At 42.4% G+C, this 120,137-nt stretch overlaps 1 protein-coding gene, 1 long non-coding RNA gene, 1 other non-coding gene and 1 pseudogene across 7 annotated transcripts; 2 read left to right on the top strand and 2 right to left on the bottom strand.

Moving 5' to 3' along the window:
* Positions 1 to 14,256: 14,256 nt before the first annotated feature.
* On the top strand, positions 14,257 to 21,520 carry LOC118354922 (uncharacterized). The gene is made up of 3 exons (XR_004816353.2): positions 14,257 to 14,512; positions 20,367 to 20,553; positions 21,437 to 21,520. It is a non-coding gene; the product is annotated as an uncharacterized LOC118354922 (long non-coding RNA).
* On the bottom strand, positions 21,054 to 117,319 carry LPAR3 (lysophosphatidic acid receptor 3). Of its 5 annotated transcripts, none has more exons than XM_049111752.1 (3): positions 117,304 to 117,319; positions 73,833 to 74,604; positions 21,054 to 22,839 (listed from the first exon to the last, which is right to left on the bottom strand). In XM_049111752.1, the coding sequence occupies exons 2-3, from the start codon at positions 74,581 to 74,583 to the stop codon at positions 22,511 to 22,513; spliced, it is 1,080 nt and encodes a 359-aa protein (XP_048967709.1). In that variant the 5' UTR covers positions 74,584 to 74,604; positions 117,304 to 117,319; the 3' UTR covers positions 21,054 to 22,510. The 5 variants fall into 5 exon arrangements, with proteins under 5 accessions (XP_048967709.1, XP_025273590.1, XP_025273589.1 ...); XM_025417805.3 differs by lacking the exon at positions 117,304 to 117,319 and adding an exon at positions 99,363 to 99,379; XM_025417804.3 differs by lacking the exon at positions 117,304 to 117,319 and adding an exon at positions 98,653 to 98,810.
* Positions 59,755 to 60,914, top strand: LOC112640971 (mitochondrial carrier homolog 2-like; annotated as a pseudogene).
* On the bottom strand, positions 70,051 to 70,153 carry LOC112641143 (U6 spliceosomal RNA). The gene has a single exon (XR_003124530.1). It is a non-coding gene; the product is annotated as a U6 spliceosomal RNA (small nuclear RNA).
* Positions 117,320 to 120,137: the final 2,818 nt, after the last annotated feature.

The raw sequence follows: 120,137 nt of genomic DNA, 5'->3' as shown, positions 1-120,137 counted from the left end.
AATAAAAGGTCTACAAATTGGAAAAGGACTAAAATAATTAGCATTAGCAGATTGGTATGATTGCCCATAGGGAATATTCAAAAGAATCTATAGTCAAATTATTAGAATTGAGAAGATAATTTAGTAAAGTGGCTAACTATACAAAAATAATTGCATTTCCATACAATAGCCATAAAAACACAGTAACAGAATTTTTAAAGATACTATTATGGTGGATAGAAAACTATAATAAAATAAAATAAAATAAAATAAAAGGCAAGACTTTATGGAGAAAAACTTTACTGCAATACGTTAAAGAAGATATAAAGTAATAGATATACCATGTTCATAGGTAGAGAGACTCAATATGTCAACTCTCCCTCAAATTCAATGTAATTAAAATCCATTTCTCAACAGTTTATCACAGATCTTATTAATCTGATTCCAAAATCTGCACAGAAAAGCAAAAGCCCATTAATAGCCAAGATACTCAGATATTCTTGAGGAGTAAGAACAAGGGGTGTGTGTAAGATGGGGGGGCCCTGCCAAACGGTGAGGTTGATAAATTTATTTAAATACGACAATGTGATATTGGGACAGGGATAGACAAACAGACCAAAGGAAAGAATGGTGAGCCCAGAAATGGACTCATAAATATATGATGATGACTGATCTACTGGCACAATAGAGCAGCTGGCAGAGGTAGAGGGGATGGCAGGAAATGAAGTGTTTAATAGTATGGGAACAAGAGTTTATCCATATTGGTAAAAAAATGATATTGGATTCCTCCCTCACGGCATATATAAAATAAAGTCCAGGTGAAATGAAGACTTAAATATGAAGAGAAAAGCCTTAAAAATTCATGTGTCAATACAGAAAAATATTTCTAACTTTTGGTAAGGAAATATTTTCTAAAGAAGACCCAGAAAATGCAAACCATAAAGGAGAAGATTGATAAATGAAAAGCTTTTCAAAGAAGAGGAAACATGAGTGGCCAATCATTATACAAAATGTAGTTTAATTTCATTAGTAATCAGGAAAAGCAAAATGAAATCACAATGAGAGATATTTTTACACCTACCAACTGGTACAAATATAAAGTCCAACAATTTTAAGCCATACTATGAGATCTCCTAAACAGTTACAATGGGTGATAGATACAATCACTTTGGAAAACACTTCTGACATGTCTAGTATAGCTGAGACAGCACATCTCCTATGACTCCCAGAAACATGCCTTAGAAGAACTTCTGCATATGAGCACCAGGTGATACATTTGAAGCAGCACTGTTTATATTAACAAAAAACTGAACACAACTCAAAGGAGAATAGATGAATCAACTGTAGTGTATTCATAAAATGGTTGTAAGAGTAAAAATGAATCAACTACATAACTGAATTTTCAGAAACAGAGTGTTGAGAGGAAAGGAATACATGATATATGGTATTTTAATAAAACAAGCAAAAGTAACATTTTGTTGGAAAACAAGCAAAGTAATATTTTGTTTAGGGATATATATATTAAACTATAAACTGTAGCAAAGGTATGATAAAACCAAGGTTAAAAGCAATGGTTATCTGTCAGGGAAGGGCCATGGGGCTGTGATTGACAAGATAGTGTGAGATAAAATTAGGTGGGGTCAGGTAACTGTGAATTTAAATAATGAATAATGTTTTTAGTATAACTATACCCCCAGATATCTCATGGAACATACTTATACTAAAAATTATTATTTACCTGAAATTTAAAATTATCTGGGTGTGTTTTGTTGTTGTTGCTTGTTTTTGGCTAAATCTGGCAATCCTACTCACAGGGAGATTCGGTGATATTTATAACATACTATTTCTTAGGTTGTGTACTAGGGTCATGCTTGCTCATTTTATTGTTTGGTTTTTTAAAAGCAGACACCAAAATTGAATACATGTCTGCCACTGTTTATAATTCCACTTGGAGGATCCAAAGCTTTTGCTAAAGGACCAGCAATACCAAGACTCAAGTGTCAGGTGCTGGCCCTCCATGACCACCTGAGGATACACCAAATTTCTTGTGGCTAGCCTTTCTCCTTACTGCTCTCCATGTTCCTGTTAGGTATAATTTCACCTCCTCCTACAACTAGATAGGGCTTTCTGACTCAGTTAGGTAGAGTATCCCACCATCTTCCTTCCACAAAGTCTGTAAGTGTGGAGTGTTATGCAATGCATGACCCACTTTAAGCTCATGTTCCAAGCAATAAAAGATTTTTTAACCATCAAAGGGTCTTATTATCTCCCCAGTTCCTCAAAGAAAACATCAGAAGAGAGATCACAAAGAACATCCAGATTAAAGAGGCTATTAGTTGCAAAATCACTTGCCTAGTCCCATGGGGAAAAGCTTACTGGAGGGAGAAGAACCTTCCACAGAATTTAATTGATGAAGACTCAACATATAAAGACTCTTCTAGAAGCAAGTACATAAGCAAAGCATAAAGACCACAAAGAATACTAAGGACCCCCAAACAAGAGTAGAACATTCCAGCACAGCACAAATAGCAAGGAGGGGGGATGGTGCTCAAGACATACAGAAGAGGTTCCAACCAGATGTGACATTAATGAGCCCTAGGATCGTGAGCAGCTGTTCGGCTCACTGGTGTATTCCCAGTGCTTACACCAAAGACTGGCACGGAGTTGTCCTCCATAAATGTTTGTGGGTGGAATACATGAATGCATAATGAATGAAAGAAGTAGCAAGGGGAGTGTTAAAGATTATTATCAGATATGTAGAAAGGAGGAATTTAAAAAAGTCATAGCAGAATCTGCTGATTCTCCTATATTTCTTGCCCAGGCAGACCTCAGAGATATTGCAGATTTGGTTTCAGTCCACAGCAATAAAACAAATACTGCAATAAAGCAAGTCAGATAATTTTTTTGGTTTTCCAGTGCATACAAAAGTTATTTTTTACACTATACTATAGTCTACTAAATGTGCAATAGCATTATGTCTAAAACAAAAATGTGATTTCTTCATTAAAAAATACTTTATTGCTAAAAAAGTATGCTAACCATCAACTGAGCTTTCAGTGAGTCATAATCACTGATCACAGACCACCATAATGAGGAAAGTAATAAAGAAAACATTTGAAATACTGTGAGATTCACCAAAATGTGACACTAAGACACAAAGGGAGCAAATACTGTTGGAAAAATAGTGCTGATAGACTTGCTCAACACAGGGTTGTCACAAACCATCATTCACTTTGTAAACAAAAAAACCCCAAAGAATCTGTGATGTGCAATAAAGCAAAGTACAATAAAATGAGGTACACCTGTATACAGGTATGTAAGCTCTTTATTGCTCTCAATAAAGGATTCATAAAACCTGAATAAAAGATCTCTGGTTGAAACCCACATATCTATTACAGTCAAGAACCTGGTATCCAGAGTAGTCAGAACCAAAAAAGTAGCTCTCAAAAAAACTCCACCTTAACTAGGTTTGTTCCTGCCTGGCTTTGCTCAGTCACCCTGACACCACGGTTTTATACATCTTTGGTTCCTTCTGGCTGACCTTCATGACAGCCAAACTTCTGCTACTTTTACTACTGCCATAAGGTACTGATATGCTGGCCTTCTCCATCAGTTCTTACATCTAACCACTCCTGCACTAAACATTTATAAAGCATGCACCAGGTGCTGCACAAAGCCCTCAAGATTGAGAGGTAGTATTTAGTGCACATTACTAAGGTAGGCACCGTGTTAAGAACATTGCTTAGATGATCTAACTTGCAGCCCTAAGTAGTAGGTACTATTATCCTCTTTTATAGATGAGGAAACTGAGGTAAGACATGGTCTATGGCTTCAAGAGGGAAGACAAACATTTACAATCCACCATTCTGAGGATTTTCCAAAATGCCATTGGAACACAGTGGGTATGGGACCTGAGATGCTATCTATTGCTGCATAACTGTATCATTACCCAGTTAGCAGTTTAAAACAACACATACTTATTTTCTCACACTGTGAAATCAGGGTCCAGGCATGGTGTAGCTGGATCCTCTGCTTCCAGGTCTCTCATCTGAAAACTTCCAGCTCCTTGTGGGCTGTCAGGCTGAGGGCCGCAGTTTCTTGATGGCTGTCAGCTACTGGCTGCCCACAATTGTTGCCAGTTGCCCTCTCCGAGGGGAAGCTCATAACATGCAGCCTGCTTCTTCAAAGCCAGCAAAGGAAAGCCTCTCCTAGCAAAAGGGATATTTTAGTCTTATGTAACCATCAGGAAAGGACATCCTACCACCTTTGCTGACGTATGTTGGTTAAAATCAAGTCACAGGTCTGGCCATACTCGGGGCGGAAAGGGTTACAGAGGGATGTGAATACAGGCAATGGGAAGCACAGGAACAGCTCTAGAGCCTGTCCGCCTTCCTTTCTTCTTCATCAACTCAGGTTAGCTGCCCCTCCTGTCTGCCTTCAGAGCTAGCACAGCTGCCACACACTGCTGTGCATTCATCCGACTGCAACCTGAAAGGCACCCTGCCCCACCTAGGGTTCTGCAGTGCACAGTTTGCATGATGATATACAGCAGCCCTGCCACTTCCATTCTAGTGTTTATAACACTGCATTATGATTATGTTTATATTTTTCCCTCTCTTCGCTATACTAAAGGCTCCTTGAAGTCAGAGACTAAAACTTTTATTTTTCTATGTCCAGTACAGTAAGTGCCAAAAAAGGGTTTGTCAAGTAAATGGAAGAGAGATGGTGGCACAACTAGCTGACTTGGGGTAGCCAGGAAGAGGCATTGGGAAGACTTCGCAGAGAAGGCACATGTATGCTCTTCCTCATCGTGCAGCTAGAGCTGGACACTGAACTCCTTTAAAGAGACTTCAGGAACAATTTCCAGTGAGATATAATAATAAAAAAAAAATCTTGGTTTACTGTGCTCTGCTTTCCTGCTGAGTAATCTCCATGGAGATAAAAACAAAAACACCCAGCTGATTCAACCCAGTAAAAACCAGTGTTCTTATTCTCATAATATGGTAGTGGGCGACAGCAAGTAGAATGTTTCCTATTTTTCTGGAACTGGCAAGTAGAGCCCAGAGCAGAGAAAGAGTGCTAAGCTTTCTGCAGTCCAAATAAGGACAGCATCCAGCACAGGGGAACACCTCTCTGTAGGGCAACGCCAGCCACGTGCTCCTCTCTACCGCTCTGCTTCCCCCACTGTCCCCTACAAGCCCCTAGAGCACCCTGAGAGCTTTGAAGTGAACAGAAGATGGGAGTGAACAGAACTAAAGATAGTCTTAAAATGGTTATACGTTTAAGATCATAATCCTCTCTCATTTTCTTCATTTAAAATAATTTGTTTCTTTATGGTTTCCATGTTACAGTTCTTCGGTCATCTACTATAATTATTCTGACTACTGATAATAATAAAGTGAAGACCAACACCATGTATTCCAGGTCAGGAAAGCACCTGCAGAGTGCTCTACCATTCGGATCTGACCGATGGCCCAACATGGAAGCAAATGGAAATTAGGATCAGCAGCTGCACATAAGGAAACCAATGACACATGCAGCAATGAATGAGAATTTAAGTACTAAACCCAAAAATAGCTACCATTTCAAAATGATCATTCTATGGTTTTCTCTGTGGGGACAGAGCTGGTCCCTCAAATTAAACTAATAAAGAGGGCAGCCCCGGGTGGCCCAGCGGTTTAGCGCTGCCTTCAGCCCAGGGCGTGATCCTGGAGACCCGGGATCGAGTCCCACATCATGCTTCTTGCGTGGAGCCTGCTTCTCCCTCTGCCTGTGTTGTGTCTCTGCCTCTTTCTCTCTCTGTGTCTCTCATGAATAAATAAATAAAATCTTTTAAAAAAACTATACTAATAAAGAAAGACAAAATCAAAAGCTTGCCTGAATGCCACACTCACTGCACTGTCTTGGGGAGGAGAGGCAGGGATGAGCGGAGCTGAGCTTTGATGGAACTCACATTATCTGTTCAGTCACTAGAGGCCTTTGGACCTGATGTTCCTCCGCGTGTCAAGGAACGCTTTGACTCAGAACAAAGGCACCCACCAGCGAAGTTCATGGCCTTCTGCTGTTCCCACCAGAGCACAGATCACCTTCACACTGTCCGGACACTGATCACTCCTGCTGACTGCCTCCCCTGGCCCTGTTCCTGAAGGATGACATAGTTAGAAAGTTTCTTTTATGTTGCTTCTATTAAATGTGAGCTTTTTGGTGCCTTCGAGTGGTTCAGTGGCAATAAAAACTATTCAGAGGTTAATGTTGTTTTTAAAAATTAATATTCAATCTATTAAAGTTACAGATTAAAAAAACTAATTTTTCCTGAAGCTTTTAAGCTCTGCATCAAATCTTACTGTTCTTTGTATATTATATATAGCCTGTCATATATTTTTAAACTACGTTAAAGGCATTTGAATAATATGTGATCCTACTTCTAAGCTAATACCTTCAAGCAATTTAAATTGCATTTATAAATAAATGCATTCTATTTTTTGTATTACTTCAATGTTTTGATTGAACTAACACAACTTCCTGAGTACTCAAACAACAAAGAACACTAATAAGTTAAACTTATAAGGAGGGCTAACCTTAACTTATTTTAAATATTGCAATATTGTAGATATAAACAATAAAAGTATAACTTAAAAATCTAAGGCAATTATTCATACATTATAACTTGAAGCTTAAATTCTGTTCATTTTAATATTAGGTCAAGCCGTCCTAAACATTACAGGCACATGAAATACTAAATAAATGCTTCTCCTTCACACAAAATATTAATACAAAACAAGTTGACTTCCTTAAACACATCCGTACTAAAATCTAAGCACTGGGGGCAGCCTGGGTGGCTCAGTGGTTTAGTGCCTGCCTTCAGCCCAGGGCGTGATCCTGGAGACCTGGGATTGAGTCCCACCATGGAACCTGCTTCTCCCTCTGCCTGTGTCTCTGCCTCTCTCTCTCTCTCTCATGAATAAATAAATAAAATCTTAAAAAAAAAAAATCTAAGCACTGTACTGGTTCCCTAGGGCTGCTGTGACAAATTACCACAAACTGGGTGGCTTAAACAGCAGAAGTTCATTATCTCTCAGTCTGGAGACTGGAAGTCTGAAATCAAGGTGTCAGCAGGCCCCTGCTCCCTCTGGAGACTTGAGTGGAGAATCCCTCCTTGCCCTTTCCAGTTTGGGTGGCTCCAAGCATTCCTTATCTTCCTTGGCTTGTGGGAGCCAAACCACTCCAAGCTCTGCTTCTGTCCTCGCATTACCTTCTCTGTATGCCTCCTCTTCTGTCTCTCATAAGGACATTTGTCACTGGATTTAGGGACCATGGGGGATGATCTTATTTTAAAATCTTTACTTTTATTGCATCTGCAAAGATCCTTTTTCCAAAGAAGGGAACATACACAGGTTCCAGGGATTTGGATGTGGACATATTTTTCAACCCACTCTACCCACAAAGGGGGCCTGAAATTCCAGTGAATCATGGTAACACTCAGAGGTGGGAGCTGAGTGCCTTTTTGGTAGCAACACTGCTGGGACATACTAGTTCTATTTATAGCAGCACTATCAGTGCCTTTCAGAGGAGATTCTCATAGTTACAGCTCTGAGTTCACATTCTGCTTTACTGGATTTCTTTTTGGGGAGGGGAAGGGGGTTATCTTTCTTTATTTAAATTCAATTAGCCAATATATAGTACCTTTGTTTCAGATGTAGAGTTCAAGAATTCATCCATTATGTATAACACCCAGCACTCATCACACATCACGTGACCTCCTTAATGCCCATCACCCGTACCCCATCCCCCTGCCCTCCTCCTCTCCAGCAATCCTCAGTTTGTTTCCTATAGTTAAACGTCTCTTATGGTTCTTCTCCCTCTCTGATGACTTCCCATTCCCTTTTCCTCCCTTCCCCTATGATCCCCTGTGGTTTCTCATATTCCATATAAGAATGAAACCGTATGATAATGGTCCTTCTCTGACTTATTTCATTCAGCATAGTGCACTCCAGTTCTATCCACATTGATGTAAATGGTATTTATCCTTTCTGATGGCTAAGCGATATCCCAGTGTGTGTGTGTGTGTGTGTATACAAACAAAGTCTGTATCCATTCATCTGTCAATGGACATCTCAGCTTTTTCCAGTTTGGCTATTTGGACATTACTGCTATAAACACTGAAGTGCAGGTGCCCCTTCAGATCAATAAATTTGTATCTTTTGGATAAATACACAGTAGTACAATTGCTGGGTCACAGAGTAGCTCTATTTTTAACTGCTTGAGGAACCTCCATACTGTTTTCCAGAGTGGCTGCACCAGCTTGCATTCCCACTAACAGTGTACAGGGTTCCTCTTTCTCCTCATCCTCACCAAAATTTGTTGTTTCCTGTCTTGTTAATTTTAGCCATTCTGACTGGTGTGAGATGGTATCTCATTTGTGGTTTTGATTTCCCTGATGCCAAGTGATGTGAGCATTTTTTCATGTATCCATTGGCCATTTGTATGTCTTCTTTGGAGAAGTGTCTATTTATGTCTTCTACCCATTTCTTGACTGGATTATTAGTTTTTTGGGTGTTGAGTTACAGATCTTGGATACTAGCCTTTTATCTGATATGTCATTTGCAAATACCTTCTCCCATTCTGTAGGTTGCCTTTTAGTTTTGTTGACTGTTTCCTTTGCTGTGAACAAGCTGTATATACTGTTGAAGTTCCAATAGTTCATTTTTGCTTTTGTTTCCTTTGCCTTTGGAGATATGTTTAGCCAGAAGGTGCTGTTGCCAAGGTTGAAGTGGTTGCTGCCTGTGTTTTCCCCTAGAATTTTAATGGATTCCTCTCACATTTAGGTCTTTTATCCATTTTGAATTTATCTTTGTATATGGTGTAAGAAAATGGTCCAGTTTCATTTTCTACACGTGGCTGTCCAATTTTCCCAACACCATTTGTTGAAGAGACTGTCCTTTTTCCATTGGATAGCCTTTCCTGCTTTGACAAAGATTAGTTGACCGGAGAGTTGAGGGTCCATTTCTGGTTATTGGATTTCTTTATGTCCTCACAGAATTCTGTACTAACTTCCTCCCACCTGGACTGTGTACTTTATTTGAATAGGTTTTACATTTATTGACTCTTAACATGTATAAATATATTGTATAGTTATTTCTAAACATGTTTGTACTTGACAGAATCCTGGATTCTTTTCACATCTTTCCAAACTATTAAAATCATAAACATCTAGGGATATTAGAACATAATAACTGAATTTCTGGTTCTGCCCAGCAGAACAATTTCAAACAACTGGTTAGGGATTCTGTTAGGACTTTGAACAAACTGTTGAAAAATGAATCTCAAAAAATTCAATAGTAGGTCTTTATTTAAAGGAGGTGGTATGTAGAGTGGTAAAGAAACTCTTCTGTATATAAACTTAAGGCTTAGGAAAACTCCTTAGACTTTTTGAGTCGGTATACCCGTTTATAAAACATTGGTAACATCATTCCAAGTTACTTCATTGGGTTGTAAGGACTAAAAGAGTTGGTGCACGTAGAGTACTTTCCATAGCGCCCAGTTTTATAACAAGCACACAAAAAGTGTTAGTGATTTGAATACTAGAAGAGTGTTTCCATATTTCCTTAGGGACTATTTGAACACAAATTTGGTATAGATAGAAATATTCCCTAAAAGGAGGTTCGCTCCTTCCTGCATATTTTATATTTATTTTTATTTAGGGAGCACCTACTATTTGCTAGGCATTGTTCTAAGTGCTTGGGATGATGACTGAAGAAAACAGGCATCAATCCCTGTTTCATGGAGCTTAAATTCTAGTTGAGGGAGCCTTATAGAAAGTGAAAAGTAGGGCAGCTTGGGTGGCTCAGCAGTTTAGTGCCGCCTTCAGTCCAGGGCCTGATCTCAGAGACCTGGGATTGAGTCCCACGTTGGGCTCCCTGCATGGACCTTGCTTCTCCCTCTGCCTGTGTCTCTGCCTCTCCCAGCCCCCCCACCCCCCCGCTGTCTCTCATGAATAAATAAAATAAATAAAATCTTTAAAAAAAACAAAACAAACAACATCAAAAAGAAAGTGAAAAGTACTGTGGAAAGAATGGAGCAGAGGAAGAGGGCAGGACGGTGCCAGGAGCAGGGTAGGTTGAAATCTAGATAGGGTGGTCAGGATTTCGTGGGGAAGGAGGCACTGGAGTAAAGACCCGAGGAAGGTGAGGGAGTAAGCCATATGCAGATATATGGGAGACAGCACTGCAGGTGGAGGAAGCAACTGTGCAAAGGCCTTGAGGTGGGAGTACCTCTGACATGTTCAAGGACAAGCAAGACAACAATATAACAGGAGTGCTGTGAGACAAGGGGAGGGTAAAAGGGAAAAGGCAGAGAGATGACAGGACAAGATAATGAAGGTCACTGGCATCACTTTAATAAGATAGGAGGCCATCACAAGGCCAAGAGCAGAGGGTTGACAATTTGACCTGAATTTTAAAAGGATCACCCTGGCTACAGTGTGAATAGACAGTAGGAGGGGAAGGGTAAAAGCAGGGAGACCAATCAGAGGGTACGTAGGAATCCAAACAAGAGACAAAAGTAGCTCATACCAGAACACAGTCCTGGAAGTGGTGAGAAGTGGTCAGATTTTGCTTTTATGCTGAAAAGCACTATTTGTAGATATATATAGGATGTGGGAAGTGAGGAAAAAAGAAGTGAAGGAAAAAAAAAAAAAAAGAAGTGAAGGAAGATGCTAAGATGTTTGACCTGAGCGACCTGAAGGACTGTATTACCATCAACTGAGATGGGCAGAGCAAGTTTGGGGTGAGAGGGAACAACTACTAGACATGGAAGGGGAATTATCTACATGAGTTTAAAGTTTGAAAGAGACAGAGAGGTCCTGGGTAGAGACGTACAATTGAGAGTTCCCAGCATCTAGATTTGATGATACGACCAAGAGAGAAGGTAGAAGGAAAAGAGAACTGGACCAGTGGCAGTCCCTGCCAGGATTAAGATGCCAGGGAGAAAAGTGAAACTAGCAAAAGAGACTGAGAAGGGACAATGAAGAAAATGTGCGGCCTTGGAGGCCAAGGAGCTGTGTCCTCCATGGTGCTAGCAACTGTATTTAACTTTGGGAATGTCCTCTCTGTGATGACAGGGAGCCCCTTCGGGTTACATCTGTTGTAGCACCCTCCCCACCCCACCCCACCCCCCCAGTTTCCTCTGCCTCTTTCTCTCTAGCTAAACATCTTTTGCCTTTCTGCACAGACTTTTCTATAAGGAAATCAGATAGATTTCAAGGATTAAAAAAATTAAAAAGGAAATAAAAAATCAAGAAATACACCTCAGGATAGCAACGATAATTTTTTTAAAGTATGCCTATAACTTATTCACATAATCTACATAAAATAGACAAATCACATGCAAATACCCTTGCAGTCATTGGTTCTTAGGAAGATTTCTGTTGATCCCACAGCTATAGTGAATTTTAGACCATACCTTGCAAGCTGTACAAAGGCAATCCAAATGGCATTCTCAATAGCCATAAGTATGGTCACACATTTTGGACAGTGGGGGCAACTTCTGAGTATTAGTCCCTTTCTTGTCCCATGAATATGTACTGAAAGAACCTCAGTCACTAGAGTAAGCTGTTTTTGAACTCAGGGTCCATTTTATTTCCCCTGGCATTTTTCTCAATACCCAGCACACTGTCTGGCTCACGGTAAATACTCTATAAAAGTTTGCTCAGGGAATGAATGAATAATGCCTGCTACCATTGATGAATGACTTGAACCAAACAGACTTTCTTGGTTGGAAACTTGAAACACAGACAAGGATAGCAATTATACTTAGAAGTTGGCTTTTTTGTTGAATTTACGGCATTTTTAAAAATTGGACCATTTATATTTCTTGCCCCGCCACCCCCTGTGCCATAACATAAAAAATTTCAAATTGTAGACATGCAGACTTTCTACCCCAGGAAAAGACACTTTCCACCTTGTTTGAACCACATATATTTCTAAGAAGAATACTAGGCAGAAAGAGAGTGGACTTAGCTTTTTAATCAGCAGCACTGCTGAGGACAGATGTTATTCTATTTTTCATCTCTCTCTCTCTCTCTCTCTCTAGCTACCATTTCAGGAACTATGATTTTCCATATTCTTAAAGTGAAAAAAGTCGCTGATGGAGGGCAAGCAAACCAATGTCATCACTGAATATACCACACAAGTGCATATGAGAAGCTGTATCACAGGCCAAAAGGGGCATAAAACAGAGTTAGCCTGCAAACCAATCAAAAGGATCATTTCCATGAGCAGCCACCTTATTAGATGCATAATCAACAGTCTACCTAGGGCCTCTTTCCATGGGAAGAATCGAGGAGATAAAGATTCATTTTGTCAGAGTGTTCTAGTTTTTCATGTGATTCTTTGCTGTCTCCAGAACTTTTTTTTCAGCACTCAAACAGACAGCTATAAAATTGATTGGCTTGAAAGCCAAATAAAATAAAACACAGTAGCCTACTTTATCATTTACTACTAGCTATTTATTATGAGCAGTGCTGTGTTGGGATATCGACCCTGAGATTAAAGCTAGAGAAATATAGATTCTGAGATTCTGTGGACACATAAACCTCCCCAGCCATGGTGACAGATGATAATGAGATTATACTCAGAGGCCATCTTTTATCTCAATGGAGCCCAACAGCTATCATTTTTTAAAAATAATGAATTGTACAAACAATGCAGGGAACATTTGCCCAGCAGTCCTGCAATGCAGCTTCCACGAGCCCCAAGTACATTGGCAGGCTGCCCAGCTGTCCAGCCACTGAAGACAGACACTCCCCCAATTCATTTATTTGCTGGTTAGTGGAATCATTTGCTCTCTTATTCACTTCAACCTGGCCACAGGAGGCATCCTCCTCCCTGGATATTCCTTGTATTCACCACGTTCTTTCTTGCCCTCCTGGCCTTTTTTTCTGGAGTCTTCCTCCAGCTGAGAAAGCCCTCTTACGTGTCCAAAATCAAAACCCACTTCCTCCTTGAACACACGGCTTTAGTTTCACATCTTTCAAAAAACCTTCAGCAAAAACTTTAGAGCAAATTGGTCCAGATTCAGACCCTACTTACTAGCAGGGTTGCTGAGGGCAACTCACATCCCGGTCTGCTCCAGGTTATTTACTGTGGAGCAGAGGTTAAAAATTCTTATCTCCCAGGTCCTTCCCTAATTCCTACCTCATGCAAGATTAAGCACGTGAGGTGCACCCCACTTCTCACCAGAGTATGCACTCACTCCACCTTAGCTTCCCCTCTTGGGCTCCCTTTCTCAGTTCAATTTTCAGCCCACTCTTGGTAATTAAACAGACGCTGAATTTTTCACAGCAGGATGTCCCTGGATCTCAGGCTCTTCTGCGAACCTTCCCTTCACCTTCTTGCTTTAATCCGTGGTTCTGAAAGCCTGGCTGAGCGTGGCAATCACTTCAGATACCCGCCCTGGTTGAGCCCAAGCCCCAGAGGTTCTGATTTAATTGGCTGGGACGGAGCCCGGACGTGGCCTGACAGGGAATTCAGGTCTCTGTCTGCACCATGACTGCAGCCAGGCAGCTAGACAGGCGGAAGGGAAGCATGAACTGTCTGAATGGTCTTGGATCGGTGCCCGCGAGCCTCGCGAGGCGGGCCTGGGTGTGGCAGTCCGACTGAGGTCCCCGGTCCACTCACCCTCGCGCTCTCCTGGACGCGACTTCTCACTTCCTCTTCCCCCTTCAGCCCCTCAACTCCTCTCCCCTTATCACCACCCTCTGCTAACGGTCAGGTCCGCAGCCCTCACCGATAAGACAGGAGGAGCGCCGGGCACACCGCAGCAGCACATCCGCCGACGCCCCGGGCCTGCCCTGCCTGGTCTCCTCTCGCTGTGCTCGGGAAATGTCCCTGTTGCTGCGAAAGACAGGAGTGTCCACTCAGACCCTGGAGCTCCCTCCTTCCAGCAATCGTCACCACAACTCTCCTGAATCATCACTTATTCCCTCTTCACTGGATCATTCCCACCAGTAACCACATGCTGTAATAATTCCCGTGTAAAAATAAGCAACCTTCCCCCCCCATCCCCCCCGTTACTGCACATGCCCCTCCAGCTACAGGTCCCTTTTTAGGAAAGAAAACAAGGTAAAACTAACTAGTCCTCGCTGGCCTCCAGTCCCTTCCTCCCGGCGCCGCTCGGGCTTCCTGCGGGCAGGCTTCACCCCGCGGCTGCGCGGCACCAGCGGGCTCGAGGCGCCAAGTCACCGGCCCACGCTCAGGCCCCCGGCGGCACGGGTCCTGCTCCTGCTCCTGCTCCTGCTCCTCCATCGCCGGAGCTCCTCTGCCTTCTTAACGCTCTTCCGCGACTGCCACCGCAAGCCCCCAGGAGTCAGATCTCCGCCTACGCTCCCCGGCCACGGGCTCCAGCCTAACCCCGCGGCTTCACGCGCCCTTCAGGTCCTGTGTGTGACCCCGAGATCAAGCTCTCCGGCCCGACAGCGCTCGGCCCAGCCAGCTCCTCCCTGACATCACCTGGCTCTGTCCCTGCAACGTCAAAGGTCACACTGCCGCTGAATTCCGGAACCCCCCCCCCCCCCGAAATCTTGGGCTCCTACCAAGGTCTCCATCTCCGCGAGAAGTTCTACTGTTGGAGGCTGTTGGTAGCGGTGCTCCTCGGGCCCAACACCCCGTTCGCGGCTCCGCGGGGTGGCAGCCGGAGGGCCGGCCCTGGGCACTGGCTGTCGCCGCCTGAGGCTCTGTCCGTGGCCCCGCGGGGGGGGGGGGGGGACCCGGCTCCCAGGCCCGCAGGGCCCTCGGCTCGCCCGGCTCGCCCGGCTCGCCGCCCACGTCGTGTGGGAGAGTGAAAGCCGCCGCTCTGGGGCCCCACGGAGCATGCGCGTGCTCGTGCTCTGGCCTCTGACCCTTGACCCGCGGCCCCGTCGGCCCTCCGGAGGCCCGGATGTCCCGCTCCTGGGGCCCAAGCTGCCAGCACCGCTTTCGACGTTCAACCAAGATATTGGTCAAAAAAGAGAGAGAGAGAGAGAGAGAGAGAGAGAGAAAGGAATAGAGAAAGAAAAAGAAAAAGAGAAATAAAGAGAAGAAAAGAAAAAGAAAAAGAAAGAAAGAGAAGGAAATAAGGAAAGAGAAGAAAGAAGAAAGAAAGAAAGAAAGAAAGAAAGAAAGAAAGAAAGAAAGAAAGAGAAAGAAAGAAAGAGAAAATGAAAGAAAGGAAAAGAAAGAGAAAGAGAAAAAGATTGAAAAAGGAGAAAGAAAAAGAAAGAAGAAAAGAAAGAGAAAGAGAAGGAAATAAGGAAAGAGAAGAAAAAGAAAGGAGAAAAGGAGAAAGAAAGAAAAAAGAAAGAGTGAAAGAAAATGAAAGAAAGGAAAAGAAAGAGAAAGAAAGAAAGAGAAAAAGAAAAAAGAAAGAAAAAGAAAGAGAAAGAAAGAAGAAAAGAAAGAAAGAAAAAGAAAGAAGAAAAAGAAAGAGAAAGAGAAGGAAAGAAGACAGAAAGAAAGAAGAAAAAGAGAAGGAAAGAGAGAAAAAGAAAGAAAGAAAGAGAAAGAGAAGAAAAGAAAGAGAGAAAGAAAGAAAAAAGGAATTCTCCATTTGTACGTTTGTAGTAGTCCAAGCCCAAGCCTTAGAAGTCTCTTTAGGACACGACTCTCACTACCACGTCCAATCCATCAGCAAATCCTCCGTTGTACGCGTCTTTCAATACCACTAGCTGAACCACAGCCATAATTAAAATTTGCTGAACAGCGTTCCATCCGTAACAATAAACACACACACAGAGCGCCCCAGCACTGTGTTAAATGCCTGACATAACTTATTTATTGTCCATAACAAGCCTGTGCTGGGTGGAATTGCCCAAAGAGGACCTGGCCCAAAGTCCCATAGCTAGTGAGTGAAAAAGCTGAGATACCTAGGCAATAGGATTCCAAGTCCACGTGCTGGACTACAATGCTTTACATTGATCGCGGTGCTTGGGTAATTGCATTGTGTAGAAGTTTCCAGTGCTATACATGTTGTTTTGACCACCTTTGTGTACAAAGCCTTTTCCTCATTTAGAACCATTCTCAGAAGTTGAATTGCTCAAAAGAGCATAAACATTCTTAATCCCTAAAGTGGCTAACCTATTATCAATGAACATTGGCTTTTTGAAATCTGAAGTCATATGCAGTTACTAAGGGCTGTTTTCTGAGTAGAGAAGAAAATCTAACGTTGAACGTTAGCTAAGTTTGACCCTTGATTTAATCACCGTGTATCTTACATATTCGTTCAATCTTGTGGTCTTCAGTTTCCCTATTTGTAAATTCAAGATAATCCCTACATTACAACTTCCTCACAGAGATGCTTTTATCAGGCTCTAATTTCTGTAAAAAGAAGAAATTTTAGTGTTTTTTCTCCCCAGCAAACTATAAACTCTGAAACTTAGATCTATGACTGTTCTACTCCAGAAAGGGGTTGATCTGTTGCATCTTTTAGACCATGAAACACTGAATTCTGACTTTAAATGGCTTTGCAAATCTGAATTTTACACTGACCTTGGCTCACTTCTTATTGTTTCAAGATCCTCTTCTACACACTATCTGGACCTGAAGGAAAGATTGAATGGCGCTATATTTGTCATGATTGTATATCAACTGTGACACACATATTTTATTTCTCATGTTCTAATCTTAACTTTGATATCATAGGTTTGGATAATGAATAGCCAATAATAAGCTTTTATGTCCTTTTTGTTTTTTTTTTTTCATCTTATTCCCAGTCTTTGGAAGATCCATATGCTAAAATGTGGAACCTGTAAATTATATGTACCAACACTTTATTTTTTACAAAATTTTCACCCCTTTTTCCAGAACTAACTGTATCTTCTACCCTCAGTCAAGAAAAACTAAAAGACACGTATTTGAGAAAGGGGAAATTCTCAGAAGCCAAGAAGTCCTTTCTCCTTTCATTTTCCTTTCTCCATGTGCTGAATTGGCTATTTGCAGTTGGTTGTATTGCTGATCTTTTCTATCTCTCCTGAATCTGAAAGGTTGGAAGCCTGGGAACCATATTTCTCAGAATACGAAGCCAGCAAATATCCCAGTCTAGAGTCTGGCAGTGCCAGACAACTATGAGAGATGAGGAAGGCAGAGGGAAGCCGGAGCCGTATTCTTCCTCTAGCAACAGATCTGAGATTTTGTTGTGGCCTCTGGGTGTCCTGTCACAAATGGTTTGCCTCAGGAGGCAGTTTCCAAAAGTTCCTGACCAGTGTGGCAATATATCCCAGAAAGTTAGCTGCAAACCTGAGAGCCAATTATGGGCTCTCCTTCCTTACCTTTGCTCCTCTAGCCTTTCCAACTGTTTTATAAGTGCCCAATTGCCTATTTTAAACACCTTCCTGCTTCGAGTACCCAGAATGGTTTCAGTTTTCCTAACTGAAGCCTGGTTGATGTGTCCCATCTCCCAGTTTATATAAACCCATAATCAGGCATTTACCTAAAAGAAACACAAGTCTGATTTAGATTACCAGTAACAGATCACTAACCCATAAATTGTAAACGGATTTTAACCAAAAAGTAGCCCCTTTACGTGATTTCTTTTTCTACTACTAGGTCTTGGGGAATTCTATATCAAGAATTACACCACAGAGGCCAGATCTAAAAAACATAATACCAGTATCACCAATGTTTCAAAGTGATACCTTGAGGATGACTACATCCATTCATGCCCCTCCTTAATATTTTCAAATATTTTATTTGTTCCTTAGCACCTAGGGAATGTTCAAAGTTTTGGTTAAATGTAAAAATAAGTGTGGAGTTTCTATTTGCCTTGGAGTAAACAGTTCACACACTTCACATTTAAGTTCACTTTAGCACACATAAACAGGTCATCAAGTCTCTTAGGTTCCCATTTTGATGAGCAATTCAATTTTATTCCAGAAATCCTTTCCCCCTGTATTGATGATGGATTTATAACTACACATTTCAGAGCTACTTTAATCTCATGGATTTTATTTTTTAGAGATTTATTTATTTGAGAGAGCACATGCATGAATGGGGGGGACAGGGGGAGAGGCAGAGAATCTCAAGCTGACTCCCCACTGAGCAGGGAGCTGGATGTGGGGATTGATCCCAGCACCCCGAGATCAAAACCTGACTTGATATCAAGAGTCAGATGCTTAACTAACTGGGCCACCCAGGCGCCCCTCATAGATTTTAGATGGTCTTCCTAGTGTACACTAAAGCTTGAGAACCACTTTTTTTTATTTGAGAGAGAGAGCTAGCGAGCGCATGCATGAGCTTGGGGGGAGGGGCAGAGGGAGAGGGTAAAGCAGGCTCCCCGCTGAGCAGGGAGCCTGATGCAGGGCTCAATCCCAGGATCCTGCTGAGATCATGACCTGAGCTGAAGGCAGATGCTTAACCAACTGAACCACCCAGGCTCCCCAACCTTCAGAACCATTGTAAAAAGTGAAAACAGAGCTCTTTCTCTTTGAAATCCCTACAAAAGGAGTGTAATCCAGAGAATCCAAAGACTTAGGGTTCTTTCCAGGATTCCTATGTGGGAGGTGGATGTATAGAATCACAGAATTTTGGGAGCCCTACATTTAGTAGGCCAGTGATCATATCTAGGGTTTTATTGACAATTTAGGGCAGAATAGAAATTGGAACCCAGGTATTCTGAATTTCGATTTACTGTTTTAAGATGGATGTCATGTACATTTGTGTGAGTGGTGAACTGAACAACTCTAGGTATGCCAATCATACTGTGGACATGCATATATATTAGTATAGTTTTCTGATACATAGTAGTAAAGTTCTAACGAAATTAATGTATCAGATGATTTTCCAATAGATGCAAGCTGATTATCTTGAGGAAAGGAGAGTATTTTCTAATGTGCACAAAGATAAAACCTGGGCTTGTGACAGGTGGCCTCCCCCCTTTCACTTTTTCAATATAACCGTGTGACTAATATGGAATGTGCAGGCTCTAAACTCAGTAACAAATACAACACAGATGGTTTATGGAAATTAGAATTGTTCAAACTTGAAGTTGCTGATACAGAAAAAATTTATGAAGTTTTGCTGTACAAAACTGCAACTCTCTAAAAAGCTGGCAAGATTTGCACACTCCAAGATTGGCTGACCCAGTGAATTGCAAACCGTGTTCATGGATTGGCATGCAAAGGTACTGCATTGTATCCATAGCACAATGTGACTCACATTCTTACTGATGTCCACTGGAATCTTCACATGTGATTTTGGTAACCATTTTACTATCATTTGCACTAGAAACCTTTAGTTCACAAATTATATCTGATAAAACGCTCTGAATTCCTAATCATTGCCATTAATAGTTTACCATCTGCTAATTTGGGAGAAAGCACACTCTAAAAAGTACTGGAGAGAATGCTGTAAAAATATAATACACCATTAGGGCCCCCAAAAAAACCCAACCCCCAGAATCTCCCACCCTGACATTATTCCTCTGTGAAAACTAGTCTTAAATCATGAATATTTTCAATTAAGTGATGTGTTCAAGAGAGCCTCACTCACAAAATGCAGCTTCCCTTACTTTAAAAATCTGTCATGTTTTTTTAAGTGATTCTAACCCCATGCCTATGCCTGAAAGACAATGTATAAAACTGGAAGGAGCCCTAGGGGTTTCCAATTTAATATCACAGTTAGCAGTCCGCCAAGGAGATATAATTCTGAGGTAAGTATCCCAGAGGTCAGATCTGTGTTTGCAAGTTTTGGATTCTTTTTGGTACACAGTGAGATGGATCATGATGTAGAACAAGACTTTGGTTGTTTTTACTCTCGGTTCTAATAGGGCTAAGTCACCTTCACGGGTGTCTTCACAGGCTTACCTTCGTTATGGCTATTCAATCAATTAAAAGCATTCTTCTCCCCCATCGCAAATGATTAAAGGATTAATGGGCTCATAATACAAAACACTCTTAACCTCATGAAATTACTGACCTGGGACATGGCACGCCCTGTCGTACGTGGGGTGGTGCCAGCAGATGAACAGAGCTATACCGCCTGTTCCCAGGTCTCCCCCATGGCCCACCAGCTAATATTGATGCTGCTGACTTCACCCAGTCCTGGACCCTAGGCCTTCTGACCATGGGCTGTGCAGATGCTCAGGATGTCTGGGGAAACAGGGGCAGCGAAATTTCTAAATTTTGATTATCGGTATGTACAAAACGCATCAAAAGGCTGATTGTGAGGGTAATCAGAGCTCTGTTAGAGGCTTACATTTATTCTCTGATTTAGTACTGTTTGTATTTGGAGTTCCACAGTGGGGGCCATGATCATTTCAGGGCTCAGTGCTTGTAAAGATCACATGATGGCCCCAAGTCTACCACTCACTTAAAAAAAAAAAATTCAACAATGTATTTCCAAAAAATTCTTTCCTTCCAGGCAGGCAGTTTTCACAAAGAAGCAGACTCTGTCACCAGCACAGATATATGAGAACACCTCGGGCGGTGCCACAAATCCAAGAAAATTAAATCTTGTTTGGCTCGGGAGTAGCCCATGCCTTGAGTCAAGGGTTGGTCTGAAAAGGTCTAGATCGAATTTTTAGAACCATCACCTCAATGACTTGAAGGTAAGTTTGGGGTCCTAGGATTTGAGGGAAAATATTCTTTCTTCATCTTTTCTCCAACTAAGAGATGGGTTTGCCATGCTCTGGGCAAGTCCTGTGACCCCAGCCACTTGTCATTTCCAAATATACACAACTTCTCTACTCTTACACCATCTCTGAGATATGTGTGCACACATAAAAACAAAAGCTATATATTTCCATCACAAATTTCCACACTTGGATCCCCTCCAGACACTATTCTGAATACAAAATTCTGCTGCAGGGTACTAAAAATGGTTCTTACCTCAAAATAAAACCTTTAAAGATCCCTTAGTAGCTATTCAGGGACTGGAATTCAATTTCAATCCTCCACCCTTTGGCCAGCTGTAGATTCAAAATGCTTACATAAAACATTGCAAGTATGTACTTCATGGCAAACCTGATTTTTCTTCTGCAATAGAAATGTGTGTTATACTTACCACAGACTATATTTTTACTTAGAAAATACACAAAGCAATAATGCATTCAACAAGAGGGAACAAATTATTTTATTTTATTTTATCAGGAACTTTGACATAAGCTTCAGATAGACCCACTTACTACATGGAGTTTGTGAAATCTACACCTTCAAATCATAATACTCTCTATTTTAGGCCATTCCATCTAAAAAGCATGACTTCTCAAATCCTTTTATTCCAAGTAGTTCTTGCACATAAATGTTACATCACAATAGCAAAAAAAATGTAAACTTCTTTTGCAAACTACATAAATAGTATAATAACTGCCTTGAAGTTATTCTTATTTTAAAATCAGAATATATTCTAAATGCTTTACATAAAAACTTTGGTCAGTAGCCTATGTGTATGAAACTTTTTTTTTTACTGACTTGCCTTTCATGTTTACTTAGGTCTTTGACAGAGATGATTTTTAAATAGGACTCAGATCAAAATTCATTCCATACGGAAGACAAGTACCGGAAATATGTCGATAACTCTGGGCAAAATATGAAATGTGACAATTATTCCACATACTAAGTCTGACAAGCCACCAGTGATATGGAGGTAAGTGAAAATAAGGACTCAAGTCAAGCTCATATGTGATCCTATATGAAAGGAATTCAGCCCACTTATCAATATACCTTCTACTCTGCTCTGTGTCTGTTTGCAAATGAGTCACTTCTTTTTCTTTTCTTTTAGAGCATGACAGGTCATTTCTACAGCTATAGTCCTAGACTGAAAGTCTAGGTGGCCAGTGAATTTACTTCACCATCACTGTCCTTGAGGTCTTTAAATACAAATTAGAAATGTATAAACATACAGGAGTGTATACACACCCATGCACACTTAAGACGACCACTTTAAGGCCTTTTTTGTGTGTGTGTGCTGCTTCAAGAGAAGTTTCTAACATGTACCTGTTTTTGTTATTTAAGTAAATCTTGCTCAGAATGTTCTTTCAGCTAAAAACCAAGTCAAATCTGGAGTCCTTACTGATTTGCTATTCTGAGATTCCTATGGAACAACTAGCTACTGGCCATGGTTTCTTTGAGGAAACAAATATCATAGCTGAAGCATTTTCAAAATTTTAAATGCATGCAGAAAGAACTACATAGGCTTTCCAAGCAGCTATATCAAGTGGCTCAAGTAACATTATTATTTATCTTGGCCTAAGGCCCTTTATCAACATCCTTTTAAAACACAAAGAGAATGGCTACAAGATGGTGACAGGGCCCAGAATGGTCCTCCAAGCAGTTCCAAGGACATCACTGAGGATTCCACTGTGCTGTCTCTCTCTTTTGTGCATTTTCTCCAAATGCACTGTGTCCCCTCTTTACTGCTCATGCTTTGAAATTATGTAATTTTAAAAAATCTACCAGTGATTCATTTAGACCTGAAATAACACTGTAGGTGGGTGTAGTTAGAGACAGGTAGCCATTCTTAACAGCTCCTCTCCCAGAGGAGGCCCTGGTAGGCACACCCACAGTTTAGGAACTGCTCTTGTTGCAGACTGTGCCTTGGCTGATACTGTCTTCCTTATACTGGCTGCCTGTGTCGCTCCGGCTGAGGATGGTGGAGGCGATGCGGGAGGGGCGTCTCTCTGAGTTCTTCTCCTGAGAGAAGCAGCAGATCATCTTCTTCATGGTGCTGTACATGTCCTCATCTTTGTAGGAGTAGATGATGGGGTTCATGACTGAGTTCAGCAGTGCCAGCAGCAGGAACCACCTTTTCACATGCTGCACACCACACTGCGTGCAGTTCAGGCCGTCGAGCAGCAGAACGACCAGGCCTGGGGTCCAGCACACGACGAAGGCCCCTGCGGGGAGAGAAAAGGAAGCGGGCTGCTCAGTTAGGTTTCCTCTTGCCCTGCTTTCAGTCAGTGGCAACAATGACCTTGAGGATTTGTTTTTTGTTTTGTTTTTTGAGGATTTGTTTTGACAACTGCAAAGCCCACTTACATCCATCCTCTGAGCACTTGAGTCCTGGGCTCGTTAGGGGTGAACAGCTGGCCACCTCCTTGACTGTTCTCTGTGTTCTATTTCAGCTCCTTACCTGCTTTCCCAGGACTCGTAATTAGGGGCTCACATTTACCTCATGTTTACTAAGCACTCCACATCCCTCATCTCTGTCAGCTCTCTAATCCACACTGGGAGGCTCCTGCAGTCATCACCCATGGTTGGCAGATGAGAAAACCAAGGGCAAATGCCAGGAGTGCGTGTGGGAAGGCCTTACACCATCAACCCTACACTCCGCTGTGCTACAACTCAGATGTTCTAAATGTTTTGCTGACAATAAGACCCATGGCATCTATAGCATTCTCCTGGTCTCTTAGCTAAGTCACCTGCTCACACATTTCACTCTATAAATCCATGTTGATGCTGAGGAAGCCCTGTATTCTTTTTGACATATTCATAGGCCATCTGCTTGATTCTCTGCTCTCAATTTTTTGTTCCTGTTGGTTGTTGTCAGAAATAAATCTTTCTGTTTAATGATGAGATAGAGATGTGCTTGTAGCAGGTCTATTTATTTAGCACAATTTTAGCACCAACTGCACATGAAGGGTAGTCTCTTCTGAGTCACCAGACATCTGATCATGCCTAGCTTACCACTAAAGCTTTCTGACACATTTTTCCTAAAATATGAGACATAGGTTCAATATTCCCCTATTCTATCACCATCACCTTGGATAACAGTGATAGCTCACATTTATACAATGCTTACTATGAGCCAGGCACTAGTGTAAATGCTTTCCTTTACTAACTCATAGAACCACACTAAGAAGTAGGCATCCCCAGAAAAAGGGGGCACAAGAAAGTGAGGTAACTTGTTCACCATTGAACAGCTGGTAAGAAACATCTAATTTGGAGTGTTGGCAGTCTTTCTCCAGAGGCTGTGCTCTTGGCCATGATATAGGTGACCTGTCTCTATAATGTGATATGGTTTCTTTCCTCCAAAGTCCTTATCATGTCTAAGCAACCTTGCTTATCCATTCCATAAACATTCATCATGAGCTTACGACGTACCAGGAATGCACTAGACAGTAAATGAGGCGAACTATGCACTCCAAGAACTAAGTGCTAGTGGGGAGATAGAATAAACAAGCAAGTCTATAAATCACATCACCAACTAGTTATTCTTATTGGTTAGAATTAGTCCTGGACAGTATTCCTCTTGTCCCTTCGCCTTTATTCTGAGAGATATAATAATAAGCAAGTCAAATCAAGAATTATAAAAAAGGCCATGTGAGGCTGTAAAATGCCATGTGCCTCAGGGTCAGACAGGTGTGCCCAGCTCCTCACTTTGAGCTACACAAATGAGGCAAATCACTGCATTTCTCTGAGCTCCCATTTCCTTGTTTTATTACTATCACTTTTTTAGGTTTTATTTATTCATTGGAGAGAGATAGAAAAAGAGAGAGAGAGCATGAACATGAGTGGGGAGAGGGGCAGAAAGAGAGGGACAAGCAGACTCCCCACTGAGTAGGGATCCTGACACAGGGCTCCATCCCAGGACCCTGAGATCATGATCTGAGCCAAAGCTCAACTGACTGAGCCACCCAAGCACCACCCTCATTTCTCACTTATGAAATAAAGATAACAATCCCGACTCTGGATGGTTGTGAGGGGTCAGAAGTAATGAAAGTGATGCCATTCCTTGAGTTGGGTTCACTAATTAGTGGTTATCATGAGATGTTCTGTCAAAGACATCGGTCAAAATTAGATGTTTAGGAGTTATCAGGAGGGTTTAATTCTCCATTTCATAATTACAGCTCATCAATGGTTCCCTTTTCACCCCTTTCTGTATTATTTTTGGTCCAGCTGGCCTATATGAATAAAGAACTTGGAGATAAGAGGTCAGAGATTGGGTCCTAACCTACACTTACTGTACAACTCTGGCAGACCCATGTCATCTGTCTGGGGTTCGGCTTCCTAAACTATAAATTGAGGACTTTAGGAAAGTTCTGGGTTTTTCCAATTTGGGGCTAGGACACCTTAGTGTGTATGCAGTCAATTTAATGGGTTTGGACAAGTCTGGGGATTTTTAAATGCAAGAATGGAATGGAATAGCTCAGAGTATATTGCATAGACCAAAGGAAGTTTTGTTTCCTGCAATTTTTGTTTCAGTTTTATACACTATGTTTATGTGTGTATTGGTTATGAAGTAAACTATTATTTCTTACTGTTGGGCTTTGCCAAAAGTTTGGAAAACACTAGTTTAGATAAACTTGAAGGCCCCATCTGGGTCCAGTGGTCTATATTTCCCTTAACAGTAACACTTTTGTTCTCTGCTCTTCCCGAGGGAGGGTTACTATGTTGTCAAGAGGCAAGAACTAAACAAGCCAGACATCAAAAGCTGTTGCTGCCAATTTTGATGCGAAAACTCCTTTCTGTGTGAAATTGCATGATTCCAAAGAAATCCCGGTGGGAGAGTTCCAACGTCCTTGTGTTAATGAGGAAAATATCGATTAACTTTATACTTTGTTAAATATGCATGTCAAAATTTAATAGAGTATATAACTTCCAAATTAATGGAAGGGGAAGGATGGAACCAAAGGAAAGGAAAACAAGATCTCAATATTAAAAAAAGGAGAAAAAAATAAAAATAAAAAAAGGAGTTTGGGGGGAGAGTCAAACATAGGAAAGTAGAACAAATAAAGAACAAAAGAAGATACTGGAAATGAATCCAAATGCACTGAAAGTCAAGCCCAATGTTAATGTGGTATCATTTTTTAAAAACAGGTGAATATAAACAATTTGATGTCTAACATTACATCCATATGTGGTAAAACCATAAGGAAAAGCAAGACTATTAACATGAAATTTATGATACAGTCATTTCTCCAGGAGAAAGGGTCACTGGGGCAGGGCCACATAGGTGATGCTGAAGATATTAGAGATGTTCTATTATGTTGGGTGGCAGGTACACAGGAATTTTTAATGTTTTTTTTTAATTATTTTAAGTGTTATTCTTTTTTTATTTTTAAAGATTTTATTTGTTTGTTTATTTATTTATTACATTTTTTTTAAATTGGAGTTCAATTTGCCAACATATAGCATAACACCCAGTGCTCATCCCATCAAGTGCCCCCCTCAGTGCCCGTCACCCAGTCACCCCCACCCCCCACCCACCTCCCTTTCCACCACCCCTTGTTCGTTTCCCAGAGTTAGGAGTCTCTCATGTTCTCTAAGTGTTATTCTTTATACCATACACATGTCTTATATAATTTTCTCTGAATGATGTATCTCACACATACACATGTCAAAAAAGGATAAAATTGCCACTATGCTTTCCTAAAAACTTTTTTAAATCAATTTTTTTTTCAAATCATAAAAGTGTTTTTTCCCACCCAGCACAAAACTGTTTTATATTAGTCAGGGGATCCAAACACTCTAAATAAAGTCTCCAAACTGATGTCTTCCTTGTCACAATGCAATTCATGTATATTTCCCCTTTGCACTGAACTACATAATTCATTCAGTCAACACTTGACAAACTTCTCATTGAGCAATGATTATATGCCAGACACCATTCTAAGAATTTTATATGAATTAACCATTTAATTTTCATGGCAATCCTACTAGCATTATTATGAACACTACCTCATAAAAATACTGATGCAACTCTCTTTTTAAACCTGAGGAAGGTGAAACACAGAGAAGCAAGGTAATATGCTCAAAGCCACAGAGCCAGGATTTGAACCCAGATTTGATACCCTGGATTTGATACCCTGGCACCAGAGTCTGTGTTCCTGTCCACATGTGAGGCTATTCAGCAATGGACACAGAATCTTACCAAAGTGAGTGATGGGGGAGGGAGAAGGGTACTTTTGGTCCTTAAATTCCCATTTATGGTCTGTCACATACCATGAAGCTGTGTGTATATAACAATTAAGTCATTCTTTGGTTTGTTAGCATAAAGATTTTATGTCAGGAAGGGAAGGGAAGGGGGAAGAGGGAAGGAAAGGGAAGAAATTAGGAAGAGGGAAGGGAAGGGGAGGGGAAAGAGGAAGGGGGAAGGAAGGGAAGAAGAAAAGAAAGAAGGGAAGGGAGGAAAGAAAGGAGAAAGAATTCCAACAAAAATATATGCTAGTATTAGGAGTAAGAAGAAACAAAAATCTGCTGACCTTTTCTTTATACTGTTTCCAAGAACAACAGAAGGCAAGTCTTCTTTCACAAAGCAGCCCAGACACCCTGCACTGCCAGAGAGCCCGGCCTCAGGCATGCTGTCTCAGGTGCTGGCTGCACACCGGGCAGTAACCCTGGTAAATACCCCACTTCCTGACTCCTCCACCTGGCAGTCAGCCTCTCCCACCCAACACATCTCAGCACAGATATGAGGTTTATCTAATACTTCATTCTTCGGGGGTTTTACTGTATGTGGGCAGCTAGAGATGAGGCCCCCAAAACAATTTAAAAGGAGAAGAACATGTCAGGAATGGTCTTGGCCTGGGGAATCTGTAATCTTGGAGAAATTCTTTGAGATTGCAGGGGATGCCATAAACAAACAGATAGGCAACTGGCCTAGTTCTTAAAAAGGGGGCAGATGATAGATCCTGGGAAATATATATGAGTCAGTCCCCTACCACGTTCCAAAGGTTTTGGAGGAAAATACCTAATGTAAATATTTTTTGAGTATTTAGATTCCATGTTCAGACCATGCAGCTGGGAATAAGCAGAGTTTTCAAAGAGAGGTCATGACAAGTCCTAATCACTTTTTAAAAAAAAAATCAGGCATTCATAAATACAAGTGGATCCAAGGTGTCTATTTGGCAACCAGTGGAAAAAATCAAGTATGTTCCCCTTGGAGAAGAAAAGGCTTAGGAAAGACATGATGTGCTAACTACCTCAAAAGCCTGAAAGATCATCATGTAGAAAGAGGATGCGCAGACTTGTCCTGGGCCATTCTAGAAGGTCAGTCTAAAACAGCAGAAAAAGTACAAACAGAAAAAATTTGGATGTAAGAGTTCTTCCTAAGTAAATGAAGCTATTTGGGAGGGGAACTGGTTGTTGAGTGGGCAGAGAGCCTCCCATCAGCGGAACACTTCCTTTGCCTGGATCTTCCTGAGATATGCAAAAGGAAGGCATTTTTCCTAAATGAGATACAGGGTTAAGTGGTTTCTAAACTCTTTTCCAAGTAGAAAATTGCTACGTTCTACAAAATTATGAATTTCAACTCTTCATAAGATTCAAGCAAATTTGACTTGTTTGTTTTCCGGACACAATTATCCGACAGTATGGCTAAAAACTGATGGAGATGAATACTTTGAGCTAGCTGTTCCCAAACCTGGCTGGTCATCTGAATTACCAGGGGCACTTTTGTAATAATGCAGATCCCCAGGGCGCATGGGTGGCTCAGTCAATCATCTCTGCCTTGAGCCAAGGTCATGATCTCAGGGTTGGGATGGAGCCCCGCCTCAGGCTCCCCACTCAGTAGGGAGAGGCCTGCTTCTCTCTCTCCCTTCCCCCTGCTTGTGCGCACGCACTCACTCTCATTCTCTCTCATAAATAAACAAAATTAAAAAAATAATAATGCAAATCCCCTGATCTCACATCAGACCCAATAGTTAAAACCTCTGGTAAGGAGTGCACGTCCTCCTCTGGCCTTTGTTGGCTCTCTGGTTTGCCCTGCCAGGAATGCCTTCCTGTCTCCTAATCTAAGGTCTACTTTTCTTTCTAAGCTTAGCTCAAATTCTGCTTCCTCTACTGGACCTCTCCCATCATCCAACCCACAGCAATCACTCCTTCCTCTCAACTCCCAGGGCACTCTCCACCTATAACATCATGTGCCCCCAAGCGCATTACCTGCTTAATTCGCTCTCACATCTGCCAAGAGCTCTGGGCCAGGAAGCGTGTTCGGGGCTTTAGATGCACTGGTCATTTAAAACTCATAGCCCTGTGAGGTTGCCCCTCTTACAATAATCCCAATCTTACACACAGTGATTTGAAGTTTAGAAGTAGGTCAAGAATTTGTCTTGGGCCCAGAAGCCAACTAGTAGAAGAGTCATAATTTGAACCCAGACCTGACTGGACTCCTCCATCAAACTCTTGAGCACCAGGCTAAACTGGAGATAGTTTTTAATACCTATATCCTCTCTCTCAGGCCTGTTATAAGCTCCCTAAGCATGTGGGCTGTACCTCATAACCAGTCTGTATCCTCAGAATGAAGTATGGAGCCCCACACACCATAGCAGAGATGAGGCAGTTGAAGGTACGTGAGATTTAATAAGAGGCCTCACAGGGCCAGGTACCGCACTAGTTGCAGCATCTGCTCTTGTGAACAGCATCTGGTTCTGCCCCTCAGGCGCTGACAGGCACAGAACGTGGGTACAATGTGTCATGATTCTGCCTGTCATCAAGGAAAGTCTCAGGTGAAGTGACAGCCAGGTGAGCTAAGTGTTGATGGTTAAGACCAGCCATGCAGAGGTGAGAAACAACATGATACATGGGGGTAATTCCAAATAGTTCAGGATGGTTTTAACCTGGAGAGGTGACTGAAGAAGTATAGTGAAGTCTGAGAGATGACATGGGCCAGACCCACGTTGCCTGTTCATTATCACTTTCGTACCATACCCCCCACCCTCATACACACACACACACACACACCCAGGCATCTCTGAGCAAGGGTCCTGTGGGCAGCACTCAGGAGTCTGAATTTATTATAAAGATCAGACCCCATAAGCCTTTGCCCTCAGGTGTCCATTCTATATAATGAATTAACTTCTCTCCCAAGCATCTAGAATGGTATGAGTCATATAGCATTCTTGAGAAGATTAAGAAATATTTCTATGTTCCATGGTTCATGAGAGAATCCCATTGAGAAAGGCTAGATCAGAGGTTTTTCAGACTCAATTGCAAGTCATTAGTGAGCTGTGAAATCAATTTAGTGGGTGGCAACCAGCAATTTTCTAAAAGATGAAATAGAACAGAACAGAAAACATCAGAGTGCATCAAATATAGTAAGAGTATGTTTCATGAAACTTGTTTCAGTTACACACAAAAATGTGGGTGTGCACTGGGCCATGATATAGAATGTACATCATTTCTTATTGTGGGTCCTGATTTTAAAAGAAAAAAGCATAAGCCATGTCTATAGATGAGTGGTTTTTCAAATCAGGTTTTTAAAAAGTAGAGAAACACTTCCCAAAGGAAATCTCTTGTTAAAGTTCAAAATCCAAGCTTCTCTGACTAAAAGAAAGAGATGGAGAGCAGGGGGTGAGGAGAAGTTGAGTAAAGCCCTTCGCAGCAGAATCCATGCTCCTCTTTACACTACAACCCCCACTCCACATGTGAATATGCACTGGGGCTCCCTGGGGAGCCCCAATGACCGTTGTTTAAAACTGCTATGGACTCTGTCTCTCATGAATAAATAAAATAAAATCTTTAAAAAATTTTTTTAAAAACTGCTATGGAATGGTAGCTTTTTGAAGGTTTTTAATGGGGCATGGATAAGTCTTTTCCTTAATATTCTTTTTTTTATTTAAGTTCAACTTAGTTAACCTATACTGTATTATTAGTTTCAGGGGTAGAATTTAGTGATTCATCAGTTGCATGTAACACCCAGTGCTCATCACATCATGTGCCCTCCTTAATGCCCATCACCCAGTTACCCTATCCTCCACCCCTCTCCCCTCCAGCAACCCTCAGTTGGTTTCCTATAGTTAAGAGTCTCCTATGGTTTGCCTCTCTCTCTGTTTTCATCTTAGTTTCTTTTTCCTTCCCTTCTCCATCTTCATCTGTTTTGTTTCTTAGATTACATACATATAAGTGAAGTCATACGGTACTTGTATTCCTCTGCTTGACTTGTTTTGCTAATACACTAGTTCCATCCACATCATTGCAAATGGCAAGATTTCATTCTTTTTGATGCCTGAGTAATGTTCCATGTATGTATGTATGTATGTGTGTGTGTGTGTGTGTGTGTGTATATATATATGTATATATATACACACACACACCCTCTTTATCCATTCCTCTGTTGATGGACATCTGGGCTCTTTCCATAGTTTGGCTATTGTGGACACTGCTGCTATAAATGGAGTGCAGGTGTCCCTTTGAATCACTATATTTGTATCCTTTGGATAAATACCTAGTAATGCAATTTCTAGGTCATAGGCCAGCTCTATTTTTAGCTTCTTGAGGAACCTCCATACTGTTTTCCAGAGTGCTTGCACTAGTCTGCATCCCCAGTGTACAAGGGTTCCCCTTACTCTGCATCCTCACCAATCTCTGTTGTTTCCTGAGTTGTTACTTTCAGCCATTCTGACCAGTGTGAGGTGATATCTCATTGTGGTTTTGATTTGTATTTCCCTAATGCTAAGTGATGTTGGGCATTTTTTCATGTGTCTGTTAGCCATTTCTATGTCTTCTTTGGAGAAATGTCTGTTCATGTCTTCTGCCCATTTCTTGACTGGATTTTGTGTTTTTTGGGTGTTGAGTTTGATAAGGCTTTATAGATTTTGGATACTATCCCTTTATCTGCTATGTCATTTGCAAATATCTCTCCCCAGGAATATGACAGGGATGTCTCCTCTTACCAATATTGTTCAACATAGTACTGGAAATCCTAGCCTCAGCAATCAGACAGCAAAAAGAAATAAAAGGCATCTAAATTGGCAAAGAAGTCACATTTTCACTCTTTGCAGATGACATGATACTTGATATAGAAAACCCAAAAGATTCCACCAGGGCATCTGGGTGGCTTAGTTGGTTAAGCGTCTGCCTTCGGCTGCCTTCAATATCTTTGAGTCCTGAGATCAAGCCCCATATTAGGCTCCCTGTTCACTGGGTAGTCTGCTTCTCTCTCTGCTTCCCCCCATCCCCGGCTTGTGCTCTCTCTCTCAAATAAATTTAAAAAAGAAGATTCCACCAAAAAGTTGTTAGAACTGATACAGGAATTCAGCAAAGTGGCAGGATATAAAATCAATGCACAGAAGTCAGCTGCATTTCCATACACTAACAATCAAGCAGAAGAAAGAGAAATCAAGGAATAGATCCCATTTACAATTATACCAAAACCCATATCTAGGAATAAACCTAATCGAAGAATAAACCTAACCTAAAGGATGTGTACTCTGAAAACTATAGAACACTTGTAAGTATTGTATTTTAGAGCAAAATTTTCAATGCTCAGAACAGACTAGAGGTAAGTGGAGCTTGAAGTCTGCTCCCACGTGCATCAGAACCACTGGGGGTGGGTAGTCAGGAGCTCTTTAAAATTCAGGTTTCTAGGCCCCACCTAGATCTACCAAGTCAGAAACTGATGAAAGTAAGATCTAAGCATCTCCAGAGTAAGCTAGCTCCCTGGGGAATGCTTTAGTATAGCAAAGCATGAAAACCACTGGCCTAGGTAGGGAGACTCAACTGAGGACTGGCCAAAATTCAGGTGAGAATGATAAGGGTGAAAAGAGCAGTGGTGGTAGAGATGGACAGAAATAGATGGTAAAGAGGAAGAGACTGAAGGACTTGATAGGAACTGGCTGTGGCAACTGAGGGAGAGGAAAGAATCCAGGGTGAGTTGCATGTGGTTCTGATAACCAAGCAGAGAGGCAGCAGAAGGAACAGGTTTAGAAGGAGAGTGTTTGGTTTTCACCATTCGATAAGGAGTACCTATGGTTCCTCAAGCCAGAGACGTGTAGAAGGCAGCCTGCACTCTGAGAGCTCCAAATTGAAATGTTGACTTGGGAGTTACCAGCAGTAGGTGGGCACTTTGGCCATATGTCGTCCTTCCATTAATAAATATTTACTCAGCAATCACATACCATGTGCCAGCTCCTAAGAGTGGATATTTTCATGATAATTACATTTGGATAACAAATCTCATTTCCTTCTATTGCCAAGTGACAGGTCAGTTACATTGACAAGAAGCAATTAGGTTTTATTTTAATGAGGCACTATGTTCTTTCAGTACCTGTTTAAGAGACTCACTAATTGTCCAATTAGACTACAAATGAGCTTTCCTCTGGTAATTAAATAAACTAGTTTCAGTGCTATACTCAAAAACCAGTACCATGAGTTCAATGTTAATTTTTAAAGCATAGTGAATCATATACTAGAATATGCAATTACAGTGCTGAAATGATATTTAATGACTCCAATTTAAGGTAATCAGAAATATCAAATTAAGGAATGTCTAACGTTTTGGAAGATAGAATTACAAATTAAAATATTGGTGACAAGTTAAATAAAAGATCTTTTCAAGTCTCTAATCAATATTATGTTAGACAGTCTATAACAGCCCTCTTCTCTTATTTGGAAGTTTTCAAAATATCTCAAAAATCCCCTGGCTAATACTTCATCTCCACAATATATAGGAAACTAGAAAGAAGAACACCAATCCATCTGGAAGAAGGGCCTCTCACTGGAATGTAATTAAGATAGTTCAGCATTCTTTAGGTTTTGGTGACAGGATATACAAAAGATGAAGACTTCAAGGTATGTGACACCTATTCTTCAGGACTCATATTTTTTTTCTATTCCACTAGTCAGACTTGTACCCATATTTTCATCTATTTAAAAATTCACACATGCAATTAAAAAAAATCCTGACATGCGAGTGGCACATAAATAAAACATCTATAACAATAAAAGCAATCACTCACACAGAATAGTCACACTTTGGCACATGGACTACTCATTTCATCAAACAGGAGGATATATTTTAAATATGTTCACTCTGTTATTCCTTGTTTTTTGTCCAGGAAAAAGTGGCAGGGCACAGGCAATAATGCTAACCTAGTAAGCCACAGGGCTGTCTGATTTACTAAAATAGAAAATTACAACTCTACATAAAAATCAGGTCGTGAACCTCATCTGAGGAAAGCTCTCTTATCTGAAAAGAAATTTTAAAAGTAAAATTTTAAACTAAAAAGTTATTCTTGATCAGCAACGTTATATTGTGCAAGTCACATACTAACAGAATATTTAAATGGCAATCCTCTCATGATAGCAAAGAATTTGTTCAATAATTTCAAAATAACACTTTCAGATGTGGTTTGCATTTAAATTCGTATTTGTTTACCCACAGTGCTTCAGAAATCCAATAATTCAGAAAATAGATTGTCACATATGTGAAAGGAATGAAAACATACACTTTTAGGAAACCTGACTTATTTTTACTACAGAAAGCAAGAAAACACTGAGACACTTCAAATAGAAGATGAGCAGTTAAGCATTCCACAAATGATTCATTTAACACTATTGTCACGTCTGTTGGGTCTTTTGACTCTAACAACTGGTTTTAGGCACTTGTTTTAAATTTGTGGCCAGCTTTGGAATTGAAAATCTCAGTGCCAAGGGGTTATGAGATAAAATATAAAGGAGTGGCATAGCAGCTAGAACCACAGCCCAAGACCTAATTCTAGTGTTTAACTCTGGGCAACAGCTGGAAATCATAAGCTGAATAAGTAAGGGAACACCATCTCCACCTCCAGATTCCTCTTTGAGCATAATATGTATGGACCAATAATACCTCAGTACCTCACTAACTATTACACCAAGGGCTCTTCAGCATCTAAGAAAAGGTGTGAGGTCAGCTGCATGTATTGGCAGAGTAACAGCTCTTTGCTTGGTATAATTTTAAAGATGGACAGATTCCAACTAGTCTGCCCAAGGATCTGAAATTCTTGCTGGAGTCACTTCCTTTGGATTAGGAAGGTCTCTGTTGCACCCTACCTAAAAATGTAAACATATTAAGCCATAGGCATATAATATTTTATGACATAAACTGTCACTGGCACAGAGCAGGGTTCTGAGGGGATATTAAAGGGATATCTTTTTTTTTTTTAAAGATTCTATTTATTTATTCATGAGAGAGAGAGAGAGAGAGAGAGAGAAAGGCAGAGGCAGAGGCAGAGGCAGAAGCAGGCTCCATGCAGGGAGCCCAATGTGGGACTCGATCCGGGGACCGCAGGATCACGCCCTGAGCCAAAGGCAGATGCTCAACCACTGAGCCACCCAGGCGTCCCTAAAGGGGTATCTTTGATGAGGTTGAAAAATTTCAAAAGGGCTGCATAATATGGGACACTGTACGGGAAAGTTGATTTGAATAGAATACAAGATTCTGGACACTCAGATGGCACAAAACACCACTCTGAGCTCAGAGGAAGGGAACGGAAATTGACCTACAGAAAGCTGGACCTGGAGGAGCAAGAGCATGTTATAGCTTAGGAACTACAATGTCTTCACACAAGAGCTATCACCTCCCATCCCATGCCCCTGGGCACCATTATTTATCCACCACACCACCTGTAGCTGGATCCACATTCACCTCAAATCCTTCATAGCACAGCTCCAAACATCCTCTAGCAATCAGATGGAATTTGCCCTTGAGGTGAAACCCACCTAACCATCCCTGTTCTGGTGAACAGAGCATAGGCCGGAGATCAAGCAGACACTGAGGGGACCATGGGCAAATCCATTCACCTTCTTGGGCCTCCCACCATTTTCTAAGCTATGGGATGAGCATGATGATACTGACCTGACAGGAATTTTGTAAGAATTTAATAAGATAATACACGGAATGTCCAACACAGAAAACCCTTAGAAAATGTTAGTTCTGACTGCCCAGATAGGGTTATTTCCCCTGCTGTGCCTCCTAAGGCAATTCATAAACACATCCTGTAGGATACTTCAGTTGTTGTTGTGTATCTGCATGTGCATGTACACACACACACACACACAATTTATTACATGTGGTCCCAATTCTGCATGCATTTGGCTGCCCTCCTAGGCTGACATCCTCAGGAAGACCCCTTTTGTATCTTATTCAACTTGGGTTACCCAGTGCTTAGCCAAGCACCATAAACATAGTAGGTACTTAATAAAAGCTTGTTAAATGAAAGGATATCAATTCGAATCCAGACCCAGGAGTACGCTTTTTAAAAGGTCATTATGTTTCTCTGCTGCCAATTTCTTCATCTGTCCATTAATGAGACTGGACCAGAATGATCTGCAAGGTTCCCTTTGGCTCTCACATTTGATGATTCTGGGTTTCACTCAGAGCTTCCTTCAGTCATGGCCAATGAATAGTCCAAGTAGGCAAACATGGATGCTCTCTATGGTGCCAAGTGTGAGAGAGAATTCTGTGGTAAATTTAAGATGCACGTTACGTGATTCTAGCAGAAACTGCTGAGTGGGGTCACCCAGAATGCTCTCAGATACCAATATGTATTCAGTTAATACACAGTGAGCATTTGTTAAGTATCACACACTATGCTAATGACTAGGAATAGCAAGTCAAAGGAGACAGAGGAGTAAATGACCACTGCAGGGTATGCATGAGATACCTGTTAGGGCATATTGCCTAATGGTATTCACAAGAGTTGAACTTACCATTCTCTAAGTGTCACCATGGATTGAGTTTTTAAAAGGATACAAATGTAGGGGCACCTGGGTGGCTCAGTTGGTTGAACATCTGACTCTGAGTTTCAGCTCAGGTCGTGATCTCCCCATGGTGAGGCTGAGCCCTGGGGATGGGCTCTGCTCAGTGGGGAGTCTGCTTTAGATTCTCCCCTTCTCCTTCTGCCCCTCCTCCCACTACAAATGTTAGGAATACCTTATGGCAGTATTGGTATTATTACATTGTTTTCAATATAAAAAATATTTTTGATATATTAAAAACAATATTGTTAAAAAATTGAAATAACTGAAAATAATAGATATAAACAATCACAGTACTGAAAACAATATTGATGTAGAAGATGCTTATAATATATTGTTGAATTTACGTAAAACATAGTTTATAAGACACTATAAATATAGTATTAATCCATTCTGATTAAAAAGAACAAGTTAAGAGGCACCTTGATTGCTCAGTCGGTTGAGCATCTGACTTGATCTTGGCTCAGGTCATGATCTCAGGGTCATAAAATTGGGCCCTGCATCAGGCTCCAAGGTCAGAGAGGAGACTGCTTGAGATTCTCTTTCTCCCTCTGCCCATTACCTTGCTTGCACTTATGCTCTCTCTTTCAAAATATTTTTTTAAAAAAGAACAAGATGCATTGTGCATATACATGTGTGTGCTTAGAAAAGACCACAAAATATACAGTATTATCCAAATACCCCAGCAAATATAATCTCTAGGCAGCATAAGCCAGGTGCTATTTCTTCTTCCCTACCTCTCTCATTATTGTCTTTCGTTTTTTGCTAGGAGCATACCTTTTTTTTTTTTTTTTTTTTTTTTACATATATAATATAATAAGCTCTCACTAAAGCTAGCTTTGTTTCTGTTTTGGGAACAAATATATCTGCACACACTCAATTTCTACTGCAAGAAATGCGATAAGACTGAGTTTATGCAGTTGAGAAATAAGAAGGTCAAGACTGCCTCTCCCAACAAATTTTTTAATGGGTGTTTTACTCCAAGTTACCCACCGATAGTTTACTAAATAGGTAAATGCATAGTAAGAGTATGAGAAAAATCATTAAATGGTAAAACCATGTTATAACCCTTGAAGTAGAACCAATAAAAATCAATTGTGTAAAATGTGAGGTTTGTTGTTGCAATGTTAATTAAAAAACATTTTCTATTAGTTGTACATTAATCACAAGGTAAAGAAAGGAAGATATGCTATACTATACACTGAGACAAAAGGTCACAAATGATCACTTCCCCCTCCAAGAGCACACATCATCCAACAAAAACTTATTAAGCCCCAAAGGAGCCAATGATAGCACAGGTTACCCAGGACACAAGATAAACAAGATGGACACGATCTCTTTCCCAGTTCTTGACTTCATCAGCTCCTCACAGTTTAGTACCCTTTGGAGAGGCCTTCCTTTGTGCCACCACATAAAGTAGTGCCCAGCCCAGTCATTCCCTAAAATATCATTCTGCTTGATTTTCTTGTCACTCTCTGCACTTATCTTGTTGATTAGTTAGCTGGTTGACTGACTGACTTACTAATTGCCTATCATCCCGGTTGGAAAGTAAATATGAAGGGGGGGGGGGATCTTTGCCCATTTTATTTACCTACAAACACTTCTATGTAAATGGTACTTTCTAGTTCCCTTCTGTAAGTTCTGATTCTAGGGAGTCTGGAGTGGGGGCCCAAGGATCCGAATGTTCAAAAAAATACTCCAAGGGATTCTCATGCTCAGGGCAAATGTGCAAAGTGCTAGCTTTTATACAAACCCAGGTTTTAACTCTCATCCACAGTTCAGAAGTCTGATGACCATATCTGTTTCCATCCCGCTGACAAAATGGTTTCTTGGGGATCCTTCTATTGGAAAGGAAAAGTCTTCAATTCTAATATACTCTGTAGACTCGTGGGAAATATAATTTGGTAATACTGAATGGCCTAGGTCTATAGGAGCTTATGAAAAACCATTATTGGTCAGGCTTATACTCAAGAAAAAAACTGTTGGTGAAGTACAACCTGACTACTTAAACTTACTAAGGGATCAGCTATGCCATCAGAAAAAGAAAAAGCAGTATTCGGAAACATACTCCTAGTTTGCAATAACCAAATTTGCAAAGTTTGATAGAAGGGAAAGGAATATGAGGAAATGGGTAGCTTACGCACATAGCAAAGTAAGCCTGGAGGACATAAATAGAATATGTGCAAAAGGGAACAGGGTGGCTTGGTGGTTGAGCGTCTGCCTTCAGCTCAGGGCATGGTCCCGAGATTGAGTCCTGTATCGGGCCCCCCTTGGGGAACCTGTTTCTCTCTCAGCCTGTGTCTCTGTTTCTCTGTGCCTCTCATGAATAAATAAAATCTTAAAATAAAAGAATATGTGTAAAAGATAACGATGGAAGGAAAGATGGACACTGCGAGACATACTTAAAGATGCTATTAAGGTATCCTGTGAGAACCTGGAAATGGGAGGAAAAAAGCTTGCTCTTTCAGTTAAGACCTAAGCCACTTAAAGAGATACAATGGTCCTTGGGTCTGTAGTACCTTCACTGAAATCTGACTGAAGGTGATAACATCTCAGAAGAAAGAATGCCACTGTAGCCCGGGATCTCTAGAAGTACCATAGGAAACTCCCAGAAGAAAAGTTCTTGGCCAGTGTGTCCATTCTTATGGCTGGGCAGTCTCTAATGTTCTGATTCTGCAAAAAGGCAACTTCTGATTGTAACTGAACTTGCCAGGTATTGACTATCTTAACCCCTTGGTAATTAACGGAGAGAGCAGGCCAAAGGGAATAAGGGAAGGAAGCAAATCAGTAGTGACACCTATGCTTTATTCACATTTTGCCTCTGTCACCTTTACTGCCTGGTGACCTCCTTTGCCTTTATTCTTTCAAGTCCAGCTCATTTGTCACTGCTCTTCACAGCTTTCCCCAGATGCTGCCCCCAGGCTGAATCAGATGTTCCCCAGTCCACGTTTCTGTGGCACTCTCCTAATGCTTACTGTCAAATCAGACACTGTGAGTGGCTTGTCCCTCTATGGCCAGCTAGGCTGAGAGCACCTGAAGGGTAAAAATGCTGCCACAGTCCCCTTGGATTCCCAACTGGCTGGGACTGGGTGCTTGGTAGGTGCTCAAATTTCAAGAAAGCAGGCAAGGAAAGCTAGAATGTCACAGACAGGAAACACAAGAGAAAATGAAATATTCTCTCATGTGAGTTTTCACCCGAATGGCTCATCCTCATGTATTGGTTTCAGATAGAACATTTCTCAGGCAGTCGGACCTGATCCCATTTCTGTGCCATCAAGGAAAGCGCGAAGTGCTGCAGGAGACCCACCTTATGAATTTACTCAATAGCCTGTTCTCAAACTGTGCAAGCTGCTTGGCTGAAATTCAAAATACCCGTTGTCAGGAGCATAACTGATATTTGAGTCACTCAAAAAAAGCCCATTTTGCCCCTAGTCGTTGATTACTTTATAGGCAATTCTAGGCCAACTGTGAGTTGATTTGCAACGATGTTTTATTGATTCATTCTCGACCAGTTATATCCTTTTTACCCTTGCTAATGTGTGAAATAATTTTCCAACAGTCTCCACCCAAACTGTGAGCCTCGCCCTGCCTAAGGCCCCGCCAATTCCTACAAAGGGCGTTAGAGGTACATCTCTGTTTCTTCTGGCTATTTCTTCAAAGCCCCCTCTGTCCTTTCCCAGAATTCCAATGCCTCTTACACCTCTGTATTTGAAAATAAACTACATTAAACCTTAAAACACACAGTTGCTTACTCTATTTACCCTGTAAAATGCAAGTACATGTACATATGCATATACATGCACACTTTATATACACTTACTTTTTATTACATATAAATATTTAACTCAGAGTTGATAAAGCATTGGTAAAAATTTCCTTTAGAGAAAGACTGAACATTCCAGGCCCTTGAGTAGGAACACCATTCTCTTTTAAGACATTGTTTCTACAGAAAATTAGATTGAACTTCGTTTATATCACTTTATCCTGGAAAGCAAGCAGCAAACTTAAATGTGAGGACTGTCTGTGCTAACAGTGCAATATTACCTAACCAACCATCACATTCCCCTATGGGCAAGATGACCATGGTTCCAATCTGAGCCGCTAATCATAAATATGCTTCCTTCCCACCGAAGAACTCCTATACAAAATGCTAATGTGTTTTTTCCTTTCTTGTATCTTCCAGCAATCATTAACACATTTATTAATCTCAGCAATAAGTGTTGGGCAAATAAGATGCAGTTCCTGACCTTAAAGTGTTTGCTCTCTAGTAGGACAGAAAGGGCACACACACCAAAATAAATCACCGTTAAGGCAGTAAATGACACATAGCAAATGAATGGAAAGGGGGAATAATACAGGAACTCAGAGAAGAAATCTCCACATGTTGGGGTGACTGAAGACCTGATGGAGAGAACAGGGTTTGAGGGAGATCATGAAGGAAATGCAGGAATTACTAGAGAGGAGGAACACTCTCAACTTGTCCCCCAAGCCACCAGCTAGATGCCTAACATATGAATATACCCAACACCTCTGAGATCAGGTGCTGTAATAAGAGAGCTGAAACAACTCGCAGTGCACATCTCACCCAGTGGAACTGTAAATCATGTTATCACAGGTACCTAGGAAGCCAAAGACTCCTCTTCTGAATTGGAATGGTTTATTATAATCTAGAACAGAAGAGTCTGCGTCTCGTCCTTGTAGTCCATGTTTTTCCACATTTGGGTTAATCAAACTCATATAAACCACATTGCATCATTGTTTGAAAGAATCCTCTGTTTAAAAAGTTACTTTTACTATCCTACTAATCAAATGAGATTAGTAAGTCAGAATGTGCAAACAACAAATAATTTGTAAATTGTTTCTTTTAAGATTTTATTTATTTGAGAGAGAGAAAGAGAGAGCAGAGAGAGCGAGCATGAAAGGTGGGGAGAGGCAGAGGGTAAGGGAGAGGCAGACTCCCCACTGAGCAGGGAGCCCCACGTGGGGCTTGATCCCAGGACCCTGGGATCATGACCTGAGATGAAGGCAGACATTTGACTGACTGAGCCACCCAGGTTCCCCTAATTTATAAATTGTAATCAGTGAAGAAGAAACTTATCTAAATCATATAAATACAGATGCTAAGAAAGGTCATTCAAAGTTTAAAGGACTCCTTGAATCAGAGCATCTCTTTACAAACCAGTCAAACACCCTAAATCCATTAAAGGGCAAATAAAGAAGTCTGGGATACTGTCTCACTTAAACTGTGGAACTAAAGACATCATGATAGTCACATAACAAAAAGCTCATCTTCTCACCCCTTTAGCCATCCCCAGGAAAGCATTAAATGCTTCTTCCCCTTTCAGCATACACCTTTTTACTTTCCTGAAACAAATGTGTCTATTATTGTGTACAATGACTACTTGGTATTTTTACCTGATGACATACATATGCTGAAGGATTTACTAGTTAGGTAAACTTGGACGATTTACTTAAACTCTTAAGCCTCACTGCCTCATCTGTAAAGCAGAGGCAATAAAATCTCCCTCATGGAATTGGTGAGGCCCAAGTGAAAGAATGGATGAACACAAGGCATTTCATTGCAGCATTTAGCACAGGGTCATTAACATGATCATCACGTCATGTCTCTCATTGCTCCAGGAAAGATTTTTTGTGATCTCATATTTGGAAAATCTACAATGGCATTGGTGAGAGGGGCAATATGGCATTGTGCTTTCACAGCTTGGCCTCTAGAGCCAGACTGCTGGGTTCAAATCCAAGACCCACCACTTGCTTTTAGGTACCCTTGGGCACTTTCTATGAAACCACTTTAACCTACTTTAGCTCCCTTACCTGTAACATGGAGGCAATAAGAATACCCTCCTCCTGGGGTTGCTGTACGGGCCAAATGACTGATTATTCATAAAGTATATATATCAGTGCTTGGCATGGAGTAAGACTTCATATGTTAGCCATTCCTGTGCTGACCATGCTCTCCAGGTTGAAAGATGGTCAGAATCAAACTCAAGAGTCTCAAAAAGGGGGGAAAAATCCTAAGGTACCAGGGTTACATAAGATGTAGGAATGTTCTATTGTTCCCTGAGTAATCAGAGGATTTTAAAATTAAGTCTTTTAGAACACAGCTGTACAAAAGGGGGAACCAAGTGAAAAAGATGAATGGCAGAGGTAGCTGGCTGAGCTCTATCTCTTCCACATTTTTCTACTAGAGCACCAGCAACACTGCAAATATTTGTTTTCATTCTCATGCCCATGTTCTCTACTAGACCAGGTATACCTCAAGGACTAGCGCTACAATCAGCCAATTTACTTTTCTATCCCCAGTTCTTAGCATAGTGCCTGATATAAAGCAGGCACTTAATATTTATTAATGAGTGGATGATCAGATAAGTGAATATAAGAATGATCTAAAGATACATATAGATATTTGCCCAAGTTTAAGAAGACCTTTTTCTCTTTTAAATTTTTTTACCTGGGCATAGTTGTCACAAAATACTACATTTGTTTCATGTATACAGTAGTCATTCTAAAATCAAAGACAAGAAGCAGCAAGTGCTGGTGAGGGTGTGGAGAAAAAGGAACCCTTCTGCACTGCTGGTGGGAAAGTAAATCGGTGCAGCCACTGTGGAAAACAGTAAGGAGGTTCCTTAAGAAGGCTTTTTAATACTAACAGAGCCAAATTTGACTGTTGGGATCACTTGGAGGGAGCCAAGAGCATGGAAGAAGATAAATGAGCAGGAGTAGCACTCCTATAACCTGGAACCTCAATTTCACAGTTTCTAGTTTTTATTGTATGGAGCTTTTATTATGAATCATCTTGTCTGCTTGCCAATTCTAATTAGCCCATCCTGAGCTAATAGATTGCACAGGGCCTTTGGCAAGATGGTTTTGTTTTCTGCAAATGATACACACCCATGCAATTAAAGTAGTTAATGCTAGTGCCTACTTCAAATGAGATCGAGTTATCTTCCCGTACTCATGAAAAAATCTGATCACTAGGTAAATCCAATAAAAATTTTTTGTGGAGTCACAGACTTGCAAGAATTCTTAAAGTTTGCCTATCTATCCTATGCTGTGAAAGAATCCCTAAGTAACACCAGACATCACCTAATACCTGTGTAACACTGCCAACAAGAGGGAGCTCTCCTCACTGCACTAGGCAGCCAGCTCTACTAGAGATAGCTTGAATTTTTATAAAATTCTTCCGATAGGGAGTTCAAATATCCTTTTTGTAACTTTTACTTCTTTTTTAATTTTTAAAAATTTTTTTTGTAATTTTTACTCTTGACCCTAGTTTTAATTTCCAAACCCTCCGAAATGTAATTTATTTTCCAGGTAACAATTCTTAAAATGTTTTTAAGATAACTGTTATGTTGCCTTTCTTCTTCTTTTCTTCTTCTTTTCCTCTTTTTTCCTCCTCTTCCTACTCCTCCTCCTTCTTTTTTTTTTTTTTTTTTTAGTGACACTTCCCCAGTTCCTTCATCTGTCCTGGATCCTTTGAAACCCCAGATGCTGACTACACTGACAATATTCCTTTCAAAATGTGATGTCCAAAACCAGCCTTGTGGTGTCTCCATGGATTTAACCTGTATCCAGGGAAAACAGGACAATTTCTTCTCTAACTGGATCTTTCATGTTCGATTAGTATGCCTATGATCACATTTCCCTTTGGGCAGCCACACAGCATGACATCCTCTACACAACAGCACTGCTGGTCAGTAAAACCCTTGGGTCTTTTTCTTTTTTGTCCAAACATGCACTGTTTTTAAAGGAGGTCTGCCTCACTTTTATGGTTGCAATGTGTGCATTGGTGTGTTTTATTTAAATCTAATGACCAGATCTATTCTTGTAAAATGCTCTTCCTGTTTTCTTTGGTGTATCATTCTACTCTGTTGACAGCTGTTTAAATCTAGAATCTCTTCCCTAACATATTAGCTATTCTTTCCTCTTTTTGCCATGTATGCAAGCAATGTCCTTCACATCTTCTCTAAGTCATTGTTATTTTTCTGGTGAAATACAGACCATATATTTAGTGCAAGAGTATAGTGCAAGAATCTTGGCAGTCCTTGAGGTTCTTGCCAGGCTGATATCAATCCTGTCTTTAATCACCAGGCTTCAGATGTAATTGCTCTTACTGGTGAATCACTTGACTGTTCTACCACCCTGCCCACAGTTCTTGATAACCAGAATATTATGTCCAATTATCAAATGTCTTCTTGACAGCCACATACATTCCATCCACAGCATTCTCTTTATCTATTCACCTGACAACCTTATCACAAAATGTAAATTGGGTTAATTTGTTATTTATGTGGTATCTTCTGAACATTGCTTTTTTTTTAAATTTTTTATGATAGTCACAGAGAGAGAGAGAGAGAGAGGGAGGCAGAGACACAGGCAGAGGGAGAAGCAGGCTCCATGCACTGAGCGCCCGACGTGGGATTCGATCCCGGGTCTCCAGGATCGCGCCCTGGGCCAAAGGCAGGCGCTAAACCACTGCGCCACCCAACACTGCTTTTTTTAAACTTAAAAATCCATTCTGCAATTTGCTGGCCATATGATTCTTCATCAAACATAAAAATAGTTATGCAATATAAATTCATGACTTATTTTCTGACTTTATACAAAATTGCTCATATTTATAAAATATTTTTAAAAATCTCCAACCATGATCCGAAAATGAAATTTAAAGTTCTGATGTTCACAACTGCTGTATTTTTTTTCACATATCCATTGTGTCCTGGGAAAGAATAATAACATTTCATTTTCAATCACCATAATAGCTTATATGGTACTTTAGGAAATTAGGACAAACTCTTAATACTACATGTCTCAAAATTAGCCACTTCTGTGCTTTCTAATGGTTTCATTTTATAGATGAAAAAACTGAGACACAGATAGGTTAAGTAAACCTTATTAGCAAACAATACAATTAAGACTGATGTAGTCTGCAAATTAAAATATCTATACTCTGAAGAAAAAGGTAATTCCATCACTGAAAGAAAAACACTTCCTTTATCCATCATTAAGTTTAAAAACTCACTTTTTACAGCCCTTCAGTTATTTAAAGACAGAAAACGCCCCTAGGCTGATTCCATATAGTCAACACCTGTGCTCCCTGCAGGTTCTGAGTTAGTTTGGAGCCAGCAAAGAGAATCTGGGGTCCTTTCCCATTCTAGAAAAAAAACCAAGGTGACATTAACTCTGATGGAGTCAACAGAAGGTATATGAAATGCCAGACTCAGGCAGGAGTTTCTCATCATAAAACATGGAAATATGGTCCATTAGTAAAGTCTTTATTACATATATATTACAGACACACGCACACACACATACACACCCCTCATATCAGTGTATTGCCACAGAATACACTGTGAAAAGTAAGGCTGAAATGCTACCGATGGTAAGGAGACATGGAGATAGGAGGGCAGTGAGGCTTTACATACCCCCTCTTTGCTGGGCTACAGTAAAATCAAAGGGTAGAAATGTACATTCTTATTTGTACAAGAACTAGACAGATGAAAAGAATATTATTTAGAGCTACAGGAAAAATGATTCAGAAGTGGTATCCTTACAATATACAGAATTTGGTCCTATCATGTCTACTTGTGAAATACTATGCTGGGATGGATGCACTGGATGGCCACTAAGGTTCCAGCTTGTATGATATGATGGATTTTTAGAAATCTCCCTTGAACACCAGAGCTCTGAAAATCACAGGTCTAGCACATATTGGGGCATAAAGAGCACCAGGCTAACTCCTGGAGAAACAAGTTGCTACTCACCAGGGCAGACCCTGGAGGCTAGAGGACAAGGTAGGGATGCTTGGAGCAAAAGGTATTTGAAGATGGGGATCACTATTGCCAGCAGACCTATGCCAACAGTCTGGTTATCAGCCTCTCTGCATGAATGCTAAGAAATCTGTGTTTGACCCAGTATTGATGCTGGGTCCACCACGAATTCCTTCATAGATCACCTTCTTTCACTGTAAACTCTACGATCTTTCATGATCCCATTCTCAATGATTCCAGAATCTGCATTCTTATATATAGGTTATATGCTCTGAGTTACAGGTAGCAGGATCACTTTCCTCTCAACTGTCCAGGCCAGAAAGTTGGGTGTCATCTTTGATTTGCCCCTCTCATGGAACACATGGCAACAGTCACCAAGTACTGCTGCTTCTATATCATTAATGTCACTCTCATCCATTCATTTATTTCCAACCATCCTATCTGTCCCTTACATCAAATCACCATCATCTCTAGCTTGGATTAATTTAACAGCCTTCCTGCCTCCAGTCTTTACCCTCCCTAATTCATTCTCCAAAATGTGGTCAGCAATCTGTATCTAAAGCAATTCTGCTGAAGTTGTCTCCCTGCTTGAAGTCTTCAGGACAAGCCCAAGTCCACAGCCTGACAGCTCCTTCAGGACCTCACCTTGATTGACCCGCCAGCCTCCTTGCTCCTCTGACCCATTATTCTGTACTCTGTGTTAATTGCAGCACCCTGAGCTGGCATGCCATCCTTTATTTCTGGGTCTTTGTCCTTGCAGCTTCTTTGGCCTTCAACATGCTTTACAGATCCTCAACCCAGTTCTTCACATAACTCCACAGCTTCCAGTGCTTGGCTTAATAAAAATCGCAGCTGACACTCAACAAGAGGCATCTCTTCTAAGCATTTTTATACATTAAGTTATTTAATCCTCACATCAACTCTTTGAGGTAAGTATTATCATGTTCTCCTTTTAGAGACCAGCTGGCATTATCTCTCAAAGCTGGGTTATGTGCTTCCAAGTGCTCCCAGAGCCCCCTGTGTTTATCATAAGACTTACTATTATACATTTTCCCAATTTTCTGCACTGTAGACTACAGGTCCTAAAGGAAAAAGACAAGTCTGGTTTTTAGTGGTCTCCTAGATGAAGCTTAATAAATGTCTGCTGAACTAATAAATGGATGACAATAATATGGTATACAGGTAGAACCAAGTGGTTGCATCCAAATCTCAGCTCTTCCAATTACTGTGTGACCTTGAGAAAATTATTTAACCATTTTGCCTAGAATGGGAATAATAACACATGCTTCATATGAGAGTTAAATAAGTTAATATCTGTAGAGTGCTTCGATGAGTTTCTGGCATACATAATGATTATACAAAGTGTTTGCCATTATTAGCATTCATGTTAATGAAAGAACGAAAACTACCTGTGAGATGGAATATCATTAGCCCAATTTTATAGGAGCTAAGATCAAGTGACGATCCTCAAATATATATTGGTTCTAAAATTAAATATCATCATCCAAGGATTTGTTACAATACACCCAATACATAGCTGAAGGATTCCTTACAAAATATCCCATCAGGAGACTTTTAAGAAACAGTGACCATGATGACAGATGAGTGAGTAAGCTCCTTACTAACGCCCAAGAGGAAATGATCCAGAATTTTCAGAGCACACCGCTTACTCGTATAAAAGGTGTACAGCTACATGTAAGGGCCAAAGTTAGAAGACAGTTACAAGGAAATGTTTCCTAAGACTAACAGGACCATCTCAGATTTGTGGGAATGTTTAGGACTCAAGCAGCTCTGTTTTATAGAGAAAATTTCCTGCACGAAATACTGACAGTGAAAAAAACTTGCATCCCCAGACCTTGACAGGGGATTTAGTTGTGTGCTCTTAAAAGCAAAGCAGATGTCTTTTCAAAATTTAAAAAAAAAAATCTGTCTAAGAAAAGATATAACCAAAGGAGTAAACACTGTGACAGGGTTTTGTAGAGTTAATTAAGCACCACATTAGGAACATTGTCTTTGCTCAGAGGGTACTGAAATGAAGACCCCATTGCTGGAAACGGTGGCTAGTTGTCACCGAAGGAGATAACAGAGAACAGTTTTATTCAGAGCTGACCCTTTGCTTTGGCCCTCAAGTCCCTAACCCATTTAAATGCTCACAGGAATTTCCTCCTGAACAAACAGCAACCAGAACTTTTACTCCAACCTTATCCTTTGGTTCTCACAGTAATCCATCCTTTGGCAAATGATTGACAATGAAAATAATAAAGTATTCATTGAGGTTCATATCTTTTCTTTCTAAATCACATGTCAAAAATGAATTCCTGAAACTCCATTTCCCACTTCTGTGATAGAGATTAAACCTTATTTAAAAAACAGCAAAATCATGAGAATTTTTATTTGCCTAAGAGGTTTGCAAGAACCACCAAAGGCACCTCATGACAAATAGTTTTACTCATTAATTTTTTAAATTTTGAGACAAGATCTCATTATGACTAAAAATCTGAGAAGCCCTGGATTTTGCTGAAGAGGAATTTGTACTTTAGAGGAAAAGTAAAATGGATGAAGCCACCATGAGATTCTAGAAAATTCTCAATGGCTCTGTCATTCTCCAAGCTTATACCTCTACACTTTGATGTCATTTGGTGTGCATGGCTTTATGTTTTGGGATTAAAACAGATGCCAACAAGTCAAGATTCCCTCTTTTCTGGCGACTGCTTCTAGCTCCACATCCCTATCTATCTTTGTCTCTTAGTATTTAAGTATCACATTCCTTGTCTCTAACTCTGTCTCTGTCTGTTTCTCTTTGTCTGTCTCTCTGTCATAAATAAGTATCTCCAGCTACATCGCTATACAGGTGAAGCTCCAGGCATGTCTGATTCCACTCCTGACCACAGTTAGTTCCTTTAAAGCATCAGATCTACAATGGACCAATTACAATTCCCGTCCTAGACCGCAGCTTCTGGTCAGATGTGAATGGTCTAAGGGTTGGCATGGGATTCTCGGCTAGGCCAGCTGAATCCCCTCCCAGAAAATGTATAAATGCAAGAAAGACACAAACCTTGGTGTATACACTGAGGAACTACTGGCTGCCATGTTTTGTGCAATATAAACAGAAGTAGCAGGGGGAAATGGGGAAGAAAAGCAGTTTTCAGAGGGAGCTAAGAATAAAATAAGCACAAAGGAGAAACAATGATGAAAACATGAATATACTTTCCTGGATAGCACAGGGCTTTCCAGCCTCTGGTCCCAGGCTGTATCTTAGGTGTGGTGATTTACACACCCTTGGGTTCACTTTTGTTCTTTTTCACTTAAGTGACCAGAGTTGGTTCCTGTTTTTATAATCAAAAGGATAGTTAATACAGGACTAGAACTCCAAAGTTAGGTATAGGGCCTCCAACTAAAATACAGAGTTTCTTCCAGATAGGTCATAGCCACCACTAACAGATCAATCTTTTGCTGTAATTTTAGAGTCTTGGACAAAAGAAGTTCAGTCCATGGTCAAAAGCCAAAAAGTTCCCAGAGAGTTTAAAAAAAGGAAAAATAAAATCCATAATGTATGGGCTACACAAGCGCTTTTAATGATGTAAGTGAATTAGTAGAAATCATCTTCCTTACATTTCCTTTAGCTTTATAACTTAGAGCTTTGAAGAGATATATTAAAGAAATACACTGAAGTAGATTAGTTTTCATTTTGATAAAATGAAAGTATTTGTGCAGATTATAAACCTCATCAGTCTGTTTATTAAAAATTGTCTTTTAAAAAAAATGATCTGTTAAAGTACTTATGAGTCAGCACATTTTTTCTTTATGTAGGTAAATGAGGGTAGATTCGGGAGTTTCTTTTAGAAGCAGAAGATAATAATAACAGCCCTATGTTTGAATTTCAAGTTCAATATCGCATTTGGCATGGATTTCAAAGTCTTCCAGGGGTGTTGTTTTGTTCACAAGGAGGTTTTTCTTGTTTGAGCCCTCTTGCATAAGACTCTTGGAGGAGAGCAAAGAAAAAAAGATTCACTACATGTTGAGACATGAAGAAATTAGTGTACAGGAAACTTAGTAAAGCACCAAGAAGCAGTGCTTCAGCCTCTGTAAGCTGAACAGCAAGGCAATTTCATCCTCTCTGTGAAAGATGAGGTCAAAAAAAAAGGGGACGAAGGAAAGGAAACTCCCATCTTGGTCTTTATGCTGCAGAAACCACATCAAGCCTGATGGGTGACAGGGCTGAGCCCAACGTTCAATGCCTCTAGAGGAAGCTCCAGCCTGCAGAAAATTCTAACTTTCTCCAACCTCACATTTAAAACTGCCCTCTTTCTTTCATCATGTCCTCTGTCCCCCTGCACACAGCTATTCCTCAACACTCTGGCCTCTGCTCTCAGCTGACACTGGGGTGTCTGAGTTGGGAGGGAAGGTGGAGGGTGATCCATCCTCAGACACAGGAGTAACTTCCCAGGGCCTGGTGAGCGGAAGCTTCGCTCTGTGACTACCTTCCAACAAACTTCGTTTTAAATGATGACTTTCCCCTCCAGTTGTGTTAAAACACATTTAATAGCAAAGAGTTCTTAGGAAGCAAAGAAGTAAGAAGAAGGACCCAATCATGAGTGTGTAGGCCTAACCTTCTCACACTAGAGGTGCAGTGGGCCTGGTTCACATTTTTATCAGGTTCATAGAGGTGGTCTTCACGCTAGGGAGAAAGGCTGTGTACAGCTCCGTGTTTGCTGGCCATTGGCAGACACTTCAAAGGCTTTCAGGGGTTAAATTCTAGTCAACACTAATGGCACCACCCTCTAAAGAGATGTAAGGCATTTCACCAGTTCATTCATTTGAACATGGCCTTCTACAAAGATAGTTGTATCCTCTTATGGCAGATCAAGTCAGTGAGGCTTTGAGGCCACAGAATCTGCCAAATCGCTCCTCTCTCAGGGCTTCTGCTCTTCCCGTTGCCAGACCTGCCCACATGGAACTGTCCCCTGTCATTACTGAGCTCAGCCCTCATTGTACTTGGTTTCTATGCAGTTGGCATGTCAGCAGAGAAACTTCTAGGACCACCCAGCCTAAAGTACCCTACGCTTCCCCTATCTCTGCCTTGCCACTCTTTATCCCTTCCATCTGCTTTATTTTTCATCAGAGACTTTAACTTTACTTGACATTATATTCTAATTTATCTGTTTATAGTTCACCCACATGAGAATGTAAGCTCATGAAGGCAGGCGCTTCATCCTGTTCATCAGTCAATTCCCAAAACCTAAACAGGGCCTGGCCCATAACAACCCTCAGTAAACACTATTTGAATGAATGAATAGGAATGGAAGCCAAATATCTAAATATCTAGCTTGACATATGCTCATGCCCCTGTCAGCTTTCATTTACTCCTCTGTGCTTGCTGTGCTTGGTTTGCTGACAAGACTTGATAGATGGGAGAGCTCCACCCTTTCAAATGTCTTATGCTAAAGCACAAATGCTTCATTTAAAGGTATGTGAGTTATAAAAACCTGGTGTTGACAGAAAGCAATGGAGAAACACTGCACTGTTTGCAAGAGTGTGGACTATGTAGAGGATGACTGAGAAATATCTGACAAAATTTTAAACGGGCATTCTCTTGACTAATTCTCAAACAAGATAGTCCACAAAAGTAGTTCACAAATGCTCAGATGTACCTTTAAAGGATGCTCAAAAAAAAATAAAAAATAAAAAAATAAAGGATGCTCATTGCAGCATTCTTTGTGAGGGTAAAAAATCAGAACAGCCCACAAAATATCAATAATTTGGTGTGGCATGCTGTGTAATCTTATATACTCGCTGAAGAGAGTTAGATATGTTGGTACTGATGTGAAAAGAATCCAAGATATATTTATTGTCAAGTGAAAAAAGCAAGCTGTGAACTATTATAAATATTAACAGGACATTTCTATACAAAAATCATTATTATGTGTGTGTGAGGAGTGCACACACACACACACAGTTTTATTATTTGCAGGGAATGGGTCTACAAGATGACACATCAAACTGTTAACAGTGGTTCTGACCTTTCTAGAGAGAGGGTGACTTCCACTTTCTAAATCATAAATTTCTATAATGTGTAGAATTTGGCAACCAGCAAGGACTACATTCATAATAACAAAATAATAAAGGCTTTAAACATATTTAAATTCTGGAGCCAAGGCACTCTAATATTTATAAAACTATTTACACTCTGAGCTCTAGTCTCGACGTCCAGATTAACAAGTTTTGTCACCTCTCTGGGCTTTATTTATTCCTGAGCCATAAAATGAGGCTAGGAATTTCTGTCCTGTCTGCCGCTTGGGGTTATTGGGTGGCTAAATCAAACTCACAGGGTGAGTTCTGAAAACATTTTGAAATTACTAAGTCGATTCAAGAAGCCATTGTGTATATTTTTGTTGAAGCTTCTTGTTAGCAGTGTATTTCATTTACTCCTAAGAATATACTCTGGAACAGATTTGTGTTAGGACTTTCCTTTTTAAAGATTTTATTTATTTATTCATGAGAGACACACAGAGAGAGGCAGAGACATAGGGAGAGGGAGAAGCAGGATCCATGTAGGGAGCCCAATTCAGGACTTGAACTCAGGACCCCAGGATCACCACCTGAGAAGCTCAACCACTGAACCGCCCAGGTGCCCCTATGTTAAGATTTTTACAGGTGAGGAAACAGATGGAAAGAAATGAAATTTCTCCCTCAGATCGTAGAATTAGAACCCAAGGCCAACTATAACCTTCATGCTATCCTAGGTATTACCCAGAGAGAAGGCAAAGGACAAGGCCCTGCAAAGCATGGTCCCTCCCAGATGCAAGGGGCTGGGCCCTCCTCAGGAGCAGGATCAGATACCCTTAGAGCCATAAAATGAAATAAAACTGCAGTGAAAAAGCAGCATGCTTCTTATCCTTCAAATGTGTTGATCCAAGGCTAATTAATCCCTTTAATTATGCTCAAATAAAGGCTTTTATGCACCCCCAGACCATAGTAGTTTCAGAAAACCTCTTCAGAATAAATAGTCAAGATTTTTAAAGAAAAGAAGAGAAAACGTAGGCTTTGCTAAAACAAACATGCCTTTACTTGGAGGAAAAATGAAACTTTTAGAAAAAAGCAGGAGCAGTAATTCTACCCCACGGTGGAAAAGGACACTTCCTCCACTGGGAAGTCTCTAAAGGGTGGCTTGTTATGGCAAAGCTACCGTTATATACAAACAAGAGGGCAGGACGACATGTCCTACAAGTCCCACGCAGCCTCGATCCTAAAGGTTGTTACTCTTGCCAAGGCTTCAAATAAGAGGGTTCATTTGTAAATAAGGTGGGTGCGCTCCAAATCCCTAGGCCTTAGGCAAGCAAATTTTAGCTCAACATCACAAAGTTCTGTCAATCCCCCAGCCCAGGCATGGGTCTAGCAATAAAATAAATTCAAGACAGTAAGTTTATTGATCAAAAAAGAGCATCAAAAAGCATCATCCCTGGATACATGTTCCTGTTTTACAAAAAAAGGGGGGGGTTTACATTGCTCCCAGGTATTATTTTTTTAAATAATAATAATTATTATTCTCTCTTCCTTGGGAGGACATCCAGAGGTGCTTCACAACAGTAAAAGACTGTCTTCTCGAAGACTTCTTGGCTTACTGCTCGAGTCCTGCTATGTGCACTGCACGGAGCAAATAAAGACAAATGAGATGCAGCAGTCCCTGCCCCAAAGAGGGTCACCTAACACAGAGAATTAAGGTTAGAAAAGCTTTCTTTGAAAGTTCCAGTTCTATCAGAGAATCTCAAAACACAATGTGAGTCCCATGCAATTTTTATTTCCAAGATATGACTGCAACAGCTTTCTGTGCCCAGTTCCACCCGATACTGAAGATGTGCTGCGCTAACTTGTCAACTTGGTCCCCAGGTTAATGTTAGAAGTCCTGCCTGCCCTCTCGGTCCTTTATAGCTACTTCTCTGTCTCAGAACCTCCCTCCCTCCTCCTTCCTCTCCCGTCCTCCTTTCTTCTTCCCTTCCTTCCTTTCTTTCTTCCTTCCTTCTTCCCTTCCTTTTTTCCTTCCTTCCCTCCTTCCTTCCTCTCTTCCTTTTCTTTCTTCCTTCCTTCTTCCTTTCCTTCCCTCCTTTCTTTCCTTTTTTCCTTCCTTCCTTCTCTTCTCCTTCCTTCCCTTTCTTTCCTCCCTCTCTTCCTTTTCTTCCTTCCTTCTTCCCTTCCTCCCCTCCCCTCCCCTCCCCTTTCCTTCCTTCCTTCCTTCCTTCCTTCCTTCCTTCCTTCCTTCCTTCCTTCCTTCCTTCCTTCCTTCCTTCCTTCCCTTTCTCACATGAAGTGTTCTCTAAAACATTTCTGGGCACCATTTCATTTCATGCTTCCTCGGGAGTGCAATAATATTGGAAGCACAGTTTGCAGGTCATTGTGAGAGGTCAGCAAGAAGTCCCCTGGTGTTAATAGCTTGAGTAATATTGTTTTCTCCTTCAGACCACACCATTAAATTGTTTTCATTACCCACAAAGGGATTGTTTGTGTCAGAACAAATGAGATTTGATACAAATGCAAACTGGCTAATTTCAACCTAACAAAATAGTTTACTCCTAGTAACTAAAAGAACAAGGCAGGGACAAAAATTTGTTATATTTCTTGATGGTGTACAGGCAGGAGATTAGACATGTATTAAATAGATGAGTTCCCTCAAAGCAAATTATGCAGCTCCTGTGTGCTACCTGGAACTTTTGAGGGACTACAATTTATTCTCCTAGAGATTTGGAGTTAGGGGATATATTCCAAACTTATTGAAAAGATGATATTTTATGTTCTCTAAGAATATCAGAGATTCTGCTCTGGGTCTATTTTATTGAACTTCTGTTTATAAACCTTTTTTTTCTCTCTCTCTCTTTCCATCATCCAAATGTAAAGCTCTGAAGCTGGGTTCATCCTTTTGCTGCTCCCCTCATGCCTCCCCTTCCTGAGGTATCTGTCTTTTTAATGTCTTTTAAATCTATTTTTCCTGTCTTCTCACTACCATCATAGTAACTCTTGCCTGTGAAGCATTTCTGCATGGGACCCAGGTGGTTTCTTCCAGACATGCAGGTCAGGGCTTTCCACTCAAGTAGAAACTGGTCTGTGTGTGCAGGAGGGGAGGGAGAGCTTGCATATGGGTTGCAAACATTGCTCGGGTGATCCTGATATAATGCCTCACACCACCCTCCCCAAATTTCATTTCTATAATAAATTGGGCCCTCTTTCAGCAGCCCCTACAACCAAGCCCTGGGAGGCAGCCCACCTCTGGGCAGGAGAAATCTGAGGAGCCCCCAGCCTCAGTCTGACCATATCCCTGGTCTCTGCTTTACACTCTAGTCCCACTAATTATGGCTCCATGGTAACATGACTGGTATTCCAGGTCTGCTGAGACTGGGCCTCTCCCTGACTCCTGCAGCCCTCCAGACGATGCAGCCACCCAACCAGAGATCCCTGGTTGGGCTCAGGTCAATGACCAGCTCCCCATTACCTGCGGTCGAGTTCCCTTGACTTCCAACTACTGATTTTGAGGTGGCTTCCTGCACCTGGTTGTTGGGGGAAGTGGCATTGTTGCCCTTGGCTCTCCTGCCTGGATCCTGGCCCCTCCCTGGTAGCTCCTGGAACTATTCCAAGGTACTGCTAACCATGCTGTCATCTAGGATCCACCACTTTACCCTGATCTGATCTGCCTCCCTCAGGACTGCCTTAAAAAGCAGGCACAGGGGATCCCTGGGTGGCGCAGTGGTTTAGCGCCTGCCTTTGGCCCAGGGTGCGATCCTGGAGACCCGGGATCGAATCCCGCGTCGGGCTCCCGGTGCATGGAGCCTGCTTCTCCTTCTGCCTGTGTCTCTGCCTCTCTCTCTCTCTGTGTGTGTGTGTGTGTGACTATAAGAAAGAAAAGAAAAGAAAAGAAAAGAAAAGAAAAGAAAAGAAAAGAAAAGAAAAGAAAAGAAAAGAAAAGAAAAGAAAAGAAAGAGAAAGAAAGCAAGCAGGCAGGCACAGGCCTCTGTGAGCCTGCTCAGAACCAGCCAGCTTCTTGCTCCACCACATCAACCAACAGCCCCGGCCCCAGCCTTGTGGCGGCCCCAGCCTTTCACCGGCCACACAACTTGGACAGTGGCAACTCGAAGGAGACAAATGCCTTCCATCCAAATGTGGCAGCTCCCACTTGCATTACTTTCTGTCATCACCTTGTGACCCTTTCCTGGTCTGGAGGTGTTGGAGAAGCTCTACCCAGGGGCCAAGGGACCAGTGGGCCACTTGTCCCTTCAGGTCTCCAGGCATCTATGCCAAGTGAATGCCCAGAGAGCTCTCTAGAAAACTCATCAGGAGGATCCCAGGGATGCCAGAGACCATCCTCTCCAATGGAGACATAAGTGTGTGAGCTCTGCATCCAACCTTTCCCATTCACTGGATAAAGGGTTGTCTCAGCCTACTGCCTCCTCATTGATAACTACAGAACATGCATGAATATACTCCGGTATGTTTTCAAGGGACCTTAAGAGAATAAGGCCTCTCTTACTGAACTTCATCAGATCCTAGTATACTCTGTTTTCTATTGCCCAAGGCTTCCCTGGCTCATGAGCCCCATGCACCCTGGCTCAGCTGTGCTCTCTGAACATCTAGTGCCTGGTCATAACCAGTCTCTGAAGGATCCACGATGGTTGCTCTCACCTGAGACCCTGAAGCCTCTTAAGGTCCCCAGGTCCCCAGAGGCTAGCCTGTGGTGCTTCAGAGGGACTGAAGAGCCAAGTCCCAGAGAACTTCTCAAACCAGAGAGCCCCACCTTTCTGTGTGAATCCTGAAGGCCATAGCCCCTCTACCCCACAAACACTGAGATTCCTCAGGCTGAGCCCAACTACCTAGTGAACTCTCCTATGTTATCTCCCCTTCCTAAACTTAAAGGAATTCAAGAAAGCCCTCTACTTAAGAACTTCCAGGCTGCCTCTACAGGACCCCCAGGCTAGCCCTGTCCACCCCCACACCCCCCCCCCGCCCCCACCGACCACCCTGCCATGAGAGAAGTCCAAAATTCAATGGCTGGTCCTTGGCACTGTCTCTCTCTGACCATATCCGGAGAGACTTCCCCAGTCAGAAGGGTCTACATGATCCCTTATTAAACAGAGGCCAGGGATCCCTGGGTGGTGCAGCAGTTTAGCGCCTGCCTTTGGCCCAGGGCACGATCCTGGAGACCCGGGATCGAGTCCCACGTCGGGCTCCCGGTGCATGGAGCCTGCTTCTCCCTCTGCCTGTGTCTCTGCCTCTCTCTCTCTCTCTCTGTGACTATCATAAATAAATAAATAAATAAATAAATAAATAAATAAATAAATAAACAAACAAACAAATAAATAAACAAACAAACAAAGGCCAGCAAAGAAGTATCAGGAAGCCTAAAGATTCTCTAGGCTAAGCTGTCTTAAAGCAAAGGAACAATATTTTCCTTCCGAGTTAGAGTAAATGGAGGACAGTCCACTAATACCCCATAAATTAGCACTAACCTTTTGTAGGACCACTTCTATGTCCTTCTGAGGGTCCATTCCATGCCACTGCAGAGATGGGAGTTTTAGCTTCCAAGCTACAAGGATTCAATTAGAGCCAACAATTCTGCTATGCAACCTCAGCAACTTCAGGAGGGCCCCAGCCACAGTGGGCAGCACTGACCTCCACTCAGAGGGCTTCACAAGATTGCTCTGTGTCCCTGGAGTGATAGCGGGACATCCAAGTGGCCATGAGGATCCCAGGAGCTTTGCTACAGGTTTTCCAATCTAAGTAAACTCAGTATAACTCCTCCTGAGCCAAGAACCTTCAACAGAACATCAGGCCTAACTACAAGGAATCCCAGGACCCAAGAGCTTGGAACACATCCCGGGAAGGATAACACTGATGTTCCCAGGAGGAATTGTTCATGTCACACACAAAAAGTACTAACCTTTCATATGAGGCCGATTTGTGGTATTCTCTAGGCGAGCCCAGTCATGAGGGAGACTGTTCTGGATACAGTACTTACAAGTCTTGTCTTGGGGACCCAGCTAGGAAGACTGAGAACAGATACAGGACAGGAACAGATGGGTCTTTGCCTCCCTGGTGAGTCTAGTTCTGAAAGCCCAGTCATGCATGAGCTGTATGTGGGAGCTCCTGGGATCGTCTCAGTCACACAGGCCCCATGTACCCCCGTCAGTGCTCGAGGCTGGTAAGAAGCCTCACTCTAGAAATAGGCATCAGCTCTGAAGAAGACAAGGATGCTTCTAAGAAAGTGCTTCTCACAATTGAAGAGAAGGCTCGTGAGACAACACACATGGCTGGCCCTTGTAATCATGGAAGAGGATAAATTCAATGAGACCTGAGTCTCCGCAAGTGGTCCTAGGATAGTTAGGGCTGGGAGGTTATACTCAGCAGCCACGGCCAGTCTCATGGGCAGGTGGCCTGCACAGTCACATGGAGCCTGAGCTCACCAGGGCCCTGAGCTCCATTTCAAGATCTACTGTCACTATCCTGAAATCCTCAGTAAGTTTACCTTTGAATTTACTGTTTATAAGTGAAATCTGATAGGACAGCAGAGCATGAGTGTGAGCGAAGATGTCCAGAAGAAAGGAGTTTTAGATCATAGTGCCTTTAGCAGCACTTTTTTTCCTGCCTTCTTTTAAGGGGCCCATGAATTGTGCAGCCAGTCCTGTCAGCAGACCTGATATAACAGCTTCCCCAGTAACCAGCTAACCCTGGAAGGAGGGAATTAAAAACATAATAACCGTGTATTCTCTGGCATTATCTCCACCTCTAATCCCATTTCTACCAAAGAAATCTCCTTTTATACCTTAAGAGTCACTCACTTAAGGTTTACATGGTACCCGCTTCAAACTCCCCCAGCTCAAAAAGACCATTGGTAAGAGCTAGACATCAGGGGCCTACATTCCAGAAAGCAGATCATGTCATGATATCACAGGGTAAGAAGGATCCCAGGGGCAGTAGGACCATCCCTGTGATCATGACCAAGACAAGGACAGAGGCTGGGGCAGCTGCTCAGTTCCTGTCTCAGGCTCCATTTGGTTAATATGTTTGTTAGCTCATTACATAAACAATAAAGGTTTGTTGAGTAACTGCTGTGTGCCAGGTACTACAGAGATGAAGTAGGACAGACACAGTCCTGTCCTTGATAAGCTCAGTCTAGTAAGAGATACAGGCACTTAGCAAATAAATTATAATAGAATGGGCCAAGTGCTTTTATACACATCAATAGTATGCTACAGAAGCCCTGGATAATTAACTTTGGAAGAGTCAGAGTATTACAGAGAAAGATCTTAAAAGATAGATAGGGAGCTTGTCACACTAAGAATACCCAAGAAGGGCACCTGGCTGGCTCGGCTGATAGAGCACACTACTCTTGATCCCAGGATCATGGGTTTGAGCTCCATGTTGAATGTAGAGATTACTTTAAAAAATATTTTTTAGGGATCCCTGGGTGGCGCAGCGGTTTAGCACCTGCCTTTGGCCCAGGGCACGATCCTGGAGACCTGGGATCGAGTCCCACGTCGGGCTCCCGGTGCATGGAGCCTGCTTCTCCCTCTGCCTGTGTCTCTGCCTCTCTCTCTCTCTCTCTCTCTCTCTCTCTGTGTGACTATCATAAATAAATAAAAATTTTAAAAAATATTTTTTAAAAGGAGGTGCCATCATGGCAGACGCAGCCAGTCAGGTGCTCCTGGGCTCTGGCCTCACCATCCTGTCCCAGCCGCTAATGTACGTGAAGGTGCTCATCCAGGTGGGATACGAGCCTCTTCCTCTAACAACAGGATGAAATATTTTTGGGCGGCAAGTATGTCAGCTTCCTGGCCTGTTTTGTTATGCTCGGCACATTGCGAGCATCGATGGGGAGCATGGGTTGTTCACAGGCTTAACTCCAAGACTGTGTACAGGTGTCCTTGGAACTGTGATCCATGGTAAAGTTTTATAGCATTACTAGCAATGTGACAAGGCCGAGGATTTAGGCTCTGGAAATGTACAGAAAGAAGTCTCACACACACACACACACACACACACACACACACACAAAAGAAGTCACACCTTCCTTCAACCAAGTTATCAAGGAGACAACTCAGAAATGATGGCCCATTCTGCTGCCACCCTCATCATACATCCCTTCCACGTGATCACACTGAGATCTATGGTATAATCCATTGGCAGAGAATCCAAGTACTATGGACCTTATGACTCCATAGTAACCAACTATAGAGAAGAGGGCATCCTAGGATTTTTTGCGGGTCTTACTCCTCACCTCCTAGGTGACATCATTTCTTTGTGGCTCTGTAACTCACTGGCCTACCTCGTCAATACCTATGCACTGGACAGTGGGGTTTCTACCATGAGTGAGATGAAGAGTTATTCCCAAACTGTCACAGGATTTTTTGCCAGTATGTTGACCTATCCCTTTGTGTTTGTCTCTAATCTTATGGCTGTCAACAACTGGGGGCTTGCTGGTGGATCCCCTCCTTACTCCCCAATATATACTTCTTGGATAGATTGCTGGTACATGCTACAAAAAGAGGGAAATATGAGCTGAGGAAATAGTTTGTTTTTCTGGAAGGTTCCCTTTGGGAAGACTTATTGTTGTGACCTGAGAATGTTAATTTGAAGATGTGCGGCAGGGACAGTGACATTTCTATAGTCCCAGATGCACAGAATTATGGGAGAGAATGTTGATTTCTATACAGTGTGGCGTGCTTTTTTTTTAATAAGCATTTAATCTTGGGAAAATGAAAAAAAATAAAATAAAAAATAAAAAATATTTTTAAAAGATTAAAAAAAACCTACCACTCACATTAAAACAAAAACAAAAACAAAAAATGATTACCCAAGAGGAGCTTCAAGCAGACCCTGCACGCCTGCAGAATGGTGAAAAGCTTAGCACAGCAGAAGCCCGGACTGTGTGGGAGGAGGGATGTTTAGAGAAGAAAGTTGGGACCAGAATTGTGCAAGTGGCCTCATAATTCCTGCTCAGTAATTTGGGCTTTATCTAGAATGAATTAAGGGCCAAGAAAAGATTAGATAGCGTTCATTGTGTTTTTTAGGATGGTGCTCCGATGGTGGTATGTAGGAAGGCCTGCAGCAGGAAAAGCTGGGAGGAGGGAATCCAGAAATGACAATAAGCAACAGAATGATGAGGTTTAGTCCAAGGGGATGTGGTAAGATCTGAGACACCACTCAAGTACATATGGTGACTAACTGGGTATAGATGGTGAGCAAGATGGCCGTACCAAGTGTTCCAGGTCGGAAGACAAGGCAGATGGGACCTCTGCTGTAGACATGGCAATACGGCCCACAGAGCAGGTTCAGAGGAGAAGATAAAGCTTGTCATGCCTGCAGGGCATCTGGGTGTGTGTACCCAAACCATAGCTGGACAGATTTGGATCTCATGAGAGAGGCTGAAGATGGAGACATGGCTTTGAGCAGCATTCACAGAGGGGCATCGGTCCATGCCACAGGAGGACGGTCATCTTTAGAGAACCTGGGCGGGCCACAGGGGATGGGAACAAAGGGCATTTCAGGGATGTCAAGAGACAGAAGAAGGAACTGAAGGGGGAAGAAATCATCACAGGGTGGCATGAAGCAGGCAGCTGTGCAACAGGGAGCTCAAGTCTGATCACTAGAAATGGCAGGAAGGAGGGCAATGGTGGCTTCATCAACACAAACTTAATGGGGCAGAGCTAGCTTACCATGGCTTGGGGGATTAAGAAAAGAGGATAAGAGATGGAAGAAGAGAGACAGAACAGGAGTGAGAAAGGGGACATAAGGCCATGGGCTATATTTTTTAATGGTCAAATACACAGCGGAGCAAGAATAATGAGACTAGGCCCTTGGGGAGGCTGGAAATCACGGGCTATCAGAGAAAGCTAGAAAAAGATGGAGGCCTTTGCGGATTGGCTAAGAAGGTGGAGGGAGGGCTAATGGGGGCATCACATCACAGAATTTCTATCTTCGTGGTTAGAAGGAATAAAGGAAGGAGGGGTCAGCTGGGAGTTGAGAAATGGCAAAGCTCAAAAGGCTTTAAGAAATCTTAGTCTCCAGGATGAATTTCTACCCCTGAATCTTAGTTTCCGGGTTGGAGCTCTGTTTCCTGTTTCCAAATTTCCCTGCCCTTGGCCTTCTGCTTCTTCGATCTCTCCCTCTTGCCAGATCTCTGCAAGCTCGTGCTCCACTGGCCTGCTGGGCTTCCCTGGCTGCTCCTCCTGGCCCATGTAGACTTGGTCTCTGCTGACAGCTCTACCTTCCTGCTCTAGAAGGGGCCAGCTCTGCCTTCTCTGTGGCATGTGAGTAGCTCATGCCACCCACTGAGCCTTGGGTCAATTCCAGCAATCTCTTAAATGATCTCCCCTTCTTCACCTGTTCTCTATCTTTCTAAAATTCTGCATTTAGCAACTCTCACTTTCCTCCCAACCCATTAATGCCCTCAAGACCACACGGTCCCTCCGTTGCCAGATGAAGCAGTTTAGCATGGCCATAGACCTATTTAATTCAACCTATAGAGTCTTTTTAACAAAAGTTCAATCTGTCCAGGCAGCCACAGGTGCCACCCCTCTGTATTGCCTTATAAGGCCAAACCCAACCCAGGCATCAATGTCATCTGCCCGGCCTCTGTAGACTTTGACAATGAAATCCATACCATCTTAGGATTCAAGTCCTTCCATCCTCTGACTCCTATATGCCTCTAAAACCAAACTGTCATTATTATGCGATACCCTTATTCCAGAAATTGGGCTACTCTGTCCCCCTTCCTATTCCTGGCCCCTGTATGGTCTCCCTGGATATACGTGAGCCTGTCTTCCATCCTGCCATTCCTATCTGCAAAGCTTTGCCTTCTCTTCCCTACCTGTCATATTGAGATCTGGCTCATATCCTGCCTCTTCAAGGAAGCTTCCAAAGACCATCCAAACCCACAGCGTTTTTTTGTTTTGTTTTGTTTTTGTTTTTTTTTGCCGGACCCCCTCACTTGGCTCTTCTGTATATTTATTTGTTCCTTCAGTTATCCTATTAGGGTTTTTTTTTTTTGTAACTTTCTTATTTTCTCAGATCAGCCTATAAATAGGGTTCCCTTTAAGTCTTATGTACAAAAAGCCAACAGAGCAGATCTGCCTCTGCGTGATCTATTTCGTACATGACCCAACCAACGATTCATAAACCTTGGTCATCTCCTGACAACCATAAAACTTTAGAGCAAACACAGATTTGTAGTGCTTTTAGGGCAGAGGCCACGTCTTACAGTAGTACACTGCCTAAAACCCAATAGGTACCCAATAAATGTTTATCGTGAGAAAATGTAAAAACCAGAAATCTCTTCCTGTTCAGAAAACCAAAAGGATAAAACAGGCCCTGTGTTGAGCCGTGAACTCTCTGACTTGATGAAAACAAACAACTCTTAGTATATGTCACAGTCACTTAGCCATCCAAGGAGAGGTATATTTCACCAAGGCAAGGAGGGAGACCCGACAGAAAGAGCAGGAACTAGGAAGCCCAGAGCTCTGGCCACAATACCAGCAATGATTTACTAGTGAACTTGGACAAACTTCTCAACAGATACTGATTCATCAAGGTATTCTTCAAGGTAACAGGATCTTTCCTTCTCACCCTCTGCTGTTATGCCAACAATCCGGCGTGAGGGGCAATTGTCAGAGCAGGGTGAAGGTGCTCTGCTCCTGTGGTGTCCCCCCACCAATACTTCTGGTTCACCTGCCCTCTATCCCAGCTTCTATGTTGATGCCTAGGCCTGACAGGCCCTGATTCCAGAAAACACCTTTACTCCTAATTCCTACCCAACCCGTTTGCTTTAGCTACCCAGTGAATGCAGCAGCCCCCAGCTGAAATTATAACAACACAAACGATGTTGGCATGGATTTGATAAAATTCTACCATGGATCAGCACATACCATGCTATTCCAGGTGTGAGCCCACTGGTGTGACCTGCATAACCAACAATGACCACATACCCCTCTGGCAGAAATCGAGGCCTTAAGAGAAGGCATTACTGACTTCTGGAAGTTTAAACCTTCCAGGAGGCTGGATGGATGCAGGCATGAGCACTGGATGTAGCTGGTTAATGCAACGTCTCTGTGAAGCGAAATAAGCCAGACAGAAAGACAAACACGTATGGTATCACTTACATGTGGAATCATAAAGGAAAAAAGGATAAATAAAGCCAATTTCATAGAAACAGAGAATATAATGGTGGTTGCCAGGGAGAAGAGGGAATAGGGAGACATAGGTCAAAGAGTACAAATAGTTAGTTATAAGAATTGTTAAGTTCTGAGGATCTAATGTACAGTGTGATGATCATAGTTTATAAAACAGTATTGCATACTTGAAAGTTACTGAGAATAGATCTGAAGCATTCGTACTGAAAGAATGAAATAGAGAGAGAGAGAAGGAAAGAAGGAAAGCAAAGGAAGTAAAAGGAGAGAAAGAAAGAAGGAAAGAGGGATCCCTGGGTGGCGCAGCGGTTTAGCGCCTGCCTTTGGCCCAGGGCGCGATCCTGGAGACCCAGGATCGAATCCCACGTCGGGCTCCCGGTGCATGGAGCCTGCTTGTCCCTCTGCCTGTGTCTCTGCCTCTCTCTTTCTCTCTGTGTGACTATCATAAATAAATAAATTAAAAAAAAGAAAGAAAGAAAGAAAAAAGGGAAAGAGAGAGAGAAAGAAAGGATCTAAGGAGATGGATATATAAATTTTCTCAATCTTGATAATTATTCCACATTTATATATATAACGTCATCATGTCAGATACTTTAAACATACCCAGCTACATTTGTCAATTATTCTTCAATAAAGTTGGAGGAAAACAGAGAGCTAGAACTTGAGCCGTGTTTCTGTACCTCACACTTGGGAAATATTCAGTAATTGTTTGTTCCAGCAGAAGAGGAAGGTTTCAGGTTTCAAAAAAAAAAAAAAAAGGCCAGAAAAACAGTTCTGAAGAAGGAAGTGTGATAGGGGAATAAAAGAATTGAGTCGTAGTTAGTGTAACAGAACTGAAGGGGTATGTGGAAGGAATGGAAGAAAGAAGGCAGGGTAGGGACTATACTAGAAATGCGAACAAGGATTCGGAAAAAGGACTTCTGAGCTGAGTGCAGAGGGAGGCATCCAAGGCAGCGAAGCGGGGGGCGGGGGGTGAGAACCAAGAGCCAGATAGACTGGCTGGTAGACAAGTGCTGGTAGACAAGCACCCACACAGGCAGAGGCAGGGGCAGAGGCAGAGGGAACACACAGACTCCCAGAGTGTGGACAGGGTGTGACATGAGGCAGTGGGGTCTTCTCCGTCCCCACGCCCCCCCTCGGGACAGGGGGGGGTACAGACAGTATCACCATACGGTGGGAGCCACGAGAGCCAGGGAGCACTCCCAGTTCGCCTGGACACGTGCCTCTCTCCCCAAAGACACCTGTTGCGACGCCATGAAGCACGTGGCTCCGCGACAAAGGTGCTCCTTGACTGGCTGGTCTTCAAACAGAGCCTGAACAGCCCCGGACTCAATGCATAAGTACTGGTGCCTGTATGGCTTGCCTCTGAAAAGAATTAGTCATTCTCCGCCTGATAGGACTGCACAGCGACAAGAGAGCCCCTACGTGCCAACAATCTGATCATTTCAGCATTTCTTAAGGCAAAGCTTTAACTTTTTTTTTTTAAGCAGATATCTGATAACTCAGGCATGCAAAGCAGTGAACACTGGAAGCAGGTTTCTGCCATGGAGAAGCCACTACAAGGCTTCTGAAGCTGCAAACAAATCTGGATAATTTCCTGGGATTCTGTTAGCATTTCTCAACTCCTGGTTTCTGTGTGTGCTTGTGTGTGTGCTTGTGTGTGTGTGTGTGTGCATGTACACTTTTTTTTTTTTTAATGGAACAAGGGCATTTCATTGATTAAATCCATAAATCCTATCAAAAGGCCTAGGTTCTGGTCTCAGCTGTTTTTGGACACAGAGCAAACTTCCTAACCCTGGTTTAGGTGGTAACAGTATTTGACTAACAAGGCATCCTGGTAGGATTCATTAGCAAGGTGGGACAGTTTCTTAGGAGGAATGCTTTCTAGATTACACCTAAGATGTCGGTGCTGTGGTACGGGATTCTTATTAAGCTACCACTTAATGGTCAGGGTCTCACTTATAATGTTTTATTTATAAATGTTGCAAAAGTGAAATGGATTATTAATGCAAAGATCATCTGTCAGACAGGAATCATTAACAGCATCTTGTGGTTGGGGTTGGCATTTACAGGCACTAGTAATGCAAACCCGGAGCCTTTCAGTTCCATGGTGGTCACATGTTCAGGTTGGCCTTGGTCTCCAGGAACTGAGCTGGTGCCCTTTGGCAGCATTTAGTTCACTGCCAGGCAGCCCACCCAGGCAACTTCCTCCTGTCTGGCCACATTACAAAATCCGCCACCATGATGGCACCGACAGTAGGCCTCTGGCCTCCCCCTCCACACTACCTGTGACATCACTGGAAATAATGGGGCACTCTGCTTAAACGCAGGGCCATGCTCTCCAGTCAAACCAAAGCCTATGAAGAGTAGCCAATATTTACTTAGCACATACTATGTGCCAAGTGCTACATACGCTAGGCACTTGTATGTGCATTATCTTATTGCATCCTCAAAACCTTGCCATGCCAGAGGTACTGATATTACCCTCATGTGTAAGAAACTAACTCACAGAGTGTTGAGTTAATTACTTAGGGTCACATAGCTTGGAAGTGGCAAAGCTGGGATTTAAATCTGTTCCCTCCTGATTCCAAAGCCCCTGATCTTGCCAACTACATCTTGCATAAAGTTTCACAAGTGTGCAGCTGTCATTCCCCAAGAGATGTGTTGTCATAATTGTCACTACCATATGGCAAAATCTTTAGAACAAATCAAGAGTGAACTAAATGCTGAGAGTTCAAGTGGCCTTGCAGAAATAACTAGAAATCAAGGGGATTGCAAGTTATAAACCTCATTAGTAGGGTCAATGTTGTTCTATCCCTATCACTTATGTGAAGCTGCTCATTAACCTTGAAGAGTGGGGTCTTGGAGCCAATCTGCCTGGATTCAAATCTCAGCACTGCTACTAATCTTAGACAAGGCACTGAACCTCTCTGGGCCTCAGTTTCCTCAACTGGCAATAATAACAGAACCTCCCTCGAAGAGCTAACATGAAGATTCAAAGAACATGCCAAGTGCTCAGAACCATGTGTAGCACACAGTGAATGTTAACTGTTATTATTTTTGCTAATATCGATGTCTGGGCAAGATGCTTAAGTCCACCCAAATTTCCTTATCTACAAAACAGATCTGTGTAGCATTGTTATGAAGGATAAGTGAAATGAAATTCCCAAAGCATGTAACACGTAGATTTCCTACTGGTAGGCACTCAAAAAATGTTGATTTGATCTCCTCTTCCCAAGACAGCACTACCACTCACACTCTTCTAAGACCTCAGTTTCCCATATTACAAAACAGGAGACACATCCATTTCTCGATCACCATCCACCTCACAGGCATGTCACAGCCAGATCCTGCCAAAGGCCAAGCTGGATATGAGGAAACCCGGTTTCTACTTTCATTCCAGCTTTTGAAAAGCCACTTAACTTCCCCAAACCTCAATGTCCTCATTCATTCACTCATTCTATTATAATCTCAACAAATATGTTCCAGACAGCATGCTACATGTTAGATATGCAAAGAGACAAACAAGGCCCAATCTCTGACTCTCAAGCATGCACACTCTAGTTTAAAATGAAGGCATGTAACAATTAAGTGGATTGATTGAAGTATGAACAAAATAGAGAAGTGGCCGAAAAGACATACTAAGCAGATTTACCCAGGTAGGGCAAGCAAAGATTCAGGGGAGACAGGCCCTTGAGTTGGGTCTTACAAGATGAATGGGAGTTTCCCAGACAGAACAAGGGGCATTCCACCATTTGCAAGGCTTAGAGATGCCAAACACAAAACCATAAATAACTATAGCTGAGTGTAGGGCGCATCTAAGGGAGCGGCAGGAAAATAGAATAATATCTTTCCCACTTATCTTGCCGGATTTCCCAAGATGGAATGAGAACACGTATTAAAACACTGAACAAGACATAGTGTTGCAGAAACGTCATGTACGCTTATTATTAGTACTCTGGCAAGGCTCAGGATGGACTTAATTTTCACCCATTTCCTTCCAGTGTGAGAACTCCCAGCACTGTTTCTTTACCACCACTTTGCCTCTTTCCTCTCTCTCCTGAGAGAAAGCAAAGAGGATTTAACACTAACCTAAGTGCAGAGGTGGGAGGGAGAAATGACAAGAGAAACATCCAGTTCGTTTCAATTGCCACAAGCCTTTTAAAGGTCCCTTAACCATAATGTTTCTCATATTTTAAAAGATTTCAGTCATCATTGGCCAGAAAAGAAACTTTGACCCTAAGACCATGGCTTTTCAAATATACTTGACCACAAGGCTGTTAAGAAATACATTTTATATATTACAATCCTGTACACACACAGAAGGTGTTAGTTACAATCTCCTAATTGATTCATTACTTGCCCGTGGGTCATAACCTGAGGTTTGAAAACCACCCTCTAAGAGATGAGAAAGTTTATGGAAGATTTTTCATGAAAGACTTCAAGAGTAGACTTCAAGGTTCACAAATCCTCTTGGCCTTTTTTTCTTTTGCCTTTCAAGACATTGCAAAGTAGGAGAAAATATCCAGCCCATTTCCTAGGAAACAGAACATCACTGTGTGCACAGTTGACATGGTCTATTGTCTGCCAATAAATGAAAAGCTTTTCCACGAGGGGCTTCTTGTGCACTCGTTTGGTTGCTAAGGCTGATTAGGCTTGTTAACAAGCAGGGTTTCAAAATACAGGACTCTCTCTTAGGCAGGGCCTTGGTGCCTTATAGAAAGCAGTAGCATATGTCTCCAATGTCTTTTCCATGAGAACACTCAAAAATGCAACTTCTTCCATGTAAAGAGCTCATCACACATCATGACTCAGAAACGAGCAAGCATTCTGCCTCAAGGCTGCTAAAATGGGAACACAATGCCTAGATGCCTTTCCACTCACAGACAGATTTAAGATTCACACCACCACCATCACCACTACCACCTCCCTCAACAAGGAAAATAATCTGCTCCCTGTTCAGCTCTGTATGTTTCATGTGCAACCAAAATACTAAAGCTGGAAAGAACCATAAAGGTCTCCCCCTCTCCTGCCAAAGAGGATGACCAACTAAACTTTCCTGGCTCATGACTGAGGGTTTTGTTTTTTTTTTAATTTAAATTCAATTAATTAACATGTAATGTATCATTTGTCTCAGAGGTAGAGGTCAGTGATTCATCAATCTTATATAACACTCATTGCTCATTCCATCATGTCCCCTCCTTAATGTCCACCCCCTAGTTAGCCCATCCTCTCACCCCCCTCCCCTCCAGCAACCCTCAGTTTGTTTCCTATGATTAAGAGTCTCTGGGCAGCCCGGGTGGCTCAGTGGTTTAGCACCGCCTTCGGCCTGGGGCATGATCCTGGAGACCCAAAATCGAGTCCCACGTCGGGCTCCCTGCATGGAGCCTGCTTCTCCCTCTGCCTGTGTCTCAGCCTCTCTCTCTCTCCTGTGTGTTCTCATGAATAAATAAATAAAATCTTAAAAAAAAAAAAAAAAAGAGTCTCTTATGGTTTGTCTCCCTCTCTGATTTCATCTTGCTTTTCCCTCTCTTCCCCTATGATCCTGTTTTGTTTCTTAAACTCCACATATGAGTGAGATCATATGATAATTCTTTCTCTGATTGACTTATTTTACTTAGCATACTACCCTCTAGTTTCATCCATGTCATTGCAAATGGCAACACTTCTTCTTTTTTTTTTTTTTTTTGATGGCTGAAAGAATATGGAACACTTCACAAATCTGCATGTCATCCTTGCACAGAGGCCATACTAACCTTCTCTGTACCATTTCAATTTGAGTATATGTGCTGCTGACGCAAGCTACTTTCTGTTGTACCACAACATGCATCTGCAAGGGCCTTCCTTGTGGTACTACTCATGCGTAGATGGTTCTTCTGTCACTTCTGATTTTGACATTTCTCTTACTTAAAATATCTTCCCCTCTTGTGCATTCAAATCTCACCCATCCTTCCAGATCACATCACAAGTCCTCCTAGAAGCTATCCCCAAACTCCACCTGTCCATCTCATCTTTCTTCTCTGAAATAACACTCAGCTCAATGAATTCATGCAACTCTTTGCTTTAGATACTGTTTAAGAGACAGTTAATACATATTTATTGGCTGAAATTTTAATCTTAACCTTTCCTACAACATATATATCAATGGCAGAAAACCATTTAATCATTTAAAGCAGAAAGCTTTAAATCCATTGACTAGACTGTATTCCTGAATTCCTAAAGCTTTCTGCTTTAAATGACTAAATCAGGTAATCATTACAGAAATAAGTTTTAAAGTATTAATCTGCACATACATAGAACCAGTAACTACAATGATGGTAGGGTCAGCACTTTCAAGTTTTCGAAGATACTATCACTTGGGAAACACTTGTGTTAGGCAGCTGAATTCTTACATGCATCACGCTGAGCAACTGATGGGCTTCTTCCCTAAGGAGATACTATGGTACATCTTTTCATGGAAAAAGATTCTGTGCTTTGATACACAGTCGAGACACTGAATGAATTCTGTGTTGACTTTGGTTACTTATTGTCATCATAGGATCACTGGATTTTATGACTCAAATGATGACATTTAACCAGGAGAAGGTGAGCTAATAATGTGCTTCACATCATTCTTGTAGGAAACGATAGATTTGGGGCTAAAATCATATCTTCTATAATCCAAAGAAATCAGGTTCTGGAAGTCTAAAAGCCTCATACCACCCAGCTCTTCAGTTTCATTTCCTCTGTCCTCAGACTTCTCATTTTCCACCAAATCCCTCTGTCTCACCACTTAGGAAGTTCGCCAGGTCCTCGCCATCAAGCTGTCTTCCCACCCTTAACCAGTTCCTCCACATTGTTGCATCTCAGCACCACAACTTCTCTTATCCTACTTAGTAATTCCGTTTTTACCCCCTTATCCAATCACACCTGCCCAAACCACATTGCTCCTGTATTTTACCCTTCTGTAACCATTCCAGACAAAGTTACATTCAAAGCTAAAGCTAGTGACCATGACAATCCTGCAGAGTCTCCCCACCTAGGGTTCCAGAAGCCTTTTCTATCTCACCTTGCATATAATATATAATATGCTGCAAGGAAAAAGTTTTCTCTTTCATCAGGCAGGTAGTTTCTCAAGACACACAGCCAAACAATGATGCTTACAATTCAAGATGGGAAAATAGCAAATCCATTGACAATACCAATAAATACTGAATGTCGTTCTTTACCAAAAACATCAACATCCTGTTTAGTTTGAGTAGAAAATTGAGAAATGTGACCCCTGCGTCCTTTTCTTACTCTCAGCCTGTATTCTTGTCAAGGGGCTAAATGAAGACTGACATCGTCACAGCAGAAGATGGGACAAAGAGGAAACTAGTAAACAGTCCAAGTAAGTCAAAACTAGCTGTGGAGTATTGTACAAAACACGTGGGTTCTGAAGGCCAACTGCATAGTGAGTGTTGGTGCCACTATTCATCCATCACTGAGCAGCCCTGGGCATACTGCTTTGCTCACTTTCTTCATCTGGTAAATGAGGGTAAAGGCAGCACCCATATCACAAAACTGGCATGAAGATTGAGTAGATCAATATCTATAAAATGCTTAGAACAATGCTTGACACCTAGTAAGTACTATATAAATATTTGTCAACTAAAACAAATCCTCAGTTTGAAATCATTTTAAAATCACGCTCTGGGTCTGCTGACTTCCACATCTTACTAGCAATTCCAGGACCTGGAGATAACATGATGGCTCCCATGCCACACCACATATTCCCTGCATCTTCTAATATGACTTGCTACCCAAGAACTCCTCCACGTTGGGACGTGACAGGAACGTATCTGGGACTTCTCTCAATAACAGTCCCCACTACTGTAGCAGCTACCACTGCACATGGTAAGAAACAGCCTCTCTAACTTAGAAGACAAGGCCTGTGAACCCACACAGCACCAATTCCACCTGTAACCCAGGCTGGAATTGGGGGAATGCCTCCCAGAGAGGAAACAAAACAAAGGGAAAACTTTTTGCACCAAATACATCTTCTGGGGACAGGGACTGCAGGGCAAAGCAAAAGTCCTCAGAGGTTTTCACACTTGCTGTCCTAAGGCCTCTCATCCCTTTCTTCATTTTGTTCTGATCAGGCTCTTGGCTATACCAAATTTGATCTCCTCAAAGTCACCCAAAAACTACTAGTTTGCTAAGTTAAGCCCAGTAAGACCTCATTTAACTCCACCTCCCAAGTGCGTTAACATTGCTGATACTCTCTTTCCTTCATGGCTCTCTTTTCATAGCTTCTAGGCCACCATATTCTCCTGCATTTTCTGGCTCTTTTGCTGGTTGTTCCTTGCCTTCCTACCTTCCTCACACTGCAGTGCCCCAAGGCTTATTCTTTGGTTGTCTTCTCTACATTCAGCAACCACATTCACCTCACCATAGTGAGCTTATCTAGTCTTGAGGTTTAAAAAACCATTTCTTAAAAAAAATAAAAAATAAAAAAAAAAAACCATTTCTTCCCCCACTGACTCTCAGTGATTCTCCAGTCTAGACTATATTCCTGAATTCCTGATTCAATCACTCACTCAGATGTCTAATACAATTGTAAACTTAGTTTGTCCACATCCAAACTCCTGATCTTCCCCACAAACCTCTCCCGCCTCCCCATCTGGGTGAATAACCCTCACCACCTTCCCTCCTTCTCTCACCTTGCTTTATACATTACCCGTCAGCAAATCCTATCACCCTGACCTTTAAAAAATATCCAGGATTCAACCATACCACACTACCTCCCAACTGCCCTCTGGGCCCAGTCACAATCACCACTCTGAGGACTGAAATATCCTCTTCAGCAATTTTCTTGCCTTTGCCCTTACCCCTCACAAAACGGCAGCCAGAGAGATACCATTAAAATGCAGGTCCAATCATGTTTACTCCCTTGTTCAAAACCTTCTCATGGTTTCTTCTCTCACTTGGAAAAACCCAAAGTCCTTGTGACAACTACACAGCCCGACATGATCTGAGTGGCCTGTACCTCCCATCACCCCTCTGACCTCCCATCTTCCCACTCTCCCCACTCATTCTATTCCAGCCACACTGGCCTCCTTGCTGTTCCAGGCTCCTAGGTTACTGCATCTCCTGCCTGGTGCCCTTCCCCAGGCACACATGGCTTGCTTCCTCACCACCTTCACATCTGCTCAAAAGTCATCTTCTAGCTGAAGCTAGAATCACAGACTAGACCTGCTTAGCCTCCTCATCTTCCTTCCCTGCTTTATTTTTTCCCCCTGAGACTCCTCAGCATATTATTTTATAAATGTTATATTAAAATGTATTATAAAATTATTTAGAATACTTCTGTTGTCTTCCCCCTAGTAGGTATGAGCTCCAAGCAGGTTGGGGATTTATGACTGCTCTTGTTCACTACGGCATTCCTACAGCCTAGTGAGCACCTTGCATACTCTAGGCTCTCGATAAATATTTGCTGAATAAATGGGAAGAATGACTCACTTGGTTCCTCCTTACCTAAGACAGTCATCACCGTCTTCATTAGCTTCATGGGTGCCCTCCGGCGGCTGATGGACCCACTTGTATGTGGAGACAAAACATTGGTTTTCCTCTTGACATACATGTAGATCCGCAGGTACACCACAACCATGATGAAGAAGGCCACAAGGTTGGACACAGTCCAGAAAATGAGGTAACTCCTGCTGTAAATGGGGGCCAGGGAAGAACAGGCAGAGATGTCACAGAGGCAGTTCCAGCCCAGCGTGGGGACTGCCCCCATAAAGATGGCAATGGCCCAGACAAACAAAATGAGCAGTGTCACCCTCTTCTTCGTCAGGTTGCTGTGGACCCGCATCCTCATGATTGACATGTGCCTCTCCACAGCAATAACCAACAGGTTGGTCAGAGAGGCAGTCAGGCTAGTGTCCAGGAGCCCCTGGCGGAGAAACCAGCGGTTGACAGTCAAAGTTTTTGAAACGGGGCCAGTGTTAAACATCAGGAATACATAGGCAATTCCAGCAAAGAAATCCGCAGCAGCTAGGTTAGCCAACAGGTAGTAGAAGGGGAAATGAAACTTTCTGTTTTTGATCACTGCTGCGATGACTAGAGAATTCGAAAAAAAAATGAACAGGCAGAAAAATGATCCAACGCACAGAACGATCACCAGCTTCGTTCCTGTCCACTCATCGGCAGTGTCTGTGTTGCTCCTATTATAAAAAAAGTCCATCCGCTTATCATAGTAACACTCATTCATTGTGGAGAAGAACTGAACATCCTAGAAAGAGATTTAAAGAAGAAACAAACATCACTCTTTGCAAATCCAATCACTTAAACCAACCCCCAATTGCCACTGCTAAGGCTCTGTTCTGGCCAACTCCAGTTAATCCTTCAGAACCCGGGGTAAACGTCCCCTGCTTTCGGATTCTAGCCCCTGACCCCTTATCACAGCATTTATCTTGCCTCAATAATTGTCTGTTTCCCAGACTAGGCGCAAGCACAGGGAGGGAGGGCCGATGAATCTTTTGTTCACCATTATAATCCCAAGACCCATCTGCCCTGGCTGCTTCATGATGGTACCTGCTGAATGGCTGGCTGGCTGACTGAATGATCATGGATCAGCATGGATCAAATATTTTGAGCCCTTCAATATCCATTCTGCATCAGTAATAACTACAGCACAGCGCATTAATGCTTTCTCCTGGTGGCTTCCAGCTCATTCCTTATTTATGGGTTTTGTTCATTAGGCAGGGGCAAGTTGGTAATGATGGGCACATTCTCCTCGAGATAATGAGTGTTGAGTTACTCTTCACATGACCAAATGGATTCCCCAAGAGATCAATTTTCTATCACCTCTGATTCCACTCCTCATCCTCTTTCTGCCATCTTTTGGTTTCAAGCTATATGACAACGCTCACTTATTTAGCATGTGATGCAGGGCTGAAGACCTTGTTCTCAATACTCCTCCATACTTTTTTGGTTCACTTTTTCCTTATTGCCCTAATCCAAATTGTATCACTGGTGAATCTGCTTCCTGGATTTTCCAACACAATCACTTTAAGTCAGGTTCCTTCCCTGGGCCTTCAACATGGCAGGTGGTAGAAGAACAGGGCTCTGTGGACGAGACTGAGCTCTGGTGTCCGGGCAGACATCCAAACATACCTGCCAAGTGAGAACAAGTCCTTGGGACACATGTCTAAAAGGAGACCCCAAACCGGGGTATCAGGCAGACAGAGAAGGCACTCATCTCAGGACAAGATCTCTTGGACATCAAAACTAAGGGATTCTGGCCAAGGAAGGGATGGGAGGGGCTCTAAGGATGCCTCTCCATCTGTGCTTGGTGGATAGACCACGTGTTCTGCCTTGGAGGGTCTGGCCACAGCTATGAAGGGTCCAGTCAAAGGGGACTGGAGCCAAAAGCCAGGAAATTTAGAGGGAGAATGACCATGGGCTCCCTTTCAGGGAATGAGGCTGCAATTGATTCACTTGGGAACCAGAGATCCAGTAGGGCCAGGTGCTGAGCAGTCCACTGTTTGGAATGAAGTGGCTCTAACAGGGAAAGCTTAATAGAAATCCCCAGCTTTTAAGGTTCTCATAAATTCTGCAGTCTAATACCATACCCAGAATCAGGATAAACAGATCAAATATCGATTGGAGTAGCACAAAATACAAATGTATCTTAGACAACGTTTTTTTTTTTTATTATTTTAATGGTGTGATGATACTTTTAAATGAATTAGATACATAACTCTCAGCCATAGCATATGGAAGAAGGTAAAATATAATTTTATAAGCTTACAATAAACAAACCAGGAGTGGTCTCAAGAGACAAATGGCTCTAGTGCCTTTCAATTACAAGGGAGGGACTCAATTTTAATGACAAAACAAAAATTACTCTCTTTGGCAGACGTTCACCAATGTTTAACTGCCAATAGCAGACAAATCCATGTAACAGGCCAATAGATCTATGCTATATCATGGTCATTTTCCCAAATTAAAAAATAGATATTTAATTTTAATAGCTTCATAATGTTCCAGTATATGATCATAACATGCTTTACTTAACTAATCCCTAAATGTTGGATATTTCAGTTGCCTCCAATATTTAGCTTCTATAAGCAAGGGCTTTGTTCTTGTGCACTAATCTTTACATACTTGGCCGATTATTTGCTTAGAATTAATCCATAGATTTCAAGTTACTGAAGTAAAGAATATGAATTTATTTAAAGATTTCTGATACATATTGTCAAAAGGCCCTTAAGACAGGTCACATTTCTAAGCCCACCGCCAGCATAAAAATTTGAATAGAAGACACTAACCTAATGAAATTCAATTTAAATAAACAAGGAGAACATTTAGCTTTCAATAGGGTTGAAAGTATATAGAAATTCAAGACAAACAATCCAACAGCCACATGAAAAATTTTCATGGTGCAATTATTATGTATCCTTTCATTAATAAATACTTCAAGTATTTTATTTTGCCATCTACTCTGGATAGCTAAGAGAAACATATTTCTAATTTATGTTATCCTTGACTAACTCATCAGCAGTATCAATTAATATGTCAGAAAGATGTTGAAATGAAGATACTACCAAAAAACCTTTAAATTTTTCTGATTTCCTTTTGAAGGATTTGTAACATTTTTGTTTTGTTCATAAATTTGGTGGAATTTGTAATTGTATGATACCCTAAAACCTCAATGACTTTTACTAGAAAAATCTCCCCCCCCATCAAAATCCAACTCTCCCCCATCAAAATTCAAATGGCACATTCTTAGACATATTTTAACCAAAAAATCATCCTGAGACTGAGAAGTAGTTCTGTCTTCCAAAGTTTGAGAAACCACAGAAAAAACATAATCAACCAGAACACCCACCAAGCAGCTCCCTATCTCAAAGCCTCAAATCCCACTTTTGGGAGAAATGGACAATGAGAACAAATGGGGAACCTGTGAAAAAGATCCCACAGGATGGAATATTGTACAGCCATTGAAAATCATATTTAACATGAAGTTGTGGTAATATGAGAAAAAGCACATGCCATTATTTTAATTATAAATTATATATGTATGTATCCATATATATAAATATATACATGCACATATTTCTTGAGTACCTTTTAAAAATATAGAAAAAAAGGGAAAAACTCTTAAAGTGTAAATACTTAATTAAAGATGGTGGAATTGGGGATCATTTAAAAAATTCTTTCCAATTTTTTCTCTGTTCCACATTTTCTGTAATAAATAAATAAACAGACTTTAAATGCTAGTTTAAAATTCTCTCCTAGGAGCACACATTCTACTTAATATATTCCACTTCTTTGACAAATACAGCTCCAAAAAATCAAAATTAATGTTCAAAGGAAAAGCCTCAAGGATTCACTATGTTCATTATTACTATTCTCACCAGCACAGCACATTTTAGAGTTTTTCAGTGATAATGACAATAAAATGGTTTTCTACTTAAAATTTCATCTAACTGTAAACCCTTACACATTGACAACCATAATCAAATCAGGACGTCACTTTACCCAACTTTCCTGTGAAACATTTCCTAACGCAATCACCCCAGAACTTCAAAAATGAATAACTGGCAGTTTTGTGAATTAGTACTTTTGATTTTTTTTCTTTCCCTGCCATATTCTGCCAAGCTTGCTGACACTCTCCAGTACTAATGACAGGTCACCATATTTTCTTAGCTGGAAATTACCAAAATTTTAGTGAGCTTATAACGAACAATCAATGTATCGTCTTTTAACTCTCTCAAACTTGAAAATATGATTCTGTGATCCCAACCTAAATAAACATCTCCTCCACAGAGATACCTTCTCCAACCAATCCAAAGTAACTACAGAAACCTGTTTATCTTCGCCAGAGCACCTATCATTTGTTACGTGTTTTGTTTTTATGCGTATTCCATCCCCCATCACTAGACTGTTCTGCTCCAGTATGGCAGGGACCTTGCCTCTTAAGATCATGTCCATAGCATCAGCATTTGTGGAAAAAATGAATGAATCTCCATCCTACACTACTTCTTCACCCGCTAAAATGAGTTCACTTGAACATCTTGGCGGACTTACACATCACCAAGAATGTCAGTAAGAGAACTGCTTGACTTAACTGTGCTTTTGGGTTAGTTACTTAATACCTCTACTTCACTATTACTATCCTTAAGTGCTAGTATTTGAGTGATTACTTTGTGCCTGGTGGCTCATCTCTTTTAACCCTCCCAACAGTGATGTAAATACTATTATACCAACTTTGCAGATGAGGAAACTGAAGTGCCCTTCCTGAAGATCATACAACTAGTAAGAGAAGACCCTGGATTCTGTTCTGGAAGCTGTGCTCCCAGGCCCCCATGCTTATGCACAACATTATGCTTTCTCTCCATGGGCAAACAAAACACCAGACGGACCAAGAACTACAGTCATATTTATAATAATTAGAGAATTACCAGAACAGAATGATCTAATCAAAACACATTCAAAGACTGTCTTGCAGTATATAAAAATTGGACCTTTATAAGTAGCCTTTAGGATTTCTTTCTTTTTAAGATTTATTTGAGAGAGAGGGAGCGTGTGCACACACCCACACCCACAAGAAGGCGAGGACCAGTGGGAGAAGGAGAGACAGAATCTCAAGCAGGTTCCCCACTGAGCAGGGAGCTAGACACAGAGCCTGATCTCATGACCCTGAGATCATGACCTGAGCCAAAACCAAGAATCTGTCACTCAACCGAGGAAGCCACCCAGGTGCCCCTAGGGTTTCTTTGTTTTGTTTTAATAGCCCCAAGAAGGACAGAAGAGGCAATTTTCTGAAAATATGTTTTCAAATTTCATGGTGAGTAGTCCCAGAATATGGTCAATTTCAAGATTAATGTTGCTAAACTAATTCTGCCAAAAGCCAAGCAGATTTTTTTCTATTCTTTTTCCTTTCTTTTCTTCTTCTTTTTTTTATACCAAAGGTTTAGAGGATTTGGCTAGTTGTGACCCAAAAACAAAAGATGTTAAACTCTGGAGCTATTACCACAACTTCAAACTTGAGTAATTTAAGACTTCATAAAATGATGGTTTAGAAAGTCTATATGTGGAATCCAAATGAAAACTTCATGAGCAAAGCTTTCATTTGGACTCTCCTAAACTTGATTCTCTGAAAAAATGTTCAACCAGCCCATAATGTGGAAACAATTATGAAAATTAAGACATTTGAAAACCACTCAAGCAGCTTTTATTTCTAGCTACATCTCACCCGATATGGCGCTGCTGGCCTTTTAGCTGGCTTTCAATAATGCTCCCTTCTGCCTCCTAAGATGAAACGAGGTACATCATGGATGAGGTCAGTGGGTGCTGTGCATATTTTCTTCTCCCAGGGCCTGCAAATGTAGAACAGTTCTCTCCTCTGGAAACCCCAGCCAGGTGGGAGTCAGAGGTTAGGTCAGTTGGTGTGCCAACAGCCAGAAGAGAGACCATTCCTGCATAAGCAATCATATCTGCTCACTGAATTCTTTTCAATAATTCATGTTAATGGAAAAATCAGGATAGCATGGGAGATTTCAATCCACATATGATCCCTGAGCTTCATTTTAGTCATTAGTTTGAAAAGTCTTTAGACTTGCTATGCTCTCTGCTCAGAAGCCTCTTCGCCCAGATGTCCACAGGCTCACTTCCCCACTTCATTCCTGCTCAAATGTCACTGCATCAGAGATCCTTCCTCTGCCATTCTGTAAAAGAGCACCTCACACCCCCTGCTGCATTCCACCCCCTGTCCTGCTGGCTTTTTCTTTGCAGCATTTCTCACTCCCTGAAACTACTTAGCGGGGTTATGGTCTGTTCCCACGTGTTATGAAGTCAGGGACCTTGTGCTGTTATGGTGCATCCCCAGTACACTGAACAATGCCCAGCACATAGTAGGCAGTCTGCAAGGGCTGGTTAAATGTAGAACTATATGAAGTCCTTGTGCACACATGCCTACATGCCCCTAACTGTTTACTCAAACTGAGCATTATTACTTTCTTCTCCAGCATACTCTCTAATTTGGATCTCACAACTCTCTCATTTCCCTCCACAGACCTGGCTCCAAGCCCTGCTGGCTGAGAGGTGTGAGGAGTGGAGTTTACCACCCTTGCACAGGGTGGTCTGAAGGGCAGTCCCATAGAAGAGAACTCTCCCTTGTGTGACACTATGACTCCTCTTTAAATATAACTTCAGAAGAGAAGGGGACCCAGTGGCCAAAGCTAGAACAATTTGAGTAACAAAATAAAACAGCAATGGACTATATACCAAATGTATAAAATAAACATCCTTAATGCATACTGATGTAAGTAAACAATGGAGTAAAATAACAAAAAGAGAAAGAAGAGAGAAATTTCCCATGCAGAATTCCAAATAAATTATATAGACATTCTACTCAAAAAGAGGGGAACATAATTTCTCCCAGAGAGCAGTAGGGAAAGGGAAAGGGGGCCTGGTAAGGAGGGTCACATCTCAAATGGAGAAACTTGACAAATGACTTTAGTGAGGTGACCAAGGTCAACAACAACAGTGGTAAGTCATGTTGCCAATCTGTAATCTTGATGTATGTTAAGAATGGCACTCTACTCTGTGATCTTCCTTCCCCAAACCCACAACCACAGTCTCATCATGAGAAAAACCTCAGACAATTCCCTTTTGGGTGACATTCTGCAAAATTCCTGACCAGGACTCCTCAAAAAAACCGTCAAGGTCAAGAAAAACGAAGAGAGTCTGAGAAACTGTCAGCTAAGAGGAACCTACAGAGACACAACATCTAAATATAATATGTATCCTGGATCCTAAAACAGAAAAGGGGCATTGGGTAAAAACAAGGAAAATCTGAATAAAATGCAGACTTTAGTTAATAATACTGTATCCGTATCAGTTCACTAATTATATATAACAAATGTACCACACTGATGAAGATGTAAATAATAGGGGAAACTGCAAGTGGGAGTACAAGTGTAACGTGGAAACTCTATACTATCTGCTCGATGTTTCTGTAAATATAAAACCACTCTATAAATAAATACATACTAAAATAGATTTTAGAAAGAGAGGAGAGAATGTTACCAACTTCACTATACTTCAATAATTTAAAGATAAATGAAGCTCACATGTTTCCTAAACGGTTGCTATACTATTAGGATAAAACACACAGAGAAGAGGCCATTTGTTTGAGGTTTAATTTAAATGGATATTGTCTACGAGTGCTGGAAGCCTCTGTTACCATTGGATAATGCTAATGTGTTTACTTAGGGGTGCCTGTTAAGTGTACAAATCTGGTACCCTATCTTCGTACCCTAGATCACTTCTCTCAGGAAAGCTAAACTTAGCTCTGCTAAAGTTTTGCCACTCTGTCTCTCAAGAAGGAATGGTAAAAAAAAAAAAAAAAAAAGGAGGGAATGGTAAAGTCGGGCATACAAAGTTGTTCTTTCCCTCCCTCCCTCCCTCCCTCCGTCCGTCCCTCCCTCCCTTCCTTCCTTCCTTCCTTCCCTCCTTCCCTCCCTCCCTATTTCTTTATTTAAGAGAGACACAGAGAGAGAGGCAGAGGCCCAGGCAGAGGGAGAAGCAGACTCCCCGTGGGGAGCCTGATGTGGGGCTTGATCCTGGGACCCCAGGATCACGCCCTGAGCCGAAGGCCTATGCTCAACTGCTGAGCCACCCAGGTGCCCCTGTACAAAGTTGTTCTGATGGAGATCCTGGAGATCCTCCGGCTCCACTCAGCGACAAGGTTTCCACAAGGCACAGCCAGTGCTTCTACTCGTAGGCCAGTTCCCAGGCAGCGGCCACCCAGAGGAGGGGCCTGCACACGGGGTGCACTTGGGAGATGACAAACATCCGTGCCTCCAGTGCTACTCAGCCGGGAGGTGGTGACCCGCGGGGGAGGACAGGCAGCTGGAGCTTCGCAGGATGCACAGGTCACAGGGCCACTGCCCGTGGATGAGCCCGTTAGGTCGGGAGGCCCGCCTGCCCTGTGTCAGCTGGCTCAGCCCTCAGCCGCAGCCTTCTCTGTCCCCTCGGAGTGGGCGGGCTGGTGAGGGGCCGCGGGATATACACACTGCTCCTACCCTACGACTTGTTTAATAAACAACTGCGAGCAAATGCATTGTTCCCCAGATGTCACTGGTGACCGAAGTCTTGTCTTAAACCTCTTGGTTAAACAGGAAAGCAAACTGGAAAGCATACAGAACCAAACCAAGGAGACACAGGTTTTATACGGTCAGTCCACTCCCTGGCTTAACCTATCCACATATAATGTAAATATTTGTGTTTGCTTCATCTGTTATGCAATTTTCATCTCATCTAATTCACGAGGCTAAAAAGATGACAGATACACTTTGTTCTTTGCCCCTCTCAAAAGTAAAGCTGCTAATCACTAATGCTTAATGTCTACACGTCCAATAACTACAGATGTTTTGTTATAGAGCATAAACGTTAGACCATTACGCCACCGTAGGCTTTGCTGTATTGAAGGAGGCAAGTGCCAAAATTTAAAGCGTGGACATTTACGGCTGAGAAAGATATTCTTCTTGTACGAAGAACTTTACCACTGTTATTAATATATTTTAAGAAACCTCAAAGTTCCTGTTTACAGCAAATACTTTCCACAAGGAGAAAATTACGTTTCTTTAGATGTAAAATCTACAGACAGACAAAATTTCGGTCCAAACCATTTGTCTTAACCTAACCATAGTACTCTATTCCCTTGCTTGTTCCATTTCATGACCCTGTCCCAGCCCTAAATAGCATATTCAAGAGTCTTCTTGCTCTATATGGCTTATTCCAAATCTTCCCCCACCGTTACCAGCGACGGGTTCAATAGTGACCTGCAGTGACCCCTCCATGCTTCTGGAGACCACAGCAGCTCAGGTTAGTGCCTGACTAAATCCTAAAATTCTGCAGAGAAAGGAAAATCGTATTTCCAAAGCGTGTGGCTATAACAGGAAAGGGTTGTTTTAATCAAGGCTTCAGAGGTTCTAAAGGAGAGCACTGCTACCGCTAAACCAACGAGTCCCAGGGTCTCCTGCAGGAGTTCTAGGCCTTGGTCAGGAAGCAGCACTCATCACTAAAGTGGGGAGGCTCACCGCGCCCCCCCACCCTACCTCCCCTCTGCCCTCTCCTACCCCGCACCTGCCTGGCAGTGAAAGAGCAATGTCTGTGCAAAGGTGGCTGGTCATGGAAATGTATATAAAAGGCATCTGAGTGCTGTGCCTGACTCATCCACCCGCCCCTCCAGCTCCCCTCTCCATCCTTCTTCTTTGCTCCCTACCCTGCAAGAGATCGATCAGACCGCATCAGGGGGCTTTCCTGCCAGTGGGAGGGACAGCAAGAGATGGTGGGAGGCCCGAGGCTGAGGCTGAGACACTGACTGGCCTGGCTCCCTCCCCGCTGGCTCGCTGTGGACTGGCCCGGCTAGCTCCTGTCAGCCAGCCTCTCCACACAGGCAGCCTCACCTCCTCCCTCCCCTCGGCTTTCAGGTTCAGGGGTGTTAACTGCCCCTTGCTCCCTCCAGTTCTTGGCTGATGCTGCACCATCTCTTGTTGGCTTCCATGAACTCTGCCCCCTGCCCCCCCTACCAAGGTACTGTGCCCCCCTGCTCCAATTACCAGTTTGACTGTATCATCTGTTTCTCGTGGGACACTGATAATACACATCATTTCAAGTACACTGTAATACAACAGAAAGTATTATTTTCGAGGTTTTAATGTTCTGGGTTTCCTTAAATCTTTTAGTGATATCTAGTACACTTTAACATTTCTTGGTTGTGGGGGCACCTGGGTGGTTCAGTGGTTGAGCATCTGCCTTTGGCTCAGGGCATGATCCCAGGGTCCTGGGATCGAGTCCTACATCAGGCTCCCACAGGAGCCTACTACTCCCTCTTCCTATGTCTCTGTATCTCTCATGAATAAATAAATAAAATCTTTCTAAAAAATTTCTTGGTTGTGAATATAATAACTCCCAGAGGAGGAATAAATCATATTCCTGAGGCCATGGACCAGTATCATAATTCTTTTGCTGCCCTCAGCATCCCCTTACCTGTACCAGAACCCTACTAAATTTCTCTACATCTAGTAAGTGATTTAATAAATGAGTGATCTATACCCATGGTGATAGGGGTTATATAAAATACAGGGGATGGCACTGGATTCCAACAGATCCTTGCATATTGGAGTCTACGTCACTGACGTCCTTCAGTGTAATCCAGGATTGGTCCCAACTTGATCTGTGTTGCTGGTCTTAGACACCATGGAAATACATGACATGGATTTAAGGGTTAAGTTGGGCCTAAGGTTAGCCAGGTTTGAAACCAGGGGTTACAGCAAAGGAATCAATAGTCTTTTCCGTATACTGCCTGTGAGGAGGGCAGGGGGAGGGTAATGACAAACTGAGCCGAGGGGGCACCACAGCCTGATGTGAACCAAAAGCAAGGCAGACATACTACAAGGGCTACACGTTATTGGGCACCGTTGATCCATCCTCCGGTGGCATGTCCAGTGGTGGGGCCAGCTGTGGGGAATCCTGCATCAGTGCTGTTCTCCCAGAAGCTCTGCAGCCTGCAGCCTCCCTGGAGATGCTGCAATGGCAGATGATCTTTGGACTCTGGGGACACGAGCCTGACATAGTCCCTGAATAAGCAAAGAAGCTTGGGGGCTCAAAGCACGGGGTGGGGGTGTCTCAGGAATACGCTTGTCCCTATACCAATAATAGCTTCACCTTATCCTAGCCTTCCTCACCTCTGCTCTTCCACCTGCTACCTCCAATAGGAATACAAACAAGCTTGGGGGAGATCAGAGGCAATCCTTGACTCTGGAACTTAGACAAATCGATACAACTGGAACTTTCCTACAAGTATACACTGATTTTGCTGAACTGACTTTTGGTTCACTGAATTCAGACTCTATTTTAGTCACTGTTGGGGAGAGCTCCCCGGAGGTCGGAGGTCACACTGTAGGAGTGTCCTCTACCCCAGGGTCAGCCTTTCCCACCAGACTGTGAGCTTCTCAAGGGCTAGCACAGTTTCTTACATTTGTGCCCCTGATGCCCAGTAGAGTTAGATACACAATAAATATTTGGCTCATGTGTTGGTTAGTTTCAGCCAGCCAGTGGGAAGCAGAGGAGGTGGAGAGTTGATCACATTATGCTGAATAAGGCTTGGGTGATACATGAGTAAAAAGAAAGTGTAGGCTATCCTCTCAAGAAATTTGGCTGAGAAACACTAGGCACCTCTTCTATGGCATTCGACATGCTTTATTACATATTTATTTATCTTGACATCACTTCCAAACCTATTGTGAGCAGAGCTGGTGTCCTGTCTCCCTGCTCTTTTTGAGGCACAAACAAGTCCTTGCTTGTAATGAGCACAAAATTAAAATGTGTTCCATTTTATCAAGTAATTCCCAAATCCTCTGTTTCCAATCCTCTTTTCCTTCGGTTCACTGTGGAGGTTGACAAAGAGTTATTTCCTTCCTGAAACTCCCCACCTAAGCCCTTGGGCCTCTCTTCTTTCCTGGTGTTTCCCCATCATCCTCAATATCTCTGCAGTGTACACATTCCTAGACTTGTTCTCAGCCTCCTCTTTTCCTCCCTTTAAACTTTCTCCCACCAGAAATACTATTGCTTAAATTATTACCTCTATGTGATGACTCCTGAATAGCTATCCCAAGCCCATGCCTCTCACAACCCCTCTCTCTCATGCTAAGCTCCCACACTGCCTTCAAGATAAATAAGAAGAAAGTCACCCTAAAGATAGCACATGTAGTTTGGAACTCTCAACTTCCCTCATTTCAGCTCTTGGAGATAATAAGACCACAATAAAAAATAAAATTACAAGTTTGAACACCAGATTTTTAATGTAGAGAGCTAGAAATGATGGTCTCAGGCCTCACTCCTTGTTTGTAGAACGGCATTCAAAAGTTGCCAGAGCAGTTTGGAATGGGACAGGCTTTTGTCCCAATCATGCTGGCCTGGACCTCGTGTTCTCTCTCCTCTGGGTGTTTTGCTCAGGCTCAGGGTAGACTAGTAGAGACCCTTTCCCCGATGTGCCGCTGGGTCCTGACTACTGTTGGTGTTCCAGGGTCTCAAGCCACTCCTGCTCCAGCATGCTGGATATGCCCTTGCAGATTCTAACTCAGCTCCAAACCCAGTAGATGCTTGCTGGGCTTTCCAGAGAGAATGGTTCTCCGCCTCTTCTCCAGGGAACTCCCCCTCATTAACCTTACCAGCAGCAGGCCTCTGACCCTCGGGCTGCAAAGAAAGACTGGCAGGACCTTGGACTCCATTTCCTAAGAAGTCCTGTTCTACCTGGTATGACACTGAACTCATTCTGCTAACTCATTTGCCCTTAGCTTTATACCGTCCTGCAACTTATGATTATTTTTTTATATCTATATTTAGCTTCATGTTCTATGGCGCAGACTCCTGATTGTTTCCCACTTGTAACAAACTCCATTCCCCAGCCTCCTTGCAGCTAGGCGGGCCACATGACTAAGCTTCTGCAACCGAATGTGAACATAAATGAAGCATGCTACTTCCAGGTTAGTCCTAAAACGTGTGGTGTGTGCTCCTCCCTGCTCTTTCCCTTTCCTGCAAGTTAGAATACAGATGGGAGGCCTGTGATTCAGCATTAAGCATTCAGACCAGGGCGGAGCCCTAGAGAAGCATGATTCAACACCTTCCATGGACAAGTTTCTGTCAATGGGGAGGTAGGTACAGAAATTGCAAATAAACACCTAGAGCTGTTTACAGCACTCTGATGCTGCTGTCAACGACAAAGTGCACGACCAGTGGAGTATAAACCACAGCTACTGGTCTTTGCAATACTGGAAATAAAGAAAACCCATCTCTAAACAGAGTCTGAGGAGCACTGCCCTAGTGGATGGCAGAAAAACAAGACAAAAGGGGCCCTTAGAATGCAAACCACTCACCTCGGTGCTGTCCACAAGACAGAAAAATAAACGGCTACCTTCTTCAAGCCAGTGTGTTTTGAGAACTCTGCCCAAGAAGCCTGCAGTTGTAGGTGAAGGTGCTAGAATCAAACACAATGTGAACACGCACTGACTGCCCCTTCCTCGCAGCTTTGAGCAAAGCATTACAAGAAAGAGATGAGATCAGGCAAGAAGCGTCTGTAAGCTTGGAAGCCAAGGTGTAGAGGGGCAGATGGCATCTAGAAACTGGGAGACAGATTAGAAATGTTAACTTCTCTGTGACCCCAAAGAGCAGAGGGTGGTGTGGCCACCCTCAGACTTTCCTGAAGGCCTCCCAAGAAGATGCTGCACTGAAGCAAAGGAAGACAGGCCTCTAGTAGAGCAGAGCCAAGGTGCGCCTTCCTGCCCACGTCCATGCTTTTTAGGGGACCTGGCAGCAGAGATCTATGAAAAGGGAAGACAGAGGTGGGCTGAGCACAGAAGTCGGGAGGTCAGGCAAGCTTCAGAACGTGGTCCTCCACAGAACGTGGACACGGTAACTGCTGGGTGGAACTGACTAGAAGCAAACAGACCGGGAGGCCTAGGGACTCCTTAAGGTATCAGGTTGCTGTGGAAGCCACAGCTGGGCCTGGAAAGGTCCCTGTTCCCTCTCCCGCAAGAGCACACCCTCTCCCACACCCATTTCAGATATGGCCACAGAGAGTGGCGGATGGGGAGACCTTCACAGGAACCAAAGTCAAGGTCAGGGTGCTGGTGAGGTGCCTCCCGGGGAGGAGAAGTGGGGCCAGCCGCAGAATTACTCCCCTACCAGGGCAGAGAGGTTTCAGTTCCTGCCCAGCACGGCTTCATGATCGTTATTTTTATGCACCCGTGCAGCTACAGGTCTCCTGTCCTGCTGATGGGAGTTTGTTTTATTTCAATGCAGTTCTCTCATTTCTACTCCTCCATCACGGAGCAGATGCTGGCCAGTCCGCATGAAGCAAGGAAGGAATGCTTCAGCACTGGCATGTAACACAGAGGTCACAGAGCAAAAGGCTACACCTGTGGAATCTGGTAAACGCAACCCTGTCAAGGAAAGCATGGGAGGCCACGACACAGGAGGGACAGGGTCACCAATGCCAGGGACCAGAGAGGCTCTGGCATCGGCTGGACGTAAGTCAGACGTAGACTGGTCACACTCAGCAACGACTCTGACCTGATGCACTGCTGACCCAGCTGGAGCCTTTGCCTCTCTCTACACATAAGGCACCATAGCTACAACGGCTGTATGGGACTGCCCAAGGGTTAAAGCAGAGCAATGTTTACAGGGTGAGGAGCAAGATGCTTAGCCCAGAGGAACTAATAAATGGTACACAGTACTTCCCAAGGAAGCTGGGGAACTCAAAATTTCTAAACAATCAATGGAATACACAACTGGCATTCTGGAAGTTTAACTGTTCATGCTCTGACACCTCAATTTAACAAAGAGTGATGATATAGTCATCCTATACCTACCCTAGAAGAACTACAGTCCAGGAACGAATCTCCCCCTGCCCGAGGATGGGCTCAGTGCCACATGACTAAGCTTAAGGCACTGCCACTTCCTTCTGCTGCCGCTTGACACAAAGCAGGGAGGCAGCAGTGGGGTAGGGGGTGTAGGAGGGAAAGCAGAGGCTACACGGCACAGTAGAAGAACACAGACTTCAGGTCTGGGTTCAAATACTAGGAGATAAGCAGGTGAGCTGAATGGTTAAAGAGCGTGGCTCCCACAGCAAACATCAGACCCTGCAGTTAGAAACTGAGTTTTTCCTCTAGGACCAGGGACAAGTCAACGATGCCCACTCTGGCCACTTCTATTCAACATAGTACTGCAAGTCCCAGCCAGGGTAATTAGGCAAGGCAAAGATATAAATGGCATCCACATGTGAAAAGAAGGAGTAAAACTGAGTCCGTTCACAGGTGACATGATCTTATATAGAGAAAACCCTAAAGGTTGCACAAAAAAAAAACCCTAATAAACGAATTCAGTAAAGTTGCAGGACACAAAATTAACGTACAAAAATCAGTTGCATGTCCACACACTAATGATGAACAATTTAAAAAGGAAATTAAAAACACAATCCCAGGGATCCCTGGGTGGTGCAGCGGTTTAGTGCCTGCCTTTGGCCCAGGGCGCGATCCTGGAGATGCGGGATCGAATCCCATGTCGGGCTCCCGGTGCATGGAGCCTACTTCTCCCTCTGCCTGTGTCTCTGCCTCTCTCGCTCTCTCACTGTGTGCCTATCATAAAAATAAAAAAATTAAAAAAAACCACAATCCCATTTACAATAGCATCAAAGTAGAGTAAAAAATACTGAGAAACAAGCTTAACCAAAGAGGCAAAAGACTTGCACACTGAGAACTATAGCATATCACTGAAAGAAACTAAAGGAGATGCAAGTAAATGAAAAGACACGCTATGTTAGTGCATAAAAAGACTCAATATTGTCAAAACATCCATACTAGTCAAAGTGATTTAAAGATTCAGAGCTATCGGGGATCCCCAGATGGCTCAGCAGTTTGGCTCCTGCCTTTGGCCCAGGGCGTGGTCCTGGAGTCCCAGGATCGAGTCCCATGTCAGGATCCCTGCCTGGTGCCTGCTTCTTTCTCTACCTCTCTCTCTCTCTCTCGCTCTCTCTGTCACTCATGAATATATATATAAAATCTTAAAAAAAAAAAAAAAGATTCAGAGCTATCCCTGTCAAAATCTCCATAGCACTTTTTAAAAAAATCCTAAGATGCATATAGAACACAAAGGATTCCAAAGAGCGGGAACAATCTGGAGAAAGAATGACAAATTTGGAGGCTACATACTTCCTGATTTCAAGACATATGACAAAGCTACAGTAATTAAAACAGTATGGTACTGGCAAAAGGACAGACATAGGGACCAACAGAATAGAGAACCCAGAAATAAATCCACTTGTAGACGGTCAACTGATCTTCAGCAAGGATGCCAAGAATGCACAGTGGGGAAAGGACATCTCTTCCACAAATGCTGTTGGTGAAACTGGATATGCACATGCAAAGGAGCACGGCCTCGAGCTACATGGCCTGAGTCGAGGCCTTGCTTACTAGCAAGTTATTCAACCTCTGTGTGCCTCAATTGCCTCATCTACAAAATAAGAATAATAATACTATCTTCTCCCTAAGACTATTGGAAGATTTAAATCTGACATTCCTTTTCAGTTTTTATCAATAGGGTCTTGGGAAAGTTACTTTCCCTCTTTGAGCTTTAATTTCCTCTGCTATAAAAGGGAGACAAGCTCTAACTTGTTGGGTTGCTGGGTAATTAGGACAAAATAAATGAAATAGCCAATGTAGAGACTTCAGCCTGCTTCCAAGTTCAGAGGAGTCGAAAGACTCCAGTCAACTTCAAGGCAAGCCTGTTCCCAACAGGCCGAGAAGGGGAATCTCAACAGAGGTTTCTGGGAAGGGGGGAGACCAGAAGAAGAAACCCCTCCCTCAGACTGGGTGGGTCACCAGCATAACACCCTCTAGGCTAAGGCTTTCTCTCCTCTACCACCCTGTCCGGAGTCACGAGCTGGTGTTTCCCATCACCACTGACAACATTTAGATGAGTATGTGTAAGAGGAGCTTAGCTAGCTGGGTTGAAGCATTCTAAGTACATTACCATGCTTACTCTAGGCCACTCTGTCTGGATCTTAGATTAATCCATCTAAACACATTCATTGACATACCACTGAACAGTGTTCAAAGTGAGTTCCCATCTCTTTTCCCATTTGATCACACGGTGAGACAGGCAAATAGAGCATTCTCCATGTTACGGAGAAGAAAACTAAAACTGGGACAGCCTGCTTCACTCTCACCAGGGCTCAGCCTTCCGGCCCAGGGCTCTGGGGGGCCACACTGACCACGGGAACCCTTTTTCCGTACTTAATTCTATGCCCCATGAGAAATGAAATACGCAGATTTATTCTCCATAATGACATTAATGCCTTTTCCAAGCATTTACTGATTCCCGAAGAAATATAATAGGATTATGGTAAATGCCAATAAAACTTGTAAGTGTATCTCTACTTAGAAGTTTTGACAAAAGTTTATGGGAATAAGTCCATATAATCCAATGAAAGTGACAGAATAAAACTCTAAATACCCAACAGAAAGTATCAAAGATTACTCCGTTTGCCTGCTTCAGAGAAAGTCCAGAAGAGCAAGCAGTCAGGTTTATCTCTAACGCACTGAACAATATAACTTAAGAACCACCTTCTCCTAAAGCATCTTACTCTCCCCATCAACAGAACAGTGTACCTGTTGAGCTAGACCACAGAATTCAATTACCTGACTTAAAAGAAAAGACTGGAAATTAACTCAGCAAGACTAATAATGCCTGAGCCTTGCTGCCATTCCTTTTCTTTTCCTTCTTGGATAGTCATGGAATTCCCATACATGAAAAGTTACGAATACAAAAAGGATGAGTTCCACTGGTCCTGTCATGGTGAATGCTACCCCTCCACGGATTCCTTTCATCCCTGTCTAGTTAACATTTCCTCGGTTTCATTAAATGCAGGAGAAAGAGATGTGCAAACATGTATAAAGATGTAAAATGCCCTCAGGAAGTCTGTAATCTAGAGCCGTGGGTGCTCAACCAGGGCTATTCCTCCATACACCCCTGCCCCAGGACATCTCACAATATCTGGAGATGTGTGTTGGACACAGCTGGGGGCGCTACTGGCATCTGGTGGGTAGAGGCCAGGGATGCTGCTACACATGCTACAAGGTTCAGGACAGCCCCCACCACACAGAATTCTGCAGCCCCCAAATGTTAGTGGTACCCAGGCTGAGAAACCCTGATCTAAAGGGTGAGATGAGAACTAGAAGCAGTCATAGTGCTGCGAGGTGAATATGGTGTGAGCTATAACAGAGACAAAAGTGAAGTGCTATGAGGTTGATGTTTAAACAGTTGACTGGACCTCAGTGTTGGCAAGGATACAGTGACAATGGTATCCACAGACCACACCTTGAGGATGTACAGTGACACAACCTGGGGGACAGCCATGTGGGAAGATGTATCAAAAGCTTTAAGAATGTATATATACTATTTTCATCTTGGCTTTCTTTCCATTCCCACCTTCCCTTCTCCTCCTTTGCCTTCTCTTTCTTCCCTCCCCAGAACTGAGGGGTCAGCTTGTAAGTGAGAAAAAAGTATGATGAGGGGCAGTTTGGGGGAGGTGCACTGAGGCATGGGCTGTGGTCGGGGTGCCAGTGAGGTTGGTGCCAGTGAGGTTGGTGAGCAAAGGGAGCATCACGTTAGAAGGCACATGATGTCAAACTGTCCCACCACTGGAATATTGGCCTTGAGCATCTGGCTATGTTGGTGTCTACCATATTTCCTCACCTCAAATTCACTATTTTTCCCTTTGAAATTTGTTGGTGGTTGTGGGGAAGCACTCTGAGGTTATGTTGATAGTCTGTTCTACAGAGAGGCATGGGTGAGCAGGCCTGATAGATGAGGACAAGAAGCAGTGTGGAGAGAGCCAGAGGAGGCAGGATGGCCTTTGTGGTTAGGAGATGGGCTACCATGAGTAAAACAGTGTAAAAATAAGTAAAATATTAAGTAAAAATATTAAAGGTAATGGGTTACAATCTTCCTACTGCCAGGAAAGGTATGTACAAAGACAATCCTGGGTGTTGGATTAGAGTTGGAGCTATTTGTTTTGAATTCATGATTTTATGAGACATAGGCTAATATAGAAAAATTTATGACAACTACGTGTGTATACATACACACGCACATATACATACATTGCCTACCTCTGTGCCCTGAGGGGTCTAAAGCATGACACTCCAGAAACAATAAGAACATCAACCTTCCATATCTTTGTGATACTATCCTTTACCAAAAGGGGCACTGACTAGGTCAGGGAAAGTACAACGTAAGCCTGGAATATCTTGTGGTGCCAGAAACTTTTCAAATGCTTAGTGTGGGAAGCCTAAGTGACTTAGAGGTTGAGTGTCTGGCTTCAGCTCAGGGTGTGATCCTAGGACCTGGGATCGAGTCCCACATTGGGCTCCTTTCAGGAAGCCTCCTTCTCTCTCTGCCTGTGTCTTTACCTCTCTCTCTCTCTGTGTGTCTCTCATTAATAAATAAATAAAATATTTTTTTAAAAATGCTCAATGAATAACAGGATATCAAAAGGACACAGGAACCAGTTTAGAGGGACTTCCACTGGCCAAATGAGGTCAATTTGAGCATCAAAATAAATAATGACAGTAACAGATTTCAAATTTTGGATACAAAGGGAATCCATGAATACTTCCTAATATAAATGAATAAACACAGAAGGGAGAACAAAAGTTCTTCCTTATAGTATAATGCCAATGAACAAACATAGAAGGAGGGCTGGAAATAAAAAATCACCATGTGGCAACCTCCATAGAGGTGGCTGATTCAGGCAGAAGTCATCGATGAATGGTACAGGTGGTAGGTGGAGGTTTAATGAGGAACAGGCTGTTAACCTCAGAGTGCTTCCCCACAACCACCAACAAATTTCAAAGGGAAAAATGGTGAATCTGAGGTGAGGAGATTTGGCGGCCACCACCATAACCGTGCTCAAGGCCAATATTCCAGTGGTGGGACAGTTTCATATCGTGTACTTTCTAACTCGATGCACCAAGACGAGCTGAGTACCACCAAGGACACATGACCTGCATCCGATACTGAAGAAACATCTGCTAGACCCTGGTGGATAATCAGCCTACAGAGTGTGTAAGACCTGTACAGCTGTAAGGACCTCGGGAACAGAGTAAGTCTGAGCAACTATTCCAGAAAGGACGGGACAAAATGATGTAACATGGAAAAGCAAGAAAAGAGATATCTGGGGGGAGGGGGGTGACTGATGAAATATGAATGGGTTCTGTAGACTGGATGGCAGAGAGTAGTACCAATGTCAATTCCCTGATTTGGTGGTACGACGGTTACTTGTATGTCAACATAACTGAGTGAAGAGATGCACAGACAGCTGGTAAAATATCTGGGTGTGTCCCTGAGGGCGTTTCTGGAAAAGATTAGCATTTGAACTGATAAACTCTGTAAAGAAGATAACCCTGACCAATGAGTGGGTGTCATCTTCCACAGAGATCCTGAAGAGAACAAAGAAGTGAAAGAAGGTCAAGTTTGTGCTGTTGCTTGAACATACATCCTCTTCTGTCCTTGGACAACAGTGCTTCCAGTTCTCGGGTTCTTCAGACTCTCACTGAATTACGTGACCAGCTTTCCTGGTTCTCCGGCTTGCAGATGGCACATGATGGGACTTCTCAGCCTCCATGACCCTATGAGCCAATTCCAATAATACACACACTCACGTATATCTATATATATCCTGCTGGTTCTGTTTCTTTGGAGAACCCTGACTCATCCAAATGCCATGGGGGTATAGAAAAAGGTTATACTTATTTTCAGTTTAGTTCAGGGGAAGGGCCCCCATTCAAAGGACTAACCTATTAAAAATCAACCAGGGCAGGAGGCAAAATGAGTCAGTGGGTTCTCTACCTCAACTCTTGTTTTGGTCTTCAACAACTAGCTTTGCCAAGAGCTTAACTTTGGATTTCTCTAGCTCCTTGGGGAGTGAATGCCTCTGACTTGACTCCACTGCCCACCTTGGACTTCTATGGTCCGAGTCTATCTGCAGGCAGCTCTGGAATTTCTGTAGAGGAGGGGCTTTGGGGCAGCCTATCTGTAAAGGGAGACCAGGGAAACCTTAAGGCTTCATTTACAAAGCAAGCCCACTGCTTTTGTTTAGACTGCATGTTCGTTTGGAGGGACAAACCGGTGGCACTTATGGAGGGGCTAAAGTACCCTCCAACCCAGAGCTGCCACCTGCCAAGCCATCCCTGATGATACCACAGAATCTGCACGGGGCTAAGTTAGGGCCAAGGCTAGCAGCCCCTCAGCCTAATGTCCCAGAGAATAATCAAGACACCGGACTGTTGATGAGTAATTGGGGGGGGGGGGGGGTGCTGCCTAACACCCTTAGGAAGGAGCGGAGCAGGCTGTACTGGGCAGGTTGTTTTCCAGAGTGACACCCAGTCTGGCCCAGCCTAAGGCGTATGAATGATTCATATCTGAGGTGGGGAGGCAAGGTCCATGGGAGCTGGGTGATGTCAGGGGTCACAGGCAAGGGAGGAATTCAAGGCAAGAGGCACAGAGGACGGGATAACAGGGGTCAGGTACTGCAGAGGCAGGGGCAGCAGATGCAGAGGGAAGAGGAAAAAGGAGAAAGACCTCAGCCTGGGGGTGGGGCGGGGTCAAAGAGGGGCAGGTGCAACCGGGAAATCCGAACCTTCCACTCATTGGGCACCACTCTCCCAGCTCAGCAGGCAGGGCCGGCAGAGAGCAAGCATCATTCAGACTCAATTAAATAATTACCTTAATTGTCTGCAGTATGGAAATGCAAGGAGCTGGACTCATGCTTTGCAGAGTGAACCTTAAAGACCCAAGTTAGCAAGAAGGCACAGGCCAGTGAGGACGGCATCAGGCACCCCAATTCAACGTCCAGCAATTGCATTACCGTGCTCTTCTGACTCACTGGCTGGCTGGCCTAACCGGCTATGTTTTTGTCCACTAAGAACTGAGATGAGCAGACAGGACAGGTGATTCTAAGAGGGAATTACAGTTCCTTCGGAACTTTGTCCTGTGCCATGGAATCACGTATCAGGAAGTCATCTCAGTCCTGAAACTTGTATTCCTCATGTATTCCTCATAGAGCAGTTTCTCACCCTCTGGCAGGATTTCCTCCATGAAGTCCCCTTCAATGAGAGGGCAGGAGAGGGGGTGCAGAGGGACCGCAGTAGTGTGCATGTAGCACATCCAACATCCAGACCTTACCACCTCCAGGTGGCCTGCCTGGGGTGTCCCCCACCTGTAGGCCCTGTCTCAGTAATTCACATGTTTATGCAGTCCTCACTGGGTGCCAGGCTCTTTCACACAGACGACTGACCTAACGGCACCCACCAGCACAAGCATGTAGGCAGGAAAGGGATTATCACCCCTGTTATTTTAAATGGCAAAACTGATTCAAGGACAACAAGTGATTTACTTTGTCATAAGACCTCACAAAAGTGAGACAGGGACTGGAACCCAGACCCCTGTACTCCAACTGCCTAACTCAGTCCTGTCAAAGCCCAAACTCTCAGGGCTTCTGCGCCCCTCACCTCCACATCTCCCATCCATGGCAGGACTGAGTTCCAGGGGACTCCTCCCCATCCACACAGAATCCAGGATGAGGAACAATGGATCAGCAAGGCCAAAGAGGAGGAGGCTCAGTCCCTGCAGGAGGAATGATGGAGGGAAGAACAGGAAGGGGGAGGACCAGCAAGGAAAGTAGGTGGAACACCTCTAGGTCACCGACAGCGTGGGAATCTACACTTGCACTCTCACCAGAGCAATGTACATTTGCACCCATGTTTACAGAAATACCAACATTTTAATGTTTATCTTGGAGGAAAGGATGGCAACCAGGTAAGGAGTACTTCCTGTGTATCAGAGACTCTGCTAAGTGCTTTGTCTTCTAGAATCTTCATTTTTACAGGCAAGGAAATTAAGGCTTAGAGAAGTGAAGCAAGTATCCACGGTCACAAAGCCTGGCCTGGAACAAAGGCTGGTCTGACTGTAAAGCCCTGCTCTTTCCCTTACACCACATTAACAACGTCCTGGGCCCAGGCTCTGCCATTTTGAAACTTGCAATCAAACTTAACCACTCTGTTGGGTATAATCACAGGCCAGAAAAGCGTTCTGAGCTAATGTATACTCCAAGGAGAACGGCTAATAGGTAATTTGAGTTATAGTAATTCCCACTCGAGTTACACTGATTCCCCTGCCCCAGCCCAAAGAAATAAGAGGCTGGACTTAAGTCATGGTGCATTTCTGCCCCTCATCAAAAAGATGGAGAACTTGGGGGAGAAGCAGCCAGCTTAGAAAAGAAGATGTGTCATCTATAGTTAAATCAAAGCTATAAAGTTTGGAATGCTAAAGATAAAAAAAAAAGAAAAAAAGACAAGAAAAAGATGCCCAAATGATCTACTTTCCTAGTCCTATGGTAGTGACAATCAATTAAGTCATGTCCAAATGGTGAAATGTCCAGATCTAACACATCCTCGAACACGCTACTGGGTCCATACAGTCTCAAGGCACAAGAGGCAACTCTGGAAGCTTATCTCAAGTACATAAACCTCACCGGCAGGATTTGTTTTCTGGCCTTTCCAGAATGGTCCAGTTTGTTTAGACAAGCATGATGTTAACAGAGCCAAGGTTGTGTGTTTCTGACTGTATGACTTCTGGTTGGAAAGGAGGAAAAATCCATTGGCTGGATTCAAGACCACACAAAATTGGATCCAAAGTCTCAGGGGAAGCCGGGTTAGCAACTCCTGACAGTTCACCGGAAAATGGAACAACTCTCCTTAGCAACAGAAAAGTCAATGCATTAATGCAGTGCATGGACTCCTAGCGCCTGGTAAAGAAGGGACCTTCTGTGTGTAACTGCCACTTACTTTAATACTCCGACTTATTTAAAAGACAAAAACAAAAAACAAGTAGGAACCGTGAGAAGCTTCGCGGCCTTCGCCTTCTAAAGTCGGGCTCCAAGACCAGGCAACACGCTGGTCAGCAAGGGAGCGAGGAGGGAGAAATGCGTTGCACGAACCGTGACAAATGATGGGAACCCATTTCGTGGAAATTCCTCAGTTAAAAATTGCTCTTGAGGGTCGTTTTAATGATTACCCCAATAAGACCAAATTGTTTCCAATATTCACAGCCACTACTCGAATTACAAGTCGAGAAACCTCCAAGCAATTTCAGGTAGTCGCAACTCGCCGGGGGCGAGCAATACAGTGACCCTGCCCCGGGGCCCAGCGCGTCCGCCTGCGCGCCTTGGCGAGGGCCTCGCGGGGACCTCCGCTCACTCGCAAAGCGCCCCCCTTCCCCCCCCCCTCCCCAGTGTTACCAGTTGGTTAGCAATAACTATTTATGGAATCTTCATGCCTTGCAGACTTGGAGCTTTTCCCTGACACACCGTCGCACCGGGCGCAAGTGGAGGTCGAAAAAAATGTTCCTGCCCGGGCTCCACGGGGGCATCGCCGTTCAGCCCCGACGGCGGGGGCCGAGCGCGAGCAGCACCTGTGCAGAGGCCCCGCCCGCGCCGCAGCCCGGCGGCCTCGCACCCCCAGACCCAGGAGCGGCGCGCCAGATGCGCCCCCGGGAGAGTCCCGTCCCAGGTGCCAGGGGAGCTCGGCGCCCGGCCGGACGCCAGGGGACCCTGCAGAGCCGCGGGCCCGGCCGGCCGAGGTGCGCCCCCGCCGCCCCCCACCCCGCGCGCCCCGGGCCCCTGCCCGCGCGCGGCGCCCGCACTCACCGCTGTCGCTCGCCCGCCGCCGAGCCCGGGAGCGCGGCCCCTGCGGCTGCCGCATGCCCTCGGGGCCGAGCGCGACCAGGCGACCGGGGTCGGGCTCCGGCCGGGCGCGGGCAGCCGCGGAGGACGAGGCGGGCGGTCCTCTGGGCGGCCTCGGCGCCGCGCCCGCAGCCCCGGGAAAGTTTGGCGGCGCGAGGGGTGGCCCCGCCCCGCCCCGCCCCGGGCGCCCGAGCGTTCCCACGCGGGAGCGCCCCCCGCCGGCGAGCGCCGAGCGCAGGCTGGTCCCCGGGAGCCGGTCCCCGCGAGCGCCCGCCCGCCAGCCGGCCGGGTAGGAGCCCACCTGGGAGCGCGGGAGCACAGCGCTGAGCCGCTCTCCCCGCCCCCCCCACCCCCGCCCGCTCCCCTGGGAGACGTTTCTCTGCAGCGGCTGCGGGTTCGTGCACCCGGCTTCCCGCCAGGCCACATGCCTGCTCTAAAACTTGCACCCCAGAGCCACCCCGGGGTGCACGCAGCCCCCGGAGGCCCAGATGTTCACGACTTTCCTGGCCTGGAGCCTTTCCTGGTCACCTTTCTGTTGCAACAGGAAATAAAATGAAATAAAAAAAAAAACACTTAAGAGTTCTCGAAAGAGGCTTCTTAAGTAAGCTCCTGGGGTAAATAGTCCTGGATACTTTGTTTTTCAAAGCTGAGGTATAAAGCCTCCCCTGACCCACCTTTGGTAAAGAAAGATGCAAAGTAAAACAATGTCCTCAAGACTGTGTCCTCTCAGAGCTCTGCAAGGCAAAATGAAATCACAGGTGTGCTGCAAGTTGGACCTTCCCGGTGATCTCAGGGAGAGGGGGAGGGGGAGGTGAGGGAGGGCCTTCCCACTCACGCTTCAAAACCTCGGGAAACACGGGGAGCCCGTGCCCAGATGCCTTCCTCTAGCCCTTGGCCATTCATTCGGTCCTTGTTCATTCAACGTTGATGCTGGGACCTCCTGTGTGTCAACCAGGACACATATCCCAGGACACAGCCTGTATGGTAACCCGGCCCCGACCATCCAAGAAATCCTGCTTGCTCTGAAGATGGTAGTGTAATAACGTTTGATTCCTGGTGGGATGGACCTCATGCCAGAGGGCATGACATCCTGCTACACCTCAAACTCCCACAGGCTCTGGCTAAATTGTGACTGACACGTGCCAATTACTGTTGCTTCACCTGGGTGTTCAGAAAATTCCTGTGGTGTCTTACAGATGAATGGTATAGGGAGGGCTACAACTTGCAAAGCTAGTGCTAAAGAAAGATCATGTTTACTGGAACAAGGAAAAACGTGGCAGATGATATATGAGAACGAGGTCAGGGGAGTGAACTCCCAACAGCCCAGCGCTGAAAGGGCGACCTGGAATTCCCAGCACCGGCACTTAGCAAATGCTAACCTGCCGTGGTGCATTGAGTAAGTTTTTGTAACTGTAAACTGGCAACTGTAGATACCAGTTAAAGCCTTCTTTTGCTGGAAATTCTTTCCAGGTTCCAAACAACTTGTTAGCAAAGGCACTGGGGAAACATATTGTGTCGTAACTTGGGAACTTCCTGAACTTGAGTGTTGCAAAAGAGAACAGGGATTCCTTAAAGACCGACGTGATTACCTTTAATGCATGAGTCCTAAGCAAAGGAGAACGGAGAAGGGGATACGGTGAGCTGGGCTGCAAAAGGAGACACCTTCTAGCTAGATGCTCTTTTAACAAATACGGGTCCGAGCTGAGGTGAAGGCAAGAAAGTGAGCCAGAAAAGAAATGCAGAGGGAAAGAGGCAGGGAGGACATTCAGCTTACAGACCTATGGGCAGGAACAGGACAAAAGGGGACAGGAGGCAATGGACAAGTCAAAAAGAAAGATGTGGCCCCAAATTCTCATTTTTGGAAGGAAGCTTCCAATGGGATTATCCACCAGAACCTTGTTTAAGTCCTTGTAAAGTCTGTGATGTCTCACTTCTCTACCAAAACGTCTTTATTAGTAAAACTAAAGTGAACAACAAAAGTGACCAACACCAAGGCTGAGGGTATACTTTGCCTTAAAGATCACCAGATGGAAAGTCATTCTGAACTTTTTCAACAGAATCCGCTGATCAGCTATGTTCTGAGTGTTGTTTTGTGTTCCAGAAGATACAAAAATATGTAACATTGTTTCTAGAAAGGGGCAGAAAGGGGCATTCCAGGGGGCTTGATGGAGAGGAATTGTAATGGCTGGAGGAGCAATTAGATCCTTGGAGAACATGTGTCCACCAGCATCTACTGGGCAGGAAATAAATGCTGCAAAATAAATATCTGAACAAAACTAAAACGCAGCCTGCCACCTTCTATAGTGGGAAGCAATCCAGGCCTTAGGCAAGACTGCTCGCTCTCAGGATTTAAGGAAAGAGGCCCATGTTCCTCTGCCCCCTACTTGTTTCGGACCTCTGATCACATGCACAGGAATGCATAGTCGTTGTTCGCAACTTTGGGAAGTTCATTCTCAGGAACACATTTTTGTCACATTTTAACATCTCTCAATTGAGGTGTGTTTTACCATCACTGTCAGCCAGGCGGCACTTGTGATTTAATTGCCACCAGCTGGGTGTATGCATCATATTTTGAAGACTGGATGTCAGCTGTTGGAAGAAGTCCCAGAGCAGAGAGTGGGGCACGTTTTTAAAATACGCTGCATCCAAATGCTTCTGATGCATTCAGGCCAAGGACCACACAGAGTCAAAAAGTGACTCCAAAGAATGAGGAAGTTGAGGAATGAATACGTTAGCCAGGATTTTTGCTTCTTCTTTCTGGATACACAAGAATAGAATGTAAGCTAATTGTATTTTGAAAAAACTCCAGAAAACCCTTTCAATAATTATAAAATAAAAGGTATAAGAAAAGCACTGGTAAGGTGATAAGAAAGCACTGTGTTTAATTGGCATCATTTTCCCTCTTAGTATCACATAAAATAATGGTGTACATTATAATTTATGAGACCTTGGGTATGATGGACTACAATACACCAAGAACCCATACCATTTGTTCATATCATTTGACCGAGCAACTTCATATCCAGAAAGTTATCCTAAAGAGACCATTGGAGGCACACAAAGATTTTAATACAAATATAAACATTTCAGTATTATTTATACAACTGAAATGTTAAAAACAGCCTAAAAGTCTAAACTGAAAGACCAGTAAGAAGTTGATCAAATGAATTACCATACATTTATAGGCTGAATGTTATCCAGCCTTAATAATTATGTTCTCAAAGAATATATAATGACATAGGAACATACTCATCATTTCATATTAAATTTTTTCAATGTGTCTATTTTATTTGAATCTTATTTTTGTTTTATTTAAGCAAAATTCGGATAACATGAAGTGAAGCATTTTGAAGTGGATAAATAATTCAGTGGCATTTAGTATATTCATACTGTTATGCAACCACCATGTCTATGTAGTCCCCAAACATGCCTGTCACCCCAAAAAGAAACCCCATACCCATTATATTTCATATTAAATTTTCATAAAAAGTAGAATACAAACTATTTAAATAAATGTTTTCAAAAAAAGAAAAAGAAATGTTTTCTTTTTTTTTTTTTTGAAAACACGTGTTTGTCTACATAAAAGAAAAACTACCACAAATAAATATCCCTATCTGTTAACTGTAGATGTTATGGGCAGGCCAGATTATGCACATTCTTATTTTTTATATGCTTTGCTATATTTTTGAAGTTTTCTGCCATGAACATGTAGTATAACATTTGTAACCCAAATTTTCTAAAAATACTACTTTAAGTGCTAAATTCTTATATATAAATAGTCACATAGATCATGCCTTTTCAAACATAAATAACTATAAACAAGAAAAGTGTACCATCAAATTAAGATGTGAGGTTTTGTTCAATTTTATATGGTCCAAGAAACCAGAATCTAAGGGGAAAGGATTAGCTTCTTATTTTGCTCATTTTCTGCTTCACTCATTTTTGTGGGGATTCACTGCAATATGGATTTCTCTCACCTGTGAGTTTGGCTAATGAGCTACCACAGGCAAAACACTGCAGTTCTCGAAGGAAAGGTCCCAAGCAAAAGCTAGAAAGCTAGCACTGTAAGTCCTTTCCCAAGATGACCTTGGGAAATGGTCATCTACCACCATCAAGGAAAAGTGTTCTTTATTCGCTCAGGATAACAACACCCTAAATCTCTCCTCCCCCAAGCAGGCTTCATTTTAGCAACCACTTCACTTTCTTTACAATTATGATGAAATTGCATTTGGAGATAATAATTGAAGTTTTCTTTAACTCCTTCACCTTATCGCCCCTCTGACCCCTGAACATTCATTGTTCCTGGGATCATTTAATAGGGGAAGACACAAAACAACATGTCTTCAGAGGAAAACAAACAAACAAACAAACCAAACAAACCTGAAAGAATAAAAGAAATCAGTTCTCAGCTCCTGGGTTCCTAAATAGATTTCCTTAAACTCATAGCAGAAAAGATAAACACCAAGGTTTGTGATCTGTAAAAGATGTGTTCTTGGGAGTTTCAAAGGGCTATATGCTGAAAGAAGTTTAACATAAACTCCCTCACCCCCAAACAATCAACTGGAAGAAAACAGATGGGAGAACCAGACCACCCTCCCCGAAGACAAGATAAGGTTTCCTGACTGGGGAGAAGAATTTGAGCTGGATGAGAAGCAACACTGAGAGCCCTGGGCAGAGGTTTCTGACCCCTCATAATCCCTCGGGCTAAGTTGTTATAGCAAAAGAGATCCTCCCTTGAGTTAGCAACCCAGGGATAATGGGGTCTATTGTATTAATTAAAAATAGAAGCTCCCCAGGGGAGAATTATACCTTTCTGCTTGCCCATTTGCCCTGCTTTGGCCAATGAAGTACAAGCTGTACTACCCGCACAAAGTTCTCTGTATCCTCTTTTCCTCTCCCCTGATACCAGCAGGGTCGCAGAGAGAGGCAGCTCCATCAGCCTGGATGCAAGAGGGAGGAGGGCATGGAGCAGCTGACCTGACCACGGCTGGCCTGAGAATGACACCCAAGGAAGGGATAAACCTTTACCCATCTAAGCTGCTGAGATTTGGGGGGCCTCTGTCACCAAAGCCTAGCCTGCCTCCCACAAATACAGAGTACCATGCCTGCCATCCATCTGAGGCTTGGAGAGGAACCATTCCTACGTGTGCACTCCATGCCACCGTGATAGGGGAACAGCGATACTGCCGTGGTGACATGGCACAGCTAAACGCAGGAGGAACTGATCCACTCTCACTGTGTTTTCTGCGGGTGACCAAAGCCCAACAGCACTGAAGTCAGTTCCTCGCAGAGAAGTACCTAAAGGGAAATATTGGCAGCGGATGCAGCAGGGAAAGGGGTCAGTGTGATTAGGAGGAGGGGGGATCACTTCTCAAAAGGACTTGGTGATGATGCAGGTTCTCATTACCTCTTCGCCCTACCCCAACATCTGAACACTGCCGAGTCCTTTCAGAACTTAGATCCCACAACAGGGGGAAGAAATGGGAGGGACAGAAGCCTAAGTATAAACTTCAAATGACCAAGACCACTGACTTGGTCTCAGTTTACCTAGAAAGCAACATGATGAAATTCTCTCTGTCAGTGATAGAAATAGTAGGTTCAAGATAGAATTTAGATTCACTTTTAGAAAAATAGTTCTATGTTTTCCTGCAAAGTTTGCAGCCTGAGAAATGTGTATACACTACACTGGGACACCTTTAAGAGGGCATCGTGGAGGTTGCATATATTCAATAATGTGGGGTGCTGAGGGTACACTCAGACAAGGCTGAAGCCTTTGTGTGGACAATGGTAACCCCTTGTATAGTAGTAAGCTAACTTCTCCCAAACCTGATGCTCAGGCTATAACTAGGTATTTGCCTAGCCTGAGGCAGGTGCCAAGAACCTGCTATTAGCAACACTTTCAGCTGCACAAATATTTATTCTGGTAAACCTGATAAAGAAAAGGGAAATAATTGTAAATACATTTTGTTAGAATTTTCTGCATTCTATGCACTAAACTTTTTTCCTTGTTTTGCAAAAGAAAGCTGTAATATGACACCAACATTCTCATATCCAGGATTGACTTTTTCAATTGGATTTGATAAATACTAGCCAGATTAATATTTAATGTTCTTGTATAACTTGAGTAATAACATAGTTGACTAAGACACAAATGCACTGTAAAAACAACCTGAACTGTTAACCTTCAGTCCATTTAAAATAGAGGACTGATTCATTTATTTATTTTTTATTTTTTTTTGGACTGATTCATTTAAAATGGAATATCAAGAGCTAAGAAGTTTGAGTCTGCTTTTTAATGTGATAAAGTTTGAAACTAGAAATGTAATCCAAAATACAGTATAAAATAAAACATAAAAGAAAATAGGATTTTATAAATTTTCAAAGAAGCACTTAATAATAATTGTATCAAGTAAATTTATACTTGGCTTTCAATCATTAATAAATGTTTTACTTACAAATAAGAAAATGTCATGATAAATTATTTTGCTATAGTAGAAGATTTTCTTTCTAGGAGGCTTACATCTTAATTTTTATTACTGGGATATGAATTTCATTATATTGTTTTATGGTAGGACTGGATATAGTGGAGACAAATAACAATAGGGGAAGTATGAATATTAGTAAGGAGAATAATGGTTCATGTATGTAGGAATAAATATTAATTAAAAAGTTGTGAAAACCAAAAAGATAAAAATATGACATGGTATAAGACTTTATCATAGAAGACTTTATTCATTAAAATATCTATACTTCTAAAACTTGCTGTCAGGTTCAAAAACTTTAGTATGCTCCATCATATTTATGAGTTACACAATCTTGGCCAGTTTCAGTTAGTCTCTACAGCTCTAAATGGAATAAAGTTACCTACTCCAAATGTAGTGAAAATTAAAAAGAAATCCTATACTGTAGTATTTTTAAGATGAGTTTATTATTAAAAAGAAACTGTTATTTTATGATAATAAAAGGGTCAAGTTGGGGATCCCTGGGTAGCTCAGTGGTTTAGTGCCTGCCTTTGGCCCAGGGTGTAATCCTGGAGTCCCGGGATTGAGTCCCACATCAGGCTCCCTGCATGGAGCCTGCTTCTCCCTCTGCCTGTGTCTCTGCCTCTCTCATTCTCTCTCTCTCTCTCATGAATAAATAAATAAAATCTTAAAAAAAAAAAAAAGGGTCAGGTCATCATATAACAGACCTTCAAAATACATGAAATAAAAATTAACATAACTAAAAGGAGAAATAGACAAATCCACATTCATAGTTGGAGACTATATACTGTACTGTTTCTTAGTATTTATAAAATAGGCATACAAAAAATTAGGCTATAGATGATTTGAACAACTATCAGCCAACTTGACCCTGACCTAATTGGCATTTATGAAGCGCTATGGGTATAATGCTATAAAATAGCACTGTAAAATACCCATGTCTTTAAGTCTACATGTTACAGTCACAAGATAGACCAGATTCTGAATCATAAAACAAGTTTCAGTAAATCTAAGAGGACTGAAATTATTCTCTGGCCAAAAGGGTAATAAATTAGAAGCCAAAAACAAACAGATGTCTAGAAAATCCCCAAATATCTGAAAACTAAGTAATATACCTAACAATAACCTATGAGTTAAAGAAGAAATCACAAGATAACTTAGAAAATATTTTGAATTGAATGATACTGAAAACATTATGTATCAAAATTTAGGGGCTGCTGCCAAAGCAGTACTTAGAGGGATGTTTATAGCTTTTAATGCTGATATTAGAAAGAAATGGAGTTTAAAAATTAACAATCTAAACTTCTACCCCAAGAAGCTAGAAAAAGAAGAGCAAATTAAATCTAAAATAGAGAAAGGAAATAATTTTTTTAAAAAAACAATGGGAACAATGGCAAAGAAAACAAAAACAAGAAAATCAAGGACACTAAAAATTGAGCAGTTATAAGGATTAATGTAATTGATAAGCCTATTGTAGATTGGTCTAGATAAGAAAGAAGAAAGCCACAAAGTAATAATATCAAGAATGAAAGAGAGACATAACTATCAATTGTACACATATCAAAAACATAATAAAATAATATGAGAACAACTTTATGCTGACAAATTTGACAACTTATGATAAAAAGGACAAATCCCTTAGGAAACATGACTTATCAAACAGACAGAAAAGGCCACAGAAAATTGGTAGCATTATGCCCAGCAAAGCAATTGAATATGTTTTTAAAAGACCTTCTCACAAACAAAACTGCAGGTTCAGTAGTTTCACTGGTGAATTCTATCAAATATTTAAGAAGAAAATAGTATTGATTTTATAGAAACTTTCTGAGAACATAGAGGAGGAGGGAAAGCTTCCTTATCTATTTTGTGAAGCCTGAATGGCTTTAACAGCAAAACCTGACAAGAAGACTACAAGAAAAGGGAAGGACCAATACCATTTGTGAAAATATAAAAGAGGGGATCCCTGGGTGGCTCAGTGGTTTAGCGCCTGCCTTTGGCCCAGGGCATGATCCTGGAGTCCCGGGATCGAGTCCCGCGTCAGGCTCCTGGCATGGAGTCTGCTTCTCCCTCTTCCTGTGTCTCTGCCTCTCTCTCTCTCTCTCTCTATGTCTATCATAAATAATAAATAAATAAAGTATTTTTTAAAAAAGAAAAAGAAAATATAAAAGAAACCCCCAAAAATAATTAGCTAATCAAATCTGGCAACATATACAGATAATATAGTATGGCTAAGTGAAATTTATCTCATTAATGTAAGGTTGATTCAGCATTTTAAAAATCGAAGTAATTCCCCATATTAACAGAATAGGAAAAAAAACATGATCATTTCAATTAATGCAAAAAAATGCACATGACAAAATTTAATATCCATTTATGATGAAAAAAATACTCTTGGGGCACATGGGTGGTTTAGTGGGTTAAGCATCTGCCTTCAGTCAGGTCATGATCCCAGAGTGCCGGGATCGAGCCCCACATCAGACTCCCTGCTCAGTGGGGAGTCTGCTTCTTCTTCTGTCCCTCACCTTGTTCATGTGCTCTCTCTCTCTTTCTCAAATAAATAAATAAAATCCTTTTAAAAAAATACTCTTAGCACATAAATAAAATAGATTTTCCCACTGTAATAAAGAGCATCTACAAAAAACCTACTGCTGACATCATACTAACTGGCAAAATGTTAAATACTTCAACCCTTAGATTGGGAACAAAGAAAGAATGCTCATTTTCACTAGTTCTGGTCGAAATTGTACAGGAAATTCTAGCTGTGCAAAAAGGAAATTAAACAAAATAAAAGGCCATCCAGTTTAGAAATACATGGAGCACTATACCATGTTGCTGGGTTCCCCAATTCAATCTGTATATTCAAAGCTATCTCAATTAAAATCCTACTAGGCTTTTTTTTTTTTTTTTTTTTTTTGTAGAAGTTGAAAAGCTGATTCTTACTTTATATGAGAAAGCAAAGGACCTGAAATGGCCAAAACAATTTTGAAAAGGAAGATCAAAGTTGGAGGACTTACACTATTTCATTTCAAGAGTATAAAATTACAGTAATCAAAACAGCATGATATTGATGCAGGGTTAGATAAGTAGGTCAGTGGGACAGAATAGAGTCCAGAAACAGGCCACCACACACATGGTGAATTGATTTTCAACAAGAGCCAAGGTAGTTCAGTGGAGAAAGTATAGTCTTTCAACAAATGGCACTAGAACAACTAGATATCTATGTGGAAAGAAAATGAACCTCAACCTCAGTCTAATGCCAAAAGGTATTTCAAAACGAATCACAAACCTACCCATAAAAGCTACAACTATAAAGCTAGAAGAAATTATAGGAGACTATAATGATATAAGTAAACATTTATTATCCAGGAAACAAAGAGCAGTAACAGAAAAGAAAAAAATTAACATATTGAACTTCAAATTATCACTTCCCCTCAAAAAGACATCATTAAGAAGATGAAAATATAATTCATAGACTGGGAAAAAGTATTTGCCCCACAAGTATTTGACTAAGGGCTGGTATCTAGAATACACAAAAATCTCCTACAAATCAATAATTTAAAAAAATTTAACACTGAGGGGGGCACTTGACGGGATGAGCACTGGGTGTTATTCTGTATGTTGATAAATTGAACACCAATAAAAAATAAATTTATTTTAAAATAAATAAATAAATAAATAAATAAATAAATAAATAAATAAAATTTAAACGTGGGCACACTCACTACTAGAACAAATACTTCACAGAAGTATATATATGAAGTGGCTAAAAAGCACTTGAAAAGATAATCAAAAGTCATCAGCAAAACACAAATTAACCCTGCTATGAGATACCAATGGACACTCAATAATGACTAATGTAAAAAGACTCAATAATGACTAATGTAAAAAGACTAAAATACCAAATATTGACAAAAAGTGAGTCAACTGAAAGTCTCATATATTGCCAATTGGAGTTGAAAGTGGTTTGACCATTTTGAAAACCATTTGGCTGTTTCTTATGTGTTTAAACATACACCTGCTCTGTGATTCAGCAATTGCGATTGTAATTATTGACTCAAGAGAAATAAGAACACAGGTCCACAAAAAGACTTGTATAGTGGTACTCAGAGCAGTTATATTTGCAATAGCTAAAAACTAGAAATTGCACAGTCTATCAACAGATGGATGGATACATTTTTGTATGACTACTCAATGGAATGCTACATGAAAATTAAAAATAATAATAATCAACTATTGAAATAGCAACAGCCGAGAAGAATATCAAAAGCATTAGATTGCATGAATGATCCCAGACATTATATATGATTCTATTGCATTAAGTTCTAAAACAAACAAAACCATGGTGCGGTGACAGAAATCAGAGTTGCAGGATTCACTGGAAAGGACCCCAAGTGAACTTCCTGGGGGTAAAATGTTCTATATCCTGATTTCTCAAAAATCGATACTCTTCACATTGAAAATCTGTATAAATTATGACTCTATATATGGATATATTTTTAAATTTCCATACCATAATTTTTAAGTTAATAAAAAAATGATCCTAATAAGTTGCTTTAATGGTTGCCTCTCCTTTTCAGATTTGACTGAAGCTCCGAATGCCCAGAACAAAATAGATACCAGATTTGTGTTCTAAGATGACCCTCTAGACTGAAGCTGTACAACATACCAATGACTATAAAACTGTTTCTTCCAACACTGGCAGTCTGTCCCCTCCAATCTACAAAAAGGGTGAAAATGGAAGAGGCCAAGTCCGGGGATTTCTTTGAAAAATGGTACTGAGATACTGAAATGTTCTCTCTCCCTCAATTCCAGGTAAAGGACCAAGCTGCTTCCCCCTCATCTCAAGCAAATGAGAACACCATTCAGTGAACTTGACATATATGCCCTGGAACCTCAAGCTGTGGTCCCCAGAGCAGCAGCATGGACATCATCACCTGGACAGCTTGTGAAAAATGCAGAAGCTCAACCCCAAGCCAGACTCACTGAACCGGAGTCTGCATTTCAACAGTATTTGCCAGGGGACTCGTATGTGCATGAAAGGTCGAGAGACACTATCTTAGAATTTGGGTGAGTACGTGGACAAGAATAAGGAGCTGTGCCCAAGTCACCCTGTGGGCAGCACAGAGAAGCAAAGAGGACCACACGAGAAGCGCAATGCACTTTCACCCATGGTGGCACAGAGGTGTTAAGTATTTCCATGAATCAAACAAGATCCACACAATGTGCTGTCAGTGTGAGGCTGGTTTGAAGGGGATTTTGCTGCAGAGGCCTCAGAGAGAACAAAGTGGTCCATGGGGGTACACTGTGAGGTCTCCGGGACCAAGACTGGGAAAGTAAGCAGTTGGCTACAAGGAAGGCTTTGCCCCCTCATGGAAATTGCAGCTATATTTTCCTAAGGGTTTTAGGAGGCAAGGAGCTTGGGAAGTGAATAATCTCTGAGAAACCCAGAAGAATGTCCTGTGAGAGAAAGAAACCACTATTAAATATTTACTATCCAGAGAGTCCCAAAACCAGACCAGATAGCACCAGCAACATAAGAATGCCCACTTACCTCTATTCCTTCTGACTAGATCCTGAGAGGTGAGACATTAAGACAATTAAGTAGAGGGGCACAGAACAGAAAAAAAGAAACCAAAGACCACCCGGTTTCTCTCTCCTACATCAAGCTTCTTAGCTGGAAAAACTCAAGCTTTAGAAGGAGAGAAATTTTAACTTTTTTTTTTTTTTTAACTTTTTTAAAAAAAGATTTATTTATTTAATCATGATAGGAGATAGAGAGAGGGGTAGAGACACAGGCAGAGGGAGAAGCAGGCTCCATGCCGGGACGCCGACGCGGTACTCGATCCCGGGACTCCAGGATCATGCCCTGGGCCAAAGGCAGGCACTAAACCACTGAGCCATCCAGGGATTCCCCCCACACACACACCTTTTTTTGAGAAATTTTAACTTTAAATGAAATTCAGAAATCTAATTACTATACCAGGTAGGACGTCACAATTCCTGAAATAAGGCTCTTCTTGCTTCTAAAAGTAATCACAAGATGCCTAATTATCTATAATGAGAACATTTATGCAACTTGCCTAAGATTTCACCCAAAAGGCAAGAAAATATCCAGATTATATATCAGATTTAAATAGGTCTTTGGGGAAAGATTAAATTTATACTCTGTTCACATTACTGAGTCCAGATTACATAAGAAATTGAAAATATAGGGGCATGTGGGTGGCTCAGTCAGTTAAGCCTCTACCTTCGGCTCAGGTCATGATCTCAGGGTCCTAGGGTGGAGCCCCATGTCCAGATCCCTGCTGAGCAGGGAGTCTACTTCTCCCTCTCCCTCTATTCCTCCCTCCTGCTCATGCCCTCTCACTTTTTCAAATAAATAAATAAATAAATAAATAAATAAATAAATAAATAAATAAATAAATAAATCTATCTTAAAAAAAAAAAAGAAAAAAACCAAAAGGGACTTCTAGAAATGAAAAACTGAGTCATTGTAATAAAAATAAACCTCGACAAATTAAATGTTCACAATGGGGAGTATATAAACTGAAAATTTGTGTCCCTCCACCCCCCAGATTCATATGTTGAAACCTAATTTCTGATATGATGATATTTGGAGGTGGGGCTTTTAGGAGGTGATTAGGTCATGAGGGTGGAGGCCTAATAAAAAGAGGCCCCAGAGGACTCCCTTGCCTCTTTCATCAAATAAGGTTATAAGAAGATGGCTGTCTATGGACCAGGAAGTGGGCCCTCACCAGACACTGAATCTGCTGGCACATTGATCTTGGATTTCCTAGCCTCCAGAATTACAAGAAATAAATTTCTGTTGCTTATATGCCACAAAACCCCACATAAATAAATGAACAAACAAACAAAAAAACCCATAAACCCTCAATGAACCAAATAAACCAAAACTTAAAGGCAGCTAAAGAGAGAATTAATGAACTGAAAGATATATCTCAAGAAGCTCATTAGACTATAGCAGAAAGAGAAAGAAGGATTAAAAACATGAAAGAGAGATTAAGAGATGAAGGAATGAAAAGAAGGAGAAAATGAGAAGGTTCACCATGCTTTTCTTTTTTAAAGATTCTAATTTTTAAGAGATTTTATTTTTATTTATTTGACACAGAGTGTGAGAGAGAAAGAGTATGAGCAGGGGGCAGGGCAGATGGAGACACAGGCTCCCCACTGGCAGGGAGCCCAATGCAGGATTTGATCCCAGGACACTGAGATCATGACCTGAACCAAAGGCAGACACTTAACCAACTGAGCCATGCATATGCTCCTAAAAATTCTATTTTTTAAAATAATCTCTACACTCAACACGGGGCTCAAACTTACAACCCCGAGATCAAGATTTGTATGCTCCACCAACTGAACCAGCAGGTGCCTCTCAACATGCTTCTAATCAGAGTGTCAAAAATCAAGACAAGACAGAATGGGCAGAAGAAAACAATATGAAAAAAACCAAATAAAACCAACTAATGATTCAGTAGTTTTCAGAATTGAGGAAAGACATGAATTTTTTGATTCAAGAACTACAACTGCCTCAAACAATTAAATTTTAAAACACACACACAATGAAGTATTAAAGATGAACAAACCTTAAAAGCAACAACGAGAAAAGACAGGTTACTTAGACTGACCACACTTCTCAACAACAATAAAGACCAGGAGAAAATGGAATTCCATTACCAAAGTGTTGAGGGAAAAGAGGGGCAACCAAGGATTTAATGTCCAGCTAAAGAATTACTGAAAATTGAGGGTGAAATAAAAACATTTTTCAGAAGACAGAGCCTTAATTAAAAAAAAAAAACTACCAAAGAAAGAAGGAAATTGAATCCAGAAAGAAGAAGTGGTCTGCAAAAAGTATTTTTACTAAGGTAAGTGGTAAAACCATGAGTGAATCTGAGGAAACACTGTATGTACCAGACAGTAAGTAAAAATAACAATTACTGAGGAAAGAAAGATGGAAAAAGGAACTATCATACTAGACAAAAAAAACACGTAAGACAGAATAAATGGAGAATGAAGGTGATCTGGGAAAAAAAGATTCAAAATTGAGGCAGTTGTAGTTCTTGAAGAGTAGCAGAGATCTTTTGATTAGCTTTAGATTTTTCTAAGTCAGGTGAAAAGTTGAAAAGTTAAGAGTACATACTGAAAGAAACGAAGTGAAAGTGAATCAAGGTAAACTCCATTTAACTCAACAGAAGGAAAGATGGGGGAGGTGAGAAACAAGAAAAAAAAGTATAATTTCTGGAAACATTAGGATTATAGAAATAAGTCCAAATATGTCCATTATCACAACAATGTAAGCAAAACAAAACAACTCAATTGAAATGGAGAGATTGTAATGGACTCAACAAATTCAGTTACACACCGTGTGAATGAGATATATTTAAGTCATAATGACAGGGAATAAGCAAATACTAACTTAAAAAAAAAGAGTAAGAGAGTAAGCAAATACTAACTAAAAAGAAATAAGAGAATAAGCAAATACTAACTAAAAAGAAAGCCTGTGTGACTATTAATATCAAATGAAAGAGACTTTAAGGCAAAAAGTGTTAATTTGGCATAAAGAAAATCACCATATATACAAAAGAAATAATTCTCCAAGGAGTTTCTTTGCTAAAAAGCAAAGTTTTGTCTGGAAAACTGTGTTCTCACCACTTCCGCTGCAACTTTTATAGAAGTATTCCTACTGGGAAAAAATAAAGACATCTTCTTATCTAATCTCCCAAATAAATCAGATCTAAATTACTGAGTCTGGTTCCTTTCTCTCTCCTTTTTAATGAACCCCATGGCAATCTAAAAGGTTTAAAGTCACTTAAATTTTTCAGCAATGTCAGAGGAAAAGTATTCATGTTGAGTGCTCATATTATTTTATTTACTAAATCCTTATTGTGAAGAGCAGCAGAAAGAATTATAGATTTAAGTGAGGGTTCTCAGCCAGTTGGAAACACTGACTCCAGCGTATTAGCAATTATATTAAATATTAAATATTATAAAAGAAATGAAAATTTCTAGGCAAAACAGTAAGTAATTTCAAAAATTGAGTTCCTCTTATGCCAAGTTTCAGATACATTTTTTATAATGCATGGGCATTTCAATTAATGTTCTTTATTTTGTTTTTCTGTGAAAGAATATAATTTCCCCATATACAAAATAGGGACGATAAAACTTGCTCTACCTGGTATAGGGTTATTGTGAAGATAAAACTAAATAATACATGGGAAAGCCCTTTGCAAACCTTCCAGTATTATGCAAATGTAAGAGATTATTATGAATCCATGGTCCTGTGATGGATTGTTAGTTTTATTTTTATTTTTTTTTAATTTTTATTTATTTATGATAGTCACAGAGAGAGAGAGAGAGGCAGAGACATAGGCAGAGGGAGAAGCAGGCTCCATGCACCGGGAGCCCGACGTGGGATTTGATCCCGGGTCTCCAGGATCGCGCCCTGGGCCAAAGGCAGGTGCCAAACCGCTGCGCCACCCAGGGATCCCGGATTGTTAGTTTTAGAAAGCTTTGCCCATCCTTTCTTGAACATGCCTATAAAATCTCAATTTTTTATTATCATGCTTTGTCTAATCTTCAAGAGTAAAACTATTCTCATTTCTCTATTTACACAAATATTAGCAAATCACGCCCCAGTAAAACAGCTGTTCACCTTTCTTTGCTGGACACACACACACACACACACACACACACACACAGTTATGCATACATCCCCAAGCAAGGAAAACTTGTTTCTTTATTAGTGTGAAGAAATGTTTTTTCTTATTAATGGGTTCTGTAGCTCTTGTCAGCCTGGCTAGAATATCTTACTATGCCTTCTTACACTTCATTACTCTTAGGTAACCCCAAATTCTTGAGGTAGATAACATGAGTCTGGCAAGAAAAAAAATGCAGTCAAAGTCAAAAAGCGGTAATAAGGCTGAGGAGACAGTAGAGAGGATATGGCTGTGTTCCCACCAAAGGCCATGCGTGGCCTTCTCCTTCTAGAATCTGAGGATCCACACAAAGGCATCTGCAGAAAGACTAAGTGCTGTGGAGGTAGGCAGATCTGTCAGAAATTGGGGTGAAGAGAGGCGAGTTATGTCATCTCTCCAAGCTTCCATTTTCAAAAAGGGGGTAGGAGGTCTATTGAGATATAGAGGAGGGGTGAGGGAGCCTGCCAAGCAGGGTCCTCAGGCTGGGCCGCTCCTACACTGCAGGGGCTTCCTCCTTCATGATCGGCCTTAACTACCTAATCTCCGCCCACAGTTTCTTGTCCTTCTTCAGGGTGTCAATCAACTTAGAAGTGATGAGACAACTCTACTGTCTTTGTAGGCAGCCCTTTCGCCATGGCTTCTCAACGCGGGATCCCCGCAGCTGCCAGGGCGGGCCTACCACCAGGACACTTTCCCAGGTCACTGCCGGGGAAAGCCTGGGCAACTGAGCCACTGCCTTGTATCAGAAAACTCTCTGCGCCCCACCTGCCACTCGGGATGGCAGCCTCTTCACCCACCAGGGATGAGTAAACCAGGCCCAAATCTCCGTCTTACCACCTCATTTCAAGCGTCTTTTTCAGTAGCACCGTGTGTTACTTCAGACCCTTCCAGAGGCAGATTGCCAAGAAGGGAGTAGAAATGCAAGAGGATTTGTGAGGCAGCTCCTGTGAGGGGAAAGGGGGAGCCACCCTGTGGGGGCCAAGAGGGCTGTGATGCTGTAGTGAGGGTCTGACCCTGTGAAGGAGGGAGGAAAAAGGAGAGTTGTCAGGTAGGAGAGTCTGAGATGGACCCAGCCAAGCTGATGGGGAGTCCACCAGAGGGTCCCCTGTGTAGCAGAGATGAGCCTGCTTTAGGACCACTGCTGTACCCCCTCACTGGCCAGGTAATCCATGCGTCTCCAGGCAGGTGGAGGCAGGTGGAGGCAGGTTCTGAGCAGAGCATGGCAGCAGAGGCTGCTGCCATTAGGCTCCTCACAGCAGGAGAGCCAGGCCATGATTTTTGTGGCTACCACAATGATGGAGAGACCAGACAACATCTCACTGGGCAACCAAAATAAATATCCCCCATGAGGTACAGACCAATGTCATGTGCCTCTGGATATGATACCCGGAGGAAGACACCTCAGTGCTTCTGTGGAATGTCCCCCAAACATGCATAGCCTAGTCATGAGGAAGCATCAAACCAATCCACATGGAGGGGCTATGTATAGACACTAACTCGGAGTTTTAAAAAATCTCAGGACCGTGAAAGACAAAGAAAGGCTGAGGAAGTTCCCCAATGAAAGGAAACTCAGGAGGCTCAGGAGTGACCCTGCATTGGATCCTGTACCAGAGGGGAAAGAATGCCAGCAGGAACACCAGTGGGACATTGATGCAATTAGATTATGCGCTGCAAGATTTGCTAAGAGCATTGTATCGATGCTAAATTTCCTAAATTTGATCATGTACTGGGATTCTATTAGAGGCTATGGTTGATAGGAAGTACCTACGGATGTAGTAAGGTATAAGGCACATATGCAGCCTTCTCTCAAATGGTTCAGAAAAATAAATTATATACACTAGAAGTACAGAGAACATGAAGGACATTTTCTGAAAGGTACACGGATTGAGTTGCACGTACGACTGCTGACTTCATCAATGGCCAAATTCTGCACCGAGACACGAGAAGCACATGAATGATAGTAAAAGCACGTTATTAACACTGGCTCTCCTGGCTTCTGGCCAGTGAGACGAAACACATGCTGAGTCGAAGTTTTATGGGGTGGCTCTCATTATCCAGTCACAACTATGTGTGATTCATTATTGCACTTGCCAGGAACTCCACCCCACTGTCTGCAATGACCTGTCTTATTTTCATTTTCTTTTTTTTTAAAGGAGCCTATGAGATAAGATTCTAAACATGGCATAGTGACTTTGGTCCATTAGTCAGTGTTACCACACTGGTTTCCCTAAAGCGGGTGGGAGGGAGCGGATGGTCAGTCTGCCAGCATACATCCTCAGCTATGTAAATTCAAAGGCAGATAGTAGATTAAAAAGGACATACTCAGACATTTGAGATGTCCCGATCAAGCTTTGATTTTCACAATCCTTACACACACACACACACACAGGCTTATAATCTTAGGTTTTACCTCCACTCACCAATGTGTCCAACTTGTCCTTTTCAAAGCTTGCTTACACCCGTTATCTCCTAGACATGACATCAACCTTGTGAACTGGCCAGCTCTGAAGATGTGCTGCTTCGGCCTATGGCCCAGCTCTGGTGTTACTGTCGTGTGACGTTGAACAAGTTACTTTTCCTCCTTGTAGTCTCAATTTTATTATCATCCCTGTGTTAGATAAGAGCTCTGAGGCTTGGAGAGGCTCGGCAAATGGTCAGAGCTGGGTACTGCTATGGAGCTTTCGACTCCCCTACAAAGATACAGATTATTTTCCATTAGCACCGGTGTTGTGTGAGTTCAAGGAATGTTTCCCAAAGGAGGGGTTGTTTAAAACTAAAAATCATATTTCTCACCAAGGAGGTGAAACTTAACCTTCGCCATTCAATTCTATTTAGCAAGCACTACTTATCAGGCAGGCAGCAGAGGAGGATGGGAGAGGGGTTGGGGTCAGAAGCTTCAGATTTGAAGCCAGCCTCTGCCACCAACTCCATGCTCAGTTTTCTCTTTAGTAAAATGAAAATTCGGATACGTGAGGTCTAAGTTTGTGGGGACGAGTGGCAATACTACATGTACATGGTAGGCATTCAACCAAAATAGCTGTTTAAATATATGCTATTTCTGTGCGCTTGCTACTTGCTACTTGCCAGGAACCCTGTAATGCACACGAAACATGGAGACTCAGAAGATATAGTCCCTGCCATCAGGGGCTCACCCTCTTGGAATTTGTTGTGCTTCCTCATTTAGCAAGGACACTAACCAGGTGCCCCTTTTGTTTACATTCTTAATTCTCTGAAGTTTTTTCATTTTTATGTAGTAAATCTATCCGATTTTTCTTTTACGGTTTACTGATCGCCTAACACCCAGAAAGCCCTTCCCTACTTCTTGTGTCAGATCAATATTCATCTATATTTGTTTCTAGTTCTTTTACAGACTGTCTGCACTTTTAAATCTTTAATCCACTTGGAATCTACATGGTGGTACTACTTGGCTACAAGGTGGTAAGGTGCTGAAGAGTCATCTTTTGAATACACATTCCTGATAATACTGGTTGGTGATCCTGGTAGTTCATTTGGTTTGTACCCATTTCTGTCTCCATGACTTACCCGCTGAGCCACCTGCCATGAATGTGAATTGCCACTCTTTGAAAGTCCAATGGGGAAAGATGTATATCAATGGGTTTAATCCCATTTAGATGCTTCATTTTTAAGGCAGCACAATACATGTCAATTCTTTTGTCTCAATCATATAAATGCGGAAGCTTAAACAGAATGTTCTATAGAAGGGTTAAAGGTCAGAGCCTCGCTAAGCCTAGAGAAAAGTGTGAGAGAAGTAAAGTTATGTCATCACAGTATTAGCCAGAGCCACTCACACCAATGCTTCCCTCACCTGCAGGTCAACTCTTCCCCTTATGGTCATCTTTTCCAGATGGACTATGGAACCATTTATGCCAGGGAAAAAAAATTCTAGTGGAAGAATCATCACTGATTTACTCATCCCTTCCTCAGTCTGTTACTTTGGTTCCTTAAAAGCTGTTCCAGGAACATGACCTACTCAGGAAAGGATATGGGAAACAATCTCCATGTTAGTTTGGCTGGCAGCTCAAATGCACCTTCCCCAAAGATCCGACTTGGCTGGGTGGCCTCACCATCCAAGGATGATGGTGGACATGGCAGTTCCCCCACAGAGTGTCTTGCTGGCCGGCCAGGGTCACAGCATGGGTGTGGATCACCGCAAGGCCATGGTCTGGTCCTCTGGGCATGTAGCCTGTACCAGCTGCCACTGCACCCCTAGGAGCCACATCGGCTCCCTGCTCCAAGGTCAGCCTGCGGAGCTTCAATAGCTCTCCCTCCACTGATGCCCAGCTGGGCTCCTCTGGCCTCCTGCTTTGGGGGATAAGGAAACTCCTAATGGGGTTTCCTACCACCCTGCTGCCTCACATATTCTACAAGTTATTATTATTATTATATTAAAAGATTATTTATTCATGAGAGACACAGAGAGAGGCAGAGACACAGGCAGAGGGAGAAGCAGGCTCCATGCAGGGAGCCCAACACGGGACTCGATCCCAGGACCCCAGGACCACGCCCTGGGCCAAAGGCAGATGCTCGACCACTAAGCCACCGAGGCGCCCCATATTCCACTTGTTAAGGAAGTGTTAGGAGTTTACGACCCGCCATACTCACGGAGTTGGTTTACTAGAGTCAGGGAGAGCTTGCACGGAGCTATCACTGGGGCTGGTCTCAGAACAAACCGCCGCCCTTCCCTGCAGGGCTCTGGAAGGAAATAGGCAGGTCAGCTCCATGTGTCCTCGGGCCTTTGTACAACTCCATGCTCTCTTCATTGGTGAGGTGGGGCCCATGCCACCCTCTCTGCCCACCCCCTCCACCGCCACTGGTCTCAAGAATACTCATCCTCTAACCTGACCTCATTCACTACCACCCCCCAAATCAAGGCAGTGCGGGTGGGCACAACACAGTCCTCTCTCCCGGTCCCTTAGCCAGGTCACCTCCCCATCCCCTGATCCTCGACCTCTGCACACACTGCCCCCATCCAAGGGAGGCATAGAGGCAATGCCCCTGCTAGCACATACCTGGGATACCCTCCTTTCTCAGGGGGCCCTGCTTGGTTCTGAACCCTTGTGGTCCCACACCCAAACCTTGACGGTGGCCGTGGATGGAATCATCATAAACGTCTCTGCGCAATCTGTAAGCTTCAGGTTCTAGATGGAAGCCTGGCTTTGTTGGCGGTTACACCCACGTGTATTGCCACTTTTATAGGCACAAACTGTGGCTGGCCTTAAGGTCATAGGACTCC

The sequence above is a fragment of the Canis lupus genome, chromosome 6 (genome assembly GCF_003254725.2).
Source record: "Canis lupus dingo isolate Sandy chromosome 6, ASM325472v2, whole genome shotgun sequence".
Lineage (NCBI taxonomy): Eukaryota > Metazoa > Chordata > Mammalia > Carnivora > Canidae > Canis > Canis lupus.
The sequence above is the reverse complement of the archived record's forward strand: the minus strand, read 5'-3'. Positions and strand labels throughout refer to the sequence as shown.

Coding starts and splice junctions, on each gene's coding strand:
- LPAR3 (XM_049111752.1), bottom strand. CDS start 74,583: ATGAATGAGTGTTACTATGATAAGCGGATGGACTTTTTTTATAATAGG. Junction 22,840..73,832: donor CTTAGGTAAGGAGGAACCAA/GTGAGTCATTCT, acceptor CTCTCCCCGCAG/GGGCCTTCGTCGTGTGCTGG.